This window comes from Aquila chrysaetos, chromosome 5 (assembly GCF_900496995.4).
Source record: "Aquila chrysaetos chrysaetos chromosome 5, bAquChr1.4, whole genome shotgun sequence".
NCBI lineage: Eukaryota > Metazoa > Chordata > Aves > Accipitriformes > Accipitridae > Aquila > Aquila chrysaetos.
Genome location: NC_044008.1, coordinates 29,866,952 through 30,011,130, shown reverse-complemented (window position 1 = coordinate 30,011,130; position 144,179 = coordinate 29,866,952). Strand labels below are relative to the sequence as shown.

Here is a 144,179-nt window from a genome sequence, read left to right as displayed (position 1 = left end):
TGCACCCAGGATATAGCACATTTACAGGGATTAAATATGTACAAGGGCAAGAAACCCAATGTATTCATGACTTGCCAGCACTAATGAATGTGTGAGCAGTGAACGAATAGCAATCATTTCTCTGATACGACTTGTTTTGTTGGTTTTTTTTAATGTGGCAGCTCTTTGTCGTAGGAGTGTGCAGCTGCACTCAGGAAACCCATGGCAGCCTCATGCTTAAGCATACAACACTTACATGAAGCAGGAGAAAATAAGTTAGAAAAAAAATGTGGAAAAATGGTATTTTGTTATATCCTTCTAACTTTTTGGCACCCTCACTGTAGAGAAATTTTGAGCTTTTTGCTCCTTTTTAAAATAAAATAGAATAATTTTGAGGTATTTATGATCAAACAAATGTAATCCACTTTAACAACCTAAAATAAACTTCTAGTCATGTTCTTTAAATTATCCATATATTTGAATTATCTGTTATGTGTCTTCATGCTAAGATGTGCTCTTTATTTTTTTTTTTTTTTTTTTAATGAGAGCCAGATGCCAGGAAACACAAAATCGCATGGCTAACACTGAACAACTGTATTTTCCAAGGAGTGGGGCCATGCTCATAAATGGATTTAACTTTCAAAACTGGTTTGGGAAGAAATTAAAATCCCGCTATGAAAAGACTGGGGTAAATGTCGTATTCATTTAATTAACGTGATTTACCTGGTTTCTTCCTAAGGAAGGTAACATGGCCAAACAACCAACATGTGCGTGACATTCTTTGTATGACAATTATTAGTCTTGTGCCGTTCTTTCATTTTTCTTAAGACAGGGCAGTGCCAGTCTGAAGCAGGCACAGATCACAGTGATGCTTATGGCTGTTCAGAAGGATGACCTTATTCACACCAAATTGTTAACCTGACGTCAGAAGGCATCCATGCAGGAGGGAAGAACTCTGATTTCCTCCAATACCAGCTGATACCAGCCGACACCCAGTGGACGGGTCACAGGGAAATTAGTTTGCTCCCATCTTCTGCCTGATGCTGCTCTCGTGCTGCCCCCATTTATCTCCTACCTTGGGTCTAGGATTACTCCCTCGGGGTGGCTTCTATCGCCGGTCTCTGAAGGTCTCGCAAAAACCTACGTGCATCAGCCACGAGACCGGATGCGTTGAAAAAGCGACGGTATTTGGCGAAGGCAGTATCACTATAATGTCTTTTTACACCAAATACCGTTTTTAGAATTATTAAATGGCAGTGGACAATTTTTAAAGCCTAGAACATTTATGACATTCCCAGTTACGCAAGTAAATCATTGACACGTTTGTTGATTCAATGTCCAAAATGGACTAACTTTATTTTAACGCTTTATTGTTTAAAATTCTCCATTCCTGCTTCACGTGACGAGAGACAAGCAGACGCGAAGCAGTTAAGACAGAACAGTTCTCCCTATTTCTCACGCACCGGAGCCCACTGGAGGCCCCGCAGGCCGCCCCCAGCCCCTCCGCCGCGGCGAGGGAGGTCCCTGCCATGGCGCCCGCGGGGCCGCAGCGGGTGGGCAGCAGCGTCGCCCCGCCGTGGCCGCCCCGCTGCCGTCGCCACGGCCTCCCCGCCCGCCGTGGCCGCCCCGCTGCCGTCGCCATGGCCTCCCCGCCCGCCGTGGCCACCCCGCTGCCGTCGCCACGGCCTCCCCGCCCGCCGTGGCCGCCTTGCCACAGCCAAGAGGGTGGGCCAAGCGGGGTTTCGCTGCCTGCCGCCATGTCTTTCCGCGGCTGGAGCCCAGGCCTGCGCCATCCTCTGTGGTGTTTTGCCTCCTCTGGCTCCGGAGAGGAACATCTTTGCCTGCCAGCGGTAATTCAAAGCGCATAATTAAACCTCCCCCCTCCCCCTTTTTTGGTATTTTGTAAATACGCTGACCCGGAGAGCTGCTAGGAAATTTGGGAGGATGTGTGGTGGGGTCAGCAGGAGAAGAGGAGGAGAACTTCAGCCTGACTGATGAGTGTCCATTCAGGGCGATACAGCCACCACCGCTGGCAATGTTATTGTCCCCAAAGTTGGTAAAAATGGGCAGGACACCCCTCCTGTGTGCAAGAGAAAATTCTTACGAAAGGCCTGGCTATAAATTTAAAAAGCATGAAGACTAATTTTCATGTTACTTCTCAGGCTTCCCTCCAAGTCTTCACTTTTCTTCTTACCACATCTCTTAAAAGGTGCTAATGTCCGATTGCTTTGCAATCGATAGCCAAGCTCCAGCTACTGGTCTTCCTGTGCATGAGGGAATGAGTTGTATTTATTATTTTTTTTATTCTGCTATAAGTTTAAAGCACGGAACATTCAGAGCTCCTGCCTCTGCTGCAGTTCCCACCAGCACATTTTGCAATTGCTACAGTGTTTGCGCTTGCAGGGATTATTTGCTCCAGGACAAAACCTTCAGGGAACCTGTCCTGCAGTACGTTATCTGGATTTTCCAGATTTCCTACTTCCAGAGTAGCTGCTTAAATGAAATACTTTGTGCTGAACCATCTGATGTTTTCTGATTAAACTTTTTTTGATAATACAGTTTCTGACCAGCTGCACTCCTACTTATTTTCCAGGTGCCAAAACTTAACCACGACAATACCCCTCTTTACCTATGCACTTAAATTTGCAGCTTATGTGTAATTTGATGTTGGAATTCCAAATACTGATTTTTTTTTTTTTTTTTTTTTTACAAGCCTGAAATAAATAATTTTTTGTGGCTTAGTATTGTGATAAGTTTGCAGCATTTAAAATGAATTTGTCAGATTTATGAAACATCTCCTTCCTCATTAGAAGGAGTGAAGATTTTGTAATGTGAAATAATAATATAGTTCTTCCACCAGCAGCAAGTTTCTTTGTTCTGGTTGATGACTGAAGGGTTTGATCTTCAGCCGCTGTGAAGCGGCATATTTCCATTTAATCCTGTAGAGCAGACCGCTTTACAGAAGCTAAGAGTCTGCCCTGAGACAGACAATACCTGAGAGTACCTTACAGGAGACATCTGAAGTAGACAGATGCTTGGATATAATGGCTGCGCAGGAAAAAGTGTAAAAGTAGTTTTCATTAGGGTAAAGCAAACTAAAGCAAGACTAAAACTGCAAAAACTAGTTTGTGATTCTGATAATTTAGCTGTAGCCTTACAAAACCAGAATCGCCATAAAGAGGCTTCGGATGAACTTACTAAAGCAATAGAATTTTCATCTATCCCTAAGGTACATCTGCAGTGGGATTTATGGTATGTGTGTTGCGTGATAGCCTGCTCTTCTGTGGGGAGAAGAGTATCCTAGGTTTAGTGAGCTGCTGCATTTTCGATCAGGGAGTATATCGGAATGGTGTTTTTTAATATTTGTTGTCCTGTTTCAGTCTTGTAGTGTTTTATTACACTAAACTTATCCTAAAGTGATTGACAGCTGCATCTTAGAATATAGCTACAGTACAGCAAAATTAGATCAGTGACTATAATAAACAATACTGCATTTAGAGGCTCAGATCAGACTGAGCTACAAGTAATCCATCTTCTGAACATATTAGGTTATCTTATGCTTGCACATTGCATTAAGCATATTAAAAATTGACTTGTGAGATTTTTAAAAATAAAATGAGATATTTTAGTAGGTAATGGAAAAGAGAGGCTGAAGTTCCCTGGTTTTCTACCCACATAACCCTTATCATTAGATTTTATCCTTAATGGTCAGTGTTTCTGAAATCATGGGTTACTTCTTGATCCCTGCAATACACTTGGAATCTTTAAAATTACACAATTATGAAATTATGTCTGCCACTAATGTTAGGTTGATCTTGCAAGAGTCTGAGAGCTCTTAAAAACACTGTGCATTTAGAGTGTTTGGGGTGCTCGCCACTTTCTGAGATTGAATCTTTGCAGTGAAATGATGTTGTTCTTACTTTTTGTGATCAGTCTACTAATGTCAATAACGTAATACTACACACGTGGAAATGGATTCCTGCTTGTGTTTTCATTTCCAGAATTTATCTGTGATGCATTTACAGTTATTGATTAAACACACTTAAAACAGTAGGTTTGCACCGGCTTTGCAGTTCTTCTGTAATCTTATTAACATTTTTCTTTTTTTTTTTTTTTTTTTTTTTTTTCCCCTCCAAGGGAGTAAATTGATTTATATGAGTGTGCTGTTAATATTATAACTCCTTGCCTAGCCCCTTGGGTTCTAATGTTTTTTAAACACAATACAATTATGGGAAACATTATATTGGAATGACAACATAAATCATCCCCACAGGAGTCTGAGCAGTCTGGGGAGTAATCGTATAGAGCCCTGCTGAGGTAAATAAGAACAGTAATTTGAAATAAATAAAAGACCAATGGTGCTAATGTGGATGTCTCAAGAATACCATTAAGTTTGTAATGACAGTGTTTACTTGGTGTAATGATATTGGATGTAGTGTAATGCTGCTGCTTAAATCATAACTTTATAGTTCATGATCCCGTCTCTTCTTCTTCAGAGAGTATGTCAGGTTGGCTGTGTTCCACATCTATCCTCCAAACACCAGCACTTTGTCGAAGAGCATATGCACATGTGAAATGTGGTAAGATTCTCTAGAACTTTGGTTAAATTTAGTCAACAAATATTGAAATTCCAGGTACAAAAATATGCTTATGGGGATAATTTTGTTCTTTGTTTCCTGTTTCTTACCGTAGTCAGAGTGTTAGAAAGAGTAGGGAAATCGAGTAATAAAAATACTTTCATTTGACATTCATCCACATATAGCAGTGTTGTTGTTTGGGTGTGAAAGGGGTCTTAGACCACTTTGCACTTGAGCATGGTGTGAATTTGGCAGCTGGGCAGCCTAGTGGGCTTCCTCTCTTGCAGTAGTTTCTTCACCAGTACTTAATTCTCATTGATACTCCAAGCTATTGTTCCTTCCTTAACCTGCGGGGGAATTATGAATGAGTTTAAGATAGATACAAAATGGAAACGGTTAATCTGAAAAGGAGCTACTTTAGGGATTTTTGTCAATCTTTATGTTTTTAACATGTACAAATTACATAGTAGAAAATACTTTAAAAATATGATCTTTTCATAGAAAATGTATTCCCTCAGAATAAATTCAGCAATATCATATGAATAACAGTATAATAAAATTTATTTTTAAAAATAAAATGAATTTTTAAAATAGAAATTGATCCTCCATAGATTTTTTTTTTTTTTATTGCAGATGCTGGGGAACATGCATGTAAAGCAACTTGTGTAAATTTTGCAAAAATGAAAGCAAAATATTCATTGCATAAATGCAGCCAAACCTTTAGAACACATTTTTTAAAATTTGATGGTATTAGCTCTTTTAATACTTTCTGAACCAGTCTTGGAGCAAGATTAGACTTTGTGCAGTCTGTAACACAGATTTATGTGCTGCAAGTGTAGATACGAAACTACTTTTCAGTGATACAAGTGCTATCAGTACAAGGTCTAAAAGTTTCTGGGAGAAATGCTTCTGACATCAGGGACTTCAGTGCAGCTTGGGCAAGTCAAATTGGCATGGGTTCCTTTTGAAAGTAAAAGTCAATTCTACTTAATTTTGCTTTGTTTTTAAGCAGCAATAAAACTTTGAAATAGTTTATATGAGAGGCTTGTTGAACAGACCTTTTTATATGTTATGTTTTACAATGTAAATAATGGATTATATAGGGGAATTAAGGAAAGAAAGGACGTCTCCAGAAAAGGCACACAAGCTCTTAGTCTGTCTCTGTACTCATCCTTCCTTACAGGTATCTACTTTTGTTACTGTATATGAGCATAGCAGCTCTTTTACGGAATATCTTGTGGAAATCTTGACTGACTGTGTGCAACTTTTTCTCATTCATAAACGGAGTCATTACATTATCAACAATTGTTATAACTGGCAAAACTTTTTCCTTAGAGTCTACTTTGGGGTTTGAGTGAGTTCAGTTCTTCTCATTGAATACATGTGTACAGCAATGAAGTTTGATTTTCAAATGTTGAAGTACAGATTGGACAGTGCTATAGATTGATTTTGACACACAGTTTTCAGTTTTTTCTAATGGGCTAGACCAGGCTCATATGGATTTTAAAAGTCTTACCTTTAAATACTCATATACTCAGGCAATACAGTAGTGCATGCATGTGATTGTCATTTCTACTTGTGTTCTCAAGACTCAAAACTACAGGTATCAAAACAAAACTCACATTTGCAGTCATGGCTAATCCTGTTAAGTATATTTATTTGGCTGGCTTCGGATATGAATTTACAAGATTATTTAGGTCAGAGGGTTGATGCAAGTGAAGTATTTTGTGCCATTCACCAAGCCTTTGGTGTTACAGTGGTGAAGAGTGTATCAGTATTCATGTGTCTGTGTTTCCTGCAGATAGCAGTCCATTTCAGAAAGGCATTATGTAACTTTTTGACTAAATTATACAAAGAATTTCTTTAAAATGTCTGCATTTTGCATATTTCTTCCATATTGTTTCATAATCAAATATATGTTATAGGTGTATTTGCTATGTGTGATAACATGTATTCATATACCTGGTTTTAGATTTTATTCTCTTTGGGGTTTTTTGTGATTTTATGTTTGCTGACCTTGTTCAGCATGTCTTTCTGATGTTTTTAATTAAATTAAAATACTGTATAAATCTACTTGTCTTTTTATGAAATGTATTTTTAAAATCTAAAAACAATAACAATGACAATAATAGCTGGTAAAACCAGGTAAAGGAGAAGATGAAAGATGAGGTATGTTGTATATTTTGGCTTTATAAGTCATTGCAGATGTGCAGAGGGTGCAATGGGGAGAGAGAAGGGAGTAGTCACCTTTTCAGAAAGGCATCAGTAGCTAGATAGGTGGCCAGGGACAACCATACATCAGTAAAAAACTCCATTGCAACACCAGCTGTTCTGCTTTCCAAAGACTTGGAACTTGGGGCTTGTAAGTTCTGCACTCAGCTCTCTTTCCATTTATTTTGTGACCGTGAAGGTGTACCTGCATTTTTCTGGGTCTCTTGTTTTATTTCCAGCTGTCTGCTTTTTCTATTTGAACTGTAAGCTTTTGTGGTAAGAACGATGTGCGTTTTCACTGTGTGTTTTCCCATATCTCTGATGCAGTAGACCAAGTATTTATTTAGCCACATTGGTGGCTAGAGGTCACAACTTATTAAAAATGTGCAGGTTATAAATTTGGCTCAAACATGCCTAATTTTTTTTCCTTCTGGATTTTACTTCGCAGTGAGCAAAACCACCATGATTATTGTCTAGGAATTGTTTTTTGAAATATGAATTCAGTAAAAATTTGCTGTAAGCGTATATAATGCCATCTTGCTGGAGCCACAATATGCCTGGTATGGGTGCCTGTGAAAATTGGGCATCTTCTGTTCTAGTATGTACAAGTTCTGCTGTGGGCTGTCCTGTCAGTGTTGTATGTAAGCTGGTACCGGTATTGCAGAAGGCAGCGTGAATAATGTCTGTCACTTGTGGTTCATTCTTTTTCTGACTTCTTCCAAGAGTACCTGTAGCTTGTTTCCAAAAGGAAAAGTGACTCATGCAATTACACTCCAGAACCCTAATGTAGGAATTTGATTCTGTTGGCCTATTTCAGCCAAGTGCCAAAGTGTCAGAAACTTAGAGATACTCAATTCCCACAAATTTCATGAAAATAGGCTGGTGGAATTAAAGGGTCCTTAAGGTGGCAGTGTAAGTGTAACCTTTATTAGACATGAAAGAATTGGCATGAGAGAAAGACATGAGTACCCAACTTCAACAGAAGTTGCACCTGGAGTTTGGGCCTTACGCACCATAAAATCTGTCTTTCAGCCAAAACTTCATTTCTGTGTGGATTTTCTGCTGTCTAACATGGCACAAGCCATGGTTGCAGCATTTCCTGCATTTATAATGCCACTTCTCAGTCTGGGACTTCGTATTGTCTTACAAGGATTAAACTCACTTAGCGGACTTAGTATGCTTCAGTTAACAAGTAAGCCAATTACAAGAGATGAGTTAACTGGAGACCAGGCATAGTAGTGGGAGAACGTGACAGGAATGGAACCTTGCTTCTTGGCAGCAGCAAGTTGTTAAAGTCATTTGGAATATATTGTACAACTTCATGTTTGAGTGAGGAAATACCATCTGAAAGGACTGTGTTAGACACTAGCTGGGAGTGTCTCAGAGGAGGCACTTGGAGGAGACAGATGCTTAGATATAATGGCTGCACAGGAAAAAGAGTAGAAGTACTTTTCATTAGGGTAAAGAAAACTTAAGATTTTTAGAAGAGGACTTTCAGATACTACCAAGGAAATGTTGTTGTAGAAAATTCCAATATTGCATACTCATACTGTATGTATTAAAGGCTCCGATTTCATTGTGAAAACCATCTAATTGTAAGAAAAATATCCGCAGTTTTCTTTGTTGCCTTCTCTCACTTATTCTGCATTGGTAATAGAAAATTGGAAAGAAGCAATAGGTGATGCTAATAAAGCTTTCCATTTGGACCCTGCAAACCCTGTAAGTAATCATGGTATGAACTGTACATTCTAACATTTAATTTCTATTAATGCTTGAGTTTATTCATTTAGCTATTACTGATTTCCTAGAAATTATTAATCTAGTCTGCTGTATTTGTTACAAGAGAGCACTACTTTGACTAGCTTTTAAATAGTGACACTGTAACTAAAATAAGCCTAGTTATAGTCATGTAAAGTATTTTTATCATGTAAGATATTTTGAGGTGGGGAAAATGATATGTTGATAGAGAAATATTTGCGGATTTAAATTCTTATATCTCAAATTTCCCATGTAAATGGAAGACTTTTCCTCTTATGTATATCAACATGGTTATGTAGTGTAGATCTGTCAAAGCCACCTTCAAACTACTGAGGTTGGCTACTGGGAAAAAACCCATGAAAATCCAGGGTTTAACATAGACTTAGAAGATGAATATATTTTTGCATCACCAGCCTATACTGAACTCCGAGTTGCACAGCTTAACTTCTTCTGATACTGGAGGTACTTGGACGGATATGTGTACAAAGTCATAAAAGAGTTTGTGGTGCAGACATACTTTGAGTGACACCAGCATGTAAGAAATGGGCTTACTGATGTAGATTTATAGTGGCTCAGTCACACAGCAAGCACGATAACTGCTTGAACCATTATGGCAAGAAACACTAGGACTGCATAAAACACAAAGCATTCATAAGTGGTCTGGGATATTGCTATTTAAGTAAAAAAAAGTGTAACAGATGCTCCTCTTGGTGTCAGAAATGTGACACTATGCTTCTTGGTACACACTGGCCAGATGTATACTGTGTTTAACCGGACCTGGCTCTGTTAATTCCTACTCATGCATTAAAAAGAACCTGCTGGATGGTGCTCTTTGAGGCTTCTGTCTGCTTCAGAGGCATCTTTACACCTTCAGTCTGCACACAAGAAACGTGCTGCAAAATAATCCTTACCTTCAGGATGGAGCAAACTGAGCCTGCTGTTACGCTGTGTTTTACAGGATATATACTGTATCAGAGCCCTTGTGTGGAGTACTGTAAAGCACAAAAAAAGAGATGTTGATTTAGGCTACAGCCACAGGCTCAATCATTCCCATGTCTGTGCTTTAATCATAAGGAGGGGGTTATCATAAATATTCTTGTGGCAAAAGGGAGCTTGCAGCCTTTAGAAAAAAATGAAGACCGTGAAAAGGTACAGAAATTTTAGTTTGTTTTGCTTCTCACGCGGTTTAAAAAAAGAAAACATGAGATCAAATTAGGCTTTAGTTTAAGCACTTGCATATCTTTTCTAAGCCACTGTTTCTGCTGAAACTGAAATGGACCTCAAATACTTTTGGGTTTTGAGTTTTGATTTGATCTAAACTTCTCATTGCAGAATGTTTAAGTAAAAGCTTTGTTTCTGGATCACTTTTCAGTAACAATTCCACATCCTTCCTGTAGTAACTAGTAGTGCTTGGTTAAAAAAAATCAAGCCTTACCAAAGCAGAATGCTTCTCAGCACATACAGTTCTCCCTAGGGAGAAGATAAGGGAACAAACAATGTGTGACAGATGCTAGTCACAGTGCTATGTGTACTACTGGAAGGCATTCAGATACTACTGTGATAAATGTGGTGTAAAAACAGGCATAGAATAAAACAACGATAGAAAGGCAATATATAGCAACTGATGAAGGGCTGTACTGAATTAGCTGACTACTGACCATCACTGTCTGCTTTCTGAACTCCATTTTATTCACTGTAATCTGCCTGTTTAATAAATGTTTTCCTATTACCACAGGCATTCTCAGAAAACAGATGTCCTTCAGAGGAGGGATACCAGTGGAGATTTTACAGTGAATGTAGCCTTCAGAGGGACCAAGGGAACAATTATTACAGTTTGAAATCAATGGGAAGCTTACAGTGATTTCCCAGGATGTATTGATGTGATGAGGCATTGAAATTTGAGCTGATTAGTCTCTGAAAAGTTGAGATAATATCAATAATGAAAGAAGGCCAGCCCCAAAAGAACTGTCATTTTGATACTGCCCTCCACTGTGGCACACAATATTTTCCAAAGGTAAAGTCATTTTAGAGTGACTGAAAGAATACTTACAAGAAGTAGGATGGAAAGAAATTGAGACTGCCAAAGAATTGGGAGTGTCTTTTGTTTCTGGCAGCATGACTAAATATGGTTTTAATTTTGGTTTTAAGAAAAAAAAGGATTTACGGGTAGATGGAACCTTATCATTAAGGTTAAAATTAACACTATTAAGAAATATGAAGATTTATGGTTGCTGAGCAGTGTGTGTGCACACATAATAATAAAGCATCAGTGGAACAGTTCTAGACAATGTTTCAGTTCACAGAGTAAAATGCTTGATCAGTGACGTATCAAACCTGGGTTAGTTTTATCATCTCTTGACACATCTGAGGATCAGTGAAGAAAGTACATTTTGAAATGAATGAGGATAAGTCTTTATTGCATTTTCCCCCCCTTCTTTTGTGTTTTAAAAAAGACCCATAGGTCTTTTCAATTCAGTTTACATTAGATGCAAATTACTCGGCATGGGACAATATTATAACATCGTAGAGATTTTTGCAGGTGAGAAATTCAGGTTGCATCTATATGAAACACACCAAATTGAAATTTGGAAAGTCCCTCAGGAAAACTTCAAGCTAGTTTACTGAAGATTACACTTCTTTTACTACATGAATAATTGATTTTTGGAATAGGTCTTACAAGCAGATCTTATAAGACAGATCATGGCATTCCAACAGCAAGATAAGCCTTTTCCATCCGAATTTATTTTTATGAGATTGTTAATGTCTACACTGGGCAGATAAAACATCAGTTTCTATGTTACCAACATGGCCAATGAAGACAAAGTATCTGAAATGTACTTAGTCACTCTTTAAAGCTAAAGGAATGAAGTCACCTTGCTGGCTGGGAATTGAAGATATGATTTCAAAGAGTTTTGCAAGCAGACTGGATGATCAGACTTAAAGCTGTGAAGGAGCAACACTGAAGAATATGCTTAATTTTAAACACTGAAGTAATTTTATAGAATTCAGTGTGACTTAAAATTAATTATATGCTCACTGGAACCAATGTTTTAACTCTAATCTTTTGCAATTGGACTTCAACACATACATCTGGAGTGTTTCGAGTTCATTTGCTAGATAGCTTGCAATTTTCATATGCTGCTGATTACAGGACAGGATTGTGTTGCAAGTACTCTGGTAATTAATGTGCAATTAGTAAACAGACACTTTACTTCTAATGCTCTATGAAAGCGCAGAAAATTTGTAGAGAATCCTCTGTTAATTCACAGAACAGATGTAGCATAGTAGGCATGTATTCTGCCTTCCCAAAAATGCCTTTCCAATATGCTTTGTCCTTGGTCTGGAGGCAAAATATATGGAAAAGTAAGGTCCACTTAGCACCCATAGATAGTTATTTAGTGGGACTGCTGAGACTCAGTGCCAGTGCAGTATGAGGACCCCTTGATTAAGGCTGTAAGATTTGCTCAGGCAACTAGCTAGTTTTCACAGGTTAAGTGATTCTTGATTACCACTGACATCATGTGTATTAAAATTGGCCACATGGACACCTATTTCTTGTTATTAATCCATCAAGGAATCAAGAGTGATGGTTTTTGGAATCTGGTATCTATAGCTTCTCCACATGCTCATGCTTACTCAAGGAATCATCGCTATGTTATTATGCACTTAATTCTATACTGTTGATAATCTAGCTAAAATTTCAGTTCTTTTCCCATTAACAGGCCTTTCAACTGTCCAAGAGAAGTCTATTGTGGAAAAGTTTGATGTGGAGGACTTCTCTAGTCTTAAAATGGCATATTTCTATGATAAGTGAGAACTCATTTGATTGTACAGAGAAGAGCTTATCTGTAATGACCAGTCAGAACAAGCTTTGATCTATTACGGTTTTTCTTTTTGGCAATAAGAGCCCCTGGTCGTTCCAGTTTTTTTCCCGGTGGCCATGGGATTGTCATAGTAGAATCACCTACGGGATTTTTTTCCCCCAGGGTCTGTATGTACATAACTCTTTCACACGCAGAACTTTATAGCACCGCTTTTCTCCAAGGCAGATCTTGCAGTGGATAATCAAAGACTGAGAATATACCTGTGAGGAAACAGAGATGTGACTTTGGTGGTACACACTATTTTCAAATGTTTTTGAAGAAGATAATTCATGCTTTGCTTATACAGATCTTCCTTTATGATGGGAATTTCCCCTATAAAAAGTGCTAAGAGGCAGAATGAGGAAAAATGCTAGTGTTTTACTGGATGCAGGAGAAGGGATTATGCTCACTGAGCAGACCTCTAACAAAACCCAAAGAATGTGCAGACTCGTGTGCCATATTGCTTTTTTGGGTAAAAATTACCTCTCAAAAAAGAATGACCTGCATGCCAGCCCCCTCGTGATAGTGTCTTTTGAATTAGATGAGATGAATAAACTAATAAAATTGCACTGATGCAGCAATCATATTGGGCAAGTTGACAGAGGAAGAGTAACCTATTGAAATTTTAGCAAAACTGGTTATCTAAAATTTCTTCTGAGAGCAGGTAGATATTAGTGTTGAAGCACTGAATCCAAGGGGTAGAAACCTAGCTCTATATGACTCTCGTCAACTCAAGTGGAAATGGACATTCTATTAATTGCTGCTGAGCTGACATGTAGTAACTTGTCAAAGTTTCTTTTCTCCCTGAAAAAGATTAATGTCACCTCTGAAACTTTAGCTTTATGCCAGTAAATTTTTCCAAAGCTTTTTGAAAAGTACCAGTCCCAATCTTATTTGAGTCCAAAGATGTGAAAATACATGCTATAATCGGGAACTAAATTTAAAAAAACAGTCTTTGATGTCATGATAAAAACTATTGTTTTTAATTATAAAAGCTTTCACTTGAACTTACCACCTGTGAGCTGATGTGATGAACTTTTCAAACATTAATGTGGTTAGACCAAGGTGAGCATTGGCTTGATCTTTTAGTTTGCTTCTTAAGGAATTTGACCCATCATATATGTGCATTGTGATTAGAAATGAACACAAAAAAGAAGGATGAGAAAATAATAGCCTGCTGCTTTTTCAGTGTGGCTGCGCTCTGCATTTGCATCTTCAGTTCCTGTAGCAGGTCAGAACTGGCCTTTCGGTTTTTGAGATACTGAGTCCTGATTCAGAGATGGGTTTTTGTATAGCTGGCTAGCTGGGTAAAATGCATTATTTCTTTGGGAACAAGCACACTCTTCAACTGAAAGCTGCTTAATCGGTACCTTTAAATGAAAGTTCAGTAAAGGAATGATTGTTAACATTCCTGTAACTTCTCTGTTGTGGTAAAAGGCCATAAATGAGGCTGAAAAATGGAACAATGAATAGCTCTGATCTCCCGTAGGAATAGTGTTATGAAAAAAGCCAGGCCAAGCTGTTACACTGGCAAGGGTTTAAGAATCAGTTAGTCTTTTGCTTATGCCAGAGAGTGATAAAAGCTCATTTTATAAAGCTAGGTAAAAATTCTGTCTTTTTGTACCTTGAGAACAGTCTTGGAAGCTGTTCTGTTTAAGCTGACTGTTCTTTTCATGCTTCCCACGACTGAGAATTTCTGTTCAGAAAATGGAATGTTTACAATAAAATTGCATCTACCACTATGCTGGCCTTAAATGTAGTCATATCTCACTGAAATTGAAATTGTAGCACTTGTTTATTGAGAACAGAATTAGGTAAACCCATTTTTGTTTCATGGGTTTTTTTAAACATATAGCCACACTGAAGTTGAATTAGTATGTCTTATTTTATGTATATTTGACAGTGCTTTTACATAAGTAAAATTACTTTTTAGTAAAATGGTCACTTGGTGGAGACAGAAGCTGTTTTGTCCTGAAGAGAAGCTCTGTACCTCTGCTGTTACCCTTTATTGTTCAGAGTTGTTCTCAGGTCTGAATTTTGATCATCAGAGTAACATGTTGCAACAGTTCCTTACACATAAAACATAATCTGCTGAGGTAATGTATATGCATTTAGCTTCTCAATATGACAAATTTGATGCATGAATATTCCTCAGTTGTTTTCTCTTAGCTCTATCCTAAAATTTTTGTGTATGGTGGATGGATTTGATACCGATTTCCATCTGATACATGATATGTAGTTGCTATGGCTACCATTTTATCTAGAAACTATGGCAAGATTGTGAACAATTATAATAAAGCTAAATTAGGAATGAGTATTCTGTGGGTTTAATGTTGATCCAAATAAGTACACTTGTTTCTCTCCCTATATTTGAGAAGAGCTTATAAATAATGCTTTTCTGAAAAAACAGCAATACAAGTATCACTTCTGGGGTAAATAAAACAATCATTAAAATACAGTTCACACAGTGTTTTGCAAAACATCTTATGGTAAATATCAAAATCTGGAATACTCCTCTTTTACAATTTAGCTATACCGACATGTGAATCATCTCTATCACTTAGGTATTGATCTTGTGGTTTACCATCGGATTCTTTCAATAGTTATGGCACCAATCTGTTTTGTTCATTAATAAAATGTATTCTGCACTAGAAATAAAAGGTCTAGACTACAGCTCATTATTCCTGGATGGTGTGGTCATTATTTCTTGGCATAGTACTTCAGACAGTGCCGTCTTCATTCTTGAATTTGAACTCGCAGATAACATGTTTTCTTGGTGATGTCTCCAGTGAATGATGGGTCTTTACAGTCTTACAGAAGAATCTCCTAGTCCCTTTGAATTCAAGGCTTGGGGGCAGATTCAGATTGCCCAAATACCTTTTGCATCTTACTTGGATTTTACTGTTAGAAGGTCAAGTCTCAGACAGATTGATTGACTGTTCTCTGGCATTGCCTAGCTGTGGGGGCAAATGAAATCAAGTATTTTCATTCTTCTACCTTGGTTTACAAAGTTCCAGTGCCTCAGGATGGCTGCTAGAGTAAGCCTAGAGGCATTCTAACCTGGGAAGCAGTTATGTAGGTCCTCTGTAAGATCTCTTATGATTTAATAATGGGCAGCAAAGCAACTGAATTCCATCTAAATGGCTAATTCAATCTAAATCCATTAGTCAGCTCGGAGCACTCCTTGCTTGGCGTGCATTGACATCAGTGCAAACCTCATCGGTCCCGATGGCTTTCAAAAGGAAACTTAATTCTGTGGCCTTGTAGTAAGGTTACTCATATGGAGAGAGAGTATCTCTAAGGTGTCTTCCCTGTGTTTTCTAAAGAGGGTGCTCGTGCACTTTTCCATTTAATAGCCATGGGAATCAAGGACCCAACCCTGGGATTCTCGCTTCTTTTTCAGCTATAACAAAAATTAATTTACTCATTGGCCTCAGCTGCTTGATTTTTACAAGTACTGGATTAAGATAGACACAACAGGGAAATATATGCAGTGCCACATTAAACAGATAGCACATCAAAGGCATTTTCATTAACATTCAACTTCAGGGCCAATGCATGGTGTCAGACAAGATGTGTTCTTCATGATCTTCACGGTATCACTTTAGTGGTTATGTTGTAGCTACTTCAGATGCATTTTTAGTTGCAGCTGGAGAAATACACAGCAATAGGCCATTCAGAATGATTTAGTTATTGAATTAAATGTGCAAACATAACTACAGGGGGCCTTGTCATCTGTTTTCACACTTAATTTGAATCAGTTTATGATGTTCTAGGTACCTTGAGGTTTTTGACATACTGTAGATTTTATATTGAAAATGACTAACTGTAGTAATGTTGTTATCAGCCATAGCTGAAGATTTAGCAGGTTGGCTAGGAATAGTTTTTGCCTCCTGGGAAGGTGGGAGTAAGAAACTGTGATTGTGCCGCTACTTTGGCACTAATTAGATAGTTGCTAAAAGTTATCAGTAGTGAAACAGTTAAAAATATTGGCATTGAAATTATCATCTCTGGATGGTAATGCTGTCGTTTAAGGCATTTGAAAATTTATAGTGATAATATTGCGTGGATGCACAGCGTGTTCACACATGGCTCATGAAAGCTACAGGTACTCTCTTATCTCTAATGAAGGAAACACAGTCATGTGTCAACTCCACAGCAGATTCCATGCGCATGGAATAGGGCCCTCTCTATGCAGCAAACAGATTTCATACAATTGAGATTATATACCTGATACTTCCAATTAGGAAGTTATGGTACTTGCATGAAAGCCGAGCTTGGTGATAGTTTCAGAGTTGGTATAGGAAAGATATGTTATGAAATCAGCTACAAAAGCAGTGCAAGCACGTTTATAATACCCCTCTCAGGCTGTAAAAGCACAGTGTCTTCCAATTTAGGTTTCCACAGTGATTATCTTTATGAAAAATCATTAAGCAAGATTGTGCTGTTGTAAAATTTGCTGTTCTGTTGCAGTAACTCTTCAATAAAGAGCCCTTAAAGAAAGAATTCCTGATCCAAAATTATAGTTACTTTAAAGAAACTAAAAGAAAAAGAAACAGGCAAGCAGTGCCAGAAAAAAATGTAAAAATGTATGGGTCACTGCTATTTGTGCATGTCCACACTTTCAACTTGTTGGATGTCTAATTGGGACCTTAATTTTGAATGACCTGATTTTGTCTTTATTCATTTATTTAACCACCAGATTCCTACTTTGTAATCTTTATACTACTGATTTGTCTTCTAATCTAGCTATAGGTTAATGATGTTTTAGATTTAGGAATTGAGAATAATTAATGACATCTGTTTATTCAACATAAGGTTTGTATAAAAAAGCATATGTAAACATTTCCTTTTTGGGGGATCCTGTCAGCAGAGAGATTAATTAAAGTGAATGTTCAGGGCAAAGAATTGTAACATTTGGCATAAACAGATGGAATTCCTTGAAACACAGAAATGTCTATAGGTCCATACTTTGTATCTTGTTCTTGTTTCACATTGAATAAGTTAATTTATCAATTAAGTTTTAGGCAAATACTGCTTTGTTTTAAAAGACTTGTGAACCTCTGTGATGTGCAAGAACTGCTTCTAAAAAAGTCACTAAAATATGGTAACATTGACATACTTTGCAGCAGTACCTCAAAGATTTTCTACAGGAAAGTTAATCTGATATACAGTACATGCAAGTATATTTTAGAAAGTTATGTCATAGACCAATGGCTTATCAGGCAGAGAACACCTGAGAAAACATCTGTTTTATCCTAGCTACCTAATAATGAAGGTGAGATAGGCAGAACACTGGCGTCTTTTTTCAGTTGGTACTTACTAATACCTTTTTAAAGGTAAGAAGAAAATGCAAAGAGAACAAACCTATGCCTTCAAAGACTTATCCATGAATGAATATAAAATTAAAATATTTCTTAATACCAAATAAGATTAATTTTCATTTTCTTACAGCAGCACCTTTTCGAAGAAGAAAGACTAAATTCTTTTTAAAGAATGGATTGGGCTGTAGTAAAAAGAATCATTCTGTTTAGGCAAACTTGTCTGAAGAGTGGCAAGGAACTGAATCCTCATAATAACAAAAACGTTTTCCATGGCTTTTCTTTTTCTCAGACACCTGTGGTCACTAAGTGTACCTCACACAATTACGGAAACCAGCTTCTTGGCTGGACACCCAACAGCTTGTTGGCTGGACAGTCTTTTATTATTGTTTATTGTTGGCTGGACTGTCATTTATTCCACAGTCATCATTCTTTTGTAAGAATTATTAAAGTGTTTATTTTAGTGTATTATCTTCCATATTTTGCCTTTGTCTGCCTAGAATCAATGAATTGTTTAGAATACTATGAAACATTTTATATTTTTAGACTACTCGTGTCTACTAATTTCCTCGTCCCAAAGTAGTTACAAAAATATTGAGTGCAGTTTCACTCCATGTTTATGGCAGATTATAATCCTGGATTATAGGTTCCATTGACATTATAAAATGTATGATGACAAAAAGAAAAAAAAAGAAGGTGGAAACATTTGTCTTGTTTCCTGCCTTCCCAAAATAAGTATCTAAAGGGTGTCCCAAAAATGGTGAAAATTTTTTGGTCACTGAAAGTTTGCCTGCATTCCATTTCAGTCAGAATTTAGGTGATCTGAATATAAGTCTAAGTTAAAGTACCCCAAATTCCTGTGTATGAACACTGCTTACAATAGATCATTCACTTGGTATTTAGCAGGTGCTTCAAGACCACAAGGAAACATTTATTTATTACTGCAAGCATTTATTTTAGAAAATAAGCCAATTTTGTTGAATAAGGTACTTGCTTGCCATTATAATGTCCGCTAAGAATGTGATTTTATTTTTAGCTAATGTGGTTGGTAAATGTTACAAATTGTAGTGTGAATGTAGTTATGTTATGAAGGTGTATTACCAGTATGGTTTATTGCCATTCCTTCTGGAGGAAAAAGTCTATATCAACATTAGCGTGTTATGTGAGTTTTCTTTACTTATACTGTAGTGGGGATTTAATAATTTAACAACTTAGTTATAATGATACTTTTTTTTGTTGGTGGTTAGATAAGACCTTCAACAGGAACTATATTTTTATCAGCAGTATTTCTTATAATATAGATCATTATAATAACTTATGGTCAATAGGGCAATAAAATTATTTCGTCCTACAAATACTGTCTTTAGGGAGAGTTACAACTTCTTATCCCTATGAAAAAAGTACCTTTCTGTTGCCTTCATTGAAACTTAGGAATACTGAAGGATATTAACCTCTAAATCTCTACAACCTGCTCTGGGGAAATGTGATACATTTCTTACACGGTCCTCAGCATGCTGTCTCTGCAAAACTCCTCTCCTCTGCTAGTCCAGAATATAGGGCTATGTCTGTATTACTAAATAAAATACACCTGAACCTGTTCTCTGACTCTTAAAGCAAGTGTCACATTATGACTTATATTCATATGACCAACTTTTCTCTTTTTTATCTACATTAAACATTGAGGTCATATCATACTGTCTGTTGGGAGCATGTGCCTGGCCCGTGCCATCCTAGCAATACGGCATAACTTGGGAGAGTGGTAGCTGACACAGTGAAGCCATAGTAGAGGAACATGCTAGGAGTTAAATATGTTAAACAGTATAAAGAACTGCAAGACAGTGCTTGAGACTGTCCTGGCCCTGTTTAATTCTCTAATAGAGACTAGGCTTTTGAGACTTTCTATGAGTTGCAGGATGCTGCCTGGGAATTATGTTTATGCCGGTGCTCAGACTTCACCCTAAGATACTGATTATGAATAACATGAATATGGACTTGATCAGACCCTTTTTTCCTAAGTCTTTCAATTTGTTATTACTTAAAATAATGAAATGTTCCTCACTTATTAGTAACTTTGACTTTAATAAGTCATTCAGTCATTTCCTTTTCTTCCATTGAGGCAGTAGACCTAGTTCCTATGCCCCCTCTCCTTGGCTTCAGGATGCATGGCTTAAAAATAAAGATACAGAAGTTGTCTAAGTATTCCTTTCAAAAAACTGACCATGATTGGTAGTCCTTTCCTGACCTGTCTGTTCCTTTTTAGGTCCTTTTTGTGTAGATAAACTTCAAGCCAAAAGCAAAAATTGACATGCATGCCTTAAAATTCTTAACACCTGATAGTATAAAATTTAGAGGAGCAAGTTGGACTGATTTTGCAAAGCTTGGGTTTTTTGTTTGTTTGACCATGAAACAGAACCAGATATGATAAAAAAAATGAACTTAAGACTGGAAGGGGACGTCTTGGGTCATTGAATCAGGATCCTTGCAATTGCAAGTATCCATGACATGTAACCTTTTAGTTTGTCTTAAGATTTTTTGCAGGCCTCATAATACAGATTTTTTTTAATTATTATTATTTTAAAGAAGAATAGCTTCCTTTCTTTGGAGAAAAAAAAATGGAGTTTTACCTTCAGAGAACACCCCCTCACTATTTTAAATTCAGATATTTCTACAGTGTATAGCCAGACCTCTTTATTTCTATTGCAACTAGGTTGTACACTGTGCTTGTAGATCCCTTATTGTGTAAGTTGCTTTCCCCCTGTGATTGCGGAGGAGTCACTTTGTTCAGGCATCTCTTACCACGCACCAAGAGCACTCTGCATACAGAAAGCATTCAAGTCAAATGCAGAAATCAGTGTCTTACTGGCTAAGACACACAAAAGTTCACTAGGATTAATGAGCTACTCAGGCATTAGTATGCTCCCCACCCCAATAAGACACCTGAAGACTATTCGCTGGCCGGACAGGTATCAGTCAAGTGGGGGAAGGTTGACTTCTGTTCCTCCTTAGAACAGATCCTTGGTGATGCTGAATTGCCATTCTCTGATTCCCTGTTTTTTCCTGAAAACTTTTATACCCTTATATGTTGTTGTTCTTTTCCCCTTAAACTGCTAAGGATCCCTATCTCAGTAATCCTCTATTTGCAGTTTTACCTTTCTTATCTTGCCTGGCTTTACTCTACAGGTCCTCTCACTGCTCTTTCTCACCTTGCAATTTGCTTAGCAGTTAGAGCTAAGCTTACACAACTGGCTGTATCAGAGCTGGGCACAAGCAGCTCTGGGGGGGGGGGGGGGCAGGCCTTCAGGGGTGGTTAGAGAGGGGTAGACTTACAACTATGCCAGTATAAAATACCATTGTATTTACAGTACTTAACATTTTCCGTACCTATCAGTGTGTTTACGTTCTCAGCTCTGTTGTTATAGTTATTTATGTACAGGCCGTTGTTCTGAATGCATTCAAGAATTTATGACATAATTTTTCAAGAAATGTGTCTCTGACCCATAAAACTTCCTTTACTAAAATATTGAAATTGTTTCATTTTTTGAGAAAGTCTGTTTTCTTTCGATGCAGCATTAAGGAAAGTGCATGCAAATGAATCAATTCCAAATTAAAAAGTGCAGCCTTTTAGGTGTGGCACTCCAACTAGATATCCAGACAACACTGCCTTTTTAAGGAGGATATCAGATATGAAGACAGTGAAGGAACTGGATGCAACATCAGGAGGTAATACTATATCCATTCTTATTGACTGAAAATGTCTCCCAAAGGCCTATTTCTCTTCCTCTAGAATGTTCTGTTTTCTTATTTTATTGAGAAGCATTTCTATGGAAATACAGAAGTACATAGTGCTTTTATGGAAGATGAAGCAGAGTTCCACTTAGTCCCTACCCAAAGTGTGGGCTGGGTTTGGGGGGATTTTTTAATTGACAATATGGAAAGAATGGACAGGTAAGGAATGAAAGGCTTAGAGTGGTGGAGTTTGAAGGCAGTTAGGTAGATTACATTTGCTGATTAATCTGTAAAATATTACATGTGCAAAACTGCAAATAAAATTACTGCAGGCAAATGACCAAGTTATGACTTTTTAAATCTAGGCATAGATTTTTATTTTCTTGCTAGAAACACCTAAATTAATGCTTTTCAGCAATAGTTGCCAACAATACTGGGTTGATGATTAGAAGGGGTTGAGGTTCTTCTTATTAAGTTGAATTGCCAAGAAAGATTTTTTTTTTTTTTTCCCTTGAACATGTCAAATTGATTAAACTGAGTAAAAACAATTAAAGATTAGTAACATTTTTTGGCTAGAGGCACAAGGAAGAAGTATTATACCTGCAGGGAAAGTTCAAAACAATTTTTTTTTTTTTTTTTTTTTTTTTAAATATAGAGTGTATTTGCATGTGTAGGTCAAACAGTGAAACAACACAGTGAGAAATTTGAAGTGCAAATGTAAACTCATTTCTGGTTGTTGTTTCTCTGTAATTTGTTTTGTTTGTTTATCTAAGCACTAATGTGAAGGTAAGATGAGATTTTTGTTTTCATGAGGCTAAAATAGCCTCATCAAAATTTGCTATTCCAAGGGAGGGAATAGCAGTGTTAGCATAAGCAGTTTTACACGATTCCTTTCCCAATGTTTCTTCCGCATTTTACCATCATGAAATATGGAAGAAAGTGAAACTTTGGGCCATTCTAATCCATGACAATCTTTTCAGACCACAAGAGAGCTCTGAAGGTATTAAGGATTGTTGCTGGGAAGCCAGACAAAATTCAAGATGGCCTCAACGTACCTGTGTTGGCATTGATTCTGTGCTGTCAGACCATACCTGGGCTAGTGGTAAAGGCAAGCGACCTTCAGAGCTGTTGATGCAGTCCTAGCATGCCCTGTGTCACTGTACTTAGAGCTCAACTAGACCAAGAGTAGAAAACTAAATACAAATGAGATTTACTTAACACAAAAGCGTGTTTTGGAAAAACTAGAATAAGGAACATATCCCAATTTAGTGCAACACTGGAACAGACAGAATTCTATGAAAAAATGTACAACAGAAGTTCAAATTGAATTTCATTCCTAAACCGTTGTCCAGGTACAAACATGTTCAAACATAAAATTACCTGGCCTTATTTTCTTCAGAAGGTGAGTTTTCAGGGAGGATTCTGTGAATCACCAAGACTGCTTCAGAGTGGCCAAGAGAGAAGGAAGCCTTTAGCTCCATGAAGAAAAAAAACAAAGATGGTAATAGCAGTAGAAGTGTCATCGCAGGGATAAAGTACCAGTTATCCTGCATGGCAAACATTACTTCCAGATCTGTGAAGTAAATGTTGATTAGTTAAATTGTTGTGGTCAGTATACGTAAATGCACATACATACATGCGCAGGGACAAAACTGTGTTCCTTCATCATTACAGAAAAAGACCCTCCCTGGTAGAAGGAACATTTTAACATTCAGAAGCCAGACAAATGATGGCAAAACATTGGTCCTTGTGCCACAGTCAGCAGTGACAGATTTTGGTTGTCACCAACAACTGTGAGCTATGTGCTTTTTAAAAATACTTTTGACAGCAGAAACGAGAAAGGGCTTCTTGGTTTTAAGCTTATTATTCACTTTCCATACCTCTTCCAGCCATGGTATATGCTTGAAGGAAAGGAAACCAAACCAGGACAGTCCTGCAACTTTTTAACACTACTGAAGTGTTAATTAAGCAGCTAATTAAGAGTATCCTTTGTATGAAGTACATCCTGTGAATCTTTACTGTATAGTGTATTCCAATTTATTATTTTTTGTATTTACAAAATAGCTAAAAGTAAAACCACTTTCTCCCTTATGTCTTCAACACATCTCTTTCAGCAGAGGTACTGCAGAGTGCAGAAGCTGCATTGGCAAATACTGCCTGGTTGTTGCAGGCCTTAACTTTGCTAGTTACTGCTAAGAGCACAGGTGCCTAACACACAGCAGGGAGAATGAAGCGCCTCTAGAAGTGACTTCAACAAAACTGCAAAGATGAGTGCAGAAATGCAGAGGAGAGAAATAAGGTCTGAATTCCATTTCTCAAAGGTGCTTGCCTCCAGTTGGGATTCTTAGATCTCAGCTTTCTCCCTGCTGAAGTAGCTTCGTTTTAGCGTAGCTGAAAAAAAAGAAAGGTGGCTCTTGTTAAAATGGCACTTGTTTAATTACAATTTGCTGTGTAATGCAAATTGCGGTTCTTTTTTCTATAGTTTAAAAAAAAAATAAAAAGACTTGTTATTTCTCCAAGGATAAACATGTTTAAGACTACATGCTGGGTTTCAGTTTCTATGGAATCATAGAAATATTGGTTGGAATGGATCTTTAAGTCATCTAGTCCAGCCTCTCACTTGTAGCAAGACTGCTGCTGAATCTAAGTCATGTCAGCTGCGACTTTGTCTAGCTGAGTCTTGAAAATCTCCAGGGATGGAGTTTCCATGGCCTTTCTGGGTAACCTGTTCTGAGGTTCAGTATCTTCCTGGTGAATAAGTTTTTCCTAATGCTCAGTATGAACCTCAATGTGAGGCCATTGTCAGAAAAGCTTGACACCAAATTTTTGTAACTTGCTTTCAGTCAGTTCTTGTAGGCTGCAGTTAGTTCCTCTCAGCCTTCATCTCCTCCTTGTCAAACTAAACAAGACTTTTTCCCTCAACCTCCTCTTGTAGGCCTTTGTTCTCTGTCTCAAGAGCCCTCTCCTGTACTTTCTCCAGTTACCTTAATATTCTGCTCAAAGTAAGTGGCACAAAGCTAGATACCCTATTCCAAGTGTGCCTCACCAATGCCAAGCAGAAAGAGACGTAGTCACTTCCTGCAGTTTGCTGGCCATAATCGTCCTAATGTGTGCTGGTTTGCTTTATATGAGGGCACTCTATTGGCTTATATGCAACTTGAGATCCACCATGATGACCCCAGGAGGTTTTCAGTTGGCTCCCAGTCTGTCACGATACATCCGAGTTTTCTGCCCCAGGTGCTCAACTTTGCACTTCTCATGGAACTTCATGAAGTTTCTGTTAGCTTGATCCCCAGTATCTCATTGAACTGAAAGTGATATTTTTCAGAACGGTGTTTTTCATTCAATGTCTGTTGAGTTAATCACTGGTGTGGTACTTGAAAAGTTTGAAGTGCTTTAGTGGCAAATAACTTTGTAATAAGTGTTTCCGAACAAAATCTTCGGCCAGAAGTTGCCTCTTTGTTGTAACTGTTTTATTGCTGTAGAAGTTAGTCAGGTTTCATTTGCAGAAATGGTGTAATGTAGGAATGAACAAGACTTATGCCTTAACTGTAACCTTGTTTTCTCTAATCTTGGAGCCACTAGTTTTGAATTAGCCTGTGGTCTAATTTTATAGCAGATACAATGGATCCTAAAAGAAATTTTGAAGAGAGCTGCATTAACTCAAGATGTCCCAGGGTGAGACCTAGAATTGTTAATAGTGACAGATGTTTGCAGATCTCTGAAGACATTCTATATAAATCAAGAACATCTACATTCAGATTTGTAAATTAAGTCCCTGTTTATTTCATGTGGGTTTGACTACTTGAGGAGGAGGAGGGGAGAATAATATTAACCTTCTCCCTTTTTTAGAAATGTATCAATGTTGATTGAATTATACCTTTATTGCTATGAAATGCTGTTTACCAGCTGGTAGGATAGTATGCCTAAGACTTTGCCTATTGCTCTTTCACAGCATGGTTACAACTTTATAATGCAATCACAAACTCATAGAGGCGAAAACACAGCTGTTTAAGCCCATAAAATAAGTGGTTTACAAGAAAAAGCATAATCAGTGGTATCAAGTATTTTGTCAATTATATTGGCAACAGAAAAATAGAAAACGATGCCTCTTTGACAAGAAACTGTTTTTAAGATATTATATTTGCATAATGCTTGTCTTTTCACACTATAGAAAGCAACAAGACATCATAAAAGAAATGTATCCATTATTCATGAATTTAAATAATCTGAGTTGCATGTGGAAAATAAGACTGAACTAGATTTTATATTGTTATAGTGTTTTTTTTTAAAAAAAAAATTACAAGCAGTTATTGGTTTTTTCGTTTTTAACTAATCCTGTTTCTTCAGAGGCTGATTCATTGTATGATCCTGCAGTCAGTAAATTAAATATTTTCTTATTAACTTCAGTGTAATTGACACCTTATATGACTCAGAGTGCTGAGAGTAAACAACTCAGGCAGAATTATCCTGTCACATCTGTGGGGCTGATTAGATGTAAACATCAGTCATGACAATTTAGGTTTGCTGTAGTGCATGTGGCTTCTCCAGATGCCCCTGTATTTTAAGCATGGATGTTGACTGAGACTCCTTACCAGATCTACGTTGGCTTCAAAAGACAAAAGTAATTTGGAAAAAAGAGTAATGTTTTTCTATTGCTCCATCTTGTTTTTTAGGCAAGAACTGTATATCTCAGCACAGAATTTGTGACTAGATATAATCATCAGTGCAAGAGGCATAAAGCAGACTAGTCCATATCTGTTTACACAAATAACATATGGAACAACCACACTACAAAAAATAATACCTGAAATTTGATTAGCCCAAAAAACTTGGATCTCTGTGTTTTTTCAGCTCTCTTGAATATGTTCCTGGTACTGTTTCTGTGGGCTTTATACCCATTTTCTGAACATAAATTCTTCTCTCTTTCCACTGAAAAATTGCAGTGAAGTAACTCTGTTGTTCAGTGCAACAGCACTGCAGCTGTGACGTGCAGCTCTGAAATGCAGATGAGATTCTATTGCATCAGTTCTAAAGCTCCATCGTCTCCCTCCCACAGCCACCCCGGTGAGATGTTAGAACATCTCTCACTCTCTGTATTCAGGCTTTTTCTTTCCAACTCTTAAAGCATAGTTTCAACTTGACCAAGCTCCTTTTGTATTTCTGACTCTACAACTTTATATTCTTTAAAGATAACGGTGTATTCTGTACAGAGTGGGTTATCTAGTAGTAGTGTTACTGTAGCGGTGGTAGCCTGAGGATGTAAGAAAATGAAGGTTTATAGGTATAAGTAACACCTTTTAATTATTTTTAGTTGAAGCATTCTATAGAGCAATGAAGACTTCTCTGACATTGGTCTGAGGCAAAATGAGGGATGCTGATACAAGATTTGATTCATATATAGTTAAAGGAGGAAAATATAATGATTGTCAGTTTTTTCCATAAAGTTATATTAACTTTGTTAGTTGAAAAACAGATTCTTCCTTACCAATTTAATATTTTTGTATCTTACGAAAGAATTATTTAATCTTTACTTTCATTGTTAATTAACTTTCTCATTTTTCTTTGACCAAGCTTAATTTGAACTAGGAAAACACTGAGTTTCTAACCAGTGATGTGATCAGGGATCTTTAAGACAACCTGGACAGGACAGAACCCTTTGGAGCTCACTTTGGCTTTGTGGCCTGTTACAAATGGATTAGATGTCAAGATTTTTATATTTTTTACTGTTTAAATGTATACCTCACTGTGGTAGATACTATTATGAGACAACTGATCTAATTACGCAGACTATAGCCTATTCCATTATAACTCAGGCTGCTTCTGTAGATTCACTAATATAAGCGAAATTTTAGATTTTTTTTTTTTTTTTCCCCAATACCTAATCTGAACAGCAGTTTTGTAGCTGCTTTCTGCTCATCTTGTAATCCATGAAGGAACTCACTCACTTGGAAAAGAAAGAATAGGTTTATAATTTACAGAAAGGATGATGATTCAACTTGTGTTTCCAATTTGGATTCCATGACCAGACCAGCTTCCCATTGTAATTCTGTGGAACATTATATACTGCAAGAGGAACGGGACTGCTCCAACATGAGGCATAAGGGCATTCAGAATTCAGCTGAGGTTCCTCATGATTGCTGCAAGCCAAAGAGAATATGACGACAAGCACTTGAGGTACATTAAATCAGAATGGGAAGCCTTGTAGATGTTATTTATTAAAAATATATTATATATTATTTCTTGTATTTTTAAGAAAAAGTGGGCAGAAGCATTCAATTTTCCTTCTTTGTATCATTATTTTTTGTCCCTCTATAGTATTTTTACTCTTCTCTGAATCAACATATTGCAGTCTTTTGGTTGTCTTCTCATACTTGCCTTTCCCAACTTTGTTTTGTTTTTCTCCTGACTGTCTTTGCATATGTATGTTCTTTATGTGTTCTTTCACTTAGTGAGTCCAGAATAGTATTGTAGGAGAACACCTCAGTGATATATAAAAATGCTGAAATATACTCTTATTTCCTCCCAGCATCTTCATTGTTTCTAACACGGTTTGCATTATTATCTGTCACAGCACATTCAACTGTGGTTTTAATCTCAAGACTTTTTCTTTGGCGAGAGGTACAGTTAGTCTGGGACTCGACACATTGTGCCTTTCTGCATGCGTTACCTTGGGTTTTCCAAGGCTTAATGTTGTCTGCTTGACATGCAGACTTATTCTGACTTACTCTCTCAGGTTCTCTGGACCTCCTCCCATTGACCTTCTGCACTAGCATGAGATTTCATTCTGCATTTCTCAGTTTAGATTAAATGAAGGCTGTGGCTCTTATTTTAAAGTAGCTTTGATGTTTCTGTAGCAGGCACACTTATCCTTAATTTACGCAGTTTTGAAGAATTAAGTGATTTTTCTAAGACAATATACATTCTGAGCACTGGTAAATACTTGTAACCTTACATTTACTTAACAAAGTATGCTTCCCTGAAAGTAAGAAATTGATATCTTTGGCAATACTCTTAGAAATGCTGTGATAAGCAATCTTTCTTAAAATGTCAAATGTTTTGTTTCACAGCTTGGGCCACTCACTTTGGATTTGGAGACTGTTGCAGTTCTTCCCTTTTCCTGAAGAGGATTTGAACTCATAGGACTTAACTCCTGAGGTAGGCAGTTTTAGCTCAGTGAAAGAGTGCTCTCAAACTCCAAAGATTTCCAAAGAAAATATTCTTTGGGCTGGAAAGAGAGAATGTGTGGTACAAGGTGAGACTGTGGATTTAATCGCCCATCATTTCGTTGTTTCAGTGTTTTCTATCAAGAACTGTGTGCATCTCTACTGGTGAAAATGTGGAGGTCTGTTGTTTTGACTGTCACTGCTGGATTTAAGTGCATGTGTTTGATTTAAATTCTACTTTGGGCACCTACATCCTTCTATGAAACTGGAGTTAAATGCTTCCCGATGTAGGCAACAGCTGAGTCTAGATGTTGGACTTTGGCACTGAACACACATAGTGGAGGTACCTAAATACTGTGATGGTTTGTCTTGCACGCATGTATGAACTTTGGGACTATTTATAAGCTTACATTGTTTTTCCATTTAGCTCAAGCATGTGATTTGATTAATCAGCATCAGACATTTTCATTCCTTTACCTAACTTCAAGTTTGAGAAAGCTATTGTGAACTTATACCCTTCAGCATATGTACACCTTGTATTTCAGTCTTGTGTCTTATTTCTATTTAAATCAATGGCTGTAGGAATAGGAACGTTCACATGTTTTGTTTCTTTAATGTTAAAGAAGGATTTTCCTGAACTTCAATTGATTGGGTTTTGGTGGCTTTCCAACCTATTTTTCAAAGTACTTGTTTAAAGGTTAATAGGTTTAACTCTTAGGATGTATCATCCTCTAACAGGAAGTCTTTGTTATCTCACCATAGAATATGTTTCCTGTGGCTCAGGGTTAGGTAATACTCCATTAATCTCATCAAGTCTATGTTTTCATTTAGATCCATTTGGTTACACGGACAAAGAGGAGAATATGTTGACGTGTGTGGTACAGTGCCAGCTAAAGTAAGATGATCATGCAGGTTTTTTGGAGAACCAATTCCTGGATTATTGGCATGGATTATCTGGTGAAGATATTTTAATATTGTGGAATTGTAGGATTATAAATGATTACATTTTACTGTTCAGTCTAGTCATTACAAGCAAAATAAAACAAATTTCCTGCAGAAATATCTATCAGTTTTAGTTCTGGACTGAGATTATTTTATGCTTAGTCACATATCAGTTTGAAATGCAGTTTAATCAGCCTAATTCCTTCCAAATTTGAGGATTTAACTTCTGACACGTTCAGACTTTTGCAAAGGTAACGGTCTGAATTTGGTGGCCTGTAGTACAACTAGGACTGAAGTGATGTGGAGTATCAAAAGTTCCTCTGAAGTCTTTTGGTACCATGCAGAATTGGAATTGCAAGCTTGTGCCCCTGCATTGAGGGACCAGGCTTCCTGAGTTAAGGTATAGTTACTTATCAAAAAATTGAAGAAGGATTGCTGTCCTTGGTGGAACCTTGTGCCTTGCTTTTGTTGAGTTTAGCAGAGGTCTGGCTGTCTGGTGCAGCTGTTTAGAACAATTTTGCATCCATGTAAAAATTCAGACAGTTGCACTTTCCAGAGCAGTCAGCAGCAGACTTGGCAGGGAGAAGCAGCATTGCATATTGGAGATGGAGAGTCTAAGAAATAGCAGCATGTATCTTTAAGTGGTGTTATATTTATGTCTCTGGTATTCATTTTGGTGGCATTCACACAAGTTATCCTTGCTAAAGATTAACTTAAACTGTGTCGCAGCTCTTGGTGTCAAGGGTTATCTAATCATGACAGCATCAATGCCAGTATTTATTCATTTCTGAGGAAGCCAAAACCACTTCAGTGAAACTTTATCATCGTAGTAAGTTTCTCTAAATACAGTATTTTGTTTCACTAAAGTATCAAAAAAAATTGTGTTTGTCTCAAGTCACTTTGAAATATTTGACAGGAGGCTTTGTGTAATGGATTTTCAAAATAATATCATCCTATACTGCTTGCATACTTTGTCATAAATATAGTAGAATGGAGGAATGCATTCTTTTGCATTCTTTTTCCTTTTTTTACATTAAGGCATTAGTGCCTAAATTATAGTTCTTCTTTGTGATCTAATACAATATGTTTGATTAAGGAGCATATTAAAATACTTCTATTTTAAAAATATTCTCTGATTCTGGGTTAACTACTTTTTTTTTATTCTCCACATATAATTTTTTTTACCAGTGACACTCCCTGTGTTTATTCAGGAAACACTTTTGTTCAGGGATTTGGAATCTGTTTCTCCCCTTGATTTTCGTAGGACTGCAAATCTTCTATTACACTCTCACTTACTTATAAAAAGGGAAAGCCTAATAATTCCATTGGTGCTTCTTTTACTTTCTCTGTGGCAATGATGGTTCTGTAGACAACAGAGACCACATCTAGCTGCTACTGAAGCCACAAAAGTCTTTCTCTTTTAATCTCAAGGGAGAGTGAATCAGGTTTCACAAGAATGGATGATAGCTTTTAGATCAAAGGTACCAGTATGTTGCTGTGTGATGAAGATGCATCTCAGCACTCTGCTCTGTCCGTTCCTTGAATGGAGAGCACTGCTGTAATGTATTATGATCCAGTACTTCAGCCTCAGTCTGCAGAGCCAATATTACTACAATTAAGCAGCGTAATCAAAACTAAGAATTCCTGAGAATGCTGAGATTTCAACAAGTCTGCATTCCCACTAAATATAATATCTATATTTCTAGATTTCTTTTCTAGTTGAAATTTGTTTTAAAACCTTTTCCATTTAGCAAATGAAACTGCTTTCATATTCCTGATTCCAAACGGAGCTGAATGCCCCAGCTTTCTGCAGCTCTTAGGTCTCGTTCCTGGAGCAGGAAGATCTCTGTTTCACCAGATTATTGACTGGCTGTGATTGAAGGCAGTGTGACTGTAACTTCGGGGAGGGCTTCAGCTGAGAACTTGCTGCGTAGTAGTTGCAAGATACCTCACATGTTAACTCACACCTCTGTCAACATTCGCGCCCCTAAAATGAGACTACTAGCTGGGAGAAGAGACTATTTGGGGTGCTACAGAGCTAATAGCAGTCAGCAGCCTCTGGGAGGTGCTAGTGCTTTACAGTATTCCCAGTATTTTACAGTATACCTTGTGGGGCGTCTCTTCCTTCCTAAGGAGGCACTGAATGTTGTTTTTTCTTACTGAACTTGGGTGAGCTGACTGAGGAGGAGCAGTCGTGAAAAACTGGTCTCTTAAAGGCATTATACTCGTTATATTCAAAGCATTAAAGCATTATATTTACTCATTTTAGATCACTGTTAGACTACTTAGAATTACTGCTAATTTAAAAAATATATTCTAGAATCTTTGCAAATTTCCCTTTTCAGTAGAGAATGAAAGATTTTAACCAGAAAACCAGAATGTTGTTTCTGCATTTAACAGTCCCTGTGACAGCACGTCCATCTACGATGATACTAAACAAGAAAAACCTCTCAGTCACTTATTTTTACCCAAGCCTAGTTGCACATACCTTGCTTTAACTGGCATAATTATGGCCACAATGCAGCAAAATCTGGAGGTGATCATCTGTTCCTTCAGAGGACAAATAATGTAAAGAAAACAGATTTACTAAGGCCTTATCAATAAAGTAAGTGTCTTCATATTTTTCTTGTCAACCTTTCACATGCTTAGTGGTTATTTAAGCTTGCTAAAAAGAGCCATTATTGTAGCACCAGAGTATTTGATTTCAATTTTCTCAGTGTAAATAATTCAGACAACTACTGTGGCTACCTCGGTACCTGCTTTGGATCCTGCAGGGACAGTCGCTCCTTGCAGGTCTTGAGGACCAGTGACCTCTGTGCTCTCCCTGCTCTTGCTCTGGAGAGCTCTCTTACTGCCTTTGCTCCAGATGCTTGCATGTCTCTCGCCTCTGCATTAAAAAGCTCCTGCTGTCTTTTTTGCACAGATTAGAAACCAGTTTTGTTTATGTGACAACCCTATAGTTTAAAAAAAAAAAAAATAAATTGAATTTTGGCACAGTTCTCTTTTCCATGCTTTTGTGAATCATTCAAAAAAATGAGCAGACCTAGTGTATCACCTCAATCCATTTCAGGTATTTAGCTTATTTTTAAAGCAGCAGTAAAACTTCATAGTAAAAGGACTTTGTCTTAGTATTATTTTTAAGTTTCAGGCTTTAATCTAACTTGTTGTAGCATCATAATATTGTATTTTAAAAACAGTCTCAAAAGGCATTTTTAGTTTACATTGAAGTTCCTTTTATCTTTTAATGGTATGACATATTAATGCCGAGGTGGTGGGGATTTTTTTAAACTATGGTTATATAAAGAAAGGCTACGGAATATATGACCTGATTCTCAACATTGCTTGATAGCTGTAGTGCCCAGAAAAAAACCAGAATTGCAGAGTTTTGTTCAGAGCCTAAATTTAACAGATCTATTAGCCTAGGAAGTTTCCAAAGCTCTTGAGGTGAAGCTAAGCTCAGTTTTTAAGAAAACAAAGCACATACAACTCGCAGGCCAGCTAGTGTCTGCATGCCAGCTTTCAGTCTGGGAATATAAAAATAGCAGTAGAAGTAGGAAGAAGCATTTGACCAGCTGCATAACTTTGTGCAATTGCATAACGCTCCATTACTGAACCTCGTCAGCAAAGCTGGTTGCTTCAGGCAGAGGCATTGCGCGAACTCGGCAGGTCTTGGTCCCGATGCCTGATGACGTGGCTTTGCACTGTCCCCTTTGCGGGCAGCTTTACTGCCCTGGTTCGCTGGATCACTAGCTTCTCGTACAGATAATATGGCATTTTACCTGTTCGGGCCTGCCAAGCAGTCAGACATCTCCGAGTTTAGCTGCAAGACATCTACATCTTGTCAGCTTCTAAGATCCATCTAAAAAATGTTTTAGCCATGCCCTCCTGCAGCATGCCCTGTTCAACCTGTAATAAAATGCCCTCCGATCGCCTGTTGACTTGCTCAGTTTGAGATGTGTACACTGAGGATTTTCACTCTGCTCCCTGAATGTAGAGAAAGCCCATTTGCACTGGGGTATTCCCAGAACCAACAGGAATACAGGAAGAGCTGGTCTTTACTGTTTGGGTCAGGTTTTTGTAACTTGCAGACTACAGCCCTTGATACTAAAAAGGATCAGTTTCCTGAATGGTGAGACTGGGGACAAGATACAGTGTTACTCTGCCAGAATAAATAAATCTTGATGTATGAAGTATATTTCAGAAAATATTAGTAAAACATTTGGGATCTGAATCCTCCCAAGATTATAAGGTAAAAATAAAGAGAATGAAAGTGATCTTGCAACACCTAGTTCTAAGCACTGTATAGCAGAATCCACAGCACGAAACCTGGACTTGCTGTAGGTCTGAGAAGGAATTTATGTGCCAGCAACCTGGTTGAGCCTGAAGTTCGCTCCCTTGTCCTCCAAAGCTTAATCCAGACCCTTCTAGCTACAAGCCTTGGCTCACCAGACAATGCACACATGTCACCCAGACCTAGCCAGCAAACTCAGAAAGTTTTTGTGGTTCTGCAGGACTGCTGTCCTTTACTTCACTCTCCACATTCACTCCGGTTTTACAGTGTTTATTCTTGGATAGTGAGGTACCTGGGAAATAGCTACACTGTGCAGTGGAGCTTGCTGCAGAAATTTTGAAGTCTTTCAGGCAAGAGAAATAAGAAAGATGGGCTTTACAAAGAGATTTCTAAGCAGCTATTCTGTATTCTTACATAAGTCACAAAGGACATCCAGAGCTATGCGAAATAGTAGAATTTATGTGTCTGATTTCCTCTTGAGTGTTTTGGGGGATTTGATCTAGACCTGGGCTCTTCTGAAAATCAAGATGGTTCTTCTACCTGAGAAAGCATGTCCTTTAAACCTCTCATCTGAAGGTTTAAAAGCCAGCTCTGAGACTTGATTTCATTTCCTCAGCTCTTTAATTTTCATCTTTTATATCTCTATGGACAACATAAGGAGAAGCCATTTCCTAACCTAACTCCCTGCACAACTTTTTCAGTTGCTTGTCTCATAAGGAGAAGATCTGGTTTCCAACTTCCTGTCCTGAAGCATACTGGTTCTGATTTCAAAAAAACTCCAGAAAGCAAAATGGACAATCTTAGGATTGTATATATAACAGAGAGTTCGTAACATGCAGATTTCATAGCTTTTAACATATGGAAACAGCACGTCTGAGTTTTGCTGTAGATAACTCTATTCGGTACTGGATGGATAAAACCAAACCAGCAGACTCATTTTCATTTCGATCAATAAAACAAAGTGGTAGGCATGAAGCCTTTTCCTTCCTTTTGTGCATCATAGCCTGATTTGGTGAGATCAGGAGGAGAAAGGCCTGACTCTAATAGAGGTCTTGGGTAGCACAGCATGAAGTAAGTCTAGCTGCTCTTTTGCATGTGTTGGTTAATCCTTAACTGTTCTACCAGGATATGTCCTGCTGGTGCACACATAACCTCCTACTCAGCTTCACTTGTTCCAGAGGGGATCTCAGAGATACAGCTGGGAAACTTTAAACTCTATTGCAGCAATTTTGGACAGAATCCTGAGTCGGCCTGTTTTCAAAAAATACAGCCAGAGAAGGTGGTCTTAGGACAGTAGGTCTATGCTAGGCTTGTCTTGTATAAGAAGGTAAAATTTCATGGCTAATTTAAGTTAAACTGATGGTATTTGCATTCTTAAATTTAGTTACTAAAACATGTGGCTTAGTTTTCAGAGATTCTACAGACCCAGTTGTTTTTTTATTAAGAAAATACTGATTACATTTTTAATGTAGAGGAGGCATTTAAAGGAACACTGGTGACAGTATTTCTTCCCTCTTCAATGCAAAATCTGTGTTTCAACTTAGATGCTCTGTATAGCCGTAACAGGAGAATTACCTGCCTCTCATATGCATACAACTCATACAACTGAGTCCTTACAGGAAAGCTCTCTGTTTAAAAGGTTGTTGGGGGGATGTTACTGATAGCAAAAAAAAAAAAAAAAAAAGGTAGCATAGACAGAAGAGGTACCCTGTGTACCAGCAAAATCCCATTTAGTCCAACATGGCAGGGAGAAATTAAAGAGACCCCTTGTGACTAATGAGTTCAGAAGCAGCTTTGAATCAGTGCAATTACTAAAAACTCATTTTAATCCAAGGTATTGAAGACTTAATAGCAGTGCTGTTTACCTTATCAGCTTTAACAGATAGTGGTGTATACTCCAGAAAAGTCCGTGACTGTTATTTACTTCACTGCAGTGATTTGTTGTACCTTTACACAAAACCAAAATGCAGACTATGATGAGGTCAAGCAGAATCGCTTGCAATGCGCCATGCTAGCTTTACAAAGAGACCTCTTTGAAATGCATGTATCCCTTTGGCCAGTATAATCCAGTTTTTCATTGTAATGCGGAGGAATTGCAATGCTCCTGTTTTCTGCCCTGCTCCTTCCATTTTTATTGCAGTCTCAGATGTACGTGTCGCAGCAACTGAACCATTGCAATTCATGGGTAATCTTTGTAAATCTTTGACGTTTTAGCAGCTGTTGCAAGAAGAGCAGAGGCACACCTGAAGCGGGGGTAGGATTTTCCAAGAGCTTGAGGTCACCACAACAGGAATTCCTAGGTAATCTCTGTGCATTCATGAATTACAGCCTTCAGCTTCAACTGGGGATCATATTACAGTGCTGACTTCGCTAGAGTGAAGTTGATATGCCCTTCAAATGTAAAGATTGGCTCTTTTGGAAGTCTAAAATACACACATGTACTCTAGATTACCTTGAAATCTGGCATGTCCTGTGCTGATGTGGAATAACACTTGTGACTCAAATTCAGGCAGGAGTCTTGAAATTCATTTTCCATTTCATAAAACAGGGCTTTTTTAGTGCTAGCAAGTGAAGGTCACATCTTTTGGGAAGATGTGACCTGCAAATCATTAATTGATTTATATCTCAAATGTTCTTAGTTACTCCACACTTATCCTAACCAGAGCAAAGCACCTTGTACACCTCTGAGGGACTTACATGGAAAGCTTAATTCTCTCTTTAGGGAGACTGGAGGTGGGCTCCTGGGCCAATAAAATGTGGCCTTGTGAAGTTGCCATTTGAGAATGACTGGCGGGGACATACTGCGGCCACTGAACTGCAACACCATCCAGTCTGTGTAAAGTTCATGCTTGTCATTGACAGAAATCAGTGTTGAATTTAGAAATGACTGTTGCAGGAAACTGTGTTTCTCTTCTTTTTACTTGAAGGAAGTATCCTATGAAATTATCTGCTTTACAAGGGTTGCAATTCAGCTAGTTCAGAAAAGAAATGACCCGTGAATGTTCGTCAGGGGCAGAGACTACAGGATGAAAAGCTGGGGAGGAAAAAACTTGAGGTTGCAATGAAGGGAAAGGCAAATTATGGGAAAAGTTGAAGTGTTGGGGCAACTCTGGGGAGAATGGCTGGTGGGGTGAAACTGGAGAAGTAGGAGGAACCGGGTTTAGAGGAGATAGAGGTCAGTTGCCTCTTACTGTGTACCAGGATCTTGGAGGAACTCATCTCTCGTGAGCCTGCGAACCTGGGGTCCTTCTGCAAGACCTGACATTAGGCCTCTTACCTTAGAGGCTAGGAGAGCCGCTTACCCTCTAATCACCCCAGTCTTCTTGTCCCAGACTCCATCTGGAGCGAGCTGAGGAGGGCATTAGACACCGCAAAGCAACCTTCAACTTTTGCCAGCCACTTTTTGTTTTGTCGGTAAAGAATAATGCTGGCAGGCTCCGGCTTCCTGCTTCCTTTGCAGGTGCTCGGCACAAAGGCAGCCAGGCAGCTGCGGGGGCAGAGGGCAGGGGTCCGCTGCGGAGATACGGGGGCTGTTCGGGGCTCTCCTGAGCTTGGGCTGTGATACTGCGTTACCCGCTCTGTGAAAATTCCCCCTCTGAGGGTACTCGGGTTTTTTTGGCTGAGTCGGTTCACTGGATACCATTAACTGCCCCACAAACGTGTCTGGGAGATTACAAAACAGTTCAAGAAAGCGGTATAGAGAATGAATGTTTAACAACTGCTGTTTTCCTGGAACACTGCAGCTGTTTGGATGAGATGACAAGCCCCAAACTAAAGATGTGTCTTCACAGGGGTATTTATTTCACATTAAGCTTAGCTACTGCTCATGAAAGCAGCCGCAGCTAACGACTAACAATGCAAAAATCGTTAGAGCGTACTGACTGCCAAGACAGTGTTTGTTCCTCAGTCTGTTTTGAAGGTGCTTTAAGTCCACTGCTTATTGATGTAGTACAGACAAAGATACACTTTTAATGTATGGCAGTCCTTCCAGTGTGTTTCACACCAGGACCAAGTAGTCCTTTTGCCTTCAGGCCTTATCCAGCTGTGGAGAAAATTGTGGGCATTTTTACCTGCACATCCCAGGCATCAGCAGCAGCGGAATACGGCTGTGGTACTGCAGCGCTGTGTCAGCCAGCGAGGGGCAGATCTCTGTGACTTTGGGGAAGAACGAAAGGTTCAGGATGGGCTAGAGAAGTATTGCCTGAGGAGGTACCTGAACCAGGAGGCATCTGGGCTAGCCCATTTTATTAATACAGTGAGGTAAAAGCAAATTGTAGAAGACCCAAAGAACAAACAGTGGGTTTCATGAGTAGCAAAAAACAAAGGAAATGAGTTACCTGTGGGTTTGAATCTCCTAGCTGGAGTCTTTGGTGTTTAATGACACTAGCCATGATTTATGCTAGAGCAATAAGGACATTCACGATGTATTCACTTCTGTATGCAGTAACTAGTACCTGAAGTGGGTTCAGCCTTTCATTCAAGAGGTCCCTCTCCATCTCCTCTGGATACTTTCATGAAACTTGTAGGAATCTAACATCTTTAACATCTCTAGCCTGACATGAAACGAGGTTTATATTGATTACTACGTTCAAAAGTTACTGGGAACATACGTATGCACACGCAGGTTTATTATGTGTCATCTCCATCGGAAACTGGGCAAACCCCAGACCTCCACTGGTATTTTTATCATATTCATGTTCCAACAAGCTGGATGGCATTTTGGCAGAGAGCAGCCCGCAGCGAGCCTCTCTGGGCTGCTGACAAAGCTAGGACCTCAGAGCTGAGGACAGCTTCAGGTTCACAGGGCTGACGAGGGAGAAGTCCAAGAGGATTCTGGCATCAGCAACCAACCTGTCTACCATGGCAGTGTTTTTAGTGTGCCACATACTAGATTTAGGGCAATAAAACCTTACAGTGAAGTAAGTTTCTGGAGCAGTCTAGAAGCGAGGCATCATTTAAAGCAGTTTGATTCAGTTTTATCATTAGGTTGTTGAGATGACACTTATGACAGATGACTCATAGAATTATGTCATGGTGATAGAGCATTTAATTGCCTAACAAGGCAGTTCTACAAGGAAATCCTACAGGGGTTATTATAACCAGTGAATGAACTTTGTACCTATCTGCAGGATACACTGAATGTACAGCTGTAACACTGCCAGGCAGCACTCCTTTCTCATCTGCTCCACTACATCAAGCTACACCCTTACATGCCAGCAGCATTTTGCGAGGGATTCAATCTGTCTGTGTCTTGCTGAGTTTCCATTTACCTTCTTAAACAAGTACATCTGTGCTTTTTAATACTAGATGCAGTCTGCCAGTGGAAACCACTGTACAATTGTTAGCTTACTTCCTGCAGGCATTCAAAGCATGACATTTCTTCCATGGCTTTCCCAAACACTTCCCTGCCGATGTCCTCTGAAAGCTCTTCTTCCCTTTCCCACTGCAGTGATGGGAACCATTGCTGCTGACAGTCAGCTCTTCTTGAGCAATGGTCCACAGCAAAAAACCACCCACCTACCGTCACTGGCCACATATCACAGCAGGATACAGAGAAGAATCTTGACGACATGGTATCATACTTGAGGGAAACAAGGCAGGGAAACAATTTTTTGTCTCCAGTCTAGGGAAGATGCAAACATCTCTTAACTGAAGGGTGTGGGAGACTGCATCTTTTAAGTCATCCAAGAAGTTCATGTTAATCTACCCGCATGTTAATCTACAGTAGTGGAACATGAGCCATCGGTGCTGTCAAGGACAATTTCCTCCCTCCTCACAATTCTGAACAAGAAGGAGAGATGAATCAAGGGAGGAAGTGCTTGAACAACATCTAGTAGTTTAGGAAGGCTGACAGCAAGTGTTTTGAGGACTGTTTTCAGGATCTCTCAAGGCTGGAAAGAGAAAGATGAGGGGTTAGCCCTGTTACAACTGAAGAAAATCTCACCATAAGCAACAAGACTTGGGAAAACAGGGATGAGTGAGTATCACTCCCCCAGATAAAGAACAGGCAAATGGCTTCACTGGAAAGTAGACTGAAACAAGGTGCTTCCCCCCCCATCACAGCTTATATTCTGCATAGGTCATAGCACAGGACATTAAGAACAGAAGGTTTGTTTTGAGGGCCATATGAAACAGGACATCCAGCTGAGGGCTCTCTCCCACACAAGATCCTGATCCTCAAGATACCTGAAACAAAGTGGGCAGCTAATTGTAAAGTTGGAAACTTGTGATCTCTTGGATTTTGACAAATTCATGCAATAGTTTCTGTAAGCATCAAAATTTAATTACTTACTCTTCTTAAGTTTACCAGCTTTCCTCTTTTATTACAGAAAAATGAATTCTATTTTTTTTTAAATGAAGAAGTATTTTACATCTGTATGATTGAAAAAAGTTCTATAAAAGCATAACTTTCAGCCAAAAAAGTTCTGCTCTCATATTCAGCAATTTTCATTAAATATCTAAAGTATTTTAAAGAATTTCCCTGACGTTTTCATGAAATATAGATGCCAGTGTATAAAGAAAATAATTAAGATCTCAGTGAAATATGTTGTAAGTTGGGCAGACTCCAAGACAACACACGCCCAGTTTTCATGAAATTGTATGTTGCATTTTATGAATAGCTCAGACCCCATTTTTTACAATATTCATTAAGTTTCATAGCAATATTCATGATATTTAATAGCAATGTGCATACAATATTAAACAAAGCATTAAAAAAAAATCACAGCCATAAGCTTAATAAATCACAGGAGTATAAACTTCCTTCTGAGCTGTAAGAGAACAGACATCTTGCTTCATTTTTTCTTATATTTCATTAAAGACAGACAAGCAATGTTTCATGGTAGGTTCACAAAACAGGTCTTAAAATTCTCACCAGCCATTCATAGGCTAGCCATTCAAAATTACACAAAGCATGAAGACAGCACAGCCACAGCTTCACTGGAATTTATTTTAAATTACTACTAATAAAAAATAGCCCCCTCCTGTCATAGCAGGAATGCTGCTCTGACAGCCTTCACCAGAGGCTGCATAATGTTCTTCTGGAGAGAGTAGCTTTCTAGTTGCTCATAATTTCTACCTCTGTGTCTTGAAATGTATAATCTCAACACTAAAAGGCTGTTAAATGGAAGTCTCCAGCCTTGAAACTTGCCTTTCAGTTTTCCAAATTCATACTTCATCCTTACCTTGCAGCTAATTAGACATCAGTTCACCAGCCATTCAGGAAAAGGCTTTGTTAATCAGGGAAGCAGAGGATGAGGTGGGTCTCCAGAGGGAAGACCATCAATTCTACCAATTACAGTAGCTGTGGGAAGAAGTAGATGCTTTACAGCACGGTGCGTTAATGCCGACAAACATATCGCTGTGCTAAACCACGCTTCGAAGTAAGGGACTCCCCTAACAAAGGCATACACATAATGTAACAGCAAGGAGGAATAGATAAGGTTCTTTAATCGCTTTCACCCTGTTGAAAATATATCACATCCTACCTGCACCAGCTGTACTTGCTTTGCATCAGCAGAGCACAATCCCATCACCAGCCAGCAAGTAACTTGCTCAGGCCTAAATGACGGCTGATGAGCAGAGGCGGCAGGTTTCTGGGTGGTCCTGGTGACTGGCTTTTGCAGAGATTAGGAATCTGGTATTGGTGTGCTGCTTCCCCAACACTGCTGGTCATTTATTCTATCTCTAGAGGCATGACCTGCCCCACGGTGAGGTTCTTCAGCCAGGGCAGGTCTGAGGAAACACATCCCCCCACACCCGAGGGAAGGATTTCTCCCTCCTTGAGCCCTGAAACCTTTTTGCACCGCATCAGGGGCAACCAGGAAAACTCGTTACTGGACGTGGCTCCTCACCTGTGATCTGCTGGAGCTGTCGGCAAAGCTGCTGCTCGTTGACGAGCAGAGCGGAGGCTGTAAGGAGCGGGGGCTGCCAAGCGCATCTCTGCAGGACTGTGTGGGTGTTAGCAGGGCTGTGGAGCGGATCTGTGTCTGACACACTGGTAATGACCTGGAGGTGACTCACTGTCTCAGGAGGAGGGAGGTCGTGGAGATGTGTTAGCTGCTTTTGAAAAGCACAGTTTGGTGCTAACTAGACCTTCACGTAAGCAAGCTATCAGGTAAGAAGGTTCTCTTCTGGGTTGTTTCTCTTTTTTTATTTGGTGGTTGGGTTTTTTTTAATGTTTTGCTATACTTGGCTATCAGTGCCCGTGGATGGCAATACAGTGTAAAATATATCAATTAATGTGTGTAACTACTCCTGAGTAACAAATATTCTACCCGTAATGTTAAAGCACTTGGGCAATATGTTTTGCAACTGCAGGGATGTGTTGTGTGTGCTGAGCAATGGGGAGAGACACTGGGATTTCTTCTGGAGTTTATTCAGTTACTTCTTAGGGAAAGCTTCCTCTAGTGGGAGTTTGTAAGAAACTAGCTTATAATTTGGCTCATGATGATTAAATTAATAGAGAGAAGGCAGAGCTTTGATCTAATTTTTTGGTTCCTCCTGAGAGGAACATGCTTATTTGTCAAGAGAGGCCTTAAAATATTCTCATATCCTCAGCTCCCACTAGGCTAGTAAGTGAAACCTTCAGCTTTTCCACAGGCAAAGAGCATTTGGGCTGAGCAAAGTCTTCAGAATAATTCATGTAAGCACTTGAAGCAATTGAATCCCACGTAAAGTTTTTCTCCTGTCTGTGTATAAACGAGAGGTTTACTGTTAACGTTTGTGATTCAGACTCCAACACTGACCACTTTCTCTGTCAGTGACAGAACTGCTTCACTATATAAATATTTAATAGTAATGTTTAATATTTCCAGACACGAGGTACAATATACTGAAGTGACCTGCTTTTTTTTAATGTGTGTGGTGGTGGTTGAGAAAGGAAATTCTCATGCTTGCTACTTGGAGAAGGGTAGAACAAACCGACAACAGCTTGGGGGGGGTGGGTGGGAAGAGTCGTCGTAAGGTACCGGTAATGCCTGGAAAGCGCTGCTGACGGTAGGATGTTCCTGTGAAGCCATTTGGTGCCAGCTCATTTGGCTTTGGCAAGGGTATTTGGCATGAAATAGATTTGTATTTAGAATCGGGGACTCTGCTGCCTTGCTCTTGGCATGGAATGGACTTGCAAATGAAGCCGTCTTGTAATACGATGACATTACCTTGTATTATGAATCACTTTAGAATTAGAAACATTGATCTGAATAAGAAACTAAGACTTGTATAGAAGTGGAGAAACGTGTACAGCTGACGTTCAGGGCCTGTACGCATACGCATGTGAAGAACATGTTGCACGCCGTCCCAGCGCCGCAGCAGTGCACCGCTTCTAAGCCTGTGTTCAACACCTGGATCCTTGCTTGCTAAGCTCTTCAGTTACTCCAGTGGTTGCTTCAGTGGTTATCTTTTTCTCAGGTTCAATTTCTTTAAAAACTTTTCTTCTTCACTGGATGTCTCAGGTGGCTTAATATTAAAATTTTATACTTGCCAGGGGCTTACTTTTCAATTAGGACAAGTTTGAAAAGTCTAGGTTAGGTGGAAGAAAGTTTTAAATCCAGGGAGATGGTGGCTGGGCATGTGATGCCTCTCTAAATGTTTGATGAAGCACAGGGCTCTGTTCTGGCTGCCCATACTCTGCATGGGGCAAAAAACCCACGGGGGTGCTTGTGCATTTTTGGAGCAACTCACTAAGTGTAAGTTTGGCTTGTTTCCTAAAGTGAATTCAATACTTAAAAACCAAACTAAAACACAAAAATAAAACAGGAAAAAAACCCCTAAAATAGTCTTCAGGGTTGGTGTCCTCCTTATAAGAAATGGATACATTCTCCGTATGATCAGCTCATTTCCCTCAACATGCCTGAAACTAACAAAATTAGAAGTGGAGAGAGCTTCTTTGGTATTTCCTTGCAAATATTTCTCTCTCAGATCAAAGGCACCATCCAATCCTCTGAAGAAAGCTAAGTTATGGAGCACTACAGCTATTTTCCTCTAGCCTGAGCATACAGGAATGCAATATGCTTTTCTGCATGTGTTGTGCTTTAGCATTCATGAGTATCCTTATGAAGGCAAGTTTTGCGTCACATGCTGTGTCACGCTACAGGGAAGAAGAATATCAATTATATAGCATGCTTAATCATGAGAGGAAATGGATTTGACTAACTGAATATGCAAATGCAATTCAAAATAAAATTATGAGGTCTTCCTGAGGTGCAAAATGCCACTGCTGAAAAACATTTTAATATATTAGTGCTTGACTTCAGGAGAGTGTGGTTTATGAAGGGAAGAAAGAAAAAACATAAGTAATTCAATTTCTTCTTGCATTGTATTATTCTCGAAGCTGTTGGTATTTTTCTAGCTTGGAAAAGCATAGCTGACATGAAGCTTTTAAAGCATATTTTGACATTTAAAATGCAGCTTCCTGTGTTTGCGTTCATGCATGGTTTCCTGAGACGAAGGGTGGTAAGTAAATACCCACCGTTGGCTTTCCTGCAAACACCACGAGGCTCTACAGGATGGGATTTGTTGTACACAAGGACAAGCTGCTCCTGGAACCTTACACCCCCTTGCCCTAATAAATCAACAGCTGTTTGGCAATGAGACAGGAATTTTCTTATTTACCCAAAACTTGGTATTTACAGCTATTCCCCCATGGCGTGGGTGGTCACAGTTCACTTCCCGTGGCTGCTCAGTGAGAACAGCACCTCCCACCCGGTGTTACCGGAGTCTCTGGTGGAGCATCTTTTCCAGTCCTTATCGCAGAAGTGTTTCACTTCACGTGGTGGGGTGGGCTGGCTCGGGGAAAGGTGATGTGCTGTACTCAAGAGTATCCCACTCTCCTGAGTGGGGAAACCTAATCCCAAATAGCTTTAAATACTGTTTAAAGTAGCTGGTGTGTTGGCAATCAAGGCCAGTTTCCAATGTCCTCGGTAAGTACTGGAGCCAGTCATCCAGTTAAATGGGAAAGTCTCTTTCCCCTCTGACTAGCTCTTGTTTAGTGCACATGTTTGTAGGTCTTGTCTAATTGCACCCACAAGGTCAAGCTCTGCAAGGAGATTGTGGTGGGTTGACCATGGCTGGATGCCAGGTACCCACAAAAGCCGCTCGATCACTCCCCTCCTCAGCTGGACAGGGGAGAGAAAATATAACGAAAGGTTCATGGGTCGAGATAAGGACAGGGAGACATCACTCACCAATTACTGTCATGGGCAAAACAGACTCTACTTGGGGAAAATTAACTCAATTTATTATCAATCAAATCAGAGTAGGATAATGAGAAACAAACCCTGAATCTTTAAACACTTTCCCCCTACCCCTCCATTCTTCCTGGGCTTAACTTTATTCCTTAATTCTCTACCTCCTGCCTGCCAGCGGTGCAGGGGGACGGGCAATGGGGGTTGGGGTCAGTTCATCACCCGTTGTCTCTGCTGCTCCTTCCTCCTCAGGGGGAGGACTCCTTACTTGTCCTCTGCTCCAGCGTGGGGTCCTTCCCATGGGAGACAGTCCTCCATGAACTTCTCTGGCATGGGTCCCTCCCGTGGGCTACAGTCCTTCAGGCACAGACTGCTCCAGCGTGGGTCCCCCGTGGGGTCACAAGTCCTGCCAGAAAACCTGTTCCAGCGCGGGCTTCCCACGGGGTCCCAGCCTCCTTCGGGCATCCCCCTGCTCCGGCGTGGGGTCCTCCCCGGGCTGCAGGTGGAGATCTGCTCCCCCGTGGACCTCCCTGGGCTGCAGGGGGACAGCCTGCCTCACCATGGTCTTCCCCACGGGCTGCAGGGGAATCTCTGCTCCGGCGCCTGGAGCATCTCCTCCCTCTCCTTCTGCACTGACCTGGGGGGCTGCGGGGCTGTTGCTCTCACATGTTCTCACTCCTCTCTCCGGCTGCAGTTTCTGTTTTGCAGCAAGTTTTTCCCCCTTCTTAAATACATTCTCCCAGAGGCACTACCACCGTCACTGACGGGCTCAGCCTTGGCCAGCGCCGGGTCCATCTTGGAGCCGGCTGGCATTGGCTCTGTCGGACATGGGGGAAGCTTCCAGCAGCTTCTCACAGAAGCCACCCCTGTAGCCCCCTGGCTACCAAAACCTTGCCATGCAAACCCAATACAGAGATGAACAGGGTAAAACTTCACGGACTTAGAGGTGCTCATAACCCCGAGCGGGGCGGTTTGCTACGCAGCCCCCTGAGGACTGTGGGCTTCCAGCCGGACGCAGAAGCAGGACTGAGGGGACACCAGCATTTCATTGACAAATGCAGGCACTGGTGCAGAGTTTAGATGGGGCTCTGGGAAGATGAGGGATAAGCACTGAAATCACCTTGGTGATCTGAACCTTGTGTCGTTCACTGCAAACTGCTCTGACCGTGACTTTAGTGCCAACCAACAGCTTTACCGCCGGCAGTGCCAGCTGAGCTTCTTGCCTCCTTCTCCTTCCCTCAGTATGGTTTTGAAATAACATTTTAATGGTGAAAGAAGACTCCAGAAGTTAACTTGAACGTTTAACTCCGGAACGGACTTCACGGTTCCCAGTCCCAAGCTATTTACCCATCCGTGGCTGGGCTTTCAGTTGACGTTATTGACAGTTCATCAATCGCATCCTGCCTTGCTGGTGGCCTTGGATGCCTGCTTGCGCGCCTTGCCTTCTCTATATGAAGGCTTCAAATCCTGGGTGTGGAGCAGCACCCCACCTTCACACCACACACCGACAGTAGGTGGAGGGGCTGGGGCTGGCCCCCCCTTTTTCCCGGAGGGCAGGGTTTCTCAGGCTCTTCTCTAGCGCCGTGCACACCCAAATGCGTAGGCTTGCTGTGCAATGCGTGTGAGGCTGCAGACAGCTCAGGTGAGGGAAGGAGCTGTTTCTGTCTGCTGAGGAAACCCTACCAGAGGGCTAAAAGCTGGGCTGGATTTGCACAGGTGGCAGGATGATGTTTGGTGGAAAAGTGCTAGCTAGGTCCTACTTTGTATCCCATAAAATCAGGAGTTCTTGGATTATGTTTCGTCTTCCTTTGACTTTTCAGTAGATAAACCAATGTTTATTAGACTGTAGGGTATATGGACTGGCAGAAGCACTGACGTGGGTGTCCAGAGCTGTGCAGATACGGGATGCTCCCACGTGAGCGCTGGGGTGCTTTCACTCCGCTGCCTGCGAGCTGGGTGGTTATTCCCCAGCCTTCTGGGTGTACCGTTCTCGTCACGGCTTCACCTGAGCGGGGTTTGAGGTACGTCTCGCGGCTTGAATAGGAGCTGTATCTGAGCTACGGCACTCAAACTGGGGATTTCTGCTGTGGGAAAGACAACCAAATAAATAAATAAGAAGTGAAGGATGGATGAGCTGGAATGAGCTGTGAACTGACAGCTTTGTGACTGGTCTTGACTTATTTCCTTTTTGTGGTCTAAAGCCAAGTGCCTCATAAATTCTGAAGACATCAAAACTGTAACTAACATAACTGAAACCATCCTTGGATTGCTGGAAATATACAGAGCACTGACTGTAACTAGAAGACAAAAGACAGCAAAAAGGGAATGAGTTCCCTCCTCAAAGTGCTATTTTTGGGTACTTCAGTTTTGACATTACAGGCCGAATCAGCATACTGACACAATTGTGGGCATTCGGGGTCACACTGTGACTGTCCTACAATTTAAAGTGGACCTAGAGATGAAAATATTTTCACAGTTTATGGTTCTGGGGTATTTTACTGACTGTAAACATCCTGGGATTCTCAAACAGATACCTACTAACCCTCTCACGCTCTGTCAGCCCTGAGGTGACACATGGTAGACACCATTTGGCAGCCACTGAGCAGCATGCTGGTCTTGGGGGTTGTTTTGTGCTTTGCTCACTGGGTAGACAGGAGGGCTGTGGTCTTTTGGGGGGAGCAGAACATAAAATGAGAGCAGCTGCATGGGGTCTGGTCAAAGCCCCATCCAGTCCGGGACCATTTTTCTTAGGACTGGCCAAAAATGGGATGAGCCATGCGAATGGGTCAAATGGTTTGTAGCTAAGAGGAGTCCTGAGGGTTACTGAGAGGGTTACTAGCTTTGTGCTTCAGAGTCTGTGGTGCAGCTGTCTGCCATGAGTCTGTCCTAGATCTCTTTAATCCATATAAGCATCTGCAACACCCTCTGGCAGGACTCGCAGCTTAACTCTCTATTAAGGTTATTTAGTGAAGAGCTGGGGAATTAGAAAATGCACTACGGTAACAGTACTCCAGCTGCAACTTGATATCTAGCATCGTGCAACGACCAACAAACCTTCTCCAGGGTACGTGCGAGCGAGAGCTGCTAACTTTCCAGTGGCAACAGTTCACTGTGCGATTGTGCGTAGCAATTTCCTGGCTGCCATCAATTCCTTTTGTTGTTTCCTCAGAAGAGCCACAGGGCAGCTGACACACAGCAATGAATTCCAGAAAAGCACTAGCTTTTCAGATGGCCGGGTTCTGGGTGTTTTCCCCCAGCTTCACAGAAGTTGTCTCTAAATAATAGTTTTGTACCATGCATTAGAAGCTTTGGAGTAGATTCCCAGGAGCCCCACACTTGCTAAGCTTAAGTCTGACATCCCCAGCAGGACAAATTGCTTACCCAGAACTGGAGATGACTGAAGACTCCGTACATCTATTACAAGTCTCCCACAGCTAATTCTGACGCGTATGTACACGTTTTTGTGCATCAAGACCAGGTCGGTCCAAAAGCTTACTTCCTCTTGTCTGGGGGTGGAACCAGTCTGTTGTGGCTTGTTCGGATGGGGCAAACTCCCGACTGCTGGCCTGTCAACGCACTTTCTGTATTTGTAGATGAGGTAGGCTGTAGGTCAGGCATCTGAATCCTTCCTGGTAGTTATCTTAGTTTTACTATTTTTATAAACCTATGCCAAACAAGCAGGAATTACAAAATATTTGACTTCCTGCCCCAAATCAAGCAGTCTTGTGGTACGTCTGGGTGCAAGACAAGCAGGATGCGGTTCCTTTACAGGGCTTCCTGCTCCCCTTCCAGCCTCGCTTTCTGTCCTTCTGGATGTAGTTCACCTACCTTGTCTGTGTATGCCAGCACTGTATTCTGTCTGCATTCATCAAATCTCTTATCAGAACATGCTCGATCTTTAAACAATTTATTTCACTGAGTAATTTTAGATATTAGAAACCTGCTTCAAATTCAGCCGGGAAGGTACCACGTCTCCTCACCCGGAGAAGCATCTAGAGACTCACCTGGGAGTAAAAATGAAACAGAGTTGGAGACCTGGCTTAAGTGGTCTGAGCCATCTTCCTGACCAGCGATGGCCCAAGACAGGGAACCTTCTTCAGTGCCACAGATCTTTCATACACAGACACCGCTGTGGGAACATGCCTGAGGGTGTGTAACATCCACTATTGCCTTCGTACTATAAAAGCCCCCCTACTCGGCCAGCTGTAGCTGTACAGCATTATCTGGTTTCAGGCACTGTATTAAAAATTTAATAGTCATAATTTTTCAGGAGCCATCTTTATAACGGTAAATTAAATGGTGCCAGGACATGAGCCCAGAATAGAAACCTGCCTGTCTATCCTGTTGGTTTGTTAGGACGGGCCACAGCATGCTTCTGGCCAGGCTGACAGCTTTCCCTGGCAGGGCTCGGGAGCTGGTGCGGGACATGTTCAGTAGCAGGTTTGGATGCTGCTGCCCTGGTTTGGAAGGTAAGGCAGCCTGACAGTACACACAGGCCACATCTGTAAGAAACAAAACTAATCAGTTCTGAATCTTCGCCCTAGTTCTAGGTCTGTGAACCCCATTCTCCTGACCCCAGCGCTGAATCTGACCCATCTGATAGTATTACTTTTCCTCTTGGCTTCTTTTTTTTTTTTCCCTTCTTCCTTTTCTTCCTCTTCTTCTGCCCTTTCCTTCCTGGGAAAAGAACTAACCTTTCTCTAAGGATAAAAATCTTTATACTCTTTTGAAAGGCAGAAGAAATCTTTAGGGCTTTCAGCTATATAAACCTAATTTGTCAGGTTTTTTTTTCCCCCTCCCCATCTCTCTTAATGGATCTCTTATGCATTTATAATGTACTCAGTACCATGGTATCTAGGGACCTTATACAGAATTTATAAAGCAAACATTTTTTTTGCAAAAAGTTTCTACTTCTCTTCTGGCTATTGCCAATCTCTGAATCAGGCTGTTCTCTTTGATTTGCAAAGGAAGCCAAGTCATCTGTTTTATACTCCCGACACAGACTGTCTTGCAGTATCCTGGCTTTGCATTTGTGGGATGGCAAAGTCAGGTTCACGGTGATTTATTTTGCAGCTATTAACTATAGAACTGTCTGTAATCAACAAAGCTGGCTGCGTTTCTCCATCAGCTTCAGCACGGGCATGAATCTGAACTGGCAGTTCCGTAGCTCTGTGCAGTCGTATCTGAGCCCAGAATGTTTCACTACACCTTGAAGTGGCTATATAATTACTAAATAGAGAGAAAATAATTCAGTGCTGATGAGGAGGGAAATCTTAAATTTCTGTGTCACTAGTTGTAAGCAGCTGGATGCTGCAGGCACCTGTTGGGAATAGCTTCCTACTCAGTATTCCGAAGAGTCGGACTGCTGCCTTGCAGGGTGACCAACCCTTCACAAGTGCCTACGGTGTGTATCTGGTTGTGCGAGGAAGTTGTACTCGTTCTGGGCCTGAATCTCTAAAGGTGAGCTCTATAATACCGAGAGCCTTTACTGGATCCAGTTTTCCAGTCTCCAGTATAATACAGCAGCAATAGCGAACTTGTATTTTACTCCATAGTGGTAGGGGGCAATGTATTAAAGAGCTGACGGAGTCCAGCCGAGTGCAGCGCTGGCGCAGTAGTTAACACTGATCAAAGCCTTATGCGCTTCTTGCTCCAAATCAATGTGCTTGAATTTTTCTGCTATGCTTGTTTTCCAACAATAATATAAGTAATAGCACCTAAGAAGAAACATTATTTGAACATTCATATGGCTATTTACACTGACTTTTATTTGCTAGGTCACCAAAAAAGTTGACCAAAACACCAAACCTAGTGCCATGGATGCAGACATACCGTGGGTTGCCTCGGTCCATTCAAAGAGACTTAGAATAGCTGCAGGGCAGCACTGAGGGTGAGCTGCATTGCTCTCTAGGGTTACCTCTGAATTTGAGACTGAACAGAAAGGATCTACAGAAATTTAATAAAAAAGGAACACTGATTACTAAGTTGCAAAAGTAATGGATTCAATCATTAATTAGAAGGATGAGTCAAAATTAAATTCATTCTGTTTAAAAAAAAAAAAAAGAAAAAAGTGCCACTAAATCTTCATTGTACTCAGCTAGTCAATGTGTTAAAAGCACTGCTAATTGTGCAGCGCCCTTCTCTGCAGCTCTGGACCCTGGATTACCACTGACATGCCCGGCATCCCTTGCCACGCTGAACGCTCTGCTTCCCCTCCATTTCCCACCTAAGTCTTTACTTAACAAGCCCTGGCGTGTTAAGAGTACTGCTGGGACTGTTTCATGGGGAGGGAGTGCAGGAACCTCCTCAGCAGTTTTTGAGAGAAGCAGATGTGCAGCTCTGTCCTCACCATCCTGCAGTGTCACAGTTTCCTTCTGCTTCGTCTCCCAGGCTTGATCTCACTCAGACAGGAACCCTCCATTAACTCCATCTTACTGGAGATGACAAGTTTGACTAAATACAAATACTGATGTAAGTGAAGTCTTCAATTAAGTCTCTATAAAATAATGTTGCAAAGTATAAACAATGTTTTTACTAGCTTGTTGACTGATAAAAAAATGACAAGGTGAAAGTTATTAATAATTTAAGCTAATATTTCTCATTTCTATTAAATTGTTAAACTACAAATAATCCTTAGATTTTAAGTAAACCCTGTTGTAATTTCTAGCTAAAAAAAACCCCTCTGAAACAAACTGTACAGAAAAAAAACCCCATGTAATTCAAGAGGGAGCATAGAAATTTGGGAAGTGATCAATGCATAAACAAAAACATGAACTGGAAATGAGCATCCAAACCAGCAAAATATATTTAAGTAATATCACAAATACACACACACACAAAATCTATTTACAGATCTAAAATCAGTACATCCAGTAAAAATCCTCCCACAGAAAGGTATTTATAAACAAGAAAATTACCCCAGTTACATTGTCTACTGCTGGCAACAGAGATGCTTTACAGCTAGCATAGCATTAATTATGCCTTTGTAAAATAAAGGGAAAACAATATAGGTGAAGAAATATTTTCTGGGAAAAACTTGAACTGAAGGCTGGACAACAACAATAACAAGGCATACAAAGCATAAGGAACTGCAAATATGTAACTCTGGTAGTGCAAAAATGAAGAAGAATGGCTTTTTTCCCCAATGCTTGTTCAGAGAAAAATACTACTGTGAATTTGCAATTCGAATTCCTTTTAAAGACTTAAATTTGTAGAATTTAGTGCATTTGCATGTTTCAGCAAGGCTGATACTATACAGGAGGTAAATGAAACACAGTCAATATAAAATTACTACTGTGATATAAATTTATAACAACCTTTTGTAACAAAATGTCTGAATATACAGTACAGAGACAAGCCTCTAAAAAAAAAAAAGTTTAGATTTTCTCCATCCAGACAATTTGTAAGCATGTTCCTGTTAAAGAAAAACAACTTGTACATAACTGATAGCATATGTAACATTCTTTGGAATTAGATTTAAATTTCTCTTTCAGGCGTTGCCCCAGTATTTCATACAGGGAACAGCAGAGGGGTAACTCCTCACGGGGATTAGGAGCTCCTGGTGCGTTGTCCCTCAGGCACGCACCCGGGGCTGGGCAGAGACTCGTGGAGGTGCATGAGCGCCAGGAGCTGGAGAAAAATTCCAATGGGAATGTGGGTCACAGTAGGACCCCTTGATATTTGTCAGTGTAGAAGTGGAGAATTAATGCTGTTGAATTTCTGAGGCTCATCACCCCGCAGCCCTGGTTTTCTTGTGTTTCGAAACACACAAGACAGTCTCTGTCCAAAAAGGCCTCATAGTTTGAATGGCTGTAAACATTCTTTTAGTTTAAATCAGATTTTCACCATACCTTTGCTGTTTAAAAAAAACAACAAAATCAAAAGTAGGAATACCTTAGCTCATGTTAAAACTATTTTAAATTCAGAAAACTAGAGTTCTTTAATTGAGAAAACTGAAACAAAACTGAAACACATGATTAGTTTTGCAAATAATCTTTTTGCTATATTTTTAGCTGACTCTTTATCTAACTTTCAGCAAACTGCTCATGATCACCCAGTCTATCCTAAAGAAAACCTAACAGTTGATAAGTAAGATGGAAACCATTTAAAAAACAGGCAAAAGATCAGCACCAACTGTTGCGTTTGTTCTGCCCAAAGCTAGGCCCATCACCGCACTGCAGAGCAGATACTGCTCACAGTCCCAGGACAGGTCCGGAGTCCCACACTCTTCCTGTTCCCCTTGATGTACAAAAAGAAAGATACAGATGAGGTCTGTAAAAATGTTAACAGTAGCAGGTACAGAGTAAGATTTACCTATTGTAATTAGTGGGAAGTGTTATGGTTGATATTCAAAGCTTTTCCAAAACAGAAAGGACTAACTTCTTGACTTTCAAATGTTCCCAGGGTGACTATCAGGTATTACGGTGTTGCTTTACGAGGACTTTGTTAAAAATTTCTAGTGCTCAAGTTGGAACAGCTTATGGTGCAATGAGATGAACTTTTACTGAAACAGCAGTCAAAATAATGGTGATTTTACAAACCAAATGATTGCCTTTATGCAATCTTTTTTCTCTGTAGTCAAGGGTTGTTGACCAGAAATGGCTGAAAATGACTTCTGCAAAGGAGGTAGTGCTGCTTTTCTGCAACCTGACACATGCTTGTTCGGCCTAACTTCAAGTATCCAATTTATGTGCTTGAACGAGGAGCTTATGTACCCAGCCCAGGCTCCAGAGGATGACTTAGAACAGAAGAGCTCTAAGGTCATTCGACAGACAGAAGGGATTTGTCTGCTTGACCTTTGGCTTATGAAAGCAAAACCCAAACAAATCTAATAGACACAGTCACAGGAAAATTCATCCTAAAATAGAGATCAAATGAGTATTCTTCTGGAAATACTTATTTCTCTTTGTTAATGAGCACTGGAGCACTTCAGGTCACTAGCACAGACTCAGATGTCTAGCTTTCAGATATCTGAATTGAAATGAGATGACTCCTACCTCAGGCTCCCACGTTAGGAACTTAAGTTGGATACCTGAAGTTAGATGGTACGATTACCCTCTCTCCTTACTGAGAACAGCCACCTCTCGAATCTGTGACACAGCTGCCATCACAGCATTTACTTAGAGAAGACCCAATGGAACTGAGTTTTGTTAGGATACCTCATCTCACCTCTCATTTCTTTATCCCCTCTTCACTTTATTGAAGGGGATAGAGAGAGGCAAAGTGGGGTGGGGGGTGATGTCTTGCTAAACAAAGTTGTGTAATACACACTAATGAAGAAACTTAATGGCTGTCACTTGTAAATCCTACAAAATCACCATTTTGAAGTTGGTGGGTGCAAATTACTCTGGCTATTGCAGATCTCATAATTTAATCACACATTTTATTTTCAGGAGTTACTAACAGGTATTGGTGTTAGCAGATTCTCTAACTTAGCTGGCTAAAAAGTTCAGTTGGAATTGGAATTAGAAAAAGCCTTGATGGCAAAGACTTAAAGAGCTCCTAAAGTATTTTCATGTCTTTAAATAAAAAAAAAAAATTAATAACTTATATTTTAGACAAGTATCAGCTAATGCCTAACATTTTTATTAAAATACTGATGGAAACATAAAAAAGTAAACTCTAGGTCTACTGGATTGCACACACATATGCAAGAAACCCACCACAAACTGTACTGTCTTAGCCGCTTAGTTCTTTCACTCCTTATTTTCTGTCCTTGAGAAAATGAGATCAGAAAGCTATGCAGCTTCTCTGACCGAAGAGGAAAGGCCACGACAGGATTTCTAGAGTCCCATCCAGCTCTGTAAGTGGAAGGATTAAGATGAGGACCTTGTGGCTGAGAGAACAGAGGTGAGGAATACTCAGGATTCACTTCTGTCCTACAGGAATAATCCATTCTTTCTGACAAGCTTTGCTCATGGTTTTAATAGATAATGAACTCATCGGTCCAATCCTGTACTTGGCATTTTACAGAATCAAGGTCTTATGCACAGCAAAGACTTCAGATAAACATGGAAGCAAGGCGACACTTGTACTTCCATTTTTTATCTATGGATTATTTTCTTTGTTAAATTCCTTGGGTTGTTTTTTTTTTTTTTCTTCAGGGTAGCTTTTCAAAATACAAACTAGTTAGAGCCTGGAAAAGACAGAACTACCCTAATAGGTGATGGAAAAATTCTCAGTGCACTTTTTATTCTTATTCCATATATGAATTAACTAATTAAAAAAGATCACCAGCAAGATACTGAATTTTGAAATTAACACTGAAAGTTTTTCAAACTGCACTTCAGAAAACATTGACTGAGCAGCATCAGAACATTAGAGGGTTGTCTGATTTCCTTGTTTTCTGTGGCCAGTTTCCATTGATGGCAGTAGAGAACTGAGGCAGGGACTGAAGATGTAAAAGCAAATGAAACTAAAGATTCTCAGTAGCTACTTACCTAGAATGGCTATTCATTCTTCTATTTTTTTGGCTCAGTGCTGTTTTATAATACCCTTGACCCCAGCATATAATTTCAAGGACATATAAATTGATTTGAATATTAGCTTGGTTCCTTTCCTGTATTTGAACCTTACAGTGGATATAAATCACAAGCATGCTGTAACATTTGCAGGAGCTGCTGTCCATCAGACTGGTGACTCTGAACAAAGGCTGCTTTACGTAACGCGTATGAACATGCGAACTGTCTCCAAAATGCATGGTCATATTAAATAAGTCTCTTACATATGTACATACAGAGCAGTAACAAAACTCAAATATCATAGTCCTACCCTCTTCTGTTTAAGATTGCAGTTTCTAACTGTTGCATATACTGTAGCTGCTCAAAGAGCTGAATAAAGTGAGTGTAGCAGACTTTTTCAGAGAAAAATAGTCATATAAAAAGTTGTAAGTAGGGTACAGTGAGAAAGTTCCCAGAGCTCTCACTTCATTTTCTCTTTGGTTGCTAATTAGGATTTGACGAGTTTGAAACCCTGTCCTGTGTCCAGCACTGTGGGAAGAAACCAACTCATTTTCAGTCTTTTCAAGCACCTAAAGCACGCTTTACAGACCCAGAACAGATTGAGACCACAAAACCAGTTTGCCAAATGTACTAATGGGTAGGTGATGCGTGGGAAGTATATCATCCAGTGTTTGGCCACATCGCTTCCTGTTGGCAAATGCAAAGTGTAGTCGCTCCAGTGTTTCGACACACCATACACCGCTTTCACTGTACGTCCCTTTTCAGACCAGCTGATGTTGCTGTCAGGGTTACAGTTGTACTCAACCCATTGCCTGGTGAAGTCACCAAGCTGTGGAGGGTCTGCTTCCTCGATGTCTACAACTCTGGCCATTTCTGCTCCTTGCACGGCAACATACTGGTCATTTACTTTTCTTACTTCTTTAACCCAAGGCTGAGAGTTCTCACAGTCTAAAACGATGATGAGCCGAGAACAAAAAGTACCGTTCTTTTCTCTCCACCACTCCAACAGTGTGTCAAGTCGTAAAGCATCGCCCCCTGCCACAAGGAAAAAAAGATTTAATATTAGGATGAAGAAACAGAAACCTCTGTAGTATTTTGACTGCGGGTTCCAAGAATCCCTTATTTTAACAACCTGGACAGATAGAAGTTTTTCAACTGATCCTCCCTGTTTGTAGATGTTGCAGATCTCCAGAGAGGTATTAAATGATTCCACCTGACTTGCTGTGGCAGATGAGGCCATTAACTCACCCTTGATTAAAATAAAAAAAAAACAAAACAAAAAGGAATTCCCTCACAGTGAAAGAAATTACAGCCTATTGAAGAAATCTGGATATAGCAAAATAGGGAAAGAAAACCTGAAATAGAGTTTATTTTGTATTAAATCTTAGTAATTTTAAGGGAAAAAAAGGACTCTTCTTAGTAAGTTTTTATTAATATTAAAAAGAACCCCTCTTTTAAGGAAAAGAGTGGACTTTTGAACACAACATGTGCTAACAGTTTCAAAGCACAACAGGAAAGCCACCTACAGGCATAACCATTGCTTTGGCTTTAAAAATTCATGTGACCAGAAATGGTGAGGTTCACTCTATAGACACAGTTGTCTTCAGAGCTTCAAGAAAATTGGTATGGATTTACAACTCAATGAAACAAAAATCTCATAATAATTTTTCCACAATATTTATTTCCTATCAGTTCAGAAAACACTTGCAGCTAGAGTGTCCAACTTCTCATGTTCCATCTCAGCTCTTGCTCCAACAATGCTTTGCAAGAGCAGATTGTAATTAAACCAAGTTACCTATAGTGGGGAGTCCTTCTGCTTAAGTGTAATGGATACTGCAGGATCTACATAGCTTTGAAAAGCACACTACTTACTCAAGTGCCTAAGGAAAACATCTTGCAAACAAGTGAATGAATCTCCATTGGCTCCACAATGACTACTAATGTGAAGAACTGGTAAGTCTAGGTGGTGGCAGGTTGGAGCTATGATAACAGACTTATAACACAACCACTGTAGTTTGAAAATGTCAACTTTTTTTTTTTTTTTTTTTCCCAAAAAGAAGACTTTTAGAAGAAAGGTAGAAAAACGTGATTTAAAATAACTGCATTTTAATTCCATAGTCATTTTCATTGTGTAATATAAGTACATCTAGCAGCGTTTAAACTCATTAGTAAGAATTTAACTGCCCAGATGAATCTCAAACAGAATAGCTGCATATTTCAGCACTTATATTTCTACCTCTAGCTCAGTATTAAAGCTTTGAGTATGCTATCGCAGTTAAAGCAAAATTACAGGGCTACAACCTTCTCCAAAAAAATGCAAACCTGGAAAATTTACTACCAAAGAAAATCTTAATATACAAACTTACAGTAATGACTTGTCTTGGTACATGATCCCCAAATTGCTGTAGTTATTTGCAGCAGAGACTTATATAGAAGCAGTTTCCCTTTTCTAGGTAAGCCTTCTGTGTCAATTAGCAGTAAAAATTTCTTTATTTGTTCACAATTTAAAGGCTTATAAATAAACTTTATTTTAGTGTAACTATGCAGGGGTGCAGGTGATTTCAAAACAGTACTGGATAGAACTGCCTAAAGAAAACCATCTCATCCTTCATACACACACACAAACACATTCTCAGCTTCTAACCCTATTGACCTCAAACGCATGGACTTATCAGCCAGTGCAAGATTTAGGCACCAAGCTGTGTAAGAAGTCCATGCGTCTGGCCACATCTTGTTGTCTGGCAGGTTTCGCAGGCAGTTAAGCCGACAGTTTCAGCAACAGAGACAAAGCTTCATTAGCCCAGCTCTTGCCTTTGCCTTCACTCAGAGAACATGACCTCCCAGGTCGTTTCACTGCTCATACTTTATGCATGACTAGTTAACAGTTTCTTTTATACCACTGTGTTACATCTCAGCTTCCAACAACAGAGAAACATCATTAGCGAACTAATAAATCCAGTAAGCCTCCTTTAAAAGATGTCACTATAAAGCAAAGACTACACCGCTACTGCTGTGCTGTATCACAGCATAAGCCGGCAGTGAGATGCTACTTTTTCTATTAGATCCAAATGTTATATTTCATTGTTGCCATTTCTCTTCATCCTCTCCAGAGGTCAGAGGACAGTATGCATTACTGGAGCTGATGACCAAATGTTCCATCTGTCATGAAACGCCACTGTCCAACACATGCGGTACAATTACGCCGTCAAACAGCCTTCATCTTTTCAGTTTACACTTCAAGTTACATTCAGCAGTGCTATCTAGAAGGAGTATCAGGTTACACTCCATGATTTATCTAAAATTAATCACAATAAAGGATGCAAGGCATGTGACAGCTGCCTGTTCCTCTCCTTTATGTGACTATACCTACCTCCACGTAAAAGCTGAAGATACGCTTGGATAGAGAACTGAAAAGGAGCTTTGTGAGAAAGCTGAACACCACTGCATTTACACACTGTACCTTTTAGCACAGAAACTTTCTTTTTATTTTAACAGTTACCTTGGGCTTTAAACTCTGTTTTCACTTTTAGGATAATTTAGGCTACAGCTACCTGAACAGGTATAGAGAGACCTGAGCTCCCCTGTCACACTCCAGGCTGGCCAGATTTAAGCCAGGACTGGGCTGGAAGCCTGTCCTGCACCTGAACACCTCAGCATGACCACACACAAAGCTAGTTATCTGTCTACACTGTTCAAGAGCACATGCCCCTGGAGAGAGACTGCTGACGAACAGCCAGGAGCTTGCAGGCAGAGCGCAATCCAAGAGAATTAATTCTGTCCCAGGAAGAAAAACAGTTGCAAATTTTCAAGGTATTTACTACAGGATTCACTTTTTGCACACAGCAACCTCAGAAGCCCCATTCCATACAGCAGGAGAGCAAGGCTAAACCTATCAATGATTTGAAAACTTCAGTAGGTTTACCAAAGAATACAGTTGAGATAGAACTGCCCATTGTAAAGAGATCAAAATGAGCCAGGAAAAGGGGAAACGGTGAAGTCTATGCCAAGCACATGACAAGGCATTAAACCAGCCCTTTACATAGTCTTGAGGCTACACTGCGCCCACAATGACTCCTGAACTGTCAGATGTCAGTAAACCGTAGCTGTTTTCATGACACAAGGTTTGCTGCGTATTTGAAGACCTGCTTTTCTAGTGTGGACTGTAGACCTGCCTCCTATTTCTTTTATTAATTCTTTTACAAAAAACAGAGCACATATTAAGGACATGCATGCAGTCCTTCATGACAGCCTAGCTCACACAGTGACACAGAACGCTGTATAATTCACTCAGAGGTAGGTGTGCAGGCTCTTGCCATGTCCAGGGAATGAGAAGAGATTATGCTTGTTCATTACAGGGAACAAATATTCCTCAAAATACAAGGGAAATCTGTCTTTAGAGCAGAAGGGGGTCATTTCCACTTTACTTTTCTGAGGAAAAAAGTGATCTTTCAAGTTACCTTGTTGAATTGTAAGGGGAATAAGAAATCATGCTTAAAGTTCTAAGTGTACACTTGGGGTGAACAATATTTAGACAATTTTGAGAACAACTAAAAGAATAGTTAGCCGCACAAGGATTTTTATCAAAGTGACTAAATACTAAAGATAACACAGAAGTTCATACAGTAACATACGTGACTGTCATACAGGGCAAGGTAAGGAAAGAGCTGCTTCTTTAGATCAAGTCAACTACATACAAAAGGGGCTTCTGCATTTCTCCATTCTCTCCACTAGCAGAGGTAGTTAGCCTGCAACGTTGCCCATTTTGATGATTCCTTGTAGCCTCTGAATCTCTTAACAGCTGTGCTCTATACATTACCCTTTCCTTTCTTCCTTTTCTGCCAGCAGCTTGTATCAATCTGATCTCCAAAGACTGGTAGCTCTTTGCCATTCTGGACTATCAGATAATAAATGTGACCAAAACTTCAAAGTTTTACAATACAGTATTGATTTTTTTAAAGAAAGAATTAATTGATTTGGAAAGTTTATCAATACCAAAACTATTAATAAAAAAATCCCCAAACCAGTTACCTGCCAGTGCCCATTCGCCAGTGCCATGTGAGTGGCCACTGTAATATAAAATGTAGGTATCATGTCTGGGTCCATCTGCTGTCCGAAGTTCAAGAAAAGACTTGATCTTGGAGTGAAGGGTATCAAAGGTCAGTCCGCTTGTAGAGTAGTCACAACCATATGTCTCAATCATGTGATACGCAAAAAATCTTTGGATGGCATTAAGCATACCAGTAGACCTCAGATTTAACTCTTGCACGTGCTCAGGTGGAAGAAGAGTTGGTTGGCCATCAGGACTAAAGAGAAGAAGAACAGCTATGATTATGATTTATAATTATTTCGTGCTTAGTGGACTTCTAGCAACCGGTGATTTTTTGCCCTGTACATATTTTCTCTGCTATAAAGTAGCACTGTTCTAAATTCAAATTGACTTGAAACGTACAGTTTATAAACAATTCAAAATACTGTATTTGAGTGAGGGACCACTATTTCCCCCTCCCTTCTGCCACACTTCTTCACTTCTAGTCCTTACTCAACCCCATGCTATTCCTGCAGCTGAGAGACAGAGAGAGAGAGGAGCTGTAACATGAACACGCTAGGTAGGCTTCAACAATTCCATTAAGTCCCACTGAGAGAGCACTGCCTTCAGACAGGCACTTTTTCACACACAACTGGAAAGAAGCGCAGGGAGAATGAGTTCTAATCTGCACAAAACATCATGCAAACTAGTTTCCAATAATAGACTAAAGAGAAATCCAAGCTCACATTTTGCTCAGATATTTTGAATTAATTTCTCTCTGTTCCAAACTAGCCTTTATTCAGTATGGTTCTCACACAAATACAGTAATTCTTACTTGTGTATGCTGTTCAGATGCTGATCTTTCAGCATAAGAAATGCATTTCAGATAACAGTATTCACAGCTTAGAAAATTAAAGTTCTAAGAAAACTACAAACTAGACCTGGAACAAACCATGTATATATAGATATGTGTGTGTGTGTATAAATATATATCTATAATGTATGAATATACATATAACAATAGAGTCCCTGGGTTCCAAAATGCATTTTATTTGTATTTTTATATATACTCTATATAAAAATATAGAATATATAAAAATATATATTAAAATACATATATATCTAAAAATACACACACGCTTTTATTTTTAAGTCTACATAGCTATTCATTAATCACGACAATAAGACATTTGGTCTTGCAAGACACCCAGTTATGGGAGCGCTCTTCAGGATGTATTTTCAGAAAAAGAAATGCATTCATCACTCTTCAGCCAATGTAATAACGGTAATGATAAGGAGTGTGACTGACAGCTGTACCAAACTGGCCTGATTTATGCTCAGTTACAGACATGGAGAGGTTTTGTAGGTGAAAATATGAAGATAGTCTTACTCTACTAATATAAAATATGACTTCTGTTTTTTATATATATGCATGTATGTATGTATACTTCATGTATTTTGTTTGCAAGTCAGTGTGTAAAGCTACCTGGTTTCTTTATCAGTCCACCTGATTAAATTTTGCACCTCCTCACCTGTCTAGTGCCTTCACGTAGGCTAACGTTCCACTACTACAGTTATATTGAATACATCATCATTACTGTTTGTCTCAGCAAGTGAAGACTGAGCCCATCACTGAAACAGTCAAGCTTTGTTAATAAGAAATTTTAGTTCTGTGAAGTCCTAAACAGTTGCTCAAGAGTATCTAATTCACTCAAGAGGGAACTGCCAGAGCCAGAATAATATAATACAATGAAAGAATTAAATTGTTGCCATGGAAACAAAAAGAATTTATTTATACTGTAATGTAAATTTTGAAAATTTATTTTTTGAATCCCTAACAATAATTGACTACATGGATTTTTTTTAAGAGTGCGCAGCTGAAGACTGTAGATCAGAAGCTCAGAAAATTTGCTTTTACAGCATTTTACACTATTTAAGATACACTATCTAAGATCAGCACGCTACCTTCTGTTTCTTTGCCCATTAATTTTTTTCCCTATCCACTAAATCCATTACACATACTCAAGCTGGGCAGTTTTCATAAACCATGCAGTTCTGTTTTTAAGCCTCTCACTTCAGCTTACTACTCTGTTTCTCTTGTAACTCAAATAGATAACTTACATAGTTCTTGTTTATCATTTACAAAAAATGCGTACACACAATTTTAATTATATGACTAAAGTATCATTTGCAAGTTTAAAGCTTATAAGAGAAACACAAAAACAGGCAAATAATAATAGTACAATCCCTCCACCGCAAGCATTTCTCATATGGTAACATTTATATTGGAACAAAAAATCAGCTGTAAATTCACAATACCACTAACTGACATGTAGTGCATTCACAAATCTAATTTCAACGTCCTTTAAATGTAGACACCATCTCATTTAATAGAATTCAAAACTGGTTCGAACTGATCTGTTTGGTTTATCAAATCTCCTCATGTAAAATATCTGTACTCAGTCAAATGCCCCAATCCTCCTTTGAGTGAGATATGGACTGTGGAATCTGCCTATGCTTAAAAGCATTCATTGGCTTTCCAAAACCAAACTGAATACATATAAAAAGGTGGAGTTGGAGTTACTCATTCTTTTTGGAAGGTGAGGAAAAGGAAAAATACAAAATCTGCCTGTTATTTAAATTTGTATTTAATTATTGAAAAATAGAAGCAACAGCACTGCATTGCCCCTAGGAGCTAACACTGCACTTACACAACCGTGAAGTTGAAATACATGGTAACTATACCTGCAAAAATTGGTGGGAATCACAACAGCATACCCAACACACGTTCCTCCCAAGCAGTTTCCCAGCTCATGGAAAAGCCCATGAGCCATGGACTCCAGAGGTAAAACGATGAGAAATGCACTCATGAAGATCCCATTGGTTGGCTAAAAAGTAAATAGAGAGATTTAGGTATCGCATGAAAAATCCTTCCAGTCTGTTGGTTGCAGTTTTATGAATAATTCCCTGTGTTTGATCACACATAATTGGGTCCTGAAACATGCAAGTTATTCTACATAATATATACTTATTTTTCCACGTATTACACAGCGAAGTACTCTAAAGACAAATGAAAGGCTTGGGGAGGAAGCGGCTGGTAAGCAGGGATCACTCTTCTGAAAGGAATGCATTTGAAAATGCTAACAGCACAGGACTTGGGTTTAAAAGCGCTGATCAGAGCTTAGCTTTACCCATTTAAGCAGGAAAATAAAATGCCACAAAATTATTTATGTGCATAAAATAAGTACATCTGTAAATATCTGCAGGATCAGGCCTTAATCAGTAAAGTAGAACACATAATATTATGTATCTAGCATCAAATGATAGCATACTATATTGCATCACTAAAAATATAGATTTAACTATTCTTGCTTTTTAATGCAATATTTTTAAAATATTCTTTGTGAATACTATGTATCACACGAAAGATGACGTCTGAGAACATCTGTGAACATTACTGCAATTAAAAAGACAATTCTTTATCAGTTACATAAACATCAGATGAGAAGGGACGTCCACTACAGGGACTTTGGAGCATTCACACAGCTAATATCCTACATTGAGCTTTCCTGGTTTTTTTTAGGTAAAAAGCAGTTTTGGAAAAGATTACAGTCACTGATACATAGATGATTTCTGTAAAAAAAAGGAGTTTCAAAAGTTAAGTCTCAACCACTAGTACCAGTAAAATAAAAATGGACTTCTGAAATGCCAGCTGTCAGTGAGAGGCAGAACAGATACAGATTAATTTTAATTATTCTAATATGATGTGAATAGGTTTAATGAGGCATTAAATGCTTTAGGAAAGGTAGAAACAGTATTATAACATATAATTAACCAAGACCTTTAATATCCATGGTGCAGCTATTAATGTTTGTTATGTAGCAAAGGAAATAAATTCAGATCTCTGTCTTGACAAGAGTCCTGTGGCCTCTGACCACATCTATGTTTTATTCGCGCTCTTTGCATAAATCTACAATATTAATGTTTTTTAAAAACCTGGATATTACCTTATTGTTTAACACTCAGTGATTTGATGTGAACTGGTAGTTCAGCCTAACATATAGACAAAGCTATTAATAATTTGGAAAGTAAATTATATTGAAAAAAAATGACACCCAAACCAACTCAGTTCTTGTTGGCACATGGCATCAACTCAACTATATTCAGTTTTTAAACACAAATATTACATGACTTAGTTTGAAAGAATAGCTTTACCCATCTAATGTGCTTCCTGACCTAAGGAAGAATACTGTTTGCTACCTGTCCCAGTTTTAAAAAGTGTCCCATTATACTTCTGATGGAAGGATCTCACCTATGTGTCCTTGAAATGGTGACAGCAATACTTCTAACCACAAACACCAGAATCTGATATTAACTGATAACTGATAGCATTATTAACTGATAGCACTATTCTCAAATTAACTGGTGACTGTTAACTGATAGCATTATTCTCAAATTCCAACATCTGAAACCACTACAAAACTATATCCAGCTCCTACTAAGCTTTATACAATTCATGACAAATGAAAAGTTTATTTATTTAGCTTCTCGCTCTCAAGGACACGAGAACGTGACATTGAGCAGACATCAAATCATGTTACAGAACAACCACGGAGAGCTTCCCTTTACCCATAGCTCTGCACATCTTAGCACAGAAGTGCAATTAATATGCTTATTGATTTGCTAACACTGGAGCTACAAAACTGGTTTGGATATAACCAGTTCATCAACAGGTGATAATGCGAGTGTTAATACTGCAATCTGATTTCATGTGGTATAATGTAATTTGACGTTTTGGTGGCAATAATTTGAATCTACAAGGAGCAATGTGTGCCTGTGAAGCACACACATTATAGGAGATTCACAATCACTTTTATGTACATCATTTTCTTAGCCATCTCAGGAGATACCTTGCACGCTTCCAGATACAATCCTTTCCCCATCCCAGTCTTGCCTGCGCTCAGAGGGTCAGGATCAATGAGTGAGTGAGCAGATGGAATGCATTTAGGACAAGTGCAGAGAAGCATTCATATAGTGATTCTCGAGTTCTGTGTCAGAGAGTAAGGATTTTCAGAATAATTTCCCCCAAATGACCTGCAATCACCAGAAGGCAGCAAAGCTTAAAACACCTTAACAATTATGGTGCAACCTCAACTTGTTTTGTTGTCAATAAGGAGGAAAAAAATCCTGTAACTAAGACAATATAATTTTTGTATCAAATATGTCAGCAGAAAGTGCTCATTTTTGTTGCTCAGTTTCCCAAATGCACTCTGAAATGAAAAGGACTCGGAGCAGCAGCAATAAAAAGTTACAAAGATTTGGTTAGTTTTTGTTCTACAGAAACCTTGTAAAATATAAGACTTTGTTGAAATAGTAGAGCTCTCCAGCTAAATTAGTTTCAAGATTTGGAGACTTACTTTTGCAACTGTAGATACCAGAAGGATAATTTGCTTTAAGTTACAAAAAAAGGGAATACTTAGATCCTGCAGAAATTGAACAGCTTGTCTGGAAAAGTTTCCTATTCATCATCAGTTAGTTAGAGCATTTTCTAAACTTTGGAAAGACAATGCATGGACCGGGAAACATGCATTTTATGACAAGTTCAGCTTTTCCATCCTATATAAATATGGCATACATAAATATTACTTTTCCTGGATCTTGTTAGAGCAAACTGCTCTTACACTGCATTAGTGTTTCGATCACAGTGAACACATCATAAAATAAAAAACACATTTGCCCATAAAAAATACAGCTACCATAATATCCTAAAGAATACTATTATATTATTACTTTATATGAATTTTATTGTAGAAGTTTTTTTACAACATGCCATGTTGTTCTAAACACTCCCTGCATTTCCCAAATCCCCTAAACCACATGCAAGTTATTAAGCCTACAGTGTTCTACTGTAACACAACTTGAGATCATCACAAAGATTAATAGTTTTCACCAAACTTCTGATTGAGTCTGACTTCTAAAAAAAAATATTTACATTTAATTGTTGAAAGTATTCCTACTAATATGAAGATACTGGCAAGAAAATTCACAAGTACTTGTGAGACAAGAATATATAGAAACTGTAAGGATCATCTCAGCTATCCATCTTGCTCTGTATCCTGCTTTCAATTTGTACCAAGTATTAATGAGGAATAGGAAATAAGCTCTATAATGTTATGAATCAACTCAGCTCCATGTGAAGTTTAAATTTTGTCTTCATTTAGTGGCCATCTTATGCTATGGAGTAGGAAAGTATTGCTAGTATGGATATTTTACATGTATAGACATCTATCTAATGTAAAGATGCTGGCACTTGCTGTCAGCACTTCTTCAACGTTTTGATTTAGAAGAAATATATCACTAACAAACATAAGAATGATTAATGATGTTTAGAGCAGCTCTATAGTAAGATAATAAAACATTTTAATTCAGCACTGCAAAAAATGACTGGTGACATTTTAAAATATCTGTAAGAACTTGAACTAGCAAAAAATAGTATCTAATTAAGTTGGTAATTACAGTAAATCTGAAGATAGGTCCCTCATAAGGTAACTGCTAAGATGCCAGGTGGAAACTGTCAGTGCTTTACTAAGTCCAAAAGATTTGATGACTGGTCCTTAATGGAGCAGATGGCCATGTATGCACAGGCAGAGCCAGAAAGGGATTTTGTTCTTTCACCTGTTCAACTAATTTTCATTCTGTTTTTGACTGCACTGGCAATCTCAGCCTGCAGTACATCCCTGTAGTCAAAGTGCCCATTGATTTCAGACAGACTGCACAAAAAGCAAACAGAAGACAGGGACCGTCTCAGCAATCCCACTGAACACGAGAAGCCATCTTATCTCTTCATCTTGGGGGATTTTTGATTTGTCTGTCTTCTTCTAAATGAATATTTAGGAAATACATAGTGTGTCCTCATTTCAAATAATGTATAAAAGGTAAAAAAATGTAATTCTTGCCTCTGATGACTGAAATGACAAACAATAAAAGATGGGTGAAATTCACTAGTAGTATTATCTTTCCACTTTCTTTAGCTTTCCAAGTAATGCTTATTGTTAAGTGCAACTGTTAAAACACCAGAAGAATTTAGCGGTATTTTACAGCCAAGATATATAATTTTATATTGATGGATAGGACAACTCCAGTCCCAAGGAGTAAACCACTGTTGGAAGTGGAACAATTCTAGAACTGTATTTAACAATGGAGCATTACTGACATGTGACTGACAAAAATAATGAGAAGGAAGAAAAAAAAAAAAGAAATGTTAGTTTAAATTTGAAGCCAGTTACAAAGACATACAGAAAAGCCCTTCTGATTAAAATAGAAATAAATTCCTAAACAGATGTCAGCTGAGATGATCACAGAATCACCGAATGGTTGAGGCTGGAAGGGGCCTCTGGAAACCATCTGGTCCAGCCCCACGCTCAACCAGGGCAACCTACAGCAGGCTGCCCAGGATTGTATGTAACAGACCAACAACTAAGGAGGTTTACAAAGATGTCTTTGTGTATTTATAAGCAAAAATTCTGCCCTGCTTTCTATTATCCAAGCTGAATAATATTTACCTATTTTTATATATCCATACACACACACACACACGCGTAAGTAAATATAAAATAAAAAGTTCTGCTTAGCTACTCTGCAGTGATTCTGCAAAAGCAAAGAAGTATACGCTTCATGACGGAGAAGGCTCAGGAGAAAAAAGGATAATGTGATAACTAATCTACAAATATTTGACAGATAGCTTATTCCAAATGAAAACAAGATATGTATATTACAGGTAAAAAGAAGCTTAAAGACAAAATTTGTAAAGTTACAGTGTTGATCAACTACCAGAGGAAACCGCCTTATAACAAATTATTGAATGAAATAATAGTCTCTAGAGAACAATAAATAATCCATTACTTCTGACTATTAAAAGAGCCCTGGGAAAATCTAAAAAACAGTGTGCAGAAAATACTTGTCACGTTCACTGGCAGACAGATTTAATGAGTTACGTTTCCCATCCCTGACTTCTGTTCCAACCACGGGAAAGCCTGTTCTTTAATCAATGTGTATTTGTCCCAGCAAAACCAGAAGTGGTTGTCAATTTAACAGCATACTAAATGGATTTCTGATTTTTTTTTAATATAAAAATTTGAATTCTGAAATCAAGGAGATTTTGACAGCAAGACATAAATCAGATTCTTTAGACTAACAAGGAACACTTTCTTTCTCTGGTCACCAGAGATCCCCTTCATGACCTAGGGCCTCTGGAAGTGGTGGCGACAGCAGCAAGGTCTGCTGCCACCGTGGACGGAGCAGGCAACCTGTTGTAGCCCTCGGGACAGGACTGGAGAGGTCGATGCCAAGGAAGGCTGAGCACCTACCGCAGAGAGGAAGACGGGCCACAAAAATAAACAGGATAGCAGGTGAGTTTGAGAAGAAATGATGAGCAGTGAGCAAGGGGGGTTTAGGATCCAGCTTAAGAGATGACGAAACCGTATGGAAAGAGAGAATAAAGGTATTACAAAAGAAACTGAACAGACGAGTCTACAAAGATATAGCAAGGCAAAGATATGCAAGTCAAATTGGCAAGGAGGGGAAAAACTGTCAGTGAGGAAAAGAAAGGGGGGAACTAAAGATGACCAGACAGACAGAGAGGAAAAAAAAAGCAGGAGTGGCATGCCTATTTGAGAAACCATGGAGAGAGGCCAGAGGATGCAGAAGGGCCTCTGGGGGAAAAAAAGAAAAAAAATTAAACTGGACAAGCAAAGCCTGAGGAGGACTGGATTAAAAATACAAGTCAGGAAGAAAAGCAGGGGAAAATGAATGAGAAAGACTGGATATGATTTGCATTCAAAAAAGTTACTTAATCTGTGATGTTAACAAAAGTATGTGCAAGTAAATATAATGTTACTTAGAAAACTTCTTACCATTCAGGAAATAATCTTGGTTTTAGAGAAGTTAAAAAAAAGTCACCATCTTCAATTTTGTTATGGCATTGTAGATTGAGCTCTCAAGAAACACCAGGCGATCACATCACAATAAAGAGTACAAAATCACTAACTCTCCTCAAAACAAGAAAATACTCATATATACAATAAACTAACTTTTCTTCCATGAATAATTCAAGTTCAATAGTACTGTCCATTTAAGTACACATGCTCAAGCATATCATGAATACCATTATTTTACTAACCCATAAAATTCACTAAAACCACGAATAATGTACTGAAAGTACTTCATTCCATTACTTTACCTGTCTCTAACACAGTTCATTTATCTCTTGGTAATATTAAATACAGGTCTTCCAGGGATAATAATTCTGTTTGGCCAGTAATTCAGAAAACCTGTAGTTACCTTGGCATAGAGCACTTAACAAATCTGATTTTAAGTTTCTGAGAAAGAGAGTACCCTAAACCTTTCCAAGATCATTGCTTGTGAATTCCAAGACCCTCATCTGCAAATTTTTCATCATTTCATCATTTTATTGGCTTCTGAAAGAAGTAATGCCTGAGTCATTTGCATGACTTCTGCTGGATCTTGTCCCATCCAAGGGCCTAATTATGGACAGACACGTGAGTAATTGCTGAAATGAGAAATCTGGAGTTAAGGAGTCTATTGATCGGACTGAAATTACTCACACAAATATAAAGGCAGGTGCAGACCACTTCCTGCAGATTTTGCACGGAAAGCGCCCATGTATTTCTACTGACAAGGCAAGGTGCCTTTCCTCTCCAGCTAAAGCAGGGATTATTCTCAGAAGCAGACCATGTCCCAGCTGAAACATGTCCCACTGAAAAGCTGCTACTCCATTTTTGAATGCAACCAGCTTTAACAAATGACTTTTCTACTTCTCGTGCTTCCTGAGCTTATCCTCCAGCTTCAGACAGACCTGACAATTCTGCTCTTTACATTTAAAGCTTGATCTGTTGGAGAGGGATTCTGCTTTCAGCAGCCACAGTTCTTCCCAAGCACACTTCTTCCCTGGTGCACATACCGAAGCACCAGGAACAGAGACTTTCAACCCTTGGTTTTATTACAAGGGCTAAGCTCCCCTTAAAGAAAGGTCCTTGGCTAACAGGACTTCCAGCCTCAACAGTTCTGCATGAGTCAGAAAACCGCTGTGTGTGCAACAGCGAGTTAACTGACCTCACTTTAAAAGCCTTTCCACAAAAGGAGATTTGATATTTTTCTGGCAATTTTAATCAAATAGGATACTTCTAGCCACCAATTAGCAGACAACTGTCTCTTTAGGTCTTGACCTTTCATACACTTGAGATTTATATGATGCACAGATACTACAGTTATTAAAAACGTTAAAAGGGCATATATACTGTGCCTGTAACAAAGTTTTCCATGAAACAGAACCCCTCCCCTCCACCACCCCACTTCTGGCTGTAACCTAACACACACAGCTGAGCTAGATTTTTTTATATGCTATGGCTAATTATTTATAGCTGACTGTTAGGAAGTACCTTTCCAAGGCTCAGATTTTTAGCCAATTCTATTCATTATACAGGAGGTCAAATGGCAGGCCATGAAGTGATTTCAAGCCACCTCTCTTATCAAATGCAGTATCATTAAACAAGCTTTCAGCACATCTTCAGAGTGAGGAAAGGTATAAATCAAAAATGCTTCAGTTTCCAGGTGACACTTAACAGATTTCAAATATAATTAGCACTTACTAAAACGACTACATAAATCCCAAACCGAAGTTGCAAAGACTGAAAACTGTTAATCTTACACATCGAAAAAATATTTTAAACAATTTTAAAAAGAGCAAACACATTTTCAGGAACTGGCGACTGAGGAATACTTGGCATTCCTAAATAAAATATGTTGAAAATTTAAGTAAAAAAATTTCCATAGTGTAAGAATGTAAGAGCAGCTGTATTAGGCTGCACCAAAGGTCCATCTAGAAGAATCTCTGGTCTCCAAAGAAGCCAAATAGATGCCTAGGAAAGACTGTAAGGACAGACCAAGCACATAAGTTTCCAGAGTACTCCAACCACTGGTGGCTCAAGGACTTCCTGAGCCAGATGTGGTTTCCATATACTACGTGAACCTCAGTGAATTTGTTCCCATGAACTTGTCCAGCTTCCTCCTGAGCCTGTGTAACCGCTCGGCACACACCGCATGCCATGATACGCAGCCCTGGAACTAACTCAGCGCTGTATGAGGAACTATTCCCACCTGTCTGGCTCCAACCTGCTTCTTTCCAACTTGATTCCCCTCAACTTTTGCACTGAAACCGATCATTTATTGTCTCTGTTTACCTTCTCCCACATCACACATATTTTACATGTTCATCATATTCTCACTTAGTTTTCTCTTTTCCTGACTGAAACATCCTTGTTTATTCAGTCCTTCCCTGTAAACTGTTTTATGTCTATAATGAATTTCATCACCCTTGTCTGAACACTCCCTCATTTTCTCATCTCTGGGATGGCAAGTAAGCATTGCAGTGTTATAATGGTACCTCCAGTCCTTTCCTAGTAATTCCCAATATTTAATTTGGGTTTTTGACCCTTAATAAACTTTAAGCTGATGTTTTCATGGAAAGGCATCTAACATAGCCCTAAGAATTCTTTCTATCACATACTGATGTCACTAGGTTTTTTCTGCAGCAGTTTTCCTAAAAACAAAACAAAACCAAACAAAAACCCCAAAACCCAACCCACTAGGTATTTAGCAAGAGCTATTACTTTTTAAAGAGGAAAGGCAGAGAGTGATCTCTAACAGTCTGATTTATCTATTTAACTGTTACAATACATATAAATCACCATGAGGAAAGTATATATTCATGGGAGAAGCTTCTTTGCTGCATTACTGTTGAGCTTGTTAGACCTCCTGAAACAGGAGACTCAAAAATCCAGCAAAGGATTCTAAAGGAGAGTCTTAAGGCCTTGAATTCCCCCTACAAAGAAGAAAAAACACTAGTTTCCTTAAACCTCTAGAAAAAAACAAATGCCCTGCAAGAGGGCATAAACATCACTGCTTGCTTTCTTCTAATTATTTTGAAACCTGACACTATCCAGAAAAATACAGAAAAGGCCGCAGCTTCCTGCAATCACTATAATAAATGATGCAACCATTTATTAAATTACGTTCTGGCCAGGTCTGATAAAGTATTTCATTTTCTGACAACAGATGAAATAGACACAGTGATCTGCAAGGCAAACACCACAACATCTTCTGAAGTAGAAAAGCTTTTAGTTGGAGACAACTGCGTTCATAATCTTAAGCTAATTCGTTATTATAAATACATGAGGAAAGAAATATAAATATAGTAAAAGAAATGTAAATATAATACTAAAAATAAATTATTATAATAAAAAACTGGATCTCCTGACAAGTGAAAGTATTTGGTTTGATGCCTTTCACTTTTGCCACTACAATTACTCCTCTTCCCACTGAATAGGCAAATATACAACCTATCAGACAGAGGTGATGAGCAACAGCTTATCTTATTAACACACAGGACGCTAGAAACTGAAATTAGCCAATAACAAATACTAAGATTTTAGCCACATTGCCGGTTTGCTTCTTGTGAATGGTCCCACACAAGTCATTCCACAGCACAACCACACTTCTTCAGAATTAGAGAGGACTGAAAATGACCAGTAACACTTGCAGTTATTTTGGGGCAGAGGACAGAGACAGAAAAAAATTACTATGAATTCTCAATCAACGTGAAGAGAAAAAAGTAACAAGATGGGTATGAATCCAATCCTCCTCGCTTAGGCATGCAGCTTGCAGTAATGAAGCAGTTCTAAAGGAAGCGCCTGTGTGCTTTAAAGAGACGGCAGAGGGAGAGGGAACCCTTCCCCTGAAGGGTACAGCAGCAGATCCTGTCCAAGTCTGGTGGTTACCTCCCTGCAGACAGGCTCTGGGCACCACCAAAAGTAACTGCCTCTCTCCAGTGACTTATCTGGACAACTTAAATGCACCTGATTTGGTCCAACTGCTTTGTTTAGTATAACTAGGTGGAATGACTTCATCCAAGTAATTTTAAAACTATGTAATTATTAACTACTGCGTCTCAGGATGTTAAAGGAGGAGGGCAAGGATAGAGAAATTAATAAGACTATCTGATTGAGATGGTAAAAAATTGCTGTTACTGAAAAACAGTCATCTAGCATATAAAAATAAAAGACTAGCATTTTGATAAAATCACACAATTTTCAGAAGAAAAAGTATGGGAGTTAGCAATATTAGCATGCTGATATTCCACCTTTATTACTTCTGTCTCCCAAACCATTTTCCCATTTCTTTCGGTGCATTAGCACCTTCACTTCCTGTAAATACATTTTGGGGATTTTTCTTCTCTACTTCTTTTTGGTTCTATTTCTTCCTTTTGTCCTTTCTGCAAGCCCCCACACTACTGCTATGCATGCTGATACTTTTCCAAAGAAAGAGCATAACCACCCAGCCTTCCTCTCAGGCTTGTCTGTTAACCTCTAACGCTCTTCATGCAAAAAAAAAAGCAAAACCAAAAAAAACCCACCCAAAACCCCCTGAAACCAAAAAACGCCACAAACCCAAAACCAAACCAAACAACCAACGCACAAAACCTTACAATATAACTGTCAATTTCCTTTTCCACCAAGTTCTTTAACAGCTTTCACCCACGAAGTTATTTAATCTAAGAAAATCTGCAGGAATGGGCAGCAAACTGTTTTGGAAACACTATAGAGGCATTTCTGTATACTGGATCTGCCATAAATAATATGTAATTTTTATATATTATTATCATATATATGTAATTCATTTAAGAGATGCATGGGTACAAAAATGATTGTTGTCTTGTTTTAGATCAACTTTAAAAAGAAAGTAGACACCAAACACCCTGCTGCAACTGTGACAACACACAACGTACTTTAACTTGGGCGCTGAACAAACATTTTGAGAGAAATGTATGTTTTCTGCTAAAGAGAAGATAACATCCTTAATTCAGAAATGGAAAGAAAAGTCAAAGATGCTGTGTGATTTTAAGAACTGGTCTTTCAGAGGACATATCCTGTGGTGCATAACCCGATTTGAAAATAAGACACAGAGCACATGCTACACCAACAATTTACCAGTTTATCAGCTGATCTCTAACTCCACATTAATGGTTAAACACAAAGCAAAATTATTGAAAAATACATTCTTAAAACATGAATTTGACTTGATTCAATTAAAATAGTCCAGAAGAAAAGCCCTCAATATAGTGAGCATTACTAGGGTTCAACACCATGATTTACTTTGAAAACAAATTTTATGGCACAATGAATTCAAAAGCAAAACAATTTTTTAAGTAGGTAAACGTAAAATACTTAGCACACTTCTTTTGCCCTAGAAGCATTAACTCTTCCCATTCTGCCAACATAAGGAAGCTGGTAAGTTCCAGTTGCCTTAACAGGTCATAGTCAAGGCAGCACAAAGTATTAAATTCAAAGTGCATGCTGGTGAAACCAAGGGTTCCAACTTTGAATTGCTGTGCCACAGCACACCATCAAATGTCACAGGAATTTTACGGAGCCAACAATTCTCAGGAGTGTTCTCAACAGGGAGATCAAGATAAAGAGATTATTATTTACCTGCCAAGAAACGGCCCCCAAAACAGCAGTCGCGACAAGGCTGAAAAATACTAGCTGTTCTGAAATTAAACAGAAGTGACGCATTCCTTTAGATGCCATAACTCTGTCAAGGCTGTTGTTTTCTGCACGGTGGGTATAATATACCTTGTGACAGTCATTTAGTTTTGTGTGAAATCCCCAAAGAGTTATAAAAAAAATCACATGACAGATCATCCAGAAAATACCAAAAATAGAAAAACCAGGTATCACAAAATACCAGAGATCCAAATCACGTAGTTTAAAGGCTGCAAGAATGAAAAAGATTAGTTCAATGACTCCAACTGAGATGACAGAAAGCCTTCTGCAAATTTTACCACGGTACAAGTAGGGCTTCCATCGTTCAGTAACTGAAAGTCCACTGAAGTAAACGTCGAGAAGGGGATCTGAAATCAGGCAGCTGAAGAAACATGCCAAGGCAAAAGGGTTTGTGGGGATTTGCAGTGATGGAAAAAAGAGTAAGGATGCAATGGCTCCAAAAATTGCCAAATTTGGAATTGCCAAAAAAGACTTCATACGTAAGTCAATAATCAACATGGCCAAAGCCATGACCAACAGAATAATACTCACAGATTTTTCTACCAGCATAGTTGTGCTGGCAATTGCAAATCCAACTAGCTCCAAAAATTCAACTGTTGTCAGCAGAGTTGGTCGATGATGGATACAACCGCAAATCCTCTCAACCAAAGCACATAATATCCTTAAAACAATGGCGGAGAGGAGCAAATATTTAGTAGCTTCTTCTTTGACATCCGTTTTGAAGGCAGAATTATTAAGAAAACAGAGAAGTCCAAGCAAAAAACCAAACCAAAGATTGGAGAGACTCAAACTTGCTGTTTCCATTGAAAAATAGTAGTACAGTATGCTGGCAATTCCAAGAACAAAGAGCCCAAGAATAAATATTACCAAGATCAGTGCATCTGCAGTTTTTTCCCATCTGACATAAAGGCCCATGCAGATGGCAACCAACAGGTTGATTCTGGCAAGATAGCCAAGGTATCTGACTGATGAGTGCATGTTCACTTCTCTGTTTGCTTCTTCTAGCCTTGTCATTGCTGCATACAGACAATGACTAACACAGTAACGCAGTGACCTACACATGTAAACTGCGGTTAGGGGGTTTCGCCCACTTGACTGAAAGTAAATATTTGGGTTTCATCCAACAAAGACAATGCAATCGCTGCCTTCTGTAATATCATTTCAGTAACAGTGGTCCAGAATCACTGAAGTCCTGGAAGAAGAATTAAAAAAGTTTTACTGGCAAATAATTCCTTGTAATCATATACAGCATAAACGTGACACATCCTTTCTCACCAGGGAGTTTAACATCTAAATTAAAAAGCACATAATAAAGATGAAGTAAGCGTGTTGTTAAAGGTCATTCAAATTGGGGTCATTATTAAAACCAATATAAAATGGGTTCTGCGTAAACCTTATTTCATAATTTGTACGAGTGGAAAAGGTAAACCAAACCTGGCCTGTGCAGTTTTTCCACAAAATCCATCCATTAGGTATCTGTATTAGGTATCTGTGGGTATCCAAAATATTGCTATGACATCCATTACCTTCTAAAATAGTTCAATATTCTTTTAAAACATTATTTTACTTCACCATTACATTTGGTAAGTTCTCACTTTATACTAAACCTTTTCAGTATGCTTTGCAAGACTTCTTTTTAGTAATCAAATAGCTACAGGATTTACAAAAAGAACTTCATAATCCGTTAACGAGCTTAACCCACAGTAGATAATGAAAAAGGATATTATCATTATCTCCATTTCACAGAAGGGGAGTGGACACACAGATGTATCAACTGATCTGGTAATATTTTCTGAGACTTTTCTTAATGCAAAATCAAAGCCTTCACTTTCACCCCTCCAAGCCACTTTTCTCCCCCACAAAAAAACCAAATAAAATGATCAGGATAAATATTATATTTGGAACATAAGTGCCTCCTACTCAGATCCATTTAACTGACATGCTTTTCTTTTAAATATAGTACAGGAACAGACAGTAGTATTTTTAGGGGAATTTTGTAAGAAAACGTGGCTAGGCAGATTTCACTGGAGATCATTACTCTTTTATGGGATAAGCTTCTTCCTGGTCTGAACTCAGCCTTGAAACATGAGGACCACTGTAAGCCTATTGGTGTTTAATCTTAGGGAGTTTACACATAAACAATGCTACTAATTGCTATAATTAGGGAAAAAAAGTTATTCAGGAAATTCTATTTCCATGAAAATCTCCATTTCACTGTATTTATATACTTTTCTACTTAACACAAAGTTGCCAGAGGCATAGTTCAGAGCTCTTTAGTTAAGGGCAAAAAATGTACTTTGTACTTTGAAATCACAACCCTACTCTGTCCACAAAATGTGTTATAATGACAAATTGATAAGAATTACTCAGAGAACAATCTTTCTGTGAAACTACATGTAAAGAGAACCACATATACTTCCAATTTTGATCCTTTTGTGCCTAGAAACTCTAAACCAGGAGTCACTGAATGAATAAAACAGAGCCTATACCTCCAGATAAAGTAAGGCAGAAAACAACAGGTGGATCACAACAAAGTACAGAAACAAGAAAATCAGCATCAGTATTTTTTTGTCTCTAATTTTCTTGAGAAGTGTCACAAATTACAAAGAGCCCCAGAACAACCAGTCATCCAAATTCCCTTAGTTAAAACTTACTGAAATCCGGTGTAGTATTTATATTTATGTAAGCCTTTTGCTTTTGAAGTTATTGACAAAAAGTTTATCTAAGAGTATGATTACACAGGTTATGGGCAGAGTCCCCAACATGTAAGAAGACTCATAAATAGCCTCTCTAATTTTTTAAGAAATTATGTAATTGCCCATCTTACAGAGACTTCTGAAGAGTTATTGGTATGACAGAGCAACCAATGTGTCAAGAACACTCAGAGCTAGGTTATAGCTTACTGCTTTTATTTATAATGCTGGGGGGAAGTATGACAGGACACCCTGACTGAAACTCAAAACTTAGACTCTATCCTCTTTGATTTTTAAATTCTCGTTCTTTAAACCAGTGAACAACAAAAGAAAAAGAGAACTGACTGACTTGTCCACAAGCTTTGGCTGATTTGAAGACTGACACCCAGTATAAAACCAGCTTGAGTAATTAGTGTAGAGACAAACTAGGCCTAAGAAATCCTATTGTTTAAATTAATTAAGTTTGGTAACATATATTTGCAAATTACGTTAAACACCTAACAATACTGCAGATATTACTCGGAAGAACTCCGCATTAAAAATCTGTTTAACTGAAATAGAACACATACCATATACTTAAAGCAAATGGTTATTACATGATGCCATTGTAAGTTAAAGTTCTTTGGATTTCAATGGTGCATTTTCATAGTACTCATTATTATTAATGTTTCACACATATAAACTTAATTCTGAGTTGCCTGATGCTTAAGATCTCGTAATATTTCTCCCCTTACTTGGCAATATGCTTACTGTTCCTCTCCACCTTTCATTTGTTTCTACTTTTATGTAGATAACACAGCCCAAAGTTAGCTATCATATTCCAGGTCACAATACATCAGGTATCATAGCACTGTCTGCAGTCTCACTGTTTCTTGCACTACAATCAACATTTGCTTTACGGACACCTGGAGCCATTTATTTCCACTCCTACACATGCCCTTCCGCTGCCCCCAGTTACGTCTTGTTCAAACCACAAATACAGAGGAACAATCTCCCATCTCCTTCCAACCCACAGCACTGACGCGTGATTACTGCTACGCTGAAGCACATCTGCCATGCCACCCTGTTATCTTGATTCCTGAGCCTTTCTGGAGCCCCTCCAAGTCAAGGGGCTAACGCTATAAACATTAATTTGGACAACAGCCTCACGGAAGCCAGCAGGCTGGCTCATACGCAAAGGGCGGAAGCTCCCACCTACCGCCTGGCTTAAAATTTTGCTACGGTCGCTAAATTATTTTCTGGTGGGATTGTTACCCTGGCAGACTCCCTTGCAGGCAAGCAGCCACTCTGACAGAAAACTACTCTGACTGGTTCAGCTCGTGCCAAGTGGAGTTTTGCTGCTGTCACATCATGAGAAACAGAAAAGAGAAGCTCCTCTGCTGCTGCCCCACGTGCTGCACCGAGTGCCGGGGCAGGGGAATACGCCTGTTCCTAGTGGAAAAACAGAAAGTCTGCTCGAGCACTAAGTATTTGCAAAACGACAGCTCAGACCATGAATGCAACCTCCTTTTCCTGATCTTCTAGCCAATTAGCACACAGGTGTGCTACTAAACCACCCTATTAGTCATTAGTCTTTTTCTAACGAAAACACGTGGTCAACTTTTTGGTGAAAAGAGGAGAAGGCAGCATTTTCACGATTAATGCATCCCGTCATGCAGAAATTGCCAAATAAATGTAAGAGAGTAATTCAGACAATTTTAATGAACAATTTCAATGTCTGACTTATTCTTTAAAACATAGCTATTTGTTACTCATTTCTGCTAAGGCTTTCACTGTTTAGACAAAGACTATTTAAAATCAGGGCGGTGGTGTGTTTGTTTTTTAAACTAATGGCCTTAAAGTTTCAGGTTGTACATATCTGAGCAAATCACGTTGAGATCCAAAACAGAACGCATACACCCACTTTTAAATATATGTCAACTTTTGCAAGCGCAATTTTAAGCAAAACCTGGTGTCTACGTAGAGATTTAGAGACTAAACTATCCGAGAGCCTTCCTATATGTAAAGGAACTCCATTCCCAAAGCAGTTTCTACCCTAATTTGTCTAAGAAAGTAGAAAAAAAGCAGCAAAACCCAGCGATGGGTCAGTAGTTTAACCGCAGTTGATTTAAAGCCCAGGTGAGGCCTATCTAAAATACCGGACCCACCTCCCTTCAGCTTTCTTCTTCTTTTTCTTTTTTTTTAAACCCACTCCGTGAGACTTCCTTTAAACAGAAACTCGTATTTCATACAGTCGGCTTAAACCTCAGCAGAACGGCTCCGGCAGTTTCCCGGTGTCAGCACCCAGCCCCTATTAGGGGTTACCGCCGCCAGACACCGGGAGAGCGCCCGGCCCGGCCCGGCCCGGCCCAACCACCAGCTCCTGCCCCAGCCCGGCCCGTTCCCCCGCGGCTGCCGCCCGCCAGGCCGCCCGGCTCCCCTCGCCCCCGCCTCGCCGCGGTGAGGGGGGCCCTGCTGCACGGCACGCAGCGCCGGGGCAAGGCCGGCCGGAGCCCCCCGTGCCCCCCCACCGCCCCCCGCGGGAGGCGGCCGCGGCCCCGGCCCCCACTCACCTCAACAGGCGTCCCGGAAACTTCCCGCCCCCCGCGCAGCGCCGCCGCCATGTTGAGGCCGAGTGAGGAGTCCCGCCTACGGGCCGCGCCGAGGCTCAAACGCCGCCGCCGGAGCCCCGCTCGCCCGGGCCCGGGCGAGGAGCCGGTCGGTGGAAGGGGGGCTGCGCCGGCGGGGCAGAGCGGGGTCGTAACCGCGTTCCCGGCGGCAGCCTCCGGCCCCGCAGCCGCCTCCCTCTCAGGGGACGCGGTAGCATCCAGGTGCGATAAGCAAGAGTGAAAAAAACCCCGCAAGGTTAAGAGGCTGGAAGAACACGGGGGAAAAAACACCCAAACCCGTCAACACGGTCAGCTGGCGCCTAGGACGCAGAAGAGGGAAAGCCGCGTTCGGGTCGGGGCTGCGAGACAGGCCGAACCCCGTCCAGCCTCTCCCGCGCCTGGGTAGCAGGAGCCCTGTCCCGGACCGGCCCCGGGTTCCCAAACCACCCTCACGTTCTACAGAAGGCACGCTTCCTCGCCGTGCGTGTTCGACAGCGCTTCGCCTTGGAAACGCGGGTTTTGAATCGGCCCTTGCAGGCAGGTGGGCGAGAGCGGGAAGGTTCTGGATCGTAACGGCCGCTTCACTTGGGCAAAAGGAGGGTAGCGCCAAGTCTGAATGAAGTTCAGGCAGCCGCTGCCCAGGCGCTCTCCGGGCTGCAAGAGGGAGCTACGTCCTGTGTTCCTGTCATCCCGTCGCCGCAACCAGCCCCTTCGTCGCCCCAGTCGCTAGTGCTGACGGGTGGCAACTGGGTACGCAAACGTCTAAACCTTGGCCGTCTGTCTTTCCTGCCTCAATTATTCAGACAACTGATTCACAAGAACCTCAGTCATCCCCACCATCCTTACCCCTCTTCAAATTTTAAATAAAACCAGCCAACAGGCCTAAAAGTTACATGGGTTAAAACAAAACAAAACCAAACCCTAAAGAGGTTTTCCTTTAACAAGCAGAACAGCAGAAAGCTCAGTTTCTTAGTAAATCTCACCTGCTTCAGATGCCTTACCAGCATCATGGACACTTAGTTGGTACTGTATCTGTCCAACTGTGATATAGGAGTACTCTTTAAGCAACTATTCATTGAACTTCTTTCAGAATGTTTTACTTAAAAAGGTAAAAACCAACTAAGCTTCTGTGCAAGTTTGTGAAATGCAAGTCGCCTAAAAAAAAAAATCTTCCTGCTATTCTACAGGTACAAAACAATGAATTGAGGAAAATTGAGGAAACAAGGAAAAAGGAGCAGAAAACCTGAATATATCCCAACTGCAAGGAATCAAAGATACGCTGCTGACTGATGGAGATACAATTAAAAAAGACTTAGAATGATCACACTTTTAAAGCAAGTCAGCAAGTCTCCCTGAAGCAGAAAAGGACAGAGGGGTTCTGCGGGAAGCAATACTGAGAACAGCTGTGAAATCACATTTTCTGATCTTCACTGTCAGGTAAGAGACCAGAATATACCAGCTAGGCTATGCAGTGCTAAGGACATACTTCAGTTCTGCTGAAATCTAATTTTCTTAGAATCTGGATCTGAGTAGGAGCCTTGCACTTTCAGTTCTTTGGGTTTCTTTTCCCACTGCCATCCTTTTCCCAACACCTCCAGTACTCAAAATGACCACGTAGAAAAACACAGCAATGACCTCAAAGAGCCAGCGTACAATGGGTGCTACAAAGATATTTCAGGGAGGTAGAGGAGAAATTAAGAACATCTAGAGAAAGAAGAGAGGAACTGCCTTAGAAAATGGTCACATCCTGAGCGGGCAGGCAAAGAAACATGATACGGGATCAACTGGAGGAACTCCAAAAACCCTTCCATAAAGCAAAGACCACAACCAAGATGTAGAAGCTGAAACTGAAGTACCAAGTTTAACATCTTTACTATAATTCAGTTGTTTATAAAATAAACCCAACAGAACTATTTTCTGACAATAAAGAAAATAACTATGCATTGGTTTCACTGGATTTCAGCATAAACTGATTGTACAGGAAGAAAAAAGGACAACATCTCCACCCCAAAGAAACAATTTTTAAAAAGGTTTTCAAGTGTTTTTTTTTTTAATAAATGTGCTTTGTTCACAAAAAGTAGTGACATAAAGACAACAGAAACGTGAATACACATTTTCTTCCCTCTCCTCTCCAGCACCTTAAGAACGAGAGATCTCTTGCACAGTCGTAATATTCGTATATTTCATAACCTAGAAACATTCTTCTTGCACCAAAGCCAAATATCCAACAACTCCTGGTATCACCACTTTATTGTTCAGGGAGGTATAAGTATTTCTGTAAATCCCACTTTCCTCATCCACCACAATCTACTGTCCCTTGTAAAAACAAAAACAAAAAACCAACCAAACAAAAAAGCCAAAACCCAAGCTGTTATGAATCACAGGTCCCTAAACCACAAAAACAATGGTGTCACCAACCTGCCAAAAAGGCTTATATTTTACATGTTAATATTTTAAACTATTTTTAGGGGATAAATCTTGGTCTGAATTGCTTTTTTGTATGAATCACAAACCAATTTACATTAACCAATGCCAACATATATGTTAGCTGGTATATAACTTCTTTTTTTTTTAAAGGAGTATCAGTTAAAATGTTAGGTACACTTTGAAGTATGCACAGATTAAGTTTCCATAAACAGCTGAATTTATAGCACCAATATTTTAGCTTTAACATGAGCACTGCTGGAGTCAGTGGTTAACTGGGAAGAAGAAAGGCTTTGAATGACAAACATTTTAGTGAAAGTGAAGGGGTAAAGCATTAGATGCAAATACTGACTTACAGCCAATTTTGAAGCCATTGTGTATTTCATTAGAGAAATACTCTCTGTAAAATAATTAAAGTCGACCATGATACTTGTATGTCTAAACTTAATTTTTTTTTTTTCACATCAGAATGTAATTGTTTAGTTTGTATATAACTGTATCATTCAGATTGAATAACAAATTTGAATCAGGTATTAGGGGATGCCTTAAATGTAAGGAAAGAGACACAAAAAGCTTATGTTAAAGAATAAAGCATTGCAGTCCAGATCATGTTTGAGTGTAAGCTGGACCAATGCGGGATGGCTCTTTGTAGGAAACAGTATAAAAGAAAAACAGGTAGGTCAAACCGTGACACTTTCAGTGCAAAACTTCAATGGAAGGACTAAGTTTCATTTTTGTAGCAAGCACTGTAAAATCCACACTACCACTTCAGTTTATCTGGTAACTTCTGTATTATAGATATAAGATGGTAGCTTAATATGGTGTAAGGTGTATTTCATCACAACCACTATGAAACTTATGTATTAGTATTTTCTACCATTTTGCTGAAGTCAGTCTTAAAACCATGATGTGGCACCTAGTTCATTTATTATTAGGCACTTTCATACAGATTTAACAGCCTAACATTCAAATCTGAAAATCCTGGACATTATTTTTAAACGGAGGGAAATCTAAGCTAAATACTGAATCTTCTATTTTTACCACTGAACAGAATTGTTTTTTCCTGCAAAACCTCACAAATTTATTACACAAATTAAAAAACTTAATAGATGTAAAACACTTCTGTTCCATCTCCTTACAGTGCAGACCAGATTTCAGACAGCTATGGAGTTTTTATTTAACTAAACAGAAGGTTTTGGGGTCCAAATAAGCAAACAAATAGTGTATGTTAATTTCATTTGTGTGGTCTGAATACACAGCTTTGTGCAAATATGTGTATCTTTGAAAAACTTCTGTAATTATGTTCCTTTTTACAAAATCGGTCTGTAGTTACCGTATAACCTGGGAGGTCTACAAATAAGAACAATTAAAGAAAAAGTTGTTAAAATGCATAAATAATTTACTTTAAAACATGACAAAACCCACCCTGTCCCCCAAAAAACACAGTTTGACGAGAATACAGAACACCATCACTGGGGAAATACTGATACATGTCAGTGCTTGTACACTCATAAAATTGCAAAACCATGTTCCAGCTTTGAATTGAAACATAATTGTCTAGACGTACCATAGTCCTCTGGGGGGGAATAACCTCTTCGGAAATCTCATGTCTAACTACTATATATGCAGTGAAATTATACAGTATGTATAACTATGGATGAATGTATTCCAGTGTTTTGGTGTTATCTCGATTTGGTGTTATCTCGAGAGGGCTGCAATAAACAAAATCAAATGTGCAAGCATTATAGTTTCTTCAGCCCAGGCTTAACCAGAGTGAAACAAATTTTGGGAAGAAAGTTTTGTTCCGTAATTAAGAAGGGACATGTGTAACCAAGTGTCTTAACCTATCTGCACATTTAATTAAAGTGCAAATTATTTCTTCCTACATATACTTCTCAGAAGCCCACCAACTCCAGTGCCTTAAGCTCAACCACATTGAGTTAAAATATTGAAACAACATTTAGCAAATTAAATAGAATTCACACTTCACAGCACTAAAGAAAAGAATGGTACCTTTCTGGAAAAAAAATTAGTGATACAAATCTAAAGAAAGTAACAGCAATTTATGCTATGACATGAGTCATTTGCATAAAACTTGTATTTTTCACTTTCATACAAGAATAAATTTTAAAATTCAAAAGTAGAAAAAAATAGCAAACTCTGTAAACCTTTGCATTTTCTTTATGCAAACCATTTTTGTGTGTTGAGCCCATGTTAGTATAGCAAAATTAGTTAAGCAAGAGGTTTGACTGAAAGGGCATTTCAATGACTACATTAACTTAGAAGCAATATAGGATCTTCTAGCTCATAGAAAGGAATTGAACTAGACTGGCTTTCTCCAGAGTCTGAGTCGTAAGGAGCATCTGGTAGCTCCATAAAACCATAAGCTAGCTGTTCATCTTCTGTATCCGATCGAACATAGCAGGAAGTGTTGGAATACTCCTCATCCTCTATACTGTTGAAATCCTGTGGGATATACAACATTCCTGGGTAGTTCCTGCTAACCAAGTCACTTGTTGTTTGCAGGGAAGTTTTCCTAAATGCCATCAGGTGCATGTGAGAAAACTTGGAATACTTGAAGCGTTTAAAACCCAAGGACTCTATGGCAATTTTCCAGCTTTTCATCATCATAGCCCGGCGATTCTGATGAGATGAATCAGGAGTTATTACAAGCAATAAGCCATTTAATACGAGAAGTTCATGTGCCTTCTTGCAGCATATCCATCGTTGGTAGGGTGATGGAAAGTAAGAAAGGAGCAGCGAGAAAACGACAACATGAAACAGTTCTCCAGGTAGAGAATCAATGGGATTTTTCAGTTGCTTAAGAAAGGCATCTATAGCATCTTGTGCCAGTTGGAGAGGTTGCTGGATTTGAAGATTTAAGAAGTCACATTTGTATACGCTCTGGTGGAATAAGAAAAACAGAAAACCAAACAAACATCAAGTTTAGTTTAAAGAGCAAATTCAATCCAAATCCACAGAAGAATCAATGACAACCTCTCCATTCCCTTGAGGAAGTGTCAAGCCTGCTGAACATTCCTCTTGCTATTAAATCAAACAATCTAAAATAACAATTAAACACATCTTGCTAGCTTTTACAGTTGCAAAGCAAAATTTTAGATGTGCAATAGTATACTAGAAATTTGATAGCCGAGAACTGTTAATTTAAACAAACAAACAAACAAACAAAACCCCCCAACAAATTTAGCGTAAATAGAACAAAGTATCAAATCAACTCTCTCACAAGTGATTTAAGAAGAACTCAGATACGCCTACATTGCTTTTGTTTCTCCAGATGCTGGAAGCCTTTCGTAGGTTTTTATAAACCTGAAATTAGTAATTAGAAACTAAATTTGATACCTCAGTATTTCCACCAGTTCTTCAAAAAGAATCCAAGAAACTTAGTACTTTGGTCACTTGAAAAAAAAGTGTCATTCTTTACTGGTACAGAACAAAGCAGCTACGGCAAGACAATATACATTAGAAAGTTACAGTACACTAACTGCTTTGCAGCAGTGATGCAGGTCCATGTTTTAACCTTGCTGTAAATGCAAAGTGTAGCAGTACACATTTGGGCAATTATCAAAGTAAGGCAAGGGCTATAAATTCATCTGTTGATCATTTGTGCGCTCAAGCTGTCAAAGATGGGCAATGGCACCACAAAGCAACATACAGAAGAACAAGTTCTTAACATCCTTAATCACAGAGCATTCAAAAAATAAGAATAATAGTATGCTATTCACTACATTTAAGTTTTGACACTTCACATTCATCAAAACCTGGGACTGACTTCTTTCGTAAAAAAAGGTATTAAGATACAGGTTTTGACATGATAGCAACAAAAATTGCTATTAATGCCTAGAGAATGTGCAGTGAATGACAGACACTCTAAACAGGTAAGTGAACATGAAAGCAGACACAAAACATTCTGTGGAGCCCATCTGAAAGCTGGAATTAGATCTGCTGCATTTTCATACCACAAAAATATTTATAGCATGTTTTATGAAACAATACTCAAAAAAGATCACTAGAACACTATTGTAAAGGTATTCATAAAGCAACCGATACACAAAATTGTTTCCAAGTAGAAAAAGTTATTTCTCTTTATATAAAATCACATTCTCTTCTGAGACTATGCAGTGAATTAGAAAAAGTTATTAACGTTAAAAAAAAGATCTGTGATTTATTTTTCAGTAGCTCTAATCTTGGCCTCCAATATGCAAAAATCAAGAAAGAGACTTGCATTATGTGGCTATAATCAAGAAATTTTAATTGCAACCATTATACCTGCAGGGCTATATTCTGCTTCCTTGTAATACTTAGAACAGGAAATTAACAGTAGTAATTTCATTATATCCTCTACTAAGTTTTAAAAGAAAGAAATGCTTTGAAGAATAATTGTTCAGAGTAACATGCTAATTTTACTTAGATGCAAAGCTTAAAAAGTTAGAGGTTATACATATACAGTTGAAAAAACAATTTAGACTGCAAGTCTTTCTAAACAATGGAAAAATACTCATAAAACAGTTATGTAGAAATAATGTTAAAGACAATTTCGGGACTAAAGTATGTTTTGAGTAGAATCTGAACTCTGCAGGCAGTTTTAGGACAAAAATGCTGCTAAACTGGAAATTGCTACTATACTTTAGATATACAAGTCTTGAACTGATGTTAAAGTCCTCCTACACACTGAAACAGCAGTCGTATTTCAGTGCATCCACTGACATTTAAGAATACAATCCTACTTGTATATTCTAATTTTTAATTCTAGTACCCTTCCTGCCTCTTTTGTCTCAGACTATATTTACTCCAATACAACATCTGCTGCATATTCAGCATGTTTTGCAGCAGTATGAAATTGTATTTGGATTTTCCCAAAGTGGAGATTCTCCCTGCATTACAAGTTTGCCGTCTTTTTTTTTTTTTTTTTTTTTTTCATGTAGACAAATTAAACTTCTCTAAGAAAATAACCACTGCTAATTGTACTCTGGAATATCTGTGTTACAAGCAGAATGTTTGAAGGAATAGCCAGCAAAAAAAACTGGGTCAAGAAGAAACCTGTTCTGTTTACCCCAGTCTCAGTTTCCCTCCTGCTCATTTCTAATACTGCACATTTCCCTCAGTGTACCTTACACCAAAGACACTGAAAATGAGTGAATAATGCCTACAGAATACTAATCTTTTCTTGGTGCAGTTCCCCTCCCCTTCAAAACACAAAACCTTTTAATGGAAATAAATTTCCATTTTCTTATCTCTACAGTTTACATTCTCTCTATATGAAACAAAGATTCTAAACATTTTGAAGACATTAATTCTTTTATTATATAACTAACATTTCAGTTCCTTTCCTAGTTTTTTCACAATTACATCCTTCTTATTCCTCAAATCAGCCGAAGTATTTTACTCAACTACTTAGGCTATATCCAAAGCGTTTCCATATGCAGAAAGTGGATTAATCTATTTTTATTAAAGAAGGAATTATTTAACCCTCTATTCAACTTTATTCAAGAAACTGACTTCCTAAGAAGCCTCTATGCTTCAATGTGTTTCAAAAAGTATTTTGGTATCTTACCTAAAAGATCTGCTAAATCAGAAGATTTTACCAGTTCTTCTATTTTCAGCTTCTACCACTAAGTCGTCAGATCAATTTTTCAGGTCAGAAGATGACATTAACTACCATAAGAACACTCTGGCTGTTATTCTGAAACCGTAAGTCAGCCCAGGCAACTGCTGGCCTAAAGATAAATTTATTCAGGAGGTTATGGTGCTGATGCAGCTCAAAGTAGAGTCAACTTGAATACATCAGGGCTTATTAATTCTGTTTTTGGAGACAAGCCTAAGCTGCTTCTAGCAGATGTGTTTGAGTGCACAAGCTCTACTCCATGTCACTCCAAGAACGCTTGCTAGCTAGGTTTCAAGGTGCCCTGAACGCATCAAAGTCTCCAAAAGAATGGAAGTAAGAGAAGCTGGTGAGCCCAAGACAGGCCTTACAGCAACTACATTGGTCTGTACAGTAGCACTCCAGGGACTTCCCTATCATCAAGCTATGGTACTAACTATTGTCAGATGACAAGAAATCAATTATCTTATCGTTCCCTTGTACTGGGAGAGAGCCTGAAGAACTGGTTAGTACACAGAAATTGCAGCTACCTGACTACTCCCTCTCCTGGTGTCTGGCATGGATTACTCATGTTCCTCCACTACATCCACAGAAGTAACCTTTCTGGGACTCATCCAGTAATGGTTTTGGTCACTGTACATTTAAACTGATTTTCATGAGAACAAAAGTAATTTTCTTATGAAAGCAGCATGATAGATTAGGTAGCAAAATATTAACTAGGCATACCCCAAAATTAATGGTTAGATTCAGCTCATATAACTTCAGGTGCCTAGGCTGCCATTATAGTCACTGGAGAGCGAGTCAATACAGCCCACGAGGTCAGAACACAGCTCACCTACCGTGAAGCAGCAGACGTTTAGGTTTCACTGATTATTTTTAATAGATCTCCACTGACTGTAATTGGAACTTAGAACCCCAGATGTAGACACCCATGATCTATGTATCTTAGCTGGAAATTTACTTGCCATGTATTACCATTTTAGATGCCACAGGCTGCCACTTCAGTGGCATGTGTCTCCTTTACATCCTGTGTCATGCCCAACAGCCCTATGCAGAAGTCCTACAGCCTCTTAAGTGGTAGAAGGCAATCATGATGCCTATTCTTCAAATTAGGCAAGGTGGAGTCCACTCAAAGTTTCTTTGTGTTTTAGATGACACTAAAAGGCAATTTATCAGACTCAGATTTTTTTCAAGAGTATCTTTCATTATCTCTAAGCATATACGCAAAAATATAAATTAGGCATTAGTGGACTAAACCTGGTAACCACAACAAAATACCATGCATTTAGCATGTAAACCACACTGCAGCAAGTAAGAGAACATTACTTTCAAGTTAAGTGTATTATTGTACTCATACACTTCTCACCTCTCCACTTCTAAAGAGAGTTACCTTAGGCCACTGATTTTAATAGAGCCTGATTTTAAACTGTAAGTGGTCAAGATGGGTATGGTCAAAGTTTTTTCTGTTTTCTGTCAGAAATGTATTCCTTTCTGTATCTTTTCATTTGGATTCCACTTTGTCATTTTGCTTGGTTGATAAATGCTATTAGGACTGACGAAAGAGCAAAAGACAGAAAGAACACATGATTGCAGCAGAATTAATGCATTTGAAAACTTTATCACCTAGAGAAAATGAAGCAATATACCCCAAAACTGCTGATAAATTTGGCCTCACAATTGCAGAAGTTCAATAATATTTCTAGCAATAAACAGAAAAGCCCCCTTACAATGCACTTCTGGTTTCTAAAACTCACCAGAAAAACTCACCAAGTACAGTCACTGATCATTTCCTTCTGTCAGCAAATGCAACTTCTGAGAAGTTCATGCCTAAGCGTAAGCCTACTCAATTTTTATTTATGCCTTTCAGGATGCAAGGACTCACCTGAAATGCCATTAAAGGTGGCTACTAAAATTTTCCAATGTTAAGATACACAACTGCATTATAAAGGCATAATTCTTGAAAAAAAAATCAGATTTTTAAGCAAAACACAACTACAGTTTAGAGCCTGTTCATGGGAAAGGATGTAGTAGGAGGGCCACAGTTCCTATTAAAGTACAGATATTTAGGATGCATACTTAAGTATTAAACATTTTTTACAGTCATTTTGAAGCATTCTAAAATATCTGAGAATCAAATTTATATTAAATTTAGCAAACATTACATACCTCAACAGCTGGAACAATATCTATGCCAACCGTCAGAAATTCTTCAAACTTCAGAAATGGATTAAAGCAGCTACCAACATCAAGTAATCTGATCTTCCCCAAGGAGTGGAGCAATCTAAGAAGCAGCAAGAATTCAGTTTTATCAAACATCATTTTTGAAGTTATATTCTGAGTAACAATTTCAGATAACTAACGCAAAAAAATTCTCAAAAAACACCACAGTAGTGACTAATAGAAGTGAATGCCTTACTTGAATTGCTGAGATACCTAATGAACCAAGCTCCATCAGTAAAGCAGATGGTCCTCAAGCGGAAGAGTTACATTCAGAGCAGCTGTAATACTATTAACCTGTGTACTTGTTGTAAGAAACTAAAATGGCAACTTGTGTGTCCACTAGACAGGCTTTCTCTATTACTTTGTGTTTCCCACTTATCTTTTTGTCGTATTTATTGGTGTTGAAGTCACACAAGTCACCAGAGTTAAAATTTCAGGAGTGTAAAAAGAGAAACTGGCAACACTCAATGACCTACCTACTTGTCAGTCCCATTCTAAAGCGCATGTGAAGTGCCATAATTGGTTTAATAAAGACAAGAGAACACATAATGGTATTCCAAGGTGAGCAAAAAAAAAAAAATCTAAAAATGAAAGCATTTAGTTATTCCCTGCAAAAATTTTAAAACATTTTATTTGCTTTATGTTAGCGAATATTTTTTAAAAATGGATGACTGCTGGAGGTTCACTCCAATTCTATTTTCAACGGATGCTGTGAAAGAGTTTATCAGTCCATGCAGAGCCACAAACTTAAAAACTGGCTGCTCGAGTTGTACGGAAGTTATTCTAAACATCTAAATTAAATGAAGTATTCCCTCAAAACTACTTGGGAAAAAAAAGTCTATTTCATGCAATGCAATCAGTTTTATTTTGGAATATCCAAAAGCTTCTTAATGAGAAATAGTCAAAAATAGCCATCTGGTTTAAGAAAGAGAGTCCTAATCTGAGTACTCCTGAAGTACTCAAAAACGACGATTTATCCCATAAGAATTCTGGAGAACATTTTAGTAAGCCAAAAATCTATCTCCTTATCTGCCACTGCATGATGACCCTACTATTCAAGGTGAAATTATAGGTAGGAAGGCCAATGGCTGTAATGCTAAGTACTTAACTATGCTACCAAACAACAAAAGGTGAATGATTAAAAAAAGGGGGAGGAGGGGATTAACTTGAGAAATCATGACTTACTGCTTAGAGTGATAGAAAGAGGTTGACAGACTGCTGAGGACACTTTAAGACTTTAGTTCCAGAATGCTGCAGAGATGCATATATACCCTCCCAAAACATCACAGAAAATGAAACAAACAAACCTCACACTGAATAACTGGCCAATCATCTTCTCAACCAGATTCCAAAACTTCCTGGGGTAAAAAGAAAACCTAAATGGAGGAGTGGGAGATCAGAAAGAAGATAGGCCGAAGAAACGAAGAGAGGACATTCTTCTACTGTCTGGTGGAAGCTCCTGTTATAGCACAGCAGAAGATATGCTAGAGGCTGGCAGATGAGATTTGCGTTTTCTTGGGAAGCTCTAACATCATCTGTGACGCAACTGCAAAACCAATCTGAAATGCTTTTATGAAGCTAAAGACATCGTTGCTCTCTTCTTTAAGTTAAATACATAGTTTTAAAAAGAAAAAGAGATGCCTGGCAACTTTTGAGGATAGTGACTGCAGCCTTGCCTCTGAAAGCATCCTTATCTTCCAAAGGATAGTCTCCTAGACCAATGCCTAGAGGAACATTTGTGGTCTTCAAGTTTGCAACCATAAGCATTTTCTTCATGACTAAGCCAGTTACCAGTATATATAACGTAGTATCAGATAAGATCAATGCACCTGTACAGAAGTACTGGCAGTCAGTTATCTCGTCCGCATTTAAAGGTTTTGCCTTGTCCTGGCACTTATTTTGCCTAACCTGATAAGCTGTCCCTCTTAAATGAATAAGAATTTGAATGTTGCACTCAGTTATCACTAATATCAAGGACTCAGCTGTTGAATACATCCTACAATCAAAGACACTGTTCTTTAGTTTATTTTCCTTGCATTCTGAATTTGGAGGACCCTGCTATTTATTCTTTCTTTGCAATTGCAACAAACCAGTAAATGCTGGAGTTAAACAATTCTGTTCAAGTCCACTAGTACAGACTTTACACCACCTGTTCTTTAAACACCAACTTGATGAGTGCATCCACATATCAAAGATATAAAAAAGATACACAGCACCACTAGCACCCAACAGTTTGTGCTTGTTCTATTAGACCATTTATGGGGATGCATCTAAAAATTTCCATCATGACTTCTAAGATCTTAGAACACCCAAAATCCATTAATAGAGGCAAAAAAATGTGAACTCATAGCTTTCACAGGGAATTCACAGGGAGGAGAATGATAAATTTCCAGCAAGCAAATGTTGCTTTTTGCTTCAAGTTTCTGTAGCCAATTCCAACTGGCATCTCCAAAATATTGCTTGTCATCTTTCTGGGAAAGATTCAGCCCTAGAGAGACAGATAACTGCAAAAACTTTCAGAAACAGATCTGCAGGGCGAACGGAGTCCAACAAAGCCATGGTTGTGCTTATAGCAACAACAAAGCAGTAAGAAATACTGCAGGAAAAAAATATCTTTAAGCAGCAATAAAGAGATCCGGGCTCTCTGTGCTCCTCCTAAACTCCCAGTGATCTACCACAGAGAGGATGCTGGAGAAGCAAGAGGAAATTTCTTGTTGCATTTGGCAGAATAATAATGCCAAGTTTAAGGATTTTGCTTCTACATGGATTAGAAGATATCCAGGGGATACTTATATCAAAATACCAGCATCACCAAGGCAAATAGTGCAACAATTATCTTTAAGTTAAAACCGCACACATTACCAGGCTGTCCTGTAAGTCAGTCAGTACTGAGTGTTATTTCAGAATGAAGACGATCACAACGTAATCTGTACAACAGGAATTGAAATAGTGCAGAGTGACCATTCAGATCCTAGTGGCTATAAATCACAAACACAGGCTGAAGTCAAGTAGTGTCTTTTTCCACGCAAGGCTAGTATGAGGTTTCTCAGACCAGCACATCTCTTTTGTCTAGCAAATGGAGACACTAATGGCAGATTCTCTCTCACTCAAACACAAAAACATGTGTCTGGTAACAGCAATAGAAGACACATGGGACCACAGGAAACACAAGAGGGAATGTGACTGTAGTGCAGAGAAAACTGCCTCTAGAGATCTTAACATTTTCCATTTAAAGTGTTCCGTGAAATACTTGTACAGATTAAAATTAAGCAGCACAACCCAGAACCCTCTAATCTCCAGGAGAGCCCATTTCACCTATGGTAGAGTGGAGAGGAAAAAAAAAAAAAAAAAAAAAAAAAAAAAAAAAAAATCACTGTGATGTATTCTGTCTTCCTCTCTTACAAAGCCTGCATTCTTGGCTGCAGTGTTATTTTTGACAGGGTGAAAGGGCACACTTCTAGAAAGCTACAACTCTAGATTCCTAGCTGACCAGAAGCCAGAAACTCTCTTCTGCAGTAATGGACAACAGATCTAAGGCATTTGATACAGGGCAAATTCACTCTGATAGGTGTGTCACATCCAAGGAACCTTGTAGTCTAAGTTCAATGCAAATGTACTTTGAAACCTTAAAAGTAGCAGAGATTCAGATGCTCACTTGCGTCTTGACTTCCTGTTGCTTGTCAGGTTTTGCTGCCTCTCAGAACACAGGTACAATGAGTCACTTAGTAGCAATTCTCAGGCTCCCAGTTATCAGTTAGGTGCTTGAAATCATTTTGAAGGTCTTCAGAAGCACTTAGATTCGGTCACTGAACATATATAGAGAACACAGACCATCGATTCAAATGGTCTGAAGACCACTGGTTCAGATACCTACTTTTTCAGCACTGTAACTCTTAAATCAGATTCCTCATTAAAGGATATAACTTATCTAGGTGACAACCACTGATCCAGTGAGCCAGTGACCTTGTTAGAAGCGTAGTCTTGCTGAATTAATTGATAATCACCCTTCAACCTCCTGTTTCCTAATGATTTTCAGTCAAGGCAACATTAAAAGCAAGGGAAGTACTTTGCTACTGTAGGTAATCTCCAAGCACATCTTGGATCTACAGTTCTCCAATGCATTAGTGTACAGGTAGAAAAACAAAATGTGAATAGTTAAAGATCAGGAACTGGTAAAGAAGTATACATAGCCTGGGAAATGAGTGCATTTTAAATATATCCCACACTTGTTCATTTCAAGAACTTTATTAAATGGACTGCAGTTCTTGATTATTAGCCCCCTTAAAAAATGCACCTAGTTGAATAATATGTGCTGTACAGGTAAGTGACATTTTCTCTTGGAAGTAAATAGAAATAGAGCAGTTAAAGTGACTTTCCTTCTGGTCATACCTTTCTGAAATTAATCACTTCAAGTCCTGATCTCCTAGTTTACAGTTTTAAATTATTATTTATTAAGGATGAGAGGGGAAAAAAAATTCTGAAGCCTTATGCTGCTGTCAGAAGAGATATAAATCTGGGTCTGAGTGGCAACACTGGTATACCTCAAATCTTCCATAACATCCACACATAAAGATATCCAATGGGAAGGTCTAGCTTGCTGAGATACATATGAAAGAAGGAATGATAGGTTGTACCATAAGAGACAGTCAAAGGAGCACCTGAGAAGAATCCATACCAAAAAAGTTGTGATTTTTATCATTGAGGACCAAAAGCAGAACTGCTTAATTTGATGGAAAAAGAAGAGAAACAATACTCAGAAAGAGAACAAAGAGGGGACTAATTTATTGAAGGGAGGAGCTGTTAAACAGTAGATAACAGCCACTTTAATCTTGCAAGACTGAGCCACTTTGATGTCCAGCTTCACAACAGGGGCAGTTATAATGTTAGAGACATAAGAACTCATTCTGGGATGCAAGGAAGTACTGTGGACAATACAACACTTTTCATATAGATCAAAGTAAAAAAGGACTGGTCACATTAGTTATTTCTGTGAGACTCACCAATTTTAATCTGGCAGAGAGGTGGGCAACATGAGCAACTGGAAATGGGTTCATCAAAATAGCTGAGTGACTGAGTTGCGCTAAACTTTGCACTTCTGGTTCCTATGATGTTTTCTACCATCACCTTTAAGAGCTGGCTGAGTGCTTCCTACTTCTCTCCACATCTCCCAGCATCTTTTTTACTACCTGTGGAACTTTTTATTCCTGAGCTAGCTTTGCTCCTTACCAAGTAAAGTACAGTCTCTCTATGATGGCATGCCAATAAAGGTAAGCTCAGAAAGAGCTCCTACACAAGCAACCTGTTTTTAATACTACTCAAGAGAGGATTATATATGGGAGGAACAAAATTATTGTCCTTACACTTACTAGAGTAAAACAAAAAGTCACAGGCTTAGCCGTACCTATAGACAACCCCACAACTCTTACTTGTAGCATTACATGACCAGAATGGAGTGACTGTATTTGAACAAATATGTGCGTGTGTGTGTGTGTAGGTTCCCCCACACCCCTCGTACCAAGACCTCACCAAGATTCAGACTTCACTAATTGATCAGTGTAGACATGGTAGAAAAGCATTTCAGGAGGAAAGTATGCTTTGTGTAATATGCAATCCATTTTCATTCTGATAAACTGTAATTTCTTTTATAATGCATAGAGGAAGAAACTGAATTTTGATTTCTCTGGGTAGCAACTTAGAACAGCTATGCCTTGTTGCTTTAAGGTCTGTACAGCTACTAAAAACCTTACTATAATTTGTTACTTACTCAGGTAAATATTATGACTCTTGCCTTTGCCTGGTATGCCTTTATGGATGTATGTATTTTTAAAGTTTTGAGAGTGAAGATAAAAATCACCATCACTCACCATATTAACAAGTACTTTAAAAATTATTTAATACAAACTTCCCTATTAACTACTTTCTATACACAGTAGTCAGAACAAAAGGTAAGGCTACAGACTACTCGTAGCAAGAAGAAACTCATGTGAAGTTAGCTCTGCAACAGCCACTATAAACAGTACGAAGTATGAAGACGGAGCACATGCAAAGAGGGAGCTAATGCTTTACCATGACAAGGCCTCCCACTGGAAGACAAATCAGTTTTAAGTAGTGTATGATCATCAAACCTATTGATTTAAATAAACAAGTACCAGCAAACTCCTATTTATAGTAATGCTAAAATTATGTGTTAGCAAATGCCAGCATTATTGAGATGTTATAAGGTATTAGTAACTCATCAGCTCTTTGTGCGAAAGTGCCTGGCAGTTCTCATTAAGAACACGTATTCATTTTGAGGCTGCCTTAGCAAAATGAGCACTAAAAAGAGGAGTCTGGGGGAAGTCAGCTTGTGAGAAGCCACTACTTTCATTTTGGAAGCATCTGTTTTCTCTTGTCATAATAGGACAACAGCAGGGAAAATGTTTTTGGTTTGCATGTAACTATTCAACTACATAGGTATTTGGAATCTTTATGCCCTTTGCAAGTTACTTTACAAACATGAGAAGCCACAAAAGACACATCTGCTAATAACATTAGTAACATGCTTGTTCCTTTCCTAACTAATACTGTATCTAACTTAAGTGCTGATCACACAAGACATGCTACGATATTGAGAAAAAGCTCTTCACACAACAGAACAAACACAATTGCAGACAGTTGTAAGAACTGGTCTATAAAGAATATGAAGCAAGTTGTAAGTGTAACATTTAACGATAATATGCTTATGCATTCATTATTCCATTATACTTGCAAAATATTAAATTCTTTCCATCACACATGGAATAGCCACAAACATGACCCATGTTATTTAGGAAAAAAAGGAGGGTGGGACTGTAACTGAAATAATAAAGCTACTCCTGAATGCCAAAAACAACATTCTTACTCAAGTGAAGGTCAAAAACAAAATTAAAACTGTTGTTAGGAAAATACCTCAAGGATACTACAACTTCTGCAGAGCCAGTCATCAGAAAGCTAGCACATTTAAAATTAAGGGTTATAATTCAAAATTGCTTTTGAAGTGTATAATTGGAATCAAGAGTTTCTCTGCAATTATTTATGAAGAGAAAGTTTTAAGTACTCTGATATTTACATTTGGCACTTAGTACTTACATAAGCAATTGAATTTTCAACAGTGCTGAACAGCCATTAGATTCTAACTTAATTAACGTCTCCCTTATTTCACCTCAAGGTTTAATATAAATTACATTGTACACCAATGACATACAAAAGTGAAATTGCTCTAACACTTAAGTGCAGATGACCAAGTTGTCATTCTCAAGCAACTTTTTTATGGCATCTACCAAAATATACTACAACATAAATACTTCTTGAAACATGTATATATTCACATGAAAATGCCCTTTCTTAACTATTAAAAATACATCAGACTGATCTAATACATTATGGAGAAAAAATGTCCAGGTAAACCTTATCACACAAAGGGGCAAAAAGAAGTCTCAAAAACAAGTAAAACTTACTCTTCTGTTATAGCTTCATGATTCGTCAAGCCAAAGTTTGGCAAGGGATCTTCAATCTTGGGAGCCTGGGGAATGTTTAAAGCTGGAGTGGTCTTAGAAGCAAGAAGTGCTCTTTTTTCATCTTTCTCAAGTGCTTTTCTTTTCCCACCATTCTGAAAATATTCTCGGCATACACTGAAAAGACAAAAAGAAAATATTCCCCAGAAAAACAGAATGCTATTTTTGGTCATTACTATAGATAAAACACAAGACAGAGGTTTAAAAGAGACAAGTGCTGTCAGCTTTTAAACAAATCTGGGTTTTACTGCAACTTTGGTAAATCAGCTTTAGGAAAGATGCAATACACCCAAAGACACACTTGAGGTTGAGTGGTGTTTTATTTCCAAAAATTAGGCCATAAGTCACATTCGAGTAAACAGATTCAAAATAGTTTTATCTGGATAGACTTTCAGAGCAAGACAGCAGAAGTCTTGTCAGAACATCACCAGAGGGTAAACTTCAGCTGTCACCTGAGCACCACAGTCCTCCACTAAGGTGCAAAGTTACTAACTAGCTCCCCATAAATGCAGGGGCTTCTGAAACATCTGTGTCTTGCAAGGCACGTAATGTGAGGGAAAAGAAGCATAGTCCAAGCTTATGGGCTTACATACACCATGTTTTAATTTTAATTGAGTTTGCCTGGGGTGTTTTTAGTTTTTAAGTAGCAGATAATTGCAGTAGCTGTACTATTGTGGAAGGCTTTTTCCCCCATACTTAATTATTTTGCTAATAGGAACCAGAACAAAATAATCTGGTCATACTTGAAGAGAAATGTTAACCAGTTTAAAGGAATGAATATCATCAAAAAAGTTAAATTGCACCTGCATACTTCAACCAGTAGTCAGTATTAGTGTATGAGAAGCAAACATTATGATCAAGAATAACTGAATTTTATCCACAAAATAGAACTAGAATTAGAAACAATTTTTGCTGTGAAATTAAAAAGCCTGACTCACCCTGCACAAAGCAGTATTTTTAATTAGATGTGCCAGCCAAGTATTTGCACGGAAAGTTTTACAGAAATAGTACTTGTTTGAATGATGTTTTCATAACAACCCATTTTTATGATGCTTTCTTGAAATTCACTCAATTTTCCTCTAACAAAGCTGCAGACATTTGAAAGAAACATTCCAGAAAACATAAATTCAAGTGTAGTTTAATAACACCTTATCCAAAGCAGGACTAAGATAACATTGTATTTCACATCACAGATTCAGGAAAGGACATGTTGGTATAATGCTGCATTTAAATCACAAATAGAGACAAGGACTTGGAATACAAAGGCCTTATCTAAGTGTTGGTGATATTATAGGCACCAAATATATTCAGCCTCTCCACCATGTAAGATGTGAAGGGAAAAAAAAAAAGTTATTGGAGTTTCTTAAAGGGAAACATACACAATCAAACAGGTACAGATAAAAGTTGCTGTACTCCAAGGTGGTAGGAAATGACCACTTTGAGTCAGTAAATGTATAATTACAGTAGCACGTTATGTCCAGGTTACTAATTCTTGCCATGAGAGGGAAAAAATAAGTTATTCTGGACCCACTTCTATGCCGACATGCTTATAGGACTCAAGATCAAAACTGACCTTGTTTAAAACTGAAAGCACAAGCAAGTTTTACTTGCTCAAGCAGGCCCTAGGCATTCTTGCACTAAATATAAAAAGTCTAAAATGCAGACAGTACCCTTAGAGCAGAAAACAATTCCTCAGTAACCAAAGCTATTTTCAGACCAAAGAGAAGCTAGGTGGAATAAAGAAATAAAATCCACATCTTAACAGTATGGAGCAAGATCACATGCAGAAGCATGAATAGCAGTCCAGGCTGCAATACTGCCAGATATATAGACTGTGAAACCACACCAACTCCACCCATTAGAGATTGCATGTGTAGAAAGACAACAATTCTAAAATTAACAACGTTAAAGTAAAGGGAGCCAGTCATTTAACTTAGCAGGAAAAAGATTAAAAACATCAGTAAACAAAAGAGAACCCTAGAAAAACACTTGAATTATTGCTGGTATGCTAATAAAAGTGTATTTTACACTACATTGGATTATTTGTTTATAAGCATATGATCAATTTAGAACTATTTAGTTATGTCTGTGTGTCATTTAGTCAAAGAAATGAAACTCAGAAAGAAATATCTTTTTCCTCACTGTTTATCAGCTACCTTATTACTTCGTTAGCATCTTGCAGTCTCTTTATTTTTACTTTTTTCTCATTACATCTCTTAAAACATCCAGAATCAATGGCAGTTTAAATAGTGTTGCACTGCCATTGACCCTGACATGTAAGTCAGAACACGTCAAAAAGTTCACAACCTTGGGAGAATGTATTTTCTCCTCAACTATTGATGTTATCAACCTTCTAACTCACTAGAAGCTGGTATGTTGCCCAGTTTAACACTTAATGAGCCACCTACTTGTAAAGTGTAGTCTAAGTTTCTCTTGTCACTGAGAAGCCATTTCTTCCTCATTCTTTGTACTGGTGCAAATCACTATTTTTTCCATACTTGTACCCCTGTCTATCATGTCAACTGAGTTCTCATAATTCTATATTCTTCTTAACTGACCTTCCTTGTCTGCACAACAAGACAGTATCAAAGTCAACCATGAGGAGAATCATCTTCTATTCCTGGGTTTTCGCTGGTGGACAGAGGGGCCAGAGCCACAGGAAGGCCCAAGACTGCATAAAATTCTTGACGTTCAGATCTCAGTCTGCATACCTGTACAGTACCACAAGGAAGCAAAAAAAAAACAAAACAAAAAAAACCCCAAACCAAACAAATCCACCCATCCAAACAAAAAAACCCCAGGCAACACTGCACTTCATAACCACTGAGGGTTATCTCCATTTTACGCCTTTCTGAAGTCACAATGATTCTGGCAGGATCACTACATGTTGCCCTTTTGGCTCCCAAGGTCTCAAGAGGAGCTGTCTATGTACTCCCCTCGTGGAAGCAGACCTCACACTTACCGTGGGGTAACAGTAAGCAGATGGGCAGTCACAGCACAGTACCTAACCAGAAGTAAGGCACTCTGTAGTTTACCCCATTGTAACTTGTTGATGTAGCACCATGTTTAACTTCACCACCATTAAAAGCCGTCATCGATCACGCTGTGGTTTTGAGTATGCAGTTATATAAGACTCTATATTTAACAACTGTCTCAAGTAATGAACAGAGCATCTCTTAATTATCTACAAGAAAAATAAAATTAAGGAAGCTATTTTATAATTCTGAGAACTGACATGGCTCCATTTGTAACTGACATTTAAGCATTCAGTCTTTGATGATACAATATTAGCTCTACAATTAACATACTTGTTTGTGAAGAATTGTGCAATGTAAATGCTACCTGAGCCAACACTTGCTACAGTTTACACAAACAGCAAAATAAACATTTCAGGTCTAAACTGTTTAAGTTTGCTGGCAGAGAGACAGGTGAAGTGTCCAGTTCATGTCTTTGCTTTTAAAAAAACCAAAACAAAACCCAAACATATAGGGTTTTGAGACATTTTCCTTTTGAGAAATGGAATTAGGTCTGTAATCAGATGTTTCCCTGGTGTTGTGTCCACCCCTCTACCCCAAGCTGGCTTCTGGAGTCAATATCCTTCATTACCAGAGGATTCCAAGAACTTAAAAATAACCAGCAGTTATCATATGATCACTGCTCTAATTAGCTTTAGTGTTCAACAGATAGGGTTTTGTCAGAATAAAGTAGTACTTAAGAGCAAAAATGAAGACTGTCATACAAACACAAACAATGAACATTAAGTCTTTTTTCTGTTTTAAATTATTTCCCACCTCCTGTTTACGCCAATTCCCTCTTAATTCCATCCTCCTGAAAGTGAATCGCTCAACTATCTGCATTCATCAAAAAAGCTGCAAAACAGTGTTGAAGGGACTTCAAACATTCATTCAATCTTCCACACCCAAACAGGATCAGCTTTCCAGTTCTAGCAGAGACCTGTTATTCTCAAAGATCCTGCAAGAGATTACTTAGCGTTCTCTTCTTTTGACTAGACAGCTCCAGTTTCTAGAAAAAAACCAAGGGGTTTGTGGAAAAAATTAGAAGATTTTTGATCATTTATCTGTCTTTCTTGGAGTTGAGCTGTTTCTTATTTTTTAAATGCAGTGGCCAAGGTGGTATTTTGGCTAAGAGCAATGCTAAATAAAGTCAGAGGAGTACTTTACATATCTTGTGGACAATCTAATTAACACACTCCAGTATGATATTTGCCTTTATTGCAAAAGCATCCCATGACTGTTTCATATTCAGCTTGTGGCCTGCTACAGAATCCAAATGCTTTTCTAAAAGCCTGACACAACCAATTATTCCCTGGCCTGTATTTGTACAGTCAATAATATTTAGTATAGTTAACGCCACTGTTAATTTTAATCCTGCTCTCAGAGTGACAATTCTTTTCTGTTTGGTCTCATTTGCAAATTTAAGAAACAGATTTTATTCTAACAGGTTACTAATGAAAATATCAGTTAGTAATGGATGCAGGGGCAGACACTGAGTCCTTGTCAGTAAATCACATTTTTAAGATAAGCTTCTAACATCTATTCTTTGCAAGTTTTTCCAAACAGTTCTGCTCTCCCCTGACATTTAACTTCATCAAGATCATATTTCTTCAGTTTGGTCATGAAACAGTCAAAAGACTTCTTAAAAAAATGCAGGTCTAAATACTGTTTTGTCATGATAGAAGTGCAGATTTTGGGTTTTGTTATTTAAAAAAAATAGCCAAGTCAACACAAGTCTTAACACTGATGCAAAAGCAACAGAAAGAAGCAAACCTGCTGGTCTAGCTTATTTTGTTCTAACTAGAACCAGAACAGGCTGGCATTCATGTCCATACAAAGGTTCACCAGCCTACCTATGCCAGCAAAAATTGTTAGGACAATTATTCAGGGTAAACATCATCCTACCCTATTTTGGTTTAAGGTTTAAGTTTTATGTTGTAATATAAATGAAAGAGAAACAGAAGTGTTAATTTCCAAATACCATTTGCTACTCCATACTCAGTTTTCTAAAGATGTAAAAAGAAAGGAAGGGAAGGACAGTTGAGTGTTGCCCAGGCTTTTTACAACACCACTCAGGGGATCATTAACCTGCACCTGGAAGGGGATAACTTTTTAATCCCTCTTCCCCCCCACCCCTCTCCCCAATTAACAGTTGTATAATGTTGCCCTGAAACAATAAATAGAACTGGTCCTATACAATGCAGCATATGGTCATCAGCACAGTCTATCAGGTACTGCTTTCTATCTTTTATAGTTTCTGAAGTGTGGATATGTGCTTGTTTAAATCGACAACTAATGAAGAAGTAAAATAATAAGTTTTATGCCATCTGGTTTAAGAATTAACGTCAGAATAAGCATTTTTCCACTGTCTTCAACTAAATAGCTAGAAAAGCTTTTGAAAGGAGAACGCTGCAAGAAAATTGTTATTCTTGATCCCAAGAAGTACACATGGCTTCTCTAGTGATTATTCTGCATTCTCTGATTTACTTTATCAGGTGCTAGTTTCTAAGAGAATACAAGGAAAGTGAAGGTAAGAAAAAAAGTGTTTGGTTTTTTTTTTTTTAACTAGTAGAAAAAACCACTTCTCAGTTTCAGATCTCTGAAAAGATCTTCCTTCAAATTAAAACAAAAGAGCTCAGACTATCCTTTCTTCAGCAGGGATACACCAGTGGTTCCAAACTATTTTCAGCATTCCACTCCCAAATTAAACTTCATCTAATGCATCAGCTACCTTCCTGCTGTCATGGTGACACAGTTAAAGCATTGAGCAAAAGCTTTCACTGAAGTCTCATGCAAGTCAAGTTCTCTTGCATGCAATTATGCACCAGACACAAGGAGGAGTAACAACAACGGGACCTGCCATCTGTCTGGCACACCTCTTGGCCCTTTCACAACGAACAAAAAACTGCACAACACAAAGTCAATCTGGTAGGTTCTGGTATCTAGCCATCCAGGCCTCAGTTCAATCCAAGACACAGAGAATTTAAAAGTACCCCTCTTTTTCTACTGATGTAAAACTCCCGACCCCTTGACTTTGCAAACTGAATAGGTACGTGCTTTAATTGAAGCTTTATACTGAGACAGAGCATTTTAGTGCCTCTTACCAGGTGGATTCTCTTCTTAATATGAGTTCATGCTGCAAGGCCCAAACTGGACACTTACTTAAATGTTTACTTTGTAAATCTTGTAGGAACTACAAACAGAAATCAAGTGAGACACATGGCCAAAACTAAAAACCTTCAATACACAGGCCATCAAGTGTTCCTCCTCTGTCCACAAGGAACATTATCCTGTCCTACAGAGTAACAGACAAGCTTGCCAAAAGCTAAGGGAATACTGTTTAGCTGAAATTAAAGTAAGTGCACACAGCTCTGTTGAAAAAAAGTTTCGCATATTAGTTGACAATCAAATTGTAAGAAGATATCAAGCAATGGTCCATGGGAATCTGCCCTGGGTCCAGTACAATTAGTTTTTTTACAGATAACCTGAACAGTGGAACAGTCAGTACTGCCCTTAACTGATCTGCCAATAACGCCAAGCTGGGGAAGGGGGGGAAGATGCTGCAAGAAATCGCAGTATTAGCATTCAATATGATTCAAGAGAGTGTAATTTAGTAAAGAAAAATACAAATATCAGCATTTCCACAGAAGTAATGAATAACACAAATACAAGAAAACAACTAGCAACTGAGGAAGCCCGTAAAAAAGAAGCAGGTAGCTGGGGGGATCACAAGTGAGCATAAATCAATGCCACACCAATTACAAAAAACCCAAACAAGAAAACACAGAAAACCCACCAAACAAGGTCAACAGCATAAACAGGGGTTTACTACAACCTCAATAATATTTCTTTAATTTATTTGTCCCTGACAAGGCCATTGGAACACTGTGTCCATTTTTGGGCATAGATCTTTACAACTGACTCACCTCTCTTGTAACTGGGATAAGGATACACAAAACATGTCCAGAAAAGGCTCTATAAATAAACACTTAACTATGTGTTTTGTGGTTGGTTTTTTTTTAAGCTAAAGGATAAAAGATTGATATGTAAAGGAATGGTTTTCAAATATTTAAGAGTCTATGGTAGGGAAAAAGGAAATCAGCTTGTTATTACTTGTTCCATTTCCAGAAGCCACAGAACAGCTCAAGTTGCCACCAAGATGTACTCTAGATCAACTGTTTCAGAGTCATTCCCTCCTCTGTTTTTCTGTTTTATGGGCTCAAAGGACCCATGTAATGGATTTAAATTTAACAATACCACATCTGCTGTTCTTTGCTGCCTTCTGCTCAGCACTTTGCAACACTCACCTGCAGGACCTACAGGCTGGCACACAAGATTACTGTTCTCAGTAATCAGAAAATCATTCCCAAAGGCATGACCATTGATAAATTCTCTTCCCAGTTAGATTTCAACAATATTTTGTTTTATTCTGCTGCACAGATTCCATGGTATGCCTTGGATACCAACTGTACGCAGGAATCCCGAGTGACCAACATTTCTCCTCTTTTAGGATTTTATTTTCCTCAAGGATTAAAATAGTTCAGCTGAACTCACTTTCCAACTGGGACTTTCCAATTGGGATAACCCAACAAAAATTAGATGAAAATTCCTATAGATTTTAAACTTGTTTATAACTTATTTAAAACAAGTTTCACAGAGGTTAAAGTCTGTTGCAGGAGGTTAAGATTTGACAATTAAGCACCAGAGATTTACATTTAGAGATCAAACACTATTATAGACACAAATCAAACCAAAGCCCTGAAAATTAAACTTCAGCTATACTCACTGCATTTGCTTAGTTCAGGTCCAAATGTATGGAAAATTACTTTATGTGTTTACTTGTAAACAGCTTCAGTATGAGGTGTGGGAGGAAAGGTGTTTGTTGAAGATACTTTAAAAAAGGGTCACCTCATAAGAAAACACTTCATAAGCTATTTCCCTAGAAAGTTGGAACAGTAAGAAGGTATTTGTTTTAGGAAGCAATAAATCATTAACATGTTATAGAACAAATCTTAAAAATTGGCAAAAAAAAGGAAAAAACACTTAAGCCTCGTATTATAAAATAAGTACAAGTAGAAGTGGGCAATTGCATCTTTCAAATACATTAAGATTTACCTGCAACACCATTCAATTCGGCCTTCCCCTTCACAAGTTTTTGCCCAGTGATTATCTGCAAGGTTTTTCATTGCCACAGCATATTCACACAGAGTTTCCTCATCCTCACAGTGCTCACGCCAGATCTTATCAAAGTCTCCCACTAAACAAAACAACAACAACAAAAAATTGCACATTAGATACAAAGTGTCTCATTATCTCCATGGCAAAATCCCCATCTTCCAATTAAAAGTTGTTACATAATGCACCAAGAGATTACTTTACCTGCATGTAACAAAAACAAGGTCCCCTTTCTCTGGTCAAACACCAAATTCCAGGTTTTGGAGAAGGAAGGGGCTATCGTGTACTTGAGAAACTAGCAATATTCTCAATACACTGATTTTGTTCAGTTTGTTCTGTGCAATTCAAGTCCCCGGGAAGTTTCGCTTTCAGGTTTCTGTGCATGAGCATTAACATGACAAACATTTTAGAAATTAAAGACTGAAAAGTTTCCTAGTAGCATTCATGTTCACGGCAAATACTGTGGACGATTTTACATGTAAAAATGCTGAAAAGAAAGTTTAACCCAGAATATAGATTTCTTTGAATACATTGGGAAAGAAATTCAAGCCTTCACTGATGTCTGTCTAATCTAGCCAGTCCCAATGAATTAGCTTCTAGGGGACAGTACTGAAGAATCAAACCAACTACGGTCAGGAAATCACAGATAAACTTATCTGCTGATCTCCAGGGACAGATTTATTTCCATGCTCCTCACCTTGCTGAAAAGAAGTCTTGCACATTAAGTTCTGGCACTTCAAAGTAATTAAGCATGATGATTTTCCCTCTTTTGCTGCTAAGTATCCACTTCTTCTAACTTGCTTTACATAATATACTGCTAAACAAAAACAAGATAAATGCTAGTGGCTAGCCACAATTCCTATTGTGGTTTCTACAGCACGCAAACCCTTGGTATACCTTACTGAAAGGATGTTTCTGCCCTAAGATAGAAAAAGACATGCTCACCAGTATGATCTTCACTAATTCCTTTTGTGTTTCTTAATCACAAATGCATGCACATGTGTAGTATAAATACATATAAATCTGTAGAATAAAAATTATGTACTGATTTTGCACCTAGAAGCTGATACAGTTAAAAAAAAAAGTTTTCAAGAACAGATCTATACTTTAAGCTTTCACTCTGTCTACCATCACACTTTTTACAACATGGTTCCAGAACCAGTTTTTGTAGCACCTATCACAAAGAAATATTTTAAAAGTGTATCAAGCATAAGCTAACTATTAATGTCTGCTAAGGCCTCAAAGTAGCTTACAATATGACCGTGTCCTTCTCGTATCAGTAAGAGATTCCTGTTTCTAACGCACTTACGGCAATTTTTTTGATGTGCTTTGTTTTAATTAGCAGTAAATAAAAAGGTTGCTACTGGAAGAAATCTGTTATTTTTTCCCTCGTGTGCAAAGCAGTAACAATCCCTCACTTCACCTGTCCTCCACTTATAGCAAGACTGGGTATGATGGACAAGTATAGATAGTTGCATACTTAGAAGATTTAAACTAACCATCCAGGTTACTCCCTATTTAAGTTTGGTTTAGGGATGTCACAGCAATTTTCTCTTCAAAAATAATCACCTAGCACACTTGTACAATCATCAAAATGAGTCATGTTTAAAATTAGGTGTTTATACTCCCTTGTGTGAGATGGCAGTTGAGATGGAAGGGAGTGGCCATGATTTAGTTTTAACATAATAGGGAAGCTATGCAAAAAATCACATATTCTGCTTGCTATTCAACAAGCTTATATTAGAAAGTAATTAGACTAGACAAAAAAAATGTAGTATTATATTTGAGTGGTATCCCTCATTATTTCCCAAATGATCCAAGTTCAGAGAGATATGCTTTATAAGAAAAGGCACTAGCATGGTCACCAACTGACCACTAGAGCAGAGAAACACCCAAGTCACAAGCAAGCCCCTGCAAGGGTTTCGTCTAAAACTGTGGGTCACTCTTCCAGAGCTTTCTGGAGAGCCTTACGTAGAAACAGTCATGCAGGACAGAACATACTCTACCGACAAAAGAGAGCAAGTAACAGTATAGTCAGTGGCCTACCAGCAAAGGGGGCAAAACAAGCACAACTCTTAGGAATCTTTATTTCTCATGTCAACAAAGTGCAGAACCTATACAGCACTAAGCCAGAAAGCACTAGCCAAGTTCAAAGAGTATTCTCAACAGCTCATTAATCCTGGTGCAATTTAGATAAAGTTTGCTAGTTTCTCTGCCACAATACTCTGAATCTTACTGCATGCTCCAGACGACTGTGAAGTGCTCAAATGATATGCAGTTGCTAAAGTTTTGTTTGAAGAATACATAGCTAATTATAAAGGAAAAAAGTAAATGAGTGAACACTTACTGAGGGAAAACATCACAAATACAAAATCCCAAGTTTAATACTGTTCTTCCTTTAGTCTGTTACTTCATTTGGTCTATTCTTAAGCAATTAATCTATTTCCAAATACTACTTTTCCTTAAAACTTAAGACAGATGGGGAAGAAGAAATATGCAAAGACCAGATGTTCTTAACTAGCCAGTCCTTTCTTACAGCAAAGTAGCAAGGCTTCCTAACACTGAATCCTGGTCTCATAGCAACTCTTATTTCCTGCTGAACAAGGCAGAGACTTTTACCTCTCTCTGAAAGTCAGATGAGGGTCAAAAGAGTCCACAGATAAGGGATCTTAAATTTAGATACATAGCGACAGACCTGGAGCTGACTACCAGCACTCTAGGACGTGAACTTTGGGTTACAACAGAGCTGCCTATGACAGCAACAGCTTCTTGACACTGAGCTGACAAGAAAATAAAACTGAAAGATACAGACTATTAGGAGAAACATGCAGAACAAAAGTGAAAAATTCATCACAAAGTAATTCCGTCACACATCCTGTATCAAGTCAATTCTGTGGGCACTTGTGGTTTGTTTTCATCTACCAATACAGCAGGTCTAGAGATACAGAAAATGGCAACGTGGGGCAAATACAGCACAGCTTCTGTATGAGTAGCATCTAAATAGAGGCAAGAAAAAGGCAGATGAAAGTAGCAGAGGACAGACCTCCACAAGATCACAAGTGACAGAGGAAAAGTAAATATGGAACAACTTCTGGTTGCTCTAAGAGTAGGAGACATTCAGGAAAAAGCATAAAAAGACAGCTTCAAAGCAAAAAAAAAACACCAAACAAAAAACATTATATCTTCACAAAACATAATTAAGCTTAAAAGTTCATGTAGCTGGACAAACTAAGGGAAGAAAATCCATGACAAACTCCATATTCAAAGATGCAATTTCTAACTCAGGAGCTCCTAGACCATGAAATCGCTGAAAGACAGAATGCTAAGGAAGCATACAGTGATACTCCAGCAGCACTTCTCATATATTCTTGTCTAAGCGTCTGCTGTTGACCCATCGTCAATACTGGCTTTGATATGATGCCCATTTTTCTGCCCTTCATTAGTGTAAGCTCCAAAACAACTGCAGATAAAGGCTTTTCTTAAGACATTGGCACCATTGTGCATGGACCTTCAAAGAAGGGTCTGAGATCCAGTTTCCTTTGAGCAAGTACCATGGCATTAAGTTGTTTGGGGTTCCCCCCCCTCCATTCTTCTCCAGGGTGAGCTTTGAGAAGGCACAGACAGGCACATTAGTTTTACAGGAACTTTAATTCCAGAATCATGCTCCAATACCGAGTTGATGTCGTGGTTTAATGCAAATAACGCTTCCTAGCTGTTGAGATTTTGAGGTAGTGACTACAACAGGTCTTGCAGCATCCAATTTCAAACTGATACCCAGAACACAGTAGAGCTATGTATTAAATTTTTCAAACAATACATTATAATCCACTGTGTATTAATTTTTCAAACAACACATTATAATCCATGTGCAAATACTGCATTAACTCTAGTGGAGTTAAACATTTATTTATGAATCATTGCTTGTGTAACCAAAAAGGGCAGTAAAATATGCAGGAAGGTTTCACCACAAAACTAATTGTTACTAAAGAAATAAGAGAAATAAAATCTTCTGTTAAGCAATCAATAATGCTGTAAATTAAATAGAAGTTTGTGGTAGGCTAATCTAACGGAATAAACAAAAGCCTTGCATCTTTGATCGCATCTTAAAGTTAATATTTGATTTTTGTGCTTTTCACCTCACATACTCATAACCATACCGTAACATAAAGTTTAACAGTACTCGACACTCTTACTATGCATTTGGACATCACCTTTTATGCGATTTAAAACCTAGTTTGAGCACTGATTCTGCAGAGATCTTCATACACCTCAGATCCCCATCAAGGGATCAGTTATGCCAACATCCGGCTGAAAAGTGTGATTGGCAAGACTGGCTCATAACAGGAGTTGTACACACCTCTCAAATCACTAGAGTTACATTATTTTAAAATTATTTAATGCTTGCTTTCTTTAAAACTATTTAATGTCTCCTCTCTTGTTTAAGGGCATGGACCTGTTGGAGCAAGTCCAGAGGAGGCCCACGAAGACAATCAGAGGGCTGGAGCACCTCTCCTATGAGGACAGGCTGAGAGAGTTGGGGTTGTTCAGCCTGGAGAAGAGAAGGCTCTGGGGAGACCTTACAGCAGCCTTCCAGTACCTAAAGGGGGCCTAAAGAAAGCCGGAGATGGACTTTTTACAAGGGCATGCAGTGATAGGACAAGGGGTGACGTAAGGAAGTAAGTTCTTCCCTGTGAGGGTGGTGAGGCGCTGGCACAGGTTGCCCAGAGAGGCTGTGGCTGCCCCATCCCTGGCAGTGTTCAAGGCCAGGTTGGATGGGGCTTTGAGCAACCTGGTCTAGTGGAAGGTGTCCCTGCCCATGGCAGGGGGGTTGGAGCTAGATGGTCTTTAAGGTCCCTTCCAACCCAAACCATTCTATCATTCTACGAGTCTCTCTATCCAGAATTGCCTAGAAAATAAGTTACCTACTCTTCACCTTGAAGATTAACTATTCCTTTAAAAAACAAAAAAGCCCAGAGCCCACCTCTTTCTAGCAAATCTGCCAGTGAACAAATGACTGACCAACATGTAGGTTCTTTGTAACACAGCCTTTTCTAATGCAATAACAAAAATCCAATACCATTTGCCTAGAACAGATGAAACCCTCTAAAGGGTTTCCACCCACATTAATAGTGCCCGCAGAATAGCCAAATCATACCCAAATGTAACCACAGAGTAATCAGCAGTTGCTGAATCCTGTCACAGAGAGAACAGGTCAGGCATGTAGAAGTTATTTTTAAATGATCCTAATTACAAGATAGTTTTAATTGTGGGTAACAGCAATAGAGACCTAACGTTACCTGTAAGTTTCAACAACTGAAAACATTTTTAATAAAGAAGAAAGAATCATACAAGCTCAGGAATAACTCCCCTCATTCCACATTTATTTACAAGATCTCATCAAAGGTCCCCGGCACAGCTTGAGAAGACCAGGTTTGCCATTCTTGGTGGGACAATCCCACACCGTAACTCTTCTCTCCAGGCAGTCTGTTTTTAAGAACAAAAATCCAGCCTTCTTCCATCCTATTGTTTGTCTTTTTTATTTTTAAAAGACATTTCTTTATAGAGTGTTAAATGGAACTGTCATTTAAGGTATGTTTATGAAATAAATAGAAAAATTAGTCAATTATTCTTCAACTTCTGATGGAACAAACCATATCAATTGGTATTTTAAACAAAACACAACCCCCTGTATATAGAAGAAACAGAGCTCAGTTTTGCTAAAGGCAATATTTTTCATTTTGGAATGCGATAAAACCCCCAAACAACTGATTCGAATCATTCTGTTTTATCAAGCAATAAAACAGTTAAGTAATATAGAGTTAAAAGTACTATCTGCACCTACGAGAGAAGTTTTGTAATTACTATTTTCCTTAATTCCATCAGTGCTCTTCAGAAAAACAGTGCAGTCATCTCTGACAATCTCAAAAACAAGTACAAAATACTTCATCCATCACTGAACAAGATCTTGCATCCCAAAACTTAACTGACACTGTGCACTTAAACTTCAGGTAGAAGCAATGTGGGTTTAGATCTTAACCAACAACTCGCCCCAAAAGCAACATGTTTTTAACACTTGAGAAAAACTGGAGTTAGAACAGCCATTATTTCCTTTTAGAAAACTACAATTTTCTGAAATCAAAGTAGCCGTAATTGAAAAAAGAAAAAAGACCAAACAAGGGTTTAAGGGTTTGAAGTCTCCGTTACCTACATGCTGATATAAATTGGTAACGTAAAAAACCAGATTCAATCCACTCCCTTTTCAATACTTCTATTTAACAGCACATTGCCTTCTTATGTACACCTTTGATGGCTCTGGTAGAAGAGAAAATAAGCTTAATACATTGACTAACAATGAAAGACAGAAGCAGAAGTGACATGTTCATATTCGTACAATAGTTATTAATAAAGCTTTTTGAATTGCTCATTGTAAAAAGCAAACCTATCCGCACAATTAACAAGTGTCCATGACAATGCTGGATAACTTCAGATGACAGGCTGCTGGCCATAGCAATGCCTAGCAAGATCTTTGAGCTTTCTTTTTTGTTGTTGATGGCAATGCACTGCAAAATGAAAAAAATCCATCTCATTTTTAGCCTCTTAAGACCGCCTCTCACTTACTTGCTGGAAACAGTAAACTAGCTTCTACAACATTCTAAACAGTAAATGGAAAAAGCAACCCTGCACTGTCCACTAGGCTAAAGTTGAAATCAATTTCCTATGAATAGCTGACAAAATTTCCCCATTAACAGTGACTGGTCAGTTGAAGTTTAGCTGTACTACTAAATGCCTGGATACTGTGGCAACAATTAATAAAATTAATTACATGAGGAATATCAGCTAATACTATGCTATTTACAACTTTCAGTGTATACAAGATAAACTAGAAACTTACTGAACATCTGTCTTACTAAAACAGCATATCCAGTATTTTTCTGAAAGACAAAATTAGGTATTTTTGGCCCCACTGTTTTCCAATTTTACATGTCTAAATACTGACCATGAACTTGAACTTGGAAAAAGTTCAAGCAGTCAGAGCTAATGTTTTTCTTCTCTTGTCTGACTAGTGTTTGCTCTACAGTTCTTGGGATTTACCTGAAATATTTCACAATAAAATCTTAACAACAACAAAAAAGTGCAAGCATCTCATTTTCTCTATCTCAACATCAATGTTCCTCCCTTTTACTCACATAGAAAGGATTCATTTGACCAAATGATTTTTACGTCTGACCTGTCAGGTAAACTTCATATCTATCTGTTTACACTAAACAGACTCCCAGGGTACAATTCACCTGCTATTTAAAGCATCTACTGGGGGCCAGCTTATATCACCCTGAAGAATGATCTATGTCTCCGATCTGCTATAAATCTCTGATGGCTGTCACACAAACAGTGGGGAGCCTATTTGTGGTGGTTTAAGCAATTACTGCCCCCAGGTGTTGGATCTACTCTATCGGAAACCATCACCCCTCTCTCCTCTTCCCCAAACCCGACTTTCTGGGATGGACTGTGCTGCACCTTAATGACACCAACGCAGAGATGAACACGTTAATAGAAACTACTGATTTTGGTAGATTTGTGCAAAAGCAGGAGCAAAAATCAGAAGCAGCTGAGGCACAGATACAGATTCATTACTCTGATCCTGCAATAGGAACACCATCTTCCCCGCCAAGGCGATAAAGGAGCAGGGAAGGAGGTTCCATATAGCTGTTTGTTCAGCAGATGCAAGTCTGTGCTGTAGCCAGCGGGTTTTCAAAATCTGTGGGCTAACTAAACAATACCAATGATTAAAACCCCCAAACTGTAAAATATTATGGGATTTCTAATGAAAGTTTCACTATAAAACTGTGGTATGTAAACTGTAAGGGCAATCGCATCTTAATGCTCATGTCATAAAACTGCATCAATTTTAATTTTATTTTAATTTTAATGAAACGGAATTTAGTTTCTATTGCTTGAAAATGTAACAGTTAATACTGCAAAATGTCTCCCTCTTCCAAGAAATTAATGCATGTGGGGAAAGACAAATGGAGATCTTGAAAACTTAGGTTTACAGTAAACCACTTATATTTAACAAAAAGGAGTAACTGTTAACTTGCCGTGTAGAGTTCGGTGACAAAGTTTTCCTGTCCTGTGAAAAATGCCACTATTTCAAAATGTTTCCTGTTTCACATCAGGAAGAACTTAAGCTCTCTCAAGGTTTTTCATGAAAAACATGAGAGAGGAAGAGACCATAAAGCAACTGACTTCAGAACGACACTTTTCTCACATGAATGTCTAAACCACTTACCTACTCAGGCTACTTATTATCGTCAGGCAGGGTCCTGTAAATTCTTCCTAACTTTCTGGATTTGAAAAACCTCTTAATAAAGTTATTACCATTTCTTTGAAGTTTCAACAAATCTTTCTTTTAAGGAATCAAACTGCCACCTAGAAATGCTTCTATCAGCTTCTGTGATACAGTGACTAGTATCAGGACAAATACCAGTTCTGTGTGATTCTAAGCCTGAACAGCCTTAATGGGTGTATGGAAGGAGAAATGAAATGGTTTAGCGAACACACAGCAAAATATTTCATAAAATACCTTTACAGATACCTCAGCAAATTTTTTCCACTTGTACTCAATAAGGGATTTCCAGGGAGAAGTAGAGGGTCCAGACTACATACAAAACCATCTATAACTGAGGGTCATGCTGCATAGAAAATGTTTACTTGATAAATACAGCTCTGCATGACTACAAAGGTAATCAACAACTCGGAGAGAAAAAAAGGCTGCCTCTGTATCAGCAGAAGGGGTTTTTATCACAGTAAAAATTAAACCTACTTGGCTGCTACAAGCAACTGGAAACAAACAAACTAATACCATACAGCAGATGTCCAATAGATCATGTTTAGTTCCCTATAAACCACTAAATCTGCTTTTACAAGCCTGTCTGTCAGGCTTGACAGACATCAGGATACATGCAATATACACAACAAACATGCACATATGCAACTCATACAACATGCTCCAGCCCATGGCTTCAGGTGCCTAAGAGATGCATAGAGGAAAATCCTGTAAAATGTAGGGTCACCTATGGTACCAGGCAACTGAACCAAGAGCAAGAGACTAAACCAAACACTGTTTTTTTCCCCCAGCCCCATGTTGTAGTAGGCTAGTACGAAAAATTCAGGTTTCATGAAAAACGCTAATTTCCATACTTTCAAGTGCTTGTGTCAAGCATGCAGGACCCTGAAGTTTCTCATAAGTGAATAACGGAGCACTTGAGAGCTGTTTCAGCTTTTGGATTTTACCCTGGTGTGTAAGGTAATTAAGATTAAACTAATCCATTTTGGACAGGAAGCAGGAATAAAACTTCAGAAAAATGAGTCCTATGATAATGACATACGCTCCTAAGTGAACATGTTACACCTCACACCTCAGTATGTTTTGTTCTCACTTAAAAATGTTTTCTTCATGAAGACAAAGTTTATAGGCTAACCTGAGGAATTTTTAGGAACCACTAGACTGGTTCACTGTTCACACTATCACTGCCTTAAAGTAGTCTGAAATAACTTTGATTAGCTAATTTAGTTGACATTCACTCAGTGTGGACAAGGACCAATCACCTAAATTAAAAAAATACACATTTTTTCCTTCACACTAAAAAATCCACACTCATTTGTTAAACTTCATTAAACCATTTAAAAATATATGACATACAAGAATGCCTTAGCATCCACAGTGGAGAGAAAAAAAAAAAAAAAAAGAGTGTCCTATAATCACAAAATACCAAATCTGCCATAGCATTTATGATTACATGCTTCCCTTCCTTATTTCCTAATTAACAACAGGCAGGGCGTAAGGGGAAGGGAAGGAAACTGAAAAGGACAAAAAGAAAAGGAGATGAAAAAGGGAGAAAATATAAATATTCCCACCAGAAGTCACATTAGATTAGCAATATCCCCAAAATAGGAAAAGGTTAGCACTAGCCATACAGCTAAAATTGTTGAAGAAAACAAAAAAAATGCACTTCAATGCAAACTTAAAAGTTTAAGCTGAACCATTCTGAACATGGCAAATGCTTGTGATAAATACACTGGCATGCTCTGGGACTATGATACGACATGAGCCACAGCACAGAAGCACATACAAAATCCATCCACTGTACTTACAATTAAAAGTGGTTCAACAAAAGCAGAAATTAAAAAAGAAGCCAGGATTCAGCTTTGATGAATCTCAAGAGTTACAGTTTTTCACCAAGAAAAAAACATCAATCCTTTAGATGACATGTCGCTGACTAAACTTTACTCTAGTAATTCCTTAGTAACTGCAAAAAAATTTGTTGATGCATCCCTAGTTAAGAAATACTGCTTTTGCACTTTGACAAGTATGCAGCTTCTTCAGAAACATGTTAGCTTGCAGTTTTGAAGCGTATTATCACTTTTCCACTGGCTCATCTTCAAAAAAGAGGGAAACCATTGTGGGAAATGAAACAAAATTATAACAATGGTGCCAGTTATAAGCAAGTCAGATAATACACTGGTTTGCCTTTTACAATTGCTCATTGAAACTCAAGGCTTGCTAACATCAGCAAGGCAAATGAATTCTCAAAGAAATCAGCTTATTGAAATCAAGCCTGTATAACTTCTATCAACAAACATCTCGGTGTCTCAAGGACATATCTACTTCCCTTCAACACTTCTAACAGAAGACAGTAACTTAAGATCATATTACAATACCAAGGTCTTTCTTAGACTTATCCATCCTGTGCAACATAATCATACAGCTTTCAGAAGGATACTCAACATGCTTTTTCCTCTACCAACAAATTTAATATGCAATTCTATTTTAGTATCGACAGACAAAGCACCAAAGTCCACACAACAGCAATTCTAGTACTGTTTGCTTATTTAGACAAAATGGAAACTAGCTTCATAGAACTCTAGCAAACGTGAGAAGAGGCAGAGTTAAAAAAGAAAAAAAAAATGACAAAACAAAAAAAAAGACAATGCAAGATTCTGGAATAATACAGATAGCTTTGTTTCTGCTTCATATGGAGGTGGGTGCACTGCACTGTGGAGACAGGAAGGTTTCCCTGTGTAACAAGCTGTAAGGATATAAGAAAGGATGCTTTTTTTTACCTTTGCTTTTTCATACACAAGTTATAATTCAATTTGTAATGAGAAATTACAGATTATTTGTTGCTTTTTTACTTCTCTTTAGCAACCATCAACTCTTGATTTTGTCAGGGTAACATACTTGCCAGTCAGTGTCTCTGAGTATTAGAAAACAAAACAAAAAACAACCCAAGAAAAGATCCTTCAGAGGTCAAGCACATGCTAGTACTACAATTTCAGAATGACATTAAAGGCACTTAGGAAGGAGATTCTCAGGCCTGTTTTTAGAAGCATAGAGAAATACAGGGAGAAAAGACTCCACAAATAAAATTCTGAAGTTGAAACAACCTAACATGAAGTAGTATGACTACTAATCACTAGTAACTTGTAAAGACCACCTACTATTGGATGAGTAGGTAATGGGTGGAGCTCTCCTTGTTGCATAGAGGTGATGCCACGAACTGTTTGGGTTTTAACTCCCTCCATGAAAATACATACACTGCTAATTTAGAGTGACTAGAAAAATCACTGTAAAGTTTTCACTAACACATGATTTACAGGATGTATGAAGTAAGTTAAGAGTACTATTTGTTCTTTCATTTAACCAGTTACACTGAACTTAAGATAAAACACAACTTAGCCTTGCATACTAACTTGCTCTTTGCTGAGAAGTAGGCTTACATAGATTTCCATGTAATTTAGGCTCTCATCTAAAAAAAAAATCAGTTGTTACAGATATTGCTTGCATTTTTTTAAAGTTAACAGTGCCAATGTTTGTCTGTCTCAATCTACAGGCACTCTGAAATAACAGAGAAATATGAGCTGCTCAAAGCTGGGCTCTTTTGCCAGGATTTGACTGTTAAAACCTACTATGTTCCTTCACCGAAACGTCAGGAGAACAAGGGAGATCCTCCCTTCAGTTTTGGCTCACTGAGGCCAAAATAAACAGTGACTCTTGATCAGTGTCTACATAGGTAGATATCTGTGCCCAAATCCCATGGGCAGGCTGCCGGGGAGACTTTTGAAGTCCAGAAAGCAGAACGACCTCGTTACTTTAACAGAAGCGTCATATGCAGACGCAGAGAAGAAGCAAGAACTAGTGCCTACAACAGGAAGAGTTCTCATTTTATAAGTGTCCTTCTTGAGGTATGCACCAGGTCAGCAAAGAGCTGTGGTCTCACTGAAAGAACGAACGGATGAATTTTTTGTAACCTGTGTTATAAAGAAGATTGAACAGATCATTATAATCAATCTGAGGAGGCTACAAATTTCAGCAAACAAATCTCAACACTGACACTCATCTGAAAGCATTTCTGGGAGGTTTTAAGCATTCCAATACCACCCATAAGAACCTTGCATAAGGGTATAATACTGATGACAAAGTAGATTTTTCAAGGACTCAGAGTAATTTATTTTATAACAGCTTTTCCCCTGCTCTTTTGCTTAGTGCTCCAGCCTGAACTATCCCTCCACGGCTGAAAGACAGGAGGCACGAAGAGTTCACAAAGACCCGTGCCCCTCCAGATCACCATTCGACCTCTTCTGGCATCCATGACCTACTGTCCTCCCCACTCCTGCAGGTCCACAGTTTGGAAAACACTGCCGTACGGCTCGGAAGCTGCCTGTGGGGAAAGGCCTCGCTGTAGCTACGAGCTATTAAACGTCAGACGGAGCGGTAACGTCGGTCCACACGGACCCACGTCCACGCACGGGTGCAGCACGCGTTTGCACCTCGCAGCATTACCCGTCCACACCGACCCTCCTCTCCGACACCCCGCAGGAAAAGCTCCTAGAGATGTGCCGTGAGCCCTCCCGAGCCACGACGGGGTCTCCGCTGCCAAGAGCCCACGGAAAGCGGCAAAACCTCGGCAGACCCGACCGGGGCTCCTCGGCGGGGCTGCGGCGGCCCCGGTCGCCCGGGCAGGAGCAGGAAGCGAGCCCGGAGCTGCTCCCGGACCTGCTCCCAGCCACAACCCCCCCCCTCCTCCCCGACACACCCCCTTCGGCAGCGGTCCGCGCTCCAGCCGGCCCCCGCCGCTCCGCCAACGGCTGGAGGGGCGGGGGGGGGACGGGGGACCCGACCGGGCCGCCCGGCCCGCGGGAGGACACCCCGATCCGCTCGGAGCCCCCCCCCCCAGCCCCCCCGGGGGCGGCTCCCCTCCTCCCGCCGCAGCACGGCGGCTCCCCGCCGGCCCCCCGTCCCGTCCCTTGCCGGCTCCAGCGGTGAGGGGAGCTGGGCGGCGCGAAGGTGGCGGCCCCCTCCCCCGCGGTTACCTTCCCGGTACTTCTTGCGCAGCCGCCGGTGGACGCTCTTCACCACCCCCGACAGCTTCTCCTGCTCCAGCTTCCGCTCCTGCTCCGGGGGGGGCGGCGGCGGCAGCAGCGGGGGGGGGGCGGCGGCGGCAGCGGCGGCGGCAGCAGCAGCGGCGGCGAGCCCGCCGGGCCGGGGCCGGGACCGGGGCCGCGGCCGGTGCTGTGGAGCGGCCTCCATGGTGTTGCCGCTGCTCGGCCGCGCGCAGCCCGGCTGAGGGGGAGGCGTGAGCGCCGGGCGCTATGGCAGGGCGGGCATGCGCGCCCGGCCGTCCCCCCCCGCCCCGCCTCCTCCTCCGCCTCCTCCGCCGCGCTCGGCATGCCGGGAGATGGAGTCTGTCTTCAGCGGCCCCCGCCGCCTCAGGGCCGCGCCGGCGGGGCGGCCCCCGGCTCCTGGCCTCTTCTCGGCCTTGAGGGCACCCCGGAGGTGTGGGCTCGGTTCTTTCCAGCAGAACTTTCCACATCCCACAACCGGAGCGGGTCACCCTGCGGTGCTTAATAAACTAGTGGGAGCAATTAGGTGAAAAGCGGGGGAAGGGTGCAGGGGCAGCGGGGGCTACCCCAGAGACCCCCGTGAAAGATCAGGGTGTGAAAAGCTCTGACGCAGGGTGGTAAAACCTGTTCCCCGCCTACAAAAGACCTTGCGGAAACAAACTGAATTCGAAATAAGGTAAAGCGAACCTCGGTAGGTTGGTGTCCGTGCTGTCGATGCGGGCATTTGAAGAGGACAGTTTTGTACAGGCTTTTTTCCGTCTTCATGACGCTGCTGGGCCCGTTTCTCAATAGAGTACAGCTTCTGACGTTACTTGGGTGGAAATACACCACCGGAGTAGGAGCAACACCCGCAGCCTTACAAAACTGCCCTTTACAGGGGAAGGCCTTCGTCTGCAGCTCGCTCTGCCCAGCTTCAACCTCTCACCAAACCCAAAGTACTTCACTTCTCTCTTTCAGTCGTCGTTGGAAACGGGATAGACAAAACCACTCCTCACGAGATCACGGCAGGGAAATCTGCCATGAAGTCGCTTGCTTGTTTGACTTGGCCAGAAGCAGCTAATTGTCTTCTCTGAAGACATTAAAAAACATTAAGGAGGTAATTGCGGCTACAATTGAATCGGTGACAAATCTGACTTGGGTAGGGTCAAGATTTCATCCTAATGAGGAGTCAGTGCCACATGCAACTTTATGCAGTGGGGTGTATAACAGGTCCTTCTCAGCACCATGTCAGTCCTGCCAAAAAGATTTTACAGCTAATCACAGAGCACGGTGTTGTTCTGCTTTTTTGACAAACTTCTTTTTGAAGGTGCAATTATCAAGACAAAACAGCAATGTCCAAACAAAAGTTTTTCATCTTTATTGACTGCAAAGACACCCCTTTTTCACTTCACTCTGAGCTATGCAGGCAAATACTGCATCGCACCCATTGCCCTGAAAGTGGGTTGCGCATTACACCTAAAGGTCCAGCTTTTTCAGTACTGTTAGTTTTCACTAAGTGCTTAAAAAACTTCAGTGTAGTTTGGATCTTCCATCACTATATTTACACACCATTATGTATTTTATTGTCAGAATATTTCAGTTTGTTTTTTTCCTCCAAATACAGGAGAATGATGGAAGAAGAATTTAAATTTTTGCTACTGACATCAGCACTAAGAAAATGTAGTGATTGAGTTATTCTTTTAGCTACATTTTTCTTTTAATTTTGAAACTGAAAAAGAATGATCATGCGTTAATGAAAAAAATACCAGTATATATTACTTTGACTTGGAAAACATCAGAAAATGAGCTCGTATGGATTATTGTATTTCATATTCACCAAACTGATCCAGGAAGTTAAATTTGGATTAGAAAGAAGACTTGGTGGTGGGGTTAATGATAGCTTTCTGAAATATTTCTATTTCTAGTTTTATATGCAAGCCCACATAAGAAGAATTAAGACGGTGTAAAAAGAGATTACACTGATAACTACTAGGAACCTTTTGATTAACAGGGAGCCTACACGATGGTTAGTGTTCCTTCCACTTTCACATTGTGTAGGATTTGAGGAAGCACAGAATGAAGAGGAAAACTGTGAGCCGGTCTTTTTTGTGCAGCATGTTACTAGGAGGGCACTGAGGGAGCCTTCTCAGAAGAGTAGGAGTACCAGAGTGACAGAAAAGAGATGGAGGCATTTGGAGGATGCCTAACAGATACTGCTGTGGCATCAGCCTCCCCCCAGTCACGAGCCTCCAAGCTCAGAAGTGTAGGGTACACAGTCAAAATATGAGTGGATCTGTGGTTTGGAAAATTGAAAGTCTGATTGTAGAATTGGAAAATCGGGGGAAGATTACACTTATGTGAAATATACTCTCTCAGAATAATAATAAAAAGTTACTATTTGAATTATGTTATCACTGTTGTTTTTCAGTTCTTAGGAACTCTTTCTAAAACTAACTGGTTTTAAATACAAAGAGGTTTTAATTTATCGTAATTATTTCAAAACTTACAGTATCAATATTAGGCATACTTTATTACTGTGACTTTACACCATGCAGTTTTTACATGGCTCTCCTTTTTTTATAGAAGTTAATGATGCTGTTGCTTTATATTTTCAATATTTTAATTATTTTCTGGTGTTTTAGAAATATGTAAACAAGGGGAAAAAATCCAGCTCAGTACTTTAATGCACAGACTACTTTCCTACCTAGGTGTACAAGCTATTATTAAAAAAGAGGAAATAGAGAAGTATCAAATTTTTAATGTAAGTGGTTCTATATGAAAATAGGCCAAGGAATAAAACACATTCTTCCTTCTTAAAGAAGTAACTTAGAAGCTTAGTTTCAGTAAGCAAGTAAACAGCATTTACCAGATGTCAAGTTTTTCCAGTAACAAAAATGAAAGAATACTCGAGGAAGAGGCTTTATGCTTTCAGGATACACAGATACTTACCTCAGAATATGTGGTGAGAGTTGGCTCCCAGAGACGGACTCTGAATGCAAAGCGATCGAAGGAGGCGCTTCCCCAGAGTGCTGCATGGAGATACTGGGGCGTGATGGAGCGGGCGATTAAAGCAGGACCGGTTCTGGCAGGCCTGGAACTGATGACCCAGTGCTCTGTCAAGGTGGAGAAAAAACATCTGCGCTCAATACATTTCTTGAACATGCTACAGGAAGAGTCAAGGAGCAAATGAACATGAGCATAAATCTTGGGATTTTCCGTGAGGCACGAGAGCAGAAAGAGTGATAAGGATGCGTGCGCTTACTCCAAGGTGATAAGACAATAAACTACCTGTGTCTTGATGGGGACAATGGAGTTTGACCATCTGGGAAAGAATCATTTTGAGCAGCTGGACTTACTATCTTGAATGTAGAAAATGGAAAAACAATCCTCTGTGTATTACTTACTTTCTTTAAAAAAAAAAAGCTGATTTAGGGCAGACTAGAACAGTTGCTTTTGACATTTCTGCAATATTTCAGTGCCCATCACTTTTCATGAATAGTTTTAGAAACAAAAGTCTCGATTCACAGGCTGGGACGAGGAATAACCCCAGCCCTTTCCAGTACTCTGGTGGCTAGAACATTCACTGAGGATGTGGGAAAACCAGTTCACATCCCTGCTCTGCCCGAGGGGATCTGAACCCACATCTTCACTATGAGATTACACAAAGTGGAAGTGCTCTTCCTTCCTGAGGGAAGGGTGACAGCAGCCTATATTTTCAGTCTTTCTCCCCAGGGAAACTGTGGAAGAAAAGTAACTTTCTGAACTGTACAAATCAGTGCTCTGCTTCCATCTCTATTTCAGTGGTACTTTTGACAATCAAGTCTTCTCAGCCTCTTCATCCCTTCTATCTTATAGATGCTGGTTGTTTGAAAAGGAATCAAAAAAATGACACTGCATCAAAGAGAAGAAACCTTTCTAGACAACACTCTCTCCAGTGTGATGACATGGTCATAACAGTCTCTAATGCAATGTAATCTGCAAAAATATTACCAAAAGCAGGTAATGATTTTAATGGAATACTGAAACACTGTGGTAACTTAAAAGGAATAAAAGGTTCTTTGTTAGATGTGGAACTGTTTTTGCTATGTGTATCCAAAGGGAAGACAAACAGGCAGCAATGGCATATTTGGTTTGAATTTATGATTTTTCTTTTTCATTAATTGTGGAATCCTATAAGCCACGAAAATAAGATAATTTGATTTAAAAAGTAGGAGTCACATCCCTGAATTTGCACGGGCACAATGATTAAGAGCTGGTCCATTATTACATTTCTCCAGACTACACACTTTAGTAATTTAGTAATTAAAATTACATAGTAATTAAAACTGCTACCCCATAACAATAATTTTATAACTACAGATCCTGGATTCCATTCCTGGAGGTTGACACCTCTAAAAGTAAATTTACATCAGCAGTCCCCTTACTTAGTCCCTTGTGTATTTTAGTGGAAAAAGTAGGCTTGATAGTGACTTCAGTTTGCGTATCCCAATATTTACAGAAATAAGCATTTTGCTTCTGGAAAGCAGAGGATTCTTCTACTGAAGGACCAATTAAAGTTGCTCCTCAAGTAGGCAGAGACACCCAACTTGGAGAAGAAGGCTGAAAAATCATTCACACATGGGGGCTCACTGTGGACTCTAATGATGTATCATCAAGACCACGAGAACTAGATATCGGTAGGAGACTTTATTTATTGAAATCGTGTCTTTTGCTTGTTAGTTTGTGCTGCAGTAAGGCAGGAATAATTTTAAGACTAGCCAGCATGTCTGATAAACAATACATTTGCTGCCTCCATTGTGGCCAGCAGATACCACCTGTGTCTGTCCATGGAGAGGAGCTGTTTCTTTTGACACAGGAGGGAAAAGTTAAGAATTTGTTAATCTGTTCAGTCTGTCACTTGTGTAATAGTAAAATGGGAATTAAATTCAGTGGAACTACTGAAATGTTTACTGTAAACCAGCAAAGTAGTTTATACCTGAGTTATTCTGAATGTTATGTGCATGTGTAGAAAGTAAAACGATCCTTTAATGCTGAGCACAGATAATGCATTTTTTCAAATAAATGCTCTGCTTCATTGTACAACTTCTTTGCAACATGAGCATCGCAAACATAGTTAATACTCTATTAACAAAGATCATTAAATATAAACATAACTTATTGAAAAGTAATCCTGAATTCCCTTAAAAATCTGTTTCTTCATTGATTTTAGTCTAAGCACATTCCCTTGTTATTTGGAATGTATGAATTATTAAATGAAGAGAGTCAATATAATGATTGCTTTAGCAAAAGACTACTAGCTACTCTTTCTAGATTGAGTTTCTTAGCAGATTTCTTGCTGCCATAAAAGATTAACTCATAAAATCACTTTGATTTAGCAAGAGATGTCAAAACATCCAGCAGGTCTAACTGGTTTTCTTCCGATGTCAGTCAAAATAGTATGTGGTTTTAGCACTGATTCATGTTTCTGTCAGCTGCTATGCATAAACTTGCTGAGTAATCAATTCAGACACTAACTTTAAGAAAATTCAGTGCTAGTAGGAAAGCTTTTATGTTTGGTTGTTTGTGCATCTGTGGAACCTTATAGCCTTAAAGATATTCTCAATTCTTGGGATTCAAATTCCAGTCTTCTTGTATGGGTCAGGTATGTATAATTCCAGTTCAGCTCAATAGCAATGTAGCTCTACATTAGGACATTTTCAACTTGGGAAATACTGCAATATCCTGTAATCTTGTATTGCAGGTATCATAGCCTGACTCATAAACTCAGATGACCTCATAGTCTGATTGGAGTTGTGGGTGCTAAAAAGCACCCAGAGAAAGACTAAGCTGCATGTGAAGTTTTGAGACAGAAAAAAAAAATCTATGGAGAAGAATCTGTTTCTGTGATGCCGTGGATAGATCAGGGTATACCACATCATTTCACTTTTCTCTTTCTTTCCCCTCCTAAGTTCTGGGAGGGTGTGGGAGAAGATATTTTGGGTGTCATTAGACACGACCTATAAAGGAAATACATCTCTAGTATGCATAAACTGTTCTTGTCTATTCCAAAGATTGCCCAACTCCTTTTAATCTCTCCTGCCTCTTGAATACTGTCATGTGGTTTATTTAGGACTCTACTGAAGTTCAAGTCAAGTTTTCAGTTAAGAAGATGAGAGAACAACAACAAAGTCTCTTCATACAACATCAAACAGAGCTCTATCTTTGGGACAACATATTGCAGGCAGTATAATATACTTCAGGAAGAGCAAGGAACGCCATAGCTCTTACTTACCCTGCACACACGGTATTCGGCTTGTGCACAGTTCATGTTTTAGGTTTGGATAAATCTGGCCTCAGTGACGCTAATGCCTAAGATATTATCGATAAAATTAGAAGAGTTAGTATTCTCTTCATCAGTTTGAAGGATCAGGACTTGGGAGCCTAAAGACTGGTGGTAGGACAAATGAAACCACGAATATTAATGCTGTTTCAGAATTTCTGACAGTAAGTACACAAAGGCTCGCAATAGTTCTGCCATATGAGCACCACAGATAATCGACTGTTAGAAGAATGGTTTTTCTTTTCTTCTCCAGAGCACCTAATAAAACAACTGTGACACAAATAGCATGAAGTAAGCATTCTCCACACTAGATTTTTTAAAAATTTTATCTCCTATTGCTATGGATTAAGAATGATCTGATAGCAGCTGCCTTGAGGTATGAATGGGACTACAATCTGCAGAAGAAGAGAGAAGTTCTCAAATGCTTATTTAAAGATAGGTAGAGTTGTGATAAAATTAAATAAGCATTTCAATTTGTTGAGGATAAACTGATAAATTAGGAAATAGAAAGGTACTGTAGCTGTTAATGGAGACATACATTTCATATTGATGTTCAGATTTTAGTTAAGACTTGAAGTCTTTCAGATTTCTGGTTAATAAAAATGCCTATAACCTCTTTCTACATGTAAGAGTGTTCTTGGACATTAACCATCTTGTTAAGACCTAGAAAAACTTTAGACCAATAAGCTTCCATTATTGAGTGCTATAATTATGGATGGAATAGTAAGTCTTGTTAAAATAATGAATTCTCAAATGCTGAAAAAAATTTAATAATAGTTTAAAATACATGTGTTTGAGCTACATATAACATAAATCATTACATTAAATGCAGGTTAAGAAAATAAAATTGTCAAACAGCAAGGAAGTAAATGTCTATCTTCAAACACCCTTCTTCCAGCTCCCGTTGGACGTTTCATGCGCGGGGGGCCACAGAAGCACCTCTGCCCCAGTCCCGCACGAGACCAGGGGCTGTCATGCAGAGTTTGTTGCTGTTCTGCCGTGCTTTCCCTCGCCCAGCAGGTCCTGCGTGGCTCCCACCATCTCCTCCACCTGATCCCCTGCAACGGCAATGCTGCGCCAGGCCCCCGTCCTCCCCGTGCCTCGGCCCCCTCAGATCCCGCCAAGCTCCTAGTCTGACTTCTGGTGCCAGCTCCTGCTTTCCTGTAGGATTTCCACAACTCCCATCGCTTCATCACTGGGCACAACTTCAGTCTCACTAAAAGCAGCGGAGGGCAGCGCCTATGCTGAAGCCCGGCCTTGAAGCCATGCAGAGAAACACGGAGGTGAAACGGCTGCTGTAAACCCATTTGTCCAAAATGGAAGGTGGCAGCCATGTTGAGGAAGGAGGAAACACGTGAGGAAAAGCTGCCATCTGCCTCAGGGCAAGGTTCGAACTGCTGCCGTCAGGAGAGTTGGCGGCGCTGAAGACAAGAACGCCTCATTTATCTGGGGAGGATGGGGTGATGTGGAAATGCAGGCTGAGAGACACATCCAGCAAACCGTGGAGGAGACACGTGTGCAGACACACACAGAGCTAGGGTAGGCACCACAAAACATGAGATCCTCGTGGAGTTTGAGACCTACAACACTTCTGCGCTTCCTGCCCAGGCAGCTTCAAAACATTTCAGAGCACGACCGTAATCTCACTGGCATCCTAACAGGAGGGGGAAGAAGCACCTCCAAGCCACACGGCAGCCTGCACCTTCATCTGGCTTTGGCTGAATCCCAGCTGTATGATCTGAACGGCTCCATAATTACAACCACAACATATTTTTCAGCCCCTACAGGTGCTGTGTCTTTTTCATTAATTAAAAAAAGGGGGGAGGGGAAGAGCTAACTGCAAATACTTGATTTCTTCAGAGTTGTGGTTGTCAAGTGGAACCTATGTCTTTATAGAAAATGCAGTTCTGCTTTTCAAAAACAGCTAAATTTTGCTGGGGATCCAGTATTGGAGTGCTTGCATTTGCCATTTTGACTTGTTCCTTGAAACATATCACATGTAGATACTCTTTGTCAGAAAAGTTTTCAAACCAGTGCAAACGCTCCTTATAAATGTTGATGGCTTCATTACAGAGAAATGGCATTAAGAACGCTTTTGTAATAAAAATGTCTATTTAGGCTTTTCTGCTCTGGAAAAGACATCATTTTGGAAGCCATAATGACAATATACTACAAAATAGGGAAAATTATAACATAGGAGGTAATGTAAGAAGGTTGTAAGAACCAGAGGCAGAGCTCCTGCTTGCTGGAATGTGAAAGGTGGATTTTTGCTGAATGACTCCTTTAAATCCAGGTGAAATGGCTGTCAACTCCCAGGTCATATGCCCAGCAGGAGCATAATTTCATATTATAAAGTTATAATATTTCCCTCTCTTGGAGCCTGACGTGATCAGCAAAATGCAGCATGAGGCTTATCACACAACCTAACAGGTACCTGAAGCATCGCTGTCCTTGCCTTTTCAGAATCTAGAATGGTCTTCTGGAGGCTTTTCTACATAAATAGAAATAGCCTTTTCTTAGAAGACATAGAAATAATTTCGAAGCATCAAAAAAAGTAATTGTGGCCAATTTTCTTACATAACTCATGACCTTTCAAGCTGCATTTGTACTCGTAAAGGTGAATTTTATCCATCATTACTTAAAGGTCCCTGAACTAGAACTAAAAGCATGACCAGAAATGTATTTTAAAAATAATTTTGAAGCCTGCCTTTTCATTAACTTTTTTTTTTTTTTTTTTTTAAATTCTGAACAATACTAAAACCTATGTGAAAATGTGAGAATAAATTTTTGGTTTAAAAGTATTTCAGGTTGTATTTTGGTAAAAGGCTACCTCCATTTTTTTAACATTCAGGCTGAAGTCTAAAGACCCATAGATAGATAGAAAGATCTAGCTGGCCTTACAGTTGTTGAAGGGTTGCCCACATGTGTAGTTATTTTTACACAATTTGCTATTTCAAAAGAAGTTGCCTGTAAACCCGGTTGGGTGGCGCAAACAGAATTCTGTTGGTCTGTGAAGGCTCATGAGAGAAGCAGCTCAAATTAGATGGTGTGAAAGACATTGGTTTTGGTATGGACACCGATTATATTTAACTCATGTTTGGGAGGACTCCTGTGGGCACTTGGAATTTCACCGTTCCCAGATCCAGCACGAGGCATCCTACGAATCCCTGTTGGCAGATTTTTTTTAAGGCTACCTACAAATCTCATTTATTCTATGGCCTTGACTTTGCTTAGGATGCCTAGGATTAACTAGGATGAGGATGCATTCTTGGTTGTGTTTTATGCCTGATGGCTTTCCTTAATTTTAGTCTGTAATTTGTGGCAGCCCAGCAGCTGCTTCACGAACTAGCCTTATAATGGAGGCAGAAACCTCTGAACAAGGAGCATGCATCCAGCTGCGAACAGCAGCTTCTGTAGCCACCCCACTGTAACCTGCTGGAGCCAGAGTGCTAAGAGAAACAAGACAAATGGCTATTGTACTTTAAAATCTCACCTGTCTTGTTTGTTTTGCAATAGCTTCTTCATATAGATGAACACGAATGGGACCCTGGCCAGTTTTCTTTTGCTGGAGGAACCTTTTGCTCCTGGGGATTGAATGGGTCTGCCTACATTAGTGGTTAAGAGCACTACATAAATGTTTCTATGATGTGAATCGCCCTTGCCTGTGAATCTCCTACGCTTGATGTTACATCACTTAAGGCCTTTGGAGGATAGGAACTAGATTTCTTCCTGAAGAAGCTTATCTGGAAATTGCACACTAGGGATTTTTCTAACATACTCCAAAGGTAATGGGTACATGTAATCTTTGGGCTGTTGAGAAAGAATACAGAGGTTCATCCTGTTATTTTGAACTGTACTCCAGCATAATTTCATCTTCTACCCTGAATAAGAGAAATACCAACACATAGGTGAGCTTTTAAAGTTCTCCATTGCTGACACTTCTATTGAAGTGCTAGGGTTTCCTTTTTGCAATCTGAGCAACTTGATGAGATTTTTGAAATGGTAAAGAGAGGGGCTTTCCAAAATATCTGTGTTACTGATATGGTGTAAGAGACTTCCAAAAGAGTTACCTAATCCTCAGTGAGTCATGTTTTAGTGGAATTTTATTTTAAATAAATTATCTTCTCATTCTCTCCACTTGAGTATATGCTCAGTGACTATAATACTTGCTGTTCTGATATTTCAAGTTACCAGGTCATCTGTGAATGTTTCTGAGACTCTCTTCCTATAGAACCTGGCACCTGAATGAAGGTGACAAGCAAATGGCTATAGTCTGAAGTCGTCTTTTGCTACTGGGGATTGCTGAATTCACATGTGCTTGCTCAGTCTCAGAGATGACTGACATAAGCAGCTACCACTTCTGACAGCAGTTGCTTATCAGGTCTAAATTTGAATCTCTTAAACTTAGTGGCAAGGCTTGGGTCAATATGCTTAGTAAGTGATTTGTGACTACTATTACTCCGCATATGCTGTTTTTACAATAGTTTTACAAACAGTTGGCTCCAGACTAACGTAATCTGTCTTTCGTCTGACACAAAAACAGTAATGGCCATTGGATCACATATTGGCATCTGGTGTGTAAACATGCAAATCTTGATTGATAAATGGGCAAAATAACTGCATAGTTTGGGAACAGGCTGTAATTCTGACTGCAGGAATAGAAGTCAGTATGCTCAGTGGAAGTATTTTCTCACTTCAGTTCTTCAGTGTTTCTTGTGTGATTTTATAATTTCACATAAGTAGAAGTCTGATGTAAATTTCTTTCTAAACATACTTGTAGAGTTGAGTCCTTAAATAAGACCAGAAGAGATTGCAACCAGAAGAAATTTGTAAACTGAATAAAGCCAAAAATAAAGAACCACTTTTTTGATCTTATGTATAAATTAATTGGCACATTACACTATTGTTTACTATTCATGTAATTGTGTTGAATGTGGTCCTGAGTGCCATAGGAGCAACTCGCAAGCCTCAAAATGGGCATCTTGGCCAATGTGCAAGACCCCATATTCAGGATCGTATGGTGGGGAGAATTCCTGATGCGTAGGAAGTATTCTCTGGTTTTGGCCTCGCTGAAAGATGATCCACTGCCATCCTACTGTGGCCCCTCCTTGGCTCCACTACTTCTTATGGCCCAGCTCTGTCTAGCATGGCAGTTACCAGCATGAAAGCATTGTGCTGTAAATTAATGAAATTTGGACACCAAGGCAAGGAAGCATGAGGCAAAGACCTGTTAAGTGAAGGTCATACACAACCTAGAAAATCTGACAGGTCCGTGACTAAATTGAAGTTTACAGCTGGAGCAGGATTAGGGCAAACTGGGCTCTAGGTACACTACAGCCCTAGATCAAGTGCAGTTCCCCTCTTCAGTACTATCCTTTGAGATTATTTCTAGGCAAAACATCAGATCATTAGTTGTATCTCACTCAGACTTTGAAGATTTCTTAATAAAGAGCAAGACTGTATTTTAAATGACGTATTCTCGACGAAAATGAGATGTTGATGCAAATGCATCATCTCACAAGCCATAGGTAAATTGGCCTGTAGCATCTATGCCTCAAGCTAGTGCTGATCAGAATATCACTTTTAATGAAGGAGATTTCTTTAAGAGTAACCAGGGGGCAATTGAGTCCAGTTCCATCACCTTCTATAACTCAAGAGAATTGAGTCATCTCTTTCTTGTCAAGTCACACACTTTGTGTAGTCACTTGTGCACAGTTTACATGCTAAGAAAAAAAATGACCCTTTGCATTATGTAGGGTATTAGACCTACTATCTCAGAGGACCCTTTATTTAAGTCCTCAAGTTCCTCTTGCAGTCTGGTTTCAATGTGGAGATGAAGCAAAGACTCTCATCTTTTAGCCATTTTGGCACAGGGTAGCCTCTGCTAGAGTGCCACAGAGATCCTATAATTCCCAGGACACCCTTCAAAATTAACAAAGGGTCCTAAACTGCACTGCAAGTTTTGAGCCATCCATCTTTGAGTAATTGAGAAAGAAGTTGCTGCTTGTCGATAGACCCTTAAGGCAGAGCAAGGTAATGAAGAACTGGGCCATAAGTCAGTTTTTTTGGTCTTGATACTGTGTGGTTTCTGGCTCCCAATTCGATATTTTAATCACAAAATAATACTTCATAATTGAAGAGTGCATACTTTGAAATGGTAACTTAAGCCAAGTATTGATTATTTTTTAAAAATTTACAAGATTTGTTGTACATGATGGGAGGTGACCTAATGAATTACAGAGAAAAGAAAAATTAAAACTTATGCTAAATATCTGTCTTTCTAGATTTCACCAGATTGATTTTCAGTCTGTAGGCTAATTGCAGATAATATCTATGAGATTGCAGTTTCACAAAGGTTGTTTGATTTGTACTAGTGAAGCTGAATTGTAGTACTTGCAGATTTCCTGTAAGTAAAAAGTGTAGATTTCTTACAGGAACCAATTACCAGTAAGTGGCAAGTGACCAAGTAAATACAGCACTTAGAGATAAAAAACATAACAACATAACAGAGGGATATAACATTTTTCTAAAGCTCACAATGTGTTTAAAAAGAGATACTATAAGGGTGGCCTGCAATCAGAAAGAGAATTGTAAACTGATTTTTAATATGCTCTAAAAATTTAAGAAATAGAAACTAAGATGAGGAAAGGGCACATACCAGGAACACATTTTAATCCAATCAGCCAGTTAGGTGATCAATTAGACAACATAGCAAGGGCAAACAGATCAATGGTGCTATCTACAAACAAAACCAAATGTGTTTACTTACTAACATTTGCATCTTTAAGATAAGCATAACCTCCTTTCATGTCAGTTAAAATTCCAAGTCTTGTTGATGTTGTCTCTTTTTTCCCTAAATAATTACTTCTGCGTTCACTGGTTTTGCCCTTACCTGCCCTTGAGCAGAGACTGGCTGTCAGAAAGGAGTCAACTGTTGACATCATGCAGCTTTCCTCAGAACAACCTACGGTAGGAGATTCGTTCACAGAACTCATTCTCCTTCACCCTGAAGTCACAGATTCAGATCTCTCCTAATTGGAATTAAATATAATTAATTTCTCATGACTGCTTTTCAGTAGCTTCTTATCTGTCAGGGACAGTTCCTAATGGACAAGTGCCTGTGTGGCAGCTAGATCACTAACAGCATCTGTGGGTTGTTTTAGGAGTGGTAGAAGGAGCTGCCACGTTCACTAGGACCAATCCACCACAGCCACAGGAGATCCTGTGATATATGTGTACTTCACAAGCATCCACAAATGGTCCTACTTCATGTGCAAGTGTGAGTTTGCTGCACTTAAAACTGAACTGAACTAGGCTTGAAGTAGAACGTCAGAAAGCATAAGGGAGGAAGAGTCTTCTTAGGAGGGACTGTTTCAGCATGGAATAAAAATACCTCTTGCAGTGTCAAAGGACTTTATTCTTTAAAATAAAGGAGGAACACCTCAGGAAAGAGGAAAGTGCACTGCCACTTCCTGAGCGATTTCGAGCACGCAGCCAAGAAGGATCCATTCCCAGGATATGAACCTAAAAGCTTCTAAAAGCTTCCACCAACCCTACATTTAATATGAACAGTCACTTTGGTCCTTGTGCTGGTGAATTCAACAGGAAAACTTCCAGTCATAAAGCCTGTGCAATGTGAAGATGGTTCTTTTTAGCCTCGAGCTGTGTGAAGCAGTCATAAGATGCTCTTGTGCCTGGTGTACAAGTAAGCAGTAACACATTGTATACAGTAAAGACAAGAAAAACCAGGTTTGTCATTCTCAAGCTTGAGAAATCTTGGGAATACTTCTTAAATCATACCTCTTGTGAAACAACTTGTTTCAAAACCAATAACATATGATTGGTGATGATAATGATATTGTCTACAATAAATTAACCCCCCTCTCAGAATCTAAGTATTGTGCTGTTCGTTTACCCCAGGGAAGAAAACCAGCTGGAGCCACAGCTGCAATGGCAGCAGATGTCACAGCCATAATGCTCGTTGCCTTCAGGTGTAAGATATATGAAAAAACCTATTTACATGGAGAAGCAAGACACTAGTATAGTGCTGTCTGAGCTATAGAGACTAAAAGCCAGTGTCTGTAGCTGAAGGTCAAATGAAATGCAATTCAACTTTCTGGGTCTAATAAATGTAATAGTAAATTTAGCTGATACCCAAATCCATCGGTTCTGCAAAACACAAGTGAAAGTTTAAAAACAAATTTTACTGCAAGACTTTGTCTTCCTATTACTTTGGAAGAGCATGAACAGCCTTCTCCAGGTATATAAGCATGTGAAAATGTATGGTACTCTAAGTGAAATACACCATCAGTGCCTCGGTGTTTGCCTGCAATTACAATATATAGTAACTGGGCAAAAATAAGTTAATTGCAAATTACCTCAAATTCTGTTTCCTGCTCCCCACATGAAAAAGCTGCCTTTGTTTAATCTTCAGGTTTGGTTTGCAAGTTAGAAGTCACAAGGAAAACTACAATTTTTGGCTGGAAACTTAACTGATAGAGAAGTACAAGAACACACATCATAATTCTTCTGACTGGCAGTAAGTAGGTGTAAAGGTTAATGGGATCCAAAGGCACTCTGAGTTCTGGAAAGAAAAGCCTGGGGAGAGACTCAGCTTACTGCAATTCAGAGCAGCTGTGGGATGTGAGAGTGCTGGGATTTTTCTCAACCTGCTTTCCTGTCACTTGGTTTTTAACTGCTTTGCAAAGTCTAAGTCTCAGTGATTGCTGTGTTCAGCTGTCCTTGGCATTATGTCTTATTGACAAAACTGCTAGGAAGAAGCCAAGCTCCGTCTTTCTGTCCGCAGTCGCATGGCCCAGGTCAGGGCTTAGAAGGCGAATTCAGTCCGTACTGACAGGAGCAGTATGCAGAGAGTTCATTACTTGCTGTGAGTCACCCACCCAAGCTGCCAGAGAAAAAGATCTTTTGTATTTTCTGCCTGCTCCTGGCTCTTGTTGCTGTTGTGAGACGGGAAAAACAAGGCATCCTTTGACTCTGTTTTTATTTTTGGATACATTTTCTCCTCTTCCCTTACTCAGTATTTGACATCTAAAAAGCACTGAGATAAAACTGACTTTCCTGCTGCTTTCACAGACCAGATTCCCAGAAGTGTTTGGAAGGAACCTGTGGACGTCATCTACCCCATCTCCTGCTTGAAGCAGAACTCGTCCTGGAACTAAATCAGATCAGCCATGGCTTTGTCTAGCCGAGTCTGGAAAACTTCCAGGGGTGGAGGTCCCTCAGGCTCTCTCAGTATGTGCAGTGTAACATGAGTAGAAACAGAAGCTGACCATAGGCTTTCCTTTTCCACACGTTTGCTGGATGGTAGGAATGCAATCAGCAGAGGAGAGACTGAGTAACCTGTCTTTCAAATCAGGAAGCTAATTTGCCGCAGTTAACCTTGTTGATACAAAGTAAATAATGCTGTAATGTGGTGTATGGTTTTTATTTTATTTTGGTGATTTTCATGAGGCATCAACTTTTAGAATCATATCAACTAAGAATATCATCTTACTCTGCTTTATGTGGAAGTTTCCAGCAGTATTGATTGCAGAAATATAATGTAAAATGTAACTTCAGCATACTCCCAAATTAAACAGCTTAGAGCCCCTTTGCCATGCAGGAGAAAATGCCCACTTGCCACCGAGCAGGAGTTTTCCAACTGTGTGGAGCTTTGAGGGAAACCAGAGGTGCTAGAGAAATGCTTCAGAGAGGTGTTGCTAATGAAAAGATGCTGGAGCAAAGGTGATTATAACGAAGCAGCAATTCTTGTTTCCACCCTCAGGTATAGAGAGTGTTAGGCTTGCACCAAGTGCTGGAAGGAACACTTACCTTTCCCTGATAGGACTGGAGCCTCTGGCACAGTTTTTTATTTTCTTCTCCATTTCCTCTCAACCCACAGCAAAGGTTTTCTGAGAAGTAATTATAATAGGATTAGTGTGTGGTGGGAGTAAATGTGCTTATTTACAGTGTGACTAGGGAAGATGGACTTAGGAGAGTAGGGGAATATTCTGTTGGGTTGCCTGAATTCTCAAAATTCTGGGTAAGGGCTGATTGAGTTGGTTATTTTTACTTAAGGCCAGTTCCCTAATCATAAGTTTTAAAATGCAGTAATGCAGAGGAAGACCTGAGGGTGATGGAGAGCAAATGAGACAGGATTTCACAATGTGATGAAGTTGCAAAAAATGAGTACTGTACCAGATATATAAATAGGGTATGACTTTTAAGGACAGGAAAATAATTCTGCTTCATGCAGCTTTGCTTGCACTTGGGAATACTGTGTCCAGGTTTAAAAAGATTTTGAAAATTTGATGGAATCCTAGACAGCCAACAGTAATCCTAAGGTTTTGGGGAATCATTCCTATGGAAGTAACAAAGGAATTTAAGTCTAGAAAGAAAAAGCTGAGGCTACAATCTGTTCCTCAGCCTGGAATAACCTATGATATTTCAGTCATGTGAGACAATTGCTGATATAAAACAAAGGGAATGTCCTGAAATCAAAATAACTGTCCTGCTATTTAATTCTAAATGAGCTTTTTGTGATTTGCCCTGTTTCAAGGGTGGCCTTATGTACCAGTTTAGGCCAGTGAGGTATTTCCTGCATCACAGAAAATTGTCAGATGCACCAAAACCAGGATGATGGTAGGCACTAGACTCCCCCATATCAGCTTGTCTGCCAGCATGTCTTAAAAATACAAGTTATTCTTTCTGCAGAATTTTACAGCGTGTGAGTTACTAATTCTGAGCAAACATAAATGAAGAGTACTTCTTTCCATGTATAACCATGCACAGAGATATCAGTATATCAATCATGAAATGTGCTTTATCTAAAAACATGGGCCTAGAAATAAGTATTAGTAGATGGATAGGTTACTACAGACCAATATGTTTGCTAGCTCAAGGTATCTGGCCATTTGCTTAGTATAGTAAGATGTGAACATACTGTCTTAAAAACAGGCAAACAGCTGATGATGTAATTAGAGTTGCCAGAGTGGATGCATCTACTAACTCCAAACAGCTTCAAAGTTTTCACAGGCTGCTTGTTTACAGTGTTTTTAGTATGTACTGCATAAAAATGCTGGACAAACAAGTATTTATGAACATTATCAATCGTAAGCTTTCTTCTATGTTATTTGTAGAGAGAAGCAACATTAAGCTGGGTCAGATGCATTCAGGCTCTACTGCCATCCTTTTGCCAACATTTCATCCATTACACACAAGCTACAAGAAAGCCAGGGATAATGTGGTGTAAGATCTGTTTCTAGTGATGTGAGTGAGAGCTTGCAGAAAGTAAAGTGTTGCTGCTCTTCAGTGTTTTGTGCCCTTGAGGTGCCGTTCCATCCCTGCTGATGGCTGAATCCCAGACAGGAGGGCCTTTTATAAGGCAAATTGGGCTGTTCTCCTGACTTCTTCAGTGCTGTCAGAAATATATCTTATCAAGTACAGAAATTTCCATGAGCACATGACCTGTCCTACCTTCACAGTCTTACTTCTCTCTGCAAAATAAATACAGTATGCTCAAGATCACCTTCCTCTTCTATAAGGCCCTTAAAGACATTTTGTGGTATGCGTCTGGGTTAAGACAGCAGCTGTCAGCTCAGGTACAATGAATCTGACTGTCACAACAGAAAAGTCAGGGGGTGAGGTAGCACTTTCCTGGAGACTGATTCAGGATCACTTCTGATCTCATTACTCTCTGTTCCAGGTAGAAGGGGAACTCGAGGCCTGCCTTCACGTATAAAAGCTCATGGACTTGATGATGAATGAATGCATATGCAACTTTTACCAGGAAAAATAGGATGGGCTTTGTATATGACAGATGCTGTGGGGTTTTGTTTGGTTTTTTTTTTTTTTTTCTTTTCTTGCTGTGTTATGATTTGAAAGCGTGGCATGAAAAATGGCACAGAAACCTGAATGGTGCTGCATAGCCAGGGCTACTGTTAATCCAAATTGTCTTTTTCCAAAGGCCTGGTCCAAGACAGAAGTAAGGGTTTTATACATACATATATATGTATGTAGATGTAACTTTCCCCCTTCAGTGTTCATTTTCATGAGGGCCTTGTGCCTTGGGAGGCCAGTTTAGATGAGTACTGCAAGGTTCTGTTTCTTTGGTTTTGTGCCTTTTCATACAGTTTTTTTTCTGTATGTATTATTTTCATTGGCCTCATAGTAATTTCTTGTCCTTTGGCACAAATGGTTTGCCAATATTTGGAGGCTCTTCTGGCTTCTCTCTGTCAACAGCAGAATTTGATCATCTTTGGTATTTATTTGTTGCAACTTTGTTTGCTTAATTGCCCTAACACAGTATACAAATAGAGTTCCTCGACCAAGTTTTTAACTTATGGTAGCCAAGTCTGACTTTGCAGCTAGTCCTGTACAAGACTAAGCTCTGCATTTGCTCCTGATGAATACAATTTGTGCTGTCTGCTGGGTTGCTTTTAGTGCTTTGGTTTCCCTCAGCCTCTAATAACCCAGAGCTAAAAACATCTATGCCTCAACCCATTGCCTTGCAATCAACTGAGAAATCAGAGAAGCCTATTGACTGAACTGGCTTAACTGCTTACCATACTGGCTTTAACCTTGGGCAGAAGTTTCTGTTTCAGGTGTCATCACACACAGGAATATTTAATTACTCCTTCCTTTAGTCTGAATGAAAGGTACTTACCAGACCTGTGTGAGTAATGGATTTGTTGTGGGGCAAGCATAAAAACGAGATGTAAAATTGTTTGGATTTACTCCACATTAAATGTATCATTCTGACTGGAAATGAAAATGTAATTTTGGAATGAAACTTGTTTTAATTAAAAAAGCATTAAAATTATTCACTTAATTCAACCCAGTTGTAATTCTTTCCAGATTTGCCTTTCCTCAGCATAATTTCTGATCCCTGAAAATGTCTTCTATCTTTAGTGTTCAGTATATCCATTTACTTTAACTGTGCTGGTAAATTAGTGGCAGCCTTTTTTATGAATACTAAAAATAGGCTTTTGGGGATCATAGCTTGAAAGTGTCTTTTTCCATTTGACGTTAATTTTCAAAACCAATTTGGGGGGGGGGGGGGTATGTTCTGGTTCCTCCTTTCACTAATTGCTCTCCCCAAATACTGAGCAGTGCAGAAAGCTGTCTAATGCTTTTTACCCAGCACTTCATCTAAATGTGAAGGTCCTCAGGTTTTCCTTTACTTGCATTTACCTACTTACATTAGCGGCTCATCTTCTCTTACCACATGCTTAGACTTGCAGACTGTGTTCAATATTGTAGTAATTTTTGAATCATTGCTAATTCCTGCCCCAATCCTAGACCTAGTACTTTTTCACATATGTACTTGGTAAAGCTCTTCATAATCCTCATACCCATTTGACCACCATTACTAACATGGATTCCTTTTTTTGATGTTCTTGCTCTTTCTGAAGTTCTTGAAATTCACTTCTTGGAATATAGCCTTTTACATTCTGAAAAAGATGTTTTTATGTTATGCCGAGAAAACTGTGATCATTGGGATTAGTTCTTCAGAAAGGTGGATCTCCCGTGCTTGAAATCTTTAATTTCAGGATCATAAAATTGTAGCTTGTGTAATTTAGTCTCTCAAAGCTTTATGCTAGTTTTGACTTGTGACCAGAAATAACATACAGTTGGAGAACCCACATCTAATGCTAACTTTCACAGGTTTCCAGGGAAGGATGTGAGTTTTAGATGTTTCAATAGACTAAACTAGATAGTGCTGAGTCATGCACTTAAGGCCTATGATGATATGGTTATCTTTACTGGTTTCTGTTGATGGTCTGTCAGTGGAGCCATGGAGCCTTTCTGATACACAGGTGAACTCCTTGTATTTTGCTTTTTGAAGCTTCACATTGTTTCTCTTTTTGTAAATGGTATAGCTATATTCCCTGAAGATGCGATCTGGTACCTTTATTATGTGCTCAGGAGGACAGGCTTTGGGTCACTGTTTTTGCATGTTAAATTCTGTATAATCTTAATGTATTCTATAAACAACTCATAATCTAAAAAGAATTGAGACGTATAACGTTGATGTATAATTCATGCGTTCATTTATAGAGGGTGCAATATGCACATGCTAGTAGTTTCCTCTGGGGCCTGCAAACTGAACTGGAAATTGTTTTGACTTATGTTCAGTGTAGTGTATAGAGTAGTAATTTTCCAAGATATATCTTAATTGTCAGAGGAAGAGGTGAATTACTATCCAAAGTAGAAAGTAGGACAAGAAAATCTATGTCATGTCACAGTCACTAGTCCAATCAGAATATGAACAAAGAGGAGGGACCATGGAATTGCTAACCTTGTCAATCATAAGGAAGAACAATCTCCAAATTGAGATTAATCTCATAGCGATTATTTAAATCTTATGAATATCTTCTTTTATTGAGTGCTGTCAACTCTTAAGAGTGGTTTCTTACAAAATATATTTGGGATTCTAATGGATGATTGGTTGGGAATAAGAAAGAATAAAATAGTTATGTATTGAAATCATATTCATTTAGTCTTCAAATCCATAGGGCTAATGGGAAAAGCAGATACCAGTCCTATCCTAGACCTTACACGGTATTTTTCCTGGGCTTTTTAGCAAGGAAGATATCCATATTATACCCATATTTGATTAATCAGGTCTTGTGCTTTTAAAAGTACATTAGGAATGTGCATGAAGTGTTAACAGGAAGAATCAAGAGTAGTGTTGTCGGAAAGACCTCTTGTAAAAGTTCGGGGAGTTTTTTATTTCTGTTTTTTTTTTTTTTCCTTTTTTTTTTTTAATTTATTTGAGTGTGTTAATTTTCCTTAACCTGTTGATTTTTTAATTTGTAATTTCCCTTCTAAAAAGGCTTTCCTTTTCTTGGCGTTTTTTTCCTTTCTTAGTTAATTTTACATACTTTTTTTTCTTGTCCCCTTCCTGGTTTTGTCTTTCCTTTCCACTATAGCTACATGACCTTGAAAGGCCCTTGTCTCTGCAGCATCACCTCTTTGAGGTCAGGCGTGACCTTTCTTTCCACTGCTCAGTATTTGTAACAAATTAGAAATGCCAAACTAATTTCCACCATGATTCATACCTTATCCATCAATGCTAAAGTCAATGGTTAGGGTATGACAGTGGTTTACACTGTTTACACTGTGCTGTAAGTATCACATCAGCCCAATGCGGGCAGGGATCTGTTTTGTAGCTGAGGACCCTGGGACAGGAATTTCATTCCTTCAAGTCAGCGTCAGAGTCCAGTCGGAGCTGGGCTTGGCATGCAGCTCTTCCTCACTGAAGTATTAGTCTCTATTCCTTTAGACCAAGCAGAGTCTTACACCCTACTGGTCACAACAGAGGTCGTGTACAATCGCAAGAGGCTCCTGGCAGCTTTAGCAGGGAGCACGTTGTGGCACTAACAGCCCTGGAAATTTCAGAGTTGGTTTCAAGCTGCCTCCAAGAAGCAGAGGAGTTGTAGCCGTAAACTGCCCTTCTGGCCCTGCCTGGCTATGCGGAAGAAAACGAAAATGAATTTTCCGGAGATCTCTTTGTCTATTAAGTTCAGAACATTATGAGAAGGCCTGTGAACATGCTGGGAGTGAATTTTGACGTTTCTAGCAATTCCAAAGCAGGAGAGCAACTGGATCCCAGAGGTCGGCTCTGAAACGAGCAGTCTGGCTTGGGGAGGCTTTGGGACACCAACCTCCTCTCGTGTGTGCTCGGGTGAGGCGGCACTAATGCCACAGACATCAGGCGGGTTTCCTGCACTGCAACGGAGTGCAAAAGAAAATATCTCAGTGCTTTGGAGAAGTATCTCTGGGGAAGTTTTGTCCCAGTTTTGCTTCCGTTGTCATTATGGGGCATGTGAGTGCAACCACTACAATGAGCAAGGTGATGATGTTTAAGAAATAAGATCCCCTCTGTACACTTTTCTAAAGGCTTTCTTTTGACCACAGGCTTTCTTCCTCCTGCTCATGACAGCACTGGCAGCATGAGACTACTGGTATTACATAAATATGTTAGTATGGTGCATTAATTTTAATGAGAAGGTGAATTTAGGGCAGCATATGACTGCCGTAATTTGGATGAATTCAGAGATCTGAACGTCTTTGTTGGAGCCCTGTCTGAGGCTGTCGCTGTGCCCATGTTAGTCAAGTGCATCTAGACTAAAGCCAGAGCTGTGCTGGCTCACATCCAGCTATGTCGGATCTTCCAGCGCTGTATCTAATGTGCTTCTGCCACGGGGGTAAGGGTGAGGGGAGTGAATGCAGATCTCCCTGTACCTGTCAAAGCAGGCACCGTCTAAGTGAGCTCTCTGTTGGACTAACTGTCCTTTTCAAACATACCTTGAGACTGGTTGACAAACCCTGTTCTCTTCTGAAGGGGAGCATCTGAATACACTCCCTTTTGCATAAGGAAATGGTGGATGGTAAAACCCCGGTATTTCCTAGCTGTAGATCCCTTAAATCTGTATGATTCAAACAACACAAATTCAGCCCCTGTCCCATGAAGTAAACACTTCCTGTGTAAGATGAGGCACAGCACAGAAATAAATAAATAAAATAAAAAGGAGCAGGGAGCACAAGCTGGCAATGAGAAAATAGTTAGCATGATGGACAATGATGTGACTGCCAGCCAAACCTGCTGCCTGTCCAGGTTCTGTGGGCATCACTGAGGAGGAGAAGTTTTAGAACACCTTGCAGGCTTTTATAGTGACATGCATTTCACTGAGGAGGAGAATTTTCAGAGGATTTTTGAAGGCTTGTCAGACTTTTATATTGAAATCCACTTGTACATGAAGAAGGCAGGAAAAAAAAAAGCTACGCAAACCTGAGACAGAGCTGCACAAAAACTGCTTACAAAGTTAAGAAAGGGGGGGAAGTAAACCCCAGGTGCAGTGGTAGAGCAGAGGGGTTCAAGAATTTAGCATAAAAAGAATGTTAAACAGGGGAAGAGCTGGTATTAAATCATCACTTGTCATCTGCCTCTGTCATAAGGAGGGCAGCAGGATGCCAGCTCTCCCAGAGCTGTCCTGCAGGTCTCCTGGGGACCGTTTTGTGCCCTACGGCACGGCAGCAGAGGAATGGGCAGGTGGTGGAGGGCTGCATTTCCTCCTCCTCCTCCTCTGTGCTCTCCACAGCAAGGGCTCAGCCACCTCCAGACTCTGCTCCCACCTTGACTTTGCTTTTTTCACCCTACAAAGCCAGTATGATGGCCCCACCACCTGGGAAGGCTTTGCCAAGGTATTTTTCCACTGTTTGCAGCTCTACCTCCAACAGCAGTTGTCAGATGCTCTCTTGCCCCTTTTGTGATCCCGCGTACATCCCTGCAGAGCGGTGTGAAATACTGTCAAGCAGAATAGCACTTTATACCCACTTTACCCAGATGTAGTGACTATGCAGAAGTCGCTAAAGTCCACAGAAGCAGAGAACAAGTACACAGTGTTCTGAAAAGTAATTAGTCACTGTATGCGAAATATCAGTGAAGCCTTTGAGGGAGAAATTGCTAAATGAATCAGTCTTGAAAAAGTACACCCATTTAATCAAGTGGATTTAAAAATCAATCTGGTTCATCTGGTGCAAATCTCTAATGTAGATTTCCGTTAATCCTTTTAACCCTTGTGTATATCAATTTTGCTTCTTAAGCAAAATCAGTAAGTTACTGATGGAGAGCAGGTATAATAAAGGGCTTAGTACTCATGAATTAAGTGCTCCAGTGCCCGAATTCTAAGTGCTTGGAGTAAAGTGCAATCACACAGTGAAGCATATAGGCTCCCTGTACGGACAACGGGAAGAATCAAGTGCCTGAGAGGGGGTTTGGATCAGCCCTTGTACAACAGGAATCTCCTCCGAGTTAGTGATGGGGGATGTTGAGCACAGGGGGATATCTGAACATTCGCCCCTTTTGGAGTTCTAATGCCTAGCCTGAAAAAAGGGGGTGTGAACCTGTGTCAAGAGCTCCAACTCATTTTTGGACGTCTGCAAACACACATAATTTTAAAGCCTTGCCTTCCGTCTGGTTGCACCTCCCGCTTTCTGCATAACAGCCGAGCAGATGGAGCGGGTGCCCAGGGCAGGGGAGCAAGCCCAGGCCGTCAGCTTTCCTCA

The 144,179-nt window shown here is 39.3% G+C and overlaps 2 protein-coding genes and 2 long non-coding RNA genes across 4 annotated transcripts; 2 read left to right on the top strand and 2 right to left on the bottom strand.

The window, feature by feature from the left end:
* Window positions 1-45,895: 45,895 nt before the first annotated feature.
* LOC121233323 lies at window positions 45,896-49,717 on the top strand. The gene is made up of 2 exons (XR_005932451.1): window positions 45,896-49,166; window positions 49,288-49,717. It is a non-coding gene; the product is annotated as an uncharacterized LOC121233323 (long non-coding RNA).
* A 2,081-nt stretch (window positions 49,718-51,798) lies between these two features.
* On the bottom strand, window positions 51,799-80,516 carry TMEM168 (transmembrane protein 168). The gene is made up of 5 exons (XM_030015234.2): window positions 80,388-80,516; window positions 75,068-76,334; window positions 63,249-63,391; window positions 60,506-60,780; window positions 51,799-56,512 (listed from the first exon to the last, which is right to left on the bottom strand). The coding sequence occupies exons 2-5, from the start codon at window positions 76,202-76,204 to the stop codon at window positions 55,965-55,967; spliced, it is 2,103 nt and encodes a 700-aa protein (XP_029871094.1). The 5' UTR covers window positions 76,205-76,334; window positions 80,388-80,516; the 3' UTR covers window positions 51,799-55,964.
* Window positions 68,847-74,382, top strand: LOC121233324. Its single transcript, XR_005932452.1, has 3 exons — window positions 68,847-68,911; window positions 69,788-70,060; window positions 74,301-74,382. It is a non-coding gene; the product is annotated as an uncharacterized LOC121233324 (long non-coding RNA).
* Window positions 80,517-82,450: 1,934 nt separating the features above from the next.
* Window positions 82,451-120,085, bottom strand: BMT2 (base methyltransferase of 25S rRNA 2 homolog). Its single transcript, XM_030015399.2, has 5 exons — window positions 119,780-120,085; window positions 106,349-106,490; window positions 98,163-98,336; window positions 90,634-90,748; window positions 82,451-85,751 (listed from the first exon to the last, which is right to left on the bottom strand). The coding sequence occupies exons 1-5, from the start codon at window positions 119,994-119,996 to the stop codon at window positions 85,122-85,124; spliced, it is 1,278 nt and encodes a 425-aa protein (XP_029871259.1). The 5' UTR covers window positions 119,997-120,085; the 3' UTR covers window positions 82,451-85,121.
* Window positions 120,086-144,179: the final 24,094 nt, after the last annotated feature.

What these genes read in the sequence shown, in the direction of transcription:
- BMT2 (XM_030015399.2), bottom strand. Translation starts at nt 119,996, where the DNA reads ATGGAGGCCGCTCCACAGCACCGGCCGCGGCCCCGGTCCCGGCCCCGG. An exon ending in CATGAAGCTATAACAGAAGA is followed by an intron (nt 90,749 to 98,162) that starts GTAAGTTTTACT and finishes GCTGCTTCTTAG; the next exon opens with ATTGCTCCACTCCTTGGGGA. An exon ending in ATATTGTTCCAGCTGTTGAG is followed by an intron (nt 85,752 to 90,633) that starts GTATGTAATGTT and finishes TTATTCCACCAG; the next exon opens with AGCGTATACAAATGTGACTT.
- TMEM168 (XM_030015234.2), bottom strand. Translation starts at nt 76,204, where the DNA reads ATGTGTAGGTCACTGCGTTACTGTGTTAGTCATTGTCTGTATGCAGCA. An exon ending in TGGGGGCCGTTTCTTGGCAG is followed by an intron (nt 63,392 to 75,067) that starts GTAAATAATAAT and finishes TTTACTTTTTAG; the next exon opens with CCAACCAATGGGATCTTCAT. An exon ending in ATTCCCACCAATTTTTGCAG is followed by an intron (nt 60,781 to 63,248) that starts GTATAGTTACCA and finishes TCTTCTCTTTAG; the next exon opens with TCCTGATGGCCAACCAACTC.